General features: G+C 50.9%; 9 protein-coding genes across 20 annotated transcripts in view; 3 read left to right on the forward strand and 6 right to left on the reverse strand.

Annotated features, from left to right (window-relative positions):
* Positions 1–4,569: 4,569 nt before the first annotated feature.
* RALGDS (ral guanine nucleotide dissociation stimulator) lies at positions 4,570–31,833 on the forward strand. The gene is made up of 18 exons (XM_054393624.1): positions 4,570–4,755; positions 22,851–22,961; positions 23,643–23,836; positions 24,540–24,614; positions 24,820–25,013; positions 25,375–25,496; positions 25,643–25,858; positions 26,501–26,604; positions 27,085–27,169; positions 28,256–28,333; positions 28,433–28,519; positions 28,856–28,888; positions 29,094–29,215; positions 29,378–29,473; positions 30,060–30,261; positions 30,454–30,813; positions 31,362–31,476; positions 31,658–31,833. The coding sequence occupies exons 1-18, from the start codon at positions 4,570–4,572 to the stop codon at positions 31,831–31,833; spliced, it is 2,556 nt and encodes an 851-aa protein (XP_054249599.1).
* A 2,160-nt stretch (positions 31,834–33,993) lies between these two features.
* LOC128976382 (general transcription factor 3C polypeptide 5-like) lies at positions 33,994–42,759 on the reverse strand. Its single transcript, XM_054393627.1, has 11 exons — positions 42,610–42,759; positions 42,014–42,236; positions 41,590–41,788; positions 40,654–40,849; positions 40,216–40,320; positions 39,052–39,166; positions 38,232–38,312; positions 36,883–36,980; positions 36,273–36,355; positions 35,384–35,526; positions 33,994–34,269 (listed from the first exon to the last, which is right to left on the reverse strand). Exons 1-11 carry the CDS (start codon positions 42,757–42,759, stop codon positions 34,112–34,114), a joined length of 1,551 nt encoding a protein of 516 aa, XP_054249602.1. The 3' UTR covers positions 33,994–34,111.
* Positions 42,760–43,794: 1,035 nt separating this feature from the next.
* On the reverse strand, positions 43,795–49,320 carry CEL (carboxyl ester lipase). Its single transcript, XM_054393255.1, has 11 exons — positions 49,255–49,320; positions 48,369–48,519; positions 47,540–47,662; positions 47,004–47,201; positions 46,779–46,909; positions 46,257–46,364; positions 45,889–46,006; positions 45,601–45,787; positions 44,870–45,073; positions 44,488–44,685; positions 43,795–43,987 (listed from the first exon to the last, which is right to left on the reverse strand). Exons 1-11 carry the CDS (start codon positions 49,318–49,320, stop codon positions 43,795–43,797), a joined length of 1,677 nt encoding a protein of 558 aa, XP_054249230.1.
* Positions 49,321–53,111: 3,791 nt separating this feature from the next.
* Positions 53,112–54,792, reverse strand: LOC128976139 (general transcription factor 3C polypeptide 5-like). Its single transcript, XM_054393256.1, has 4 exons — positions 54,654–54,792; positions 54,160–54,611; positions 53,564–53,786; positions 53,112–53,338 (listed from the first exon to the last, which is right to left on the reverse strand). The coding sequence occupies exons 1-4, from the start codon at positions 54,790–54,792 to the stop codon at positions 53,112–53,114; spliced, it is 1,041 nt and encodes a 346-aa protein (XP_054249231.1).
* Positions 54,793–56,021: 1,229 nt separating this feature from the next.
* Positions 56,022–61,521, reverse strand: LOC128976381 (bile salt-activated lipase-like). The gene is made up of 11 exons (XM_054393625.1): positions 61,456–61,521; positions 60,570–60,720; positions 59,741–59,863; positions 59,205–59,402; positions 58,980–59,110; positions 58,458–58,565; positions 58,090–58,207; positions 57,802–57,988; positions 57,071–57,274; positions 56,689–56,886; positions 56,022–56,228 (listed from the first exon to the last, which is right to left on the reverse strand). The coding sequence occupies exons 1-11, from the start codon at positions 61,519–61,521 to the stop codon at positions 56,036–56,038; spliced, it is 1,677 nt and encodes a 558-aa protein (XP_054249600.1). The 3' UTR covers positions 56,022–56,035.
* A 12,831-nt stretch (positions 61,522–74,352) lies between these two features.
* On the reverse strand, positions 74,353–85,021 carry GFI1B (growth factor independent 1B transcriptional repressor). The gene is made up of 7 exons (XM_054393628.1): positions 84,990–85,021; positions 80,073–80,197; positions 78,805–78,951; positions 77,989–78,251; positions 77,605–77,742; positions 77,017–77,182; positions 74,353–76,173 (listed from the first exon to the last, which is right to left on the reverse strand). Exons 2-7 carry the CDS (start codon positions 80,185–80,187, stop codon positions 75,995–75,997), a joined length of 1,008 nt encoding a protein of 335 aa, XP_054249603.1. The 5' UTR covers positions 80,188–80,197; positions 84,990–85,021; the 3' UTR covers positions 74,353–75,994.
* Positions 85,022–103,075: 18,054 nt separating this feature from the next.
* Positions 103,076–124,716, forward strand: TSC1 (TSC complex subunit 1). 12 transcript variants are annotated; one of them, XM_054393614.1, is made up of 22 exons: positions 103,076–103,216; positions 104,679–104,782; positions 105,840–105,992; positions 107,719–107,863; positions 108,881–109,035; positions 109,715–109,788; positions 111,228–111,406; positions 111,978–111,983; positions 112,421–112,530; positions 112,743–112,866; positions 113,251–113,366; positions 113,659–113,731; positions 114,328–114,426; positions 114,518–115,088; positions 115,800–115,843; positions 116,879–117,045; positions 117,806–117,988; positions 118,359–118,469; positions 119,038–119,160; positions 120,142–120,329; positions 120,812–120,973; positions 121,703–124,716. In XM_054393614.1, the coding sequence occupies exons 1-22, from the start codon at positions 103,111–103,113 to the stop codon at positions 122,187–122,189; spliced, it is 3,480 nt and encodes a 1,159-aa protein (XP_054249589.1). In that variant the 5' UTR covers positions 103,076–103,110; the 3' UTR covers positions 122,190–124,716. The 12 variants fall into 12 exon arrangements, with proteins under 12 accessions (XP_054249589.1, XP_054249591.1, XP_054249587.1 ...); XM_054393616.1 differs by having other exon boundaries at positions 113,254–113,366; XM_054393612.1 differs by lacking the exon at positions 111,978–111,983.
* A 5,173-nt stretch (positions 124,717–129,889) lies between these two features.
* Positions 129,890–133,854, reverse strand: SPACA9 (sperm acrosome associated 9). Its single transcript, XM_054393629.1, has 3 exons — positions 133,711–133,854; positions 130,814–131,016; positions 129,890–130,274 (listed from the first exon to the last, which is right to left on the reverse strand). The coding sequence occupies exons 1-3, from the start codon at positions 133,852–133,854 to the stop codon at positions 129,890–129,892; spliced, it is 732 nt and encodes a 243-aa protein (XP_054249604.1).
* Positions 133,855–135,420: 1,566 nt separating this feature from the next.
* The window catches only part of AK8 (adenylate kinase 8), an 88,415-nt gene continuing 87,852 nt past the window's right edge, over positions 135,421–135,983 (forward strand). Inside the window, exon 1 of the mRNA XM_054393257.1 lies at positions 135,421–135,498. Within this exon, the coding sequence (XP_054249232.1) occupies positions 135,421–135,498 (78 nt within the window). The remainder of the gene's footprint in view (positions 135,499–135,983) is intronic.

A 135,983-nucleotide genomic window follows, 5' to 3' on the forward strand; every position in this document is an offset into this window, starting at 1 on the left:
CACAGCTCCCCCAGCCCTGTTCCCAGCAGAGGATGGACTTCAACATGGGAAGTTCCATCTAAACATGAGGATTGTAGTGAACTGGCAGTGAGAGGACAGGAGGGAATGGATTGAAGCTTGAGAAAGGTAGATTTGGGTTGGAGATTAGGAAGAAATTCTTTCCAGTGAGGGTGGGGAGACACTGGAACAGGTTGCCCAGGGAGGTCATGGATGCCCCCTCCCTGGAGGTGTTCAAGGCCAGGCTGGAGGCCTTGGGCAACCTGGGCTGGTGGGAGGTGTTGGAACTGGATGATCTTTAAGGTCCCTTCCAACCCAAACCATTCTATCAATGTATGAGGAGGAACTTCTTTACATTGAGGGTGGTGGAACACTAGGACAGGCTCTCCATAGAGGTGGTGGAGTCTCCACCTCTGGAGTCCTTCAAAGCCCACCTGGGTGCTGTCCTGTGCAACCTGCTCTGGGTGACCTGCTTTAGCAGGGGGGTTGGACTAGGATGATGTCCAGAGGTCTCTTCCAACCCCTATCACTCTGTGATTTTGTGATGCTGGTTTGGGTCCTGGGTCAGTGGCTTGTGGAGCAGCAGGAGCTGCTGGTGCTGTGATGCTGGAGATAGAGGCAGCTGGGGCTGATTCTTGCTTTCTCTGGTTGCAGCTGAGATCAGCTTTTCTCAGTCCTCTGACGTTGTCCCACTGAAGGCTCACTGGGTTATGTGAGGTGGTGCCAGTGTGTGCCCCAGGATGGTGGCAGGAACATCGGGGTCAGGGTTGCAGGCAGCCCAATGCCATGCAGGAGGCAGCAGCCCCTGTGAAGGTGTTTCTGAGGGGATGCTTTGGAGTGGGCGGCCTCACTGGAGGGAAAAAAAAGAAACAAACCAGCAACATTGAGCACGGGAACTGGGTCACTGTGAATTGTGTCCTGCAGGAAATTTGCTGGAAAGCCCTTCTGAGAAGTGGAGCAGTGAGATGAAAGCAAAGGAGAGCAGTTGCTGGGAAGGCTGGAGGATGGAGCAGAGGGAGATGCTCCAAGGCTGCATGTACAAGCTTGTACCTGCTGGGAAGAGATGACCTAGGGTCTGTGCGGAGCCCCAGTTACTAAGAAACAAGCTGAGGTCTGAATCTGCAAGTCCTGACCCAAATGGATAGAGCTAAACCAGGACTTCAAGTTTGCCAGAGCCCTCCACATTACCCACTCTGTGCCCCTGACCAGGCAGGGCAGCCTGCGGGCTGCAGACTGCAGCAGTGGCACAGGGATTTGTGCTCTGTGGATGTTCCCACCTTGGCTCTGTGGCTTTGGATTTCTTCTGCAGAGGGACAGAGAGAAAGAGGGCCAGGGGTTTCCTGCAGCACCCAGCTCCTGTGCCCTCCCTCCCGTGCCCCTGTGCCTGCTGAAGCCAATGAGGCATCCACAGCTGACGTCAATGCAGGACATGGGAAGCTTTTGCTGAGTTTGCCAAGTGTAAGAAGATCTTCTTACATTATAGTCTTTTTTTTTAATTACTTGCTGAATGGTTGATCGTTTTCTTCAATCCCCTGCTCCCAGAGTCATGTGCCTGTCAGATAATTAATTGCCTTTTCCAACCATTTTTAGACTTTCAAGAGTCATAGGGGAGAAGCCTGAGGGTGTGATCCTGCCTCGTTCCCTTTTGGCTCTGGGCTTGGAGGCCAACAAGAAGCCCTGAAAAGTTTTATTTGTTGTGAACCTCAGGATTTTCAAGAGCCTGGCCCCTGATGGCTGAGTGTTTGGGGTTAGCTACACTGAGCAAACATCCTGAACTTGGGCTCCTGACCCTGCTCTGAGTGTTTTGCTTTTCAGGCCCAGAAGGTTCCCAGGAGAGGAGAAAGGAAACTGCCTGCCTATTTTTAAACCCTCTCAGTTGCCTTCCTGCTTTATATTATTTATTATCCATTATCAGAAGTGGGTTTTTTTTTCCCCCCTGAAACCATCCTTAGTGGTCAACCAAGGGACCGGGAAAAATTGCTCAGCAAACAGAGCTGCATCTTAGCTTAGAGGTCAGACAGAGCTGGAGGGCTTTGAAGGGGTTTGATGACTGTGAATAGTGCTGCTGTTTGTTCTGTGTGCTCCAGCAGTGCCAAGCAACACCAGAGGTGGGCCAGGGTTTCACTACCCAAAGAGCTCAGCACCAAAGGGAAGCACAGGCTGCATCCCAAAGGGAGCCCAGAGAGGCAATGCTGGTTGCTGAGAGGCAGCTGGGAGCTGCCTCTGGTTTCTGTCCATCCAGGCTGAGGTGATGCAAGGCACCCATCTCATGTCACAGCACATCTTGCAGTGTCATGCAGTTCCCTCCTGACATGCTGCTGGGTCTGAGGACACCCCTGTGCAGAGCATCATCACACCCTGCCTGCAGCAGAGAGAGCTTTCCTGCAAGAGTGGTCAGGGACTGGAACAGGCTGCCCAGGGAGGTGGTGGAGTTCCCCGCCCTGGAGGTGTTCAAGAAAGGTGTGGCCATGGCACTTCAGGACATGTTTTAATGGCCATAGTGGTCTTAGGTTGATGCTTGGATTTGATCTTAGAGAGTCTCTTCCAAACAAAACAATTCTGATTCTATGACCTCCACCCAGCACCGTGGGGTGACCAGGCCAGGAATGGGGACTGCACCTCAGTGCCCAGGCAGGGTTAAAACCCACATCCAGAAGGCACAGAGCTGCCTTGGGCAGTGCAAGGTGCTGCTGCAGGGCTGGATTCCCTTTCACAGGGTGTCCCAGGAAGTTCCCTTGACTCTCCCTTGGCTCCAGATAAGCAGGACAATAGCCCACATTGTCCTTGCTCATCCTCCTGCCTGCTAAACTTTCCAGTTTGAAGCATATCACAGCCCTGGCAAGTGGGCAGGCGGGGCAGGCGGTTCTGGTGCCCTAAGCAGGGCTGGAGCTGGGAGCACCAGCTCTGTGCTCTCACTGGAAATCAAGCCCGAGGGGCTGGAAGGCTGTGGGAAGCTGCTGTTATTTCAGCTGTGCAGGGAGCTGAGGCATAGAAGTCTGCGTTTTGGTGTTGTCAGCAGCAGCTGCCTGGCCCCTGTGATAGGGTTTTATCAGCAGGCTGGGAGCAGGGAAGGGGAAGAGCCAGGGCAGGGCAGGCACCCGGTGCAGGGCCAGGGAGGGGTGGGAGGAAAGCACAAACAGCTCTGCCTGGTTCTGTTTGCTTCCAAAAAACAAAACTACACTGCGGGGTTCCAGCATCATCTTGGAGGCTCAAGGCCTCTTGAAAGCAGCCCCACTGTCCCCTGGGGTCCCTGCTGGGCTGAGCACAGGTGCTCTGGTCCCCACTTTCCCCCTGCACATCAGAGACCTGGCACAGGGAAGGGCTCAGCCCAGGCCCCTGGCAGGGACTTGCTGCATGGCCTGGGTCACAGCCCTTCATCTGTCCAGGGGACAGAGACTGTGTCACCCCATGAGGGCCAGCTGTGGAGAGCAGGGGGCTGGGCACTGCTCTGAACCCACGTGGCACTGCTGGCCAGGGCTGAGCTCATGGGATGAGATAAAACTTGGCTGCTCAGATCAAAAGGTGCACTGTTAATATTCATGCACTTGAATTTAATGCTTTTGGGAGATTGTTCAATGTTTTTTGGGTTGGTTTCTTTTTTGGATGGTGTGAGTGAACCATACTGCTATGGACAACTGACTGCAAGGAGGCTGCAGTGAGGTGGGGGTTTGGAATCTTCTTTCAAGTAACTAGAGAGGAAATGGCCTCAAATTGCACCAGGGGAAGTCGAACTTGGAGATTAGGAAGAATTTCTTTGCTGCAAGAGTGGTCAGGGATTGGAACGGGCTGGCAGGGAGGGGGTGGAGTCCCCATGCCTGGAGGTGATCAAGAAACCTGTGGCCATGGCACTTTGGGGCATGGTTAGTGGCCATGGTGGTGTTGGGTTGATGACTTGATGACCTTAGAGGGCTTTTCCCAACTGAAACAATCCTATCAATCCCAGACCTAGGAGCTGCAGGAGGAGCTGGTGATGCCAGATTCTCTTCCAGAGCCCCTGTCACCAAACAGCTTCCCTCCCTCCCACCCCCCCAACCCTCCAGTGCTCATCCCGAGCTGTAACTGGGACTCCACCAAGCATCCCCCCCATCCCAGTGACCCCCAACAAGCTTCACTCCTCCGGCCTTCTGCCTGTCCCCGCCCCTCCCGCTATGTGTTTTTTTTTTTTCTTTTTTTTTTTTCCTTCCTTTAGCTCGGTGCCTCCCTCCGCTCCGTTTCCCCTCCCTTCCCAGGGGCCGTGCCGTGCCGAGTCGGGCCAGCCCCCGGGGCGGGCGGAGGCTGCAGGAGGAAATCCAGTGCCTGGTTTTACAGCCTCGCCGGCTCCGTCCCGGCCCCTCGGTGACATCAGGCAAAGCTGGTCGGCGACGCGGGGGCGGCTGCGGGCTCCCGGTGCCTGCCCCGGTGCTTGCGGGTTCCCGATTCCTCCCCGCTTACCCCGCTGCGGCATTTCCAGCCCTGGTGGCTCCGGACCCCAGGAATCCCCCTCTCCCTCCATCCCCCCCTCCATCCCCGGGCATCCCGGGGGCTGTGGCGGGGCCGGCGGCGGAGCGCGGCTCCGGGGATGCGGAGGGACCGATGGTGAGCCGCCGGCGCTCCCCCGCCCCGCACCATGCCGCCGTGCCCACCCCCGAGAAGATGTTCGAGGGCTGCCGGCGGGCACGGAGCCTTTGGGGGGGCGTGAAGCTGGAGGTGGCAGGGGATAGCAGCCCCGTGGTGCTGCACAGCTTCACGCAGCTCGACCCCGACCTGCCGCCGCTGGAGGTGAGTGCGGGATCGCCCTGCGTAACTCTGTTATTTTTTGGGGGAGACTGGGGGGAGATCACTGCTGGGACAAGTTGAGGGGAACTCAGCCTGCTGCAGAGTGGGAGCGTGGAGCACATCCCTGGCTGGTTTGGGGTTCTGAATCTTGCAGGCAGCCAGGCCAAAGCTGGAGCAGAGTTTGGTGAGGGGGTGGCTGTGTGCAGTCTGCTGCGTGTAGTTTTGTTTCATTTTGTTTCGTAAAACCCTTACTTTGTTGGGTTTTGGGGGGTTATTTTCCTCTTTTTTTTTTTTTTTCTGCCGTGTGTCCCGGTGCCATTGACTGGCAGGCAAGCTGCCAGGCTCTCTGCTGGGAGAAACCAAGATGCTGCTCCCTCAAGACAACAAGGGGCAGATTGCTAAAACCTGAGGCTTTTTAATAATTTATTTGAGACTCTGGCAGCTGGAGGCAAAAGTTTGCTCAGAGCTGAGCTGCTTGGAAAGGCTTCAGGCTTGGCCAAACCACAAAAGTGTCCTCTGGGAAGGTTACAGGCATCGGGAGGACTTTGCTGGAGGATGCAAAAATATTTGTGCTGCTTTCAATTCGACCTCGGGGGGTTCAGAGTCAAACTTGGTCCCCTGGAGGGCTCGGCCTGAGTGGTTTGTTGATGGCAGCAGCATGTGGAGGCACTGAAATAATCCGAGTCAGGGCTGCGCCTTTCTTTTTCTTAGTAATGCATGATGAACTTTGGCGTGCCAGGAATGTCATTGACTCTCAGCAAACAGTGTGGTAGGAGCAGTGCAGCTGGAGGAGGGTTTGGGGGTTCGGGGGGATGCTTTCTCAGTACGCTGGTGGCGCAGGGGTTAATACCAGCCAGGGTCAGCAAGTCTGGCTTGGCTGGGATTTAGAGCCAGCTGCAGATGTGCTTCTCAGCTCTGGATGCTTCCCGCGGAGGGGCAATCGCCGCTGAAACCTTTCGGGTTATTGTGCAGATATCCGGGGAAGCCAACCAGCCTTCCAGGGGGGGCTGGCTCCTTCTCCCAGCGCTAAACCATCTCCCCCATAACCTGTGATGGAAAGTCTCGGTCAGGCGCTGCTGGGAAGGGATTATCTCAGCTCTGGCTGTGTGGGTTCACCTCTGGCCTGGTGGCAGGGGCTCGTCAGCTCTGCTGAGAGTTCATGAAAGCTCCATCCAGCTTATTTTTCCCCCTCCCTGCCTCTCTCTCCTGGGGGTGGGCGTACTGACATTGTTTGGAGAACATCATCTGGTTCGTGTTATGCCTGGCAGGAAGTCCAGCCTCCGGCCGCCGCGCTCCGGGAGGCCGAGGGGCCGCGGTTTTGGCAGGAAAAGCAAGAAAAGTGGGGAGGAAAAGAGGGGGTGACACAGTGTGTTGCCCTGAGCCCAAGAGGAGAGCCTGCCTGGCATGTGTGAGCCTCCTGCACCCCGCCTGGAGTTGCCTGCAGAGCTCCAGAGAGGATTTGGCAGCATCTCAGGTGATGGGGGCTGCAAAGTCATTGGGGCTGAGGGTGGTTTTGCATGGTCCTGAGCAGAGCAGAGAGAGATGACTGCCCACCAGGTCTCTTCTGAAGTCGTCTTTGCTCAGATTTCTCCTCTAGGTCCTCACTGTGCAATGGTCAGAGCACAGTCCTGGTGTCCTGGTGTGGTTCTGACCCTGGGGTAGAGTTACTCTGCAAGATGCAGGCTGGGAGGAGAAAGCAGATTATTGGACAAGAAAACCCCCTGGAGACCATCAGTGTTTTGCTGAGCCACATTGATAGTCCTGCAGTGCTGCTGGTGGTCCCCAGATCCCTGGGGTGCCACCTCTGCCAAGGGGAGCTGTGCTTCCCAGGCTCAGCGTGTCCCCAGAGCTGGTTTTGGCAGAGCTGTGCCAGTTTAGGGGCCAGTCTGGTCCCACAAGGAACAGAGGATCCTTGGAAAGCTGCTGCTGGCAGGTTGCAGGGAGTGTGGGTCTCATTTTGGGCTCCTTGGCTGAGCTGCCCTGAGGGATGCAGGATCCCTGTATCCCTCAGCAATGCCATCCAGCACCCAGGCTTCACTTTCAGCTCCTACTCGAGGTCTCCTGGCCAGGTGTTGCCAAGTGTTCTTGCTGTGATTTCAACCACAGGGAATGGAAAATTTGAACTGTCTCAAGCAAGGGATGGACAGAGCAGCTCTGCAGACATTTAGCTTTGACCTTTCCGGTTCTAATCCATCCTAAATCAGCAGTGAATGTCAACCCCTCCTGTCCAGTGGCAGCTGCAAAGTGAATTTGGTGGCCCTTCTCCTGGTCCTTGCAGGGCCATAAACACCCCTGCAGATGACACAGACTGAAATTCTCATGAGGCCGTGGTGCTGAACCTCTGACAAGTGGCTGGGCTGATGAGTATCCAGAAAATGTGTGCTTGCTGCTCAGGCTCTGTTTTCTGAACAATTAGGAGATTTTCAGCTGCTAAACACATCCTCCAAAAGTTTAATTGCTCAGCCCAGATGGCCTGGAGGACAGTGCTTGTTCTTTACAGCTGGGAAGGAGGTGAGGGAGGGGCAAAGATAGCTCTTAAAAGCCATTTTCTTTTAGCTTCCTATGGAAGCAGATCCTTTTCTGCCAGCCTGTGTCCCTCCCCCAGGCACAACCTGATATGCCCCTTGCAATCTGCCAGATGATCATAATCTGTTGGTATTTCTTGGATGGGGACCTACCTTCTGGCTCCCTTCCAGACAGGTTTGGAGCCTGAAGTGAGGCTGGGAGCAGTCTGGGATGCTGCTTGTTGGTGGCTGCTTCAGGGTGGGAAATACAAAAGTGGGAGGGATTTTTGTTTTATTATTATTTGGTATCAGTTAGAGAGAAGTTAGAGAGAGGTTTCCATGGTGCTACTCAGAAGCTGCTGTGCCTTTTTTCCATAGGGGTGGGAAACCCTCTGGTACTGGGATCTTGCTGTGGTTTTAGTGGTTTTAGTCCCAAACTGGCAGCCCTGGAAACTGCAATCTTTGTTTATCCACAGGCTGGATGGGCAGCAATCCCCCTCAGCCACCCCCATGCCTTGGCTTTGCTCCCAGGGGTCCCTGCAGTGGAGGAGGCAGGGGGTCCCATGTTGCAGCTCAGGGTGTTTCAGGGCCCCCCCAGATCACACTATTGCTCCTTTCCAGCCATCTCTTTTCCAGGGATCAGGGAGGAGATCACAGGGCAGGGGCAGCTAACTGGAGACTTGGAGGATCTCTGGGCTTCCCAGTGCCTGGGTTTGAGGTGTGATGAGCAAAAAGAGCACCAGGCTGGTTGTGTCTGCCTGCAGGGTTGGGTCTCACTCAGCCAGCACCATTTCAGAATTGGGGTGTCAGCTGTGCCCACCCCACCACTAGGACCAGAGCATGGCTCTGTTCTTAGGGTTGGTCTGGCTATAGGAAGACTTCACCACCAGCAGCTTCTCCATCACCTTTTCCAGCTCTCTAATTGCCAGCTGCTCTGTCCCCCGAGGGATGTGTAATTGAAGGAGCAGAGAGCTTATTTAGGTCACTCCAGACCACATTTAAAGGCTGGGCAACCCCTGCTTGTTCTTTCTCCACCACAGTTATCTCCAGAGCTGCCTGGAGCTTGGCTTTGCAGTGGCCATGCTCCTTTTATTTCAATATATACTTGCAGCAGGGCTCTTTCAGTTCTCAAATACTTCTTCATCTCCCACAGACCCAGCAAGAGGGGGAGAAAAAATGTGGTTGCTAAGGAGCAGGATTTGGATACAAAGCTGGCCAAGCTGCTGGCAGGGGGCCCAGGGGGCTCCAGCACAGCTCATGGTGGGGCAGAGTTTGTGCATGGCTTTGGTAGGATGGCACTTGTGGGGTCTGCATGAGGGCAGGGTGGGAGGTGGTGGTGGTCAGGATTTGAAGCATCAGTTGGGTCCTGGGGAGAAAGAGCTGAGGTGTAGGGCTCATACCTTCAGTAGATTTGTTTGTCCTGTGCATGATGCTGGATTAAAGCCAAGGACAGCATCTTTGACCTTGTCCAAAATGTGTGGTGTTTGCTGAAGGGGTCTGTGGGACCTTCATTCTGCAGCATAAAGCAGCTGAAGGCTGAAAAGTGAGGCTGGCAGGGAGGGCTCCTATGAGGAGGGTGCTCAGGGAGAGCTGCTAAGCATCACTCAGAAACTTTATCTCAGCATCTGGCTGGAGTGTGCCTGCCTGGGAAAGCTTGGCAGCAGGGCAGGGATTGAGCTGTTTGGCTCCTTCAGACGTCAGCCTGTGTCATCCCTGTCCCCATGTCAGACATCACAGCAGCCCCAGCCCTCCTGGCTCACAGAGCTCCAATAAAGATGGATTTGGACTTTGCTACTGTGTCGTTAGGGAGAGGGAGCTCTGAGTTCCCAGTAATCCCAGCTGCTCCCCAGCAGCTTGGCCATCTGAACGGGGACACAGGGAGGGGACTGGGACAGAGGTGTGACAGCCAGCCTGCTCTGGGCACGCTGCAGGCTGGCACAGGAGCAGCTTTGCTCGCAGGTAACCTGGTGTTGGCAGCAGGGCTTTTGTGGCTGAGCCTTTGGGGCTCTGCCAGAGGTGACAACAAAGCCCTGCCCAAGTCCCTGCCTGGGCCATGTGTCCGTGTGGGCTGCAGGGAGCACACCCTGGTGGTCTCCTTTGGTGTGGGGAAGTGGTGGCTCTGCCAGCACCTAAAAAGCATTGCCCCTCTCCCCCTGACTTTGTTTTGTTTGGGTTTTCTGCTGTTATGCAAATAATCCCTTCAGCTGCTGGTTGTGTTCCAGGGGCCCTGTTGGTACAGGCTCTCGCAGGGCAGCGTTTGGCATTAGATAACCACCCAGAGTTTCTCTCTGCCATTCCTGAGAATCACTAGTTAGGTGTCAGCTAAATGTCAGTGGAGATGAAGCAGGGGCAGAGGCACAAGCCTGGCCCTTTTCACTTGCATAGCTCTGCAGCAGCCAGGTTGTTCTCTTTGCACAGTTGGTATTTCGATGAGCCCTGCTGGCAGGAACCTGCTGGCACATGGAAGAGCCTCTTCCTGCTCCACATCTGGGGTGCTGGGTGGCAGGCAGGAGAGCAGTTGGTGAGACAGGACGGAGATGGCTGAAGCTGCCAGGTACCAGCCAAGCCCTGAGAGCTGACAGGGGAGGAAAAATAAAGAAGTTGTTTTAACTTGCAAACAAAGCAGATTGGAGAGGAAACTCATCGTAGGCAACTTCATCTGGAATGCTGAGGCATTATTTTTAGAGTGGTTTTCTCTCTGCTAACCACACTTGAACAAACAGCAGCTGAGCTGAGGGCCTGTGTACAAACCTGCCCCTCTGTCTTAGCAGAACTTCTTCTGGTGTGATGGAGCAAAACCACTCAGCCTTTCCCTGCTCTTTGCCGTGGTTGGGTCTCCATGGAGACTCACAAGCTGAGAGCCTGCTTTCAGCTCCCTGCTCAGGCTGATGTGTTGCTTGGTGAAACGATGTGTTTGGGTTGGGTTTGCCTCTTAGAGCTGGAACTAACCTCAGGAAACCATCATTTAGCCAAGGTGGGCAAAGCCAAGCATGCTGCCTGAGACTGGTAGGGGCAAACCTCAGCTGTGGGAGGTGGGCAGCTCACACCTTCATGTGGTTGGGGGAATGGAGGGGGTCTGGGACCTCACCTTCCACTTTAGGCCAAAATCTCAAGGGTTTTGTTTAAAGACCCTTTTCTGAAAGGCTCAGCTGGTGGCTTGCTGCTAGTGAGGTCTGGCTCTGTGTATTGGAGCAGCAGCAGAAGGAAGTGTGGGGTATGAACTGGGACTGGTGGTGTAACCCCCATTCCTGCCCTGCTGGTGACCCCAACCATCACTACAGGCTTTTCAGAGCAAGGCTACTACTGCTTGGTTTGGTTTCGCACCTTAAGGTTGATAAACCTTAGAAGTTGATCAACTTTTTTTGTCCCCAAACATTGCTATTTGTTTGCCTTTGATTATTTTGGTTGGTTGGTTGTTTGGGTTTTTGTTTAATGTATGTTTGGTCTCAGCTGCAGCTCTCCTGCCCAGGACTGATCCTGGTGCTGAGCAATGCAGTGCCAGTGCCTGTTGCTGGGGCCCATCACTGATTACTGGGTTTCTAGACGTGGTTTACTCGATGCAGTCCCAGTTGCAATAGTGAGAGCTGGCATTCAGACAGGCCTGGCTGGTCCCTCCCTGGCAGCGTTCTGGGGGTGACTCAGGCTGTAGCTATGGCTCATGCCAGTGTCATAACACACACGTATTCCCTGAGGTGTTTCTTGGAGGGGTGAGGAATCCCACAAACTCTGTCTCTCCTAGCCCTCATTCCCATGGATCTCGTTGTGTTCCCCAGCAAAACTCAGCTCTGGGTTGGATTTGATGATCCTAAAGATCTCTTCCAACCCAAAATGATTCTGTGATCCCATGCGGCTGTTTGAGGCTTGACCTCTCTTAGTCCAGGCAACATCAAAGGAAAGGAGCCAGGGGAGGAGGGTGGGCACCTGTGCCCTCTTTGCACTGAAGCTTCACCGTGGTGGTTGTGCACATCAGCTTTTGGGTTGCCCCCACAAAATAATTTCAAATGGGAGGGTAAGCTGCAGGGATGCTCTCAGGAGTTGAACTGGGCAGGAGCAGGTGGGGCAGAGTGGGAGTGTGCCTGTGCTGGCTCACCAGAGTGCCATGGCCATGAGGAAGAGGCTTACTCATGTGGTCTTCTACCTGCCATGAAGGAGCTCTAGTGCCATGAGGGAAAGCTCACCTGGAGATGCCTGTGGTGACCCAACACTGGGATGAAATCTCAGTGCTTTGTGTCCCTGATGCTGGTACACCTTCAGGCCCTCCAGCCATCGGTGGAAAGGGACCATGGCTTAAGCAGAGGGAGAAAACCTAGTCCCAAACCCTGTGCTGAATAGGCTGTGTGGGAAGGCAGAGAAACCCTGCGTGAAGCTGCCTGTCCTCTGCCTGCCACCTCCCCAGGGTTTAGCTGACCCTTGACGGAGGTTGGCTTCCTGCAGCTCCCACTCTGCCTGCTGGTCAATCCGCAGCAGGACCCACACCTACAAGTGCAGGGCTGAGGGTCTGGGGAGGGAACTGAGCCCAGCACCCCTACTGCCCTTCCTGGGCACCGCGTTCCTTGTGCCGCCGCCGCTCTCCACCCTCTGCGTGCGCAGGATCCGGCACGCCCAGAGCTCAGGGCAGAGCCAGGGTCCAAACCTCTCTTGCCTGGGCTCTTGGCGTGTTCAGGCATCTGACAGCAGCTGGGTTCTTGGGGTTTTATATATTTTCTTTTTTTTCCCCGCCCAGTTATTTTCTCCCCAAAGGTGCCAATTGCACTTAAGCTCTCAGATGCTTTAGGGATGGAAATCAGCCTTTGTTGCCTGAGCATCCTGATTGCAGCCCCCCCCTAGGTCTCAGCTTGTTGACTCCTGCCTCGGCATCTGCTTAGATAGCACCTCCTGCTTGCTTGGCACCTCTTTAAGTAATGCTCTGAAGGTGCAATTTTCTTGATTACAAAGCAAAAGTGCTCGCTCTTCCCTCTGCCAGCTTCCCACAGGAGTCCCAGGGAGAGGATCAAGTCAGGGGGAAGCGTCCAAGAGGAGACTCTCTCCCAGCCCTTCCCAGGAACGAAAGGGGATGGTTTTGAGACCCACAGCTGGGCTGGGCCGGGCCATGCTGGGGCTGTGGGTGTCAGGAGGAGGCTGGGACAGGTCGGGCTGAGCCTGGATCTCCGCGCAGGGGCAGCCCGGCGAGCGCGGCGGCAGCGAATGGAGTCGTCCGACGTCATCCCGGCCGGGGTGGGAGCCGGACACGAGGGGTATGGCCGGAGAACAAAGGCTGGTATTTATTCCTCCCATCCCTTCGCTGGCAGCCCCTCGCTGGCAGCCCCTCGCTGCCTCCCTGCGCTGGATTGTTCCTGCGTTTTCTCTGCTTCAGCTGTTTACTGGGTCACCCCGCCGCAGACACGCACACAAAGAGGGAGCCATCCAGCGAGGCCGTTCCGGTGCCACCGGCACCGCCAGCCCCTCTCCGGCCCCTGCTGAGCACAGTGGTGGCATTGAACCGGGCTGGGCGAGTGCCCGAGCCTGCCCTGCTGCGGGGTCAGGGTGGGCTGGGGGCATCCGGAGCCCTCCCCCTGCCCCCAGGCTTAGAATCACTGAATGTTAGGAGTTAGAAGGAACCTCTGAAGATCATGGAGTCCGACCCTGCTGCCAGAGCAGGATCACCCAGGGCAGGTCACACAGGAACACATCCAGACAGGGCTTGAAAGCCTCCAGAGGAGGAGGGCTCCACAACCTCTGCAGAGGCTGGGGCAGTAGTGGGGGGGTTGGGGAGGGGTGTCCAAGAGGTCTGGGCATGTTGGCTGTGCCTGTGCTTGCATTGCAGCAGCTGTGATAGAGGGAAGAGGAGCTGAGGTAAGGCAGAGCTCAACACATGGGTGGACACGTTTTGTTTCCCGAGGGCTCCTTTTGGTTCCTCTTATCTCAGCTGAGGATGTGTCTTGAGTTAAACTGAAATTAACCTTGATCAAATGGAAACAAAGGCTGATGGCACAGTTACCGTAAGCCAGGCTGCAGCCAGACAGAGCTGTGGCTCTTGGATAGCCTCCAAGTTGTCCACTCCAGTCTGTGCACCCTCAAAACTGCAGAAAGCTGGGACTCCCTGCTTGCTGCTTCCTCCTCTGCAAGCTGCAGCAGGTGAGTTACTGCACAGACAGCCGTTTACAGCTTAGCCAGGCTGCTCAGGAACTGGGAGCGTTGGCATGAGGCCACTGGGATGGTTCAGCATGGCACAAGTGCTGAAAGCCACCTCCTGGGTCTGGGCTGAGGGTTTTTGTCTGGTAGTTGCTGGAGCCATCATCATTGCATTTCCCCTCCTGCATATTTATTATCTAGAAAGGTTGGATGGACCAAACAATCCTTGAGGTCTCTTCCAACCTGGCATTCTAGGATTCTATATCCCATGTGCTGCAGATGTGTGCCCAGATGTGAGCTTCATTCATGTGGGGCAGGTCCATGCTGGAGGGGAAGGGGGAGGTTTGACAAAAGAAGGTGGTTTTAGAGCAGCTGATAACTTAAAACTAACTTTTTGGGTGCCTGGTGTGGCACATGGGCCTTGAGCTGAGAGCAGGAGAATATTCTGTGGTTTATCAAGGCTTTGTGAATGTGAAGACTTTTTGGAGTTGGATGAACTCACTGCCTGCAGAGGCTGAAATGTGCAAGGGAGAAGCATAGCCCTGGAGCCGCACCAACAGCCAGGTCTGTGTGCTCTTGGTTGAGCTGGGACACAACTGACGTCCCAGGAGTGACCACACAAAGGGTTTCAAGGTGCATCAGCTCCCAGTGCCAACCTAATGCCATCCCACTCCAAATATTTGTGGCAGTTCTTGCTGCTGCAGAAGGAGCACACTGGGTCCCAAAGGGCCCTGTTTCAGCAGGGAATCACAGAATCAGTCAGGCTGCAAAAGGCCTCTAAGATCATCCAGTCCAACCAGCAACCCAACCCCACCATGGCCTCTAAACCCTGTCCCCAAGTGCCATGGCCACAGGTTTCTTGAACACCTTCAGGGCTGGGGACTCCACCAGCTCCCTGGGCAGCCTGTGCCAATCCCTGACCACTCTTTGAGGAAAAAAATATTTTGTAATCTCCAACCCAGACCTCCCCTGGCATGATTTCAGTCCATTTTTTTTCTCATTCTATCACCTGATACTAGTGAGAAGAAACCAACCCCCAGGTCACTCCAACCTCCTTTCAGGGACAGAGCAATGAGCTCTCCCTCAGTCTTTTCTTCTCCAGACTGAACCCAGTTCCCTCAGCTGCTTGAGAGCAGCGTTAGCTCTGGAAAGCTTGAACCTGGAACCTTTCCTAGGACAAGTTTTCTTTTCACTTGACCCAAGGTTCTCTAGAGCAGTTGCACTGTTTGTGACACTCAGGTGCTACCCTTAACACACACAAAAAAAAAACAATTTTTGAACTTGCTTCTGTTCCTTTTTTTTTTTTGGCAGGTTTTTCTGTTCCATCTTGGTGAAAGACAAAGCTTTGTTGCGAGCTAAGAAGACTTCTCTGAGCCACTCAGTCTTTATTTAACCTTCAGCAGCAGTCACCTCCTTCTGGTTTCACTTCCAGCACTCACTCTCGAGGCTGTAGGCGAGTTGGTAAGGGAGCAGTTGCTCTGTCAGCAGAGGCCAGCTGTACCCCTCCTGTGCCAGCTTGGCTCTGTGTAGGTGGTGGTGCTCAGCATGGATGGTTCTCAGCATAGATGGTGCTGAGACACATGCTGGAGCCATCCCCAACACAAAGCTAAGGAGTGTGGAGCAAGAGCTTTGCCAGCCTGCTGTGTCAGTGGGATCTCTTTTTCCATCAGCTCAGAGAGGAAGCAAAATCTGCTGCACTCAGGTTTCTTGTAACCTTCAGCACCCTGTAAAGGGAAGCCCATCCTGGCACAGCCCCTGGTTGGAAACAGGAGGGAGGTGCTGCTTGGGTGGTGTTTTCTTATAGGATGTGGATGGGGAAAGGTGCTGGTGGTCTTTGTGGACTCCAAGGTGTTGAAAGCAAAGGGTTTGTTGTTCAGCAGTGATCTGGCAGCTCTGGCACTGCCACTTGAGAATGGAGTTTGTTTTTCCCTGGGATGTTCCAAGGCTGATCCCCCAGCACTTCCTTCACTCCCTATTCCAGGGGACCTGATCCTGCCCTGTGGAGGCTGTGGGAGTGCAGTGGACATGGAGCATCTTTGCAGATCTTTGATTCTGTTTCCAGACCATAAAAAGAGCAAAAGAGTCTATAGGTGTGGGCAGGCTCTTGGTTTAGTTTTTTTGGGGTTTTTTTTGCCTTTTTTTTTTTTTTTTCTCAGAGCGAAACAAAAGCAACTGGGGGAGGGATCCTGGCTGTGTGCTGTGTCTCGTTCCTGGACCCAAGCTCTGAGCTCCTAATCCTCCCTCCAGCCACTGACTCACTGAGTCACAAGATGCTTTTGTAAGCCATCCACCAGCCACTGCTTTCTCTCCTTCCTCAGCTATGAGGGAGGAGAAAGCTGCTGTTGAATGTTGTCTCTAACCCCTCTGGGTCACAGACACAAGATCAGACCTGCTGTCAGTCCCAGGCAGCCCTAGACCCCAAGGAAGGAGGAATGAAGCCCTCCTAAGATGCAGAATCAGGGTGATGTGCCCCTTCCCTCTGTCCCATCTGCTCCCTGGTAGTTTATGGCACTGGGTGGTGCACAGCCCTGGGGCTGTTCTGCATGGGTGCTGGGTGCAGCTGTCCATGCTGAAGCACCTGAAAGGTAGGAAGGGACCTTTTACAAGGGCTTGTGGTGGTAGGACAAGAGGGAATGGATTGAAGCTTGAGGAGGGCAGATTAAGACTGGAGATTAGGAAGAAATTCTTTAAGGTGAGGGTTGAATGACACTGGAACAGGTTGCCCAGGGAGGCTGTGGATGTTCCCTCCCTGGAGGTATTCAAGGCCAGACTGGATGAGGCCTTGAGCAACCTGGGCTGGTGAGAGGTGTCCCTGCCCATGGCAGAGGGGATGATCTTCAAGGTTCCTTCCAACCCAAACCATTCTCTGACTGCATGAAGAGTGGAGCTGAAGGGTGTGAGGAAAGGCCAGCTTCAGACCCCAGCAGCTGTTGGAGCAAGAACAGGCTCTCAACTCTGGCCACTGTCTTGGTGTCTTGGCAAAAACATCTCCCTTTCCTGGTGGGTGTAAGTTTAGCTTCTGGCCCTGGTTCTGTTCTTTTCCTGTTTCCCTCTTTGTCATTATGTTTTGATGGGCTCTTGGAATTGGTCCTGGGCTGAGGCAGCTCCGAACAGGCAGGAAGGAAGGGCAGAGAGTGGTGAAAACCCCAAGCAGTTGTGGCCATCTGCCCAACATCTCTGCACCAGGAGCAGCAGCCAGGTGCAACTGGGCTACTAATGGGCATTTGAGCTCCATCAAGGGCAACAGGAACACAGCTGGAGGAGAAAGGAGGCAGCAGGAGATCAGCTTGCCCAAGGCCAGGTTGGATGAGGGCTTGAGCAACCTGGCCTAATGGAAGGTGTTCCTGCCCATGGCAGGGGGTTGGGACTAGATGATCTTCAGGGTCCCTTCCAACCCAAGCCATTCTATGATTTGTACCCCAGTGCCACCAGGGATATTACTGGGGTGATGTTTGGGAGCAAGAGTGCTCCTGCCCTCCGTGGGGTTGCCAGTCCAAAGGATGCTCTGTGGGTCAGCAGGCACCAGCACAAGGCACCTTTCCCTGCACATGTGGGGATCTTCAGCATCTTCCTCACCAGCTTTGGGCAGTCTGCAGCCTTCCTCATCATGACAAGAGGAAGGAAACTGCTGATGAGTGTGAGGAGCCCACAGGACGATCCCAAGCCATGGAGAAATATCCTGGGGGCTTTTTGCCTGGAAATCCCCATGAGGAAGGGGTTGTGCTGCATGTGCTTGTTTCAGAGGGGTGGCCAGAGGGTGCTTCTGCTTTCAGGGTGCTCCCTTTGGTTCACAGGCTGCTCTTGTTTCCTTTCACTAGGCTGGGGGGGGGGGCTTTTTCCTGTTTCCTTTGACACAAGGTCCTGTGCTGTGCTTTGCTGAAGAGGCCCCAAAGCTGCTGCTTGGGTTTGGGATTTGTTGCCCAGAGTGAAATGAAAGTTACCTCAGGGCTTGTGTCAGCCCTGGGGGATGTGACCCTTGGTGGAGCTGATTTCCTTTGTTTCTGGAAATGCCATTTCCCGTTGCTGGTGGCAAAGAGTTCTGAGAAGGGAGTGGAGGTTGTAAAGACCAAACCCCCACTTTCTGTTTCTGGCTTTTACCAGCTTTCAGCAAGTCCTTTGGAAGTTGTGCAAACACAGAGCTTCAAGGAGAAGCCCCTGGGAGAAGCTGTGGGGACAGGTTGCAAGAGCTGTGGGTTGTTCAGCCTGGAGAAGAGGAGGCTCCAGGGGAGACCTTAGAGAAGCCTTCCAGTAGCCAAAGCAGTGCTACAAGAGAGCTGGGGAGGGACATTTATAAGGACTTGTATTGATAGGATGAGAGGGAATGGCTTTGAGCTGGAAGAAGGGAGATTGAGACTGGAGATTAGGAAGAAATTCTTTACTATGAGGGTGATGAGACACTGGAACAGGTTGCCCAGGAGGTTGTGGATGCCCCCTCCCTGGAGGTGTTCAAGACCAGGCTGGATGAGTCCTTGAATACTCTGGACTAGCAGGAGGTGTCCCTGCCTATGGCAGGAGGCTTGGAACTGGATGCTCTTTAAGATCCCTTCCAACCCAAGCCATTCCATGATTTTATGATTCTATGTCTCTGAGGCTCAGCTCTGCCTTTTCTTGTCTCCTTAGCCAGTGAGACCATTAATTCCCACCAGGAGCATCTCCCTGGCTTCCCATGGGCAGGTTTAGCAACTGCTTCTCCCTTGTGGCTCCCTTTCCAAGCAGACCTTGGAAACCAGGGCGTGAAGAAACTCCTGGTGCTGTTACACCTCTCTGCAGAGCAGGCATTTTGTGTAGCCCAGCTGAGAGGGGACAGAGTAACACAAAGACCTTGATCTTTAAAGCAGCTGTTGTCCAGGGAGCATCAGTGGAAGCACTTAAGGCAGTGCTGCCTCCTCCACGTGCTGAAATCGATAGCCTTTCCCCAATCACAGTTCGTTCTTTTGTGTCTTTGGAGGCTAACTCACCAACCCAGGCAGGGCACATGGGAGCAGAGCTCTTGAGCCCTGGCAAGCGCTGGGTCGCTGTCTGTGTTGCAGGGATGCTGTCAAGCCCAGGCTTTATCCTGTTGCTTTGCTCCTGCCTTCCTAACCCCAGCTTTGGGACTGATCTCAAACCCTTCCAGCGGTGCAGCTCCCCAGCCGGTATTTTGCTTTGCTCTTTGGCTTTCGTCTTTCCCCCTCCCTTCAGAGGAGATTGAAGGCGGATTCCCTGCTGCTCTCTGCCGGGCTCCTGCGAGGGGTCCCTCGCTCCACAGCCCTTCCTCCGGGCTGACGAACCTTGGCTGCATCTCAGAGCTCGTTATTAAAGCTCGGTGTGAGGACGTGGGGCTGGACACCACGCTGTGTGCTCGAACATTTCGCCAGGGAGCAGAGGAGTTTATTGCACGGCGCAGGAATTCCTCCCTGGTGCAGTCACCAAGGCTTTGAACTGTGGTGTGGAGCTGGTTGCTCACTCAGCCTGGGGCTATCTGCAGTTGGAGGAGGCTGTCTCTCAAACCAGGCAAGCCATCTGGTGCAGCCCTCCCGTTTCAGATTTCAGGGGATGAACTCCTGCAGAGTTCACTCCGGTGCTGCTTTCACAAAAGCCTCCGACTCTGCAGAATCGGGCAGCTGATAGCCCTGAGTCAAAGCTGCGGTTTTCCTTGTGCCCCTCCAGAGAGAGGCCTTTTTCCTGCAGCCTGGAGAGGAGCAGAGCTGCACACTGAGCTGGAGAAACCGTGGCCCAATGCTAATTTTCTGTGTCTCCCTTTTTTTTTTTTTTTTTTTTTTTTTTTTTTTTTTTTTTTTGGTGCCCACCTTGCAATGCTTTCTGCTCTTGCTTCCGAGGGTGCTGAGCCCCTTCTGTATGAGGATTGGTGGAAGGTGCAAACACCGTAACCATCAACGTGCTCAGAGTTAGGGCTTGCACAGAAAAGCTTTGCTGAGTCTTGTTGCAGCTGTTTGAAGAGCTGCCTGGGCCTGTTGGACTCAGCTCTTCCTCCAGCACAATGCAGTAAGAGGGAGGGACTGGCCAGCTGTAGCTCTGCCATGGTGGAGTGCTTAGTTATTCAGGTTGAACCACCAGTGGAGGAGGGTTTGCATGTGGCTGCTGGGCTGTGGTTGTGCTGGTTGAGGCTGTGAGGGACTCCAGCAGACGTGTAGGGCAGTCCACTGTTGCAGTATTTTACCAGCACTTGTCCATCAGAGCTCTTTAGAGACCATTTTTGTACAATCATAGAACAGTTTGGGTTGGAAGGGTCCTTTAAAGCTCATCTAGTGCAACCCCCCTGCAGTCAGCAGGGACATCTGCTAGATCAGGTTGCTCAAACTTCCATCCAACCTAACCTGGAGTGGTTTCAGGGATGGAGGCATCTACAGCCTCCCTGGGCAGCCTGGCTCAGGGTCTCACCACCCTCAACGTTATGAAGACTTTCATCTTTGGTTGACTTGCTGGAAATCCTGGGGTGAGTGCCAGACTCAGGATTGCAGTGTTCTTGGTGTCCAGAACGTGCTTAGATCCCAGGTCAAGGTGTTGTGTCTCTCCCACCCTGTGTCTGCTCACCTCCAAAGGGCAAAACAGGCCTTTGGTGGAGGTGTTGGAGCAGGGACTTCCCTGGCTATGTTCTGCTGCTGCTTTTTGCCTGGTTGGTTTTTAACCAACATGCGCAGAATGCACAATCAGCATCTTGGAGAAGCAGTGGTAGGAAAGAGGAAGCTCACCCAGAATATAAATAGGCAGATTTTAGGCTGTGGCAGAGGAGCTGCTTGGCTGGCTGGAGACCGCTGGGAAGCTGCGTCCTTGGTGTGTGGTTTGCAAAGGGGGAACTTAGGGGAGGGGGGGAGTGTGAGGGGAGGGGGATATGACATGAGTCAGCAAGCCCCAAAATGAATGAATCTGACACTCAGATATGGGAAGGAAATGAAATTTGCTTCTATGTGCATCAAACTTGGGTGTCTCCTCCCTGCACGTGTCCCGGAACGGGGGGAGCTCCCTGGGCAGCTATGGAAAGAGTTTCCACTCTGCTTGCACAGCAGCTGCCAGTGATTCATGGGCAGATCCTGGGACATTTTGTCCTCCAAGAGGTTTTGGGTTCTTTTATTAATTAATTATTTCTCTGTTGCATCTCAACAAGCAGCTTGGTTTTTCTCCAGATGGGGGTTTACAGCTGCCCAGCCCCAATCTCTCTTCTGAGTTAGGCTGTACAGAGGGTTCTGGTCCTGTTGGACTCACAGCTTTCATCCAGTCCAAAGGCAGAATGAGTGGAAGAAAATAATGCAGAGTAGGGCTGGTCTGCAGGCTGGGTGGTAAATCACAGAGTCATAGAATTGCCTCAGTTGGAACTTACCTCTAAGATCATCCAGTTCAAACATCAACCCAACACCACCTTGGCCATTGAACCATGTCCCACAGTGCCATGGCCACAGGTTTCTTGAACACCTTCAGGGATGGGAACTCCACCACCTCTCTGGACAGCCTGTGCCAATGCCTGACCACTCTTCCAGTTGGGATGGGCTCAGGGGCTTGGTGGTGCCAACCATGGGTGCTCAGGGCTGCCAGCACAGCTGTACCTGGGCCAGCTGAGCTCAGATCTAGCCAGCAGGCAGCGTCCTGGGGGAGTTGTGGGGGCAGCAGTTGTGTCTTTTCCTGTCACGCTGTCTAGGATGGTGCAGGGCATGTGGTGCTGGTGGGTGAGTGACTTTTCTCTTCTGGAAATTCAGACCTGTTTCTACTGAACATAAATTTATGCCATTATCCCAGAGCATAGAAAAAGAGAGGGAGGGATGCAGGTGTCTGGAAGGACATTTGTCTGTCTGCTGCCTTGTGCAGGTGCTGGCAGGGTTGGTCTGGAAGAGGGAAAGATTTCTGATGTTCACAGCACAGCTGAAGTAAGGAGCCTGACAACCCCTCAAGCTTCATCAAACCAAACCTCTCCATAGCCTGGCATGAAGTGAGAAGGGCAGGTTCAGCAGAAAGTGAGGATGAAGTCAGGTTCAGCAGAAAGTGAGGATGAAGTCCAGTGACCCTGCCTTAGGGGGGATTCTCTGTCCTCATTTCTTAGCCATGACCAAGAGGCTCTCTGATCTGGTTGTACTTCCCTGCCTTGATCCCTTGACTCTTCTTGTTCTTCTGTGATCTTAATAACCAGCACTTGGCTGGAGCAGGCTGTGGTAACAGCCCAGTGACCATTGCTGTGATGGTAATGATAAAGGATGGTGGATGAGGAGCATCTTAGGTTCATGTTGGATAGGTCAGCTCAGGGCCTCTTGAGCTGTGCAGCTGAGCTGAAGACCTGGATTTGGCTGTTCCCACATTCACAGGGAACAGTTTGGGAGGAGGATTTTTTGCAAGGAGCAGCATTGCTCCTGGGGTCCATCCTGGGTCACTCCACAGCAGCTTCTTCTTCAGTGCTCCCTGTGTTGTTGCCATTGCTCAGTAGGGTTTGTGCTCCTGAGAGGCAGTGTGCAGGGGAAGCCATGGGGTGGCTCTGGCCAGTGTGATATTCAGGGGAGAACTTGTCCCCAGGCCCCTGCTCCCCAGTACCTGTTCACCTCCCCCTGCTAACCTGCTTAGTGAGCAGCTTCTGAGCACTGGTTCTGCTGCATGTACTCAGTGTCTCACCACTTGGCCTGGGGAGTGGAGGGTGGGGGAGATCCCCACTGTGTTTAAAAGGATCTGGATAAATCCTCTTAAGAAAGGCACTGACTCAGCAGAGTGTGGTGGGGAGAGGAGGAGGAGGGAACCAGGTTGTCCTTGTGGGGATGGAGCCACCTCCAAGTCCCTGGGGGCATGTGGGACTGGGGGAAGTGTGTGCCTGGGTACATGCCAAGGAGCATCCCCTCTTCCCTCACCAATATTTTTTTGCTCTGAGGGATGGAGACCACCTAAATGTGAGCCTCATAGCTGGGTCAGGCTGTGGCCTGGAGGTGCCTGTCCTCAAGGGTGAAGGGATTTATCCTGGCTGTGTCCAAGCCCACCCTGGAGCTGCTCCTTGGGGTTTGGAGCTCTGCTCTTGGATTTCTGCTCTGTGTGCTTGGCTGAAGCTCGCAGGCAGCTTGGTTTCACTGTTGTCAGTTATTGCTGAAGGTGCTCTGAGGTGCTCAGTACCCACAGGAGCAGATTGCTGAGATTGTGGTCACACCAGGAGGCAATGTCACCTTCTGGGAAGAGGCTTGAGGAGGGTGAAACAGCCAGGAACTGGGTACAGAGGTGGTGCTGCTGTACAGTGAGGGCTCCCTGCTCCGCCCAGCACTGGGTTTGCAGAAGGGATGAGACATGGAGCAGACCAAGAGTGGCTTCTCCAAAGTCCTATCTGTGCCTGTGTGCAGGCTCAGGTGGCCCCAGGGTTAAGGTGGCCAGGACTGGTGTCTCCTGGTCTGCCTTTGTGAGCAGGCAAGAGAGACTCTCGCTGCCTGCCAGCTGTAGCCTTTGGCGTGCCAGGATGTCTCGCAAGAGCGCCTCTGCCACTCTTTGCTCACCTTATCTCCTGGTGTATCTTGTCCTCCCCTGCAGAGCTCCACACAGGAGATTGGAGAGGAGCTGGAGGATGGTGTGATCTACAGCATCTCGCTCCGGAAAGTGCAGCTCCATCACACGGCCAACAAAGGGCAGCGATGGCTGGGGGTAAGCTCCGGGTGGCTTCAGTTGTTTCCCTGCCAGGGTCCTGGTGACCTGATGTCAGGCCTTGGCAAGGTCTATACCAGCCCATGTTGTGCCCTCCTCTTCTTTGCCTGCCCAGGATGGTGGTGGAGTCCCCATCCCGGGAGGTGTTCAAGAAATGTGTGGCCATGGTGGTTTGGGGCATGGTTTAGTGGCCAGGGTGGGTTGATGGTTGGACTGGATGATCTCAGAGGTCTTTTCCAACCTGTCCTGGGGGTCTTTCCAAGCCTTGTCTGGGAATCCTGTATTTATCTAGGAGGGGAAGTGTGGAAGCTCTTGCTGGCACTGCCCACAGCAGGAAGGGACATGGGGGTACAACTTGAAGCCCCATTTTGTGAAACAGGGCAACTCTGATTTGCTTCTGGATTTCAGCAGCCTTGAGGCTTGTCCTGGCATTGCCCATGTGCTCAGGGCCTGTCCTGGCACTGCCCACAGGCTCAGGTCTCTGCTGAGCTACTGCTCTTTGGGGTCTGAGGAGATCAATCTTCCTCTTCCCAGGCCTCTCAGCAGAGCCCCAGGCACTGCAGGGTGTCTGTGGTCCCAGCCTAGCCCCAAGTGGTGGCTCCTGAAGCTGCTGGAACCATTTCTCAGGTGAAGATATCTTGCCTTCACCCAACCCACTGACTGCAGCTTCTGTCCTGGCAGTTTGAGAACGAGTCAGCCTTAAACCTCTACGAGACATGCAAGGTGAGGACAATAAAAGCTGGGACCTTGGAGAAGCTGGTGGAGTACCTGGTCTCAGCCTTCAAGGGCAACGACTCCACCTATGTCACCATCTTCCTGTGCACCTACCGAGCCTTCGCCACCACCAAGCAAGTGCTGGACCTGCTGCTCAACAGGTGAGGCTGCCCTCAGGAGAGCCCCAGCATTTGCTGCTGTTCTGCCCTGGGAGGCTGATGGGCTTCTCCCAACCCCATCAGCGTGATGGGCTGGGGGCAGGACAGAGAGGACACAACTGCTCAGAGAGCTGGAGCCCTCCCAGCTGGCACCCTGCTGCAAGGTGGTCACTGCTGGCTGCAGTGGCAGAGCTGGGGGAGCAGTGCTTGGAGGGAAAGTTATATGAGGAAAGGTTGAGGGAGTAGGGGTGTTCAGCCTGGAGAAGAGGAGACTTAGAGGGGGCCTTATCACTCTCTACAACTAGCTAGACGGAAGTTGTAGTCAGGTGGGGGTCAGGCTCTTCTCCCAGGCAAGTTGTGAGAGGACAAGAGGGCATGGCCCAAAGCTGTACCAGGGGAGGTTTAGGTTGGATGTTGGGAAGCACTTCCTCACAGAGAGGCTGCTCAGGCACTGGGGTGGACTGCCCAGGGAGGTGGTGGAGTCGTCAGCACTGCAGGTCTTCAAGAAAAGCTTGGATGTGGCACTTGGTGGCAGGGTTTGGCTGATGTGGTGGTGTTAGGTCATAGGCTGGACTTGGTGATCTCAGAGGTCTTTTCCAGCCTCAATAATTCTGTGTGATTCTGTTCATCCTGACCCCATGGTGTGGAGGGAGAAGATGAGACACAAGTCCAGGATGCTCACTGCCTGCTTGCTGTTCTCCTCCAGGTACGGCAAGCTTCACGTGCAGGCAAATGGGGACCCTGCCAGGCATGCTGTGGATGAGAGGACTGAGCTGAAGAAGTAAGTCTTGACTGCCTGTGGGTGACCAGGGGAGGGCTGTCTGTGGCTGATAGATTTTCAGATCCTGCCCCAGGCTGCTCCTGCTGCCCGGGGTGTGTTGGGGTGCCCGTGGAGATCTCATGACACCTGATTCTGTTGAGGTTGGAAGAGACCTTTGAGCTCAGCAAGTCACACAGGCTTGCCTGTTCTCCTCTGACCCCCACAGCACCATCTCCTCCATCCTGGGGGCCTGGCTGGACCAGTACTCAGAGGACTTCCGCAAGCCCCCAGACTTCTCCTGCCTCAAGCAGCTCATCTCCTATGTGCGCCACAACATCCCTGGCTCCGACCTGGAGCGCCGAGCGCGCATCCTGCTGGCCCAGTTCCAGCAGCAGGAGCAGAGCGAGGCCGAAGCAGAAGGTGAGGACCTTTCCCTGCTTCTTGGGTGGGGAGGGTGCTACTGGTTGGCAGAGGTCTCCAGACCCTGAGGTCTTGCCACGTGGTTGAACCACCATAAACCCTGCCTGCGTTCAGGACATGGAGCTGTGCCGGGAGGCTAATCCGTCTGAGGCAGGAGGGGGATTGGTAGGTGGATTAGCTAATCTGCCTTTAATGCTCTGCAGACCTCCAGGTGGAAACCAACCATCCTGAGCCTGTTTTCTCAAGGTGTGAAGCCAGATGGAATTAAGAGGCCAGGGTGTGGGATGGGGGTGCTTGCAGGGGGCTGGCGTGGGTCGGTGTTGGCTCATGGCAGCACTCAGCTTCATGTCATCTCTCACAGCTGTGGACCATGGTGGCTGCACCTTCCAGCTGGTGGAGGAGAACGGGGTTGGAGATGGGAAGCCAGATTTCCTCTCTTTCTCCCCAGAGATGGTGGCAGAGCAGTTCACGCTGATGGACGCTGTGAGTATTCATCCAACAGCTGATGGTGCCCAACTGCCACCTGCTGCTCTGGGCACAGGCCTGTCTCTTCCCTGCCATCTTTTCCTCCTGGCCTGTTTCCTTCCCAAAGAGACCCATCTCCATCCATCCATCCCTTTATCTTCCAGGAGCTGTTTAAGAAAGTGGTGCCTTACCACTGCCTGGGCTGCATCTGGTCCCAGCGAGACAAGAAGGGCAAAGAGCACCTGGCCCCCACCATCCGTGCCACCGTCTCACAGTTCAACAGTGTGGCCAACTGTGTCATTGCCACCTGCCTGGGGGACAGGTCCCTGAAGCCACAGCAGAGAGCTAAAGTGGTGGAGCGCTGGATCGAGGTGGCTCGGGTAGGACAGGATCCTGGAATCATTCAAGCATAGAACTCTTGAGGTTGGAAGAGACTTTGAGATCCAGCTTCAACCTCTCACCTAGAGTTCACCATCACCACTAAGCCATGTCCCTCAGCACCACCTCCATGCATCTTTTAAATGCCTCCAGGGATAGGGACTCCACCACCTCCCTGGGCAGCCTGTTCCAGTGCCTGAGAACCCTTGCTGGGAAGAAATTCTTCCTAATATCCAACCTGAAGCTCCCCTGGTGCAACTCGAGGCCATTTCCTCTTGTCCTGTCACTTGTTGCATGGGAAAAGGAACCAACTTCCCCCCACTTGGCTCCAACCTCCTTTCAGAGAGTTGTAGAGAGCAATGAGGTCTCCCCTCAGCCTCCTCTTCTCCAGACTAACCACCCCCAGCTCCCTCAGCTGCTCCTCCCTAGCCCTGTTCTCCAGACCCTTCCCCAACTTTGTTGCCCTCCTCTGGACACACTCCAGCCCTTCAGTGTCCTTGGAGTGAGGAGCCCAAAGCTGAAGCCAGTATTGAGGTGTGGCTTTACCAGTGCTCACCTCCTGCCTCCACCCAGGGCTGAGGTTCCCAGCAGATCCCTGGGATTTCCATAACCCTGAGTCCTGTCCTCTCCTTGCCTGCCCCCAGGAGTGCCGCATCCTGAAGAACTTCTCCTCCCTCCGAGCCATCCTCTCAGCTCTGCAGTGCAATGCAGTTCACCGCCTGAAGAAGACCTGGGATGAGGTCCTAAGGTAAGCAGAGTCTTCTGGACTCCTGCAGCCACAGGGAGGTTGTGCTATGGCTGTGACCCTTGAACGTGTGGATGGGAACATCTCAGCTCCAGCATTGCCTCTTGGAGTGTGCCCAAAACCCAGAGACCCTCACAAGGTGTCAGGGACCTGAGGAGGGTGAGGAAATGGCAGCAGCATCATAGAACCGTAGACTTGTCAGGGCTGGAAGGGACCTCAGGGATCATCCAGTTCCAACCCCCTCAACACTAGATCAGGTTGCTCAGAGCCACATCCAGCCTGGCCTTAAAAACTTCCAGGGATGAGGCTTCCACCACCTCCCTGGGCAGCCTCTTACCATCTCCACCTTGAAGTAGCCCCTAAACAGCAAGTCCTTGCTAGAGCTGTGAGCACTGGGGGGGTCCTTTGAGCAGAAGAGAGCCCAAAGAGGAGTGCCCAGGGTGGCACCATTGCTGATTTCCCCTCTTGTTTGCCCCTGAGCAGGGAGAGCTTCCGCACCTTCCACGAGCTCTCGGAGATCTTCTCCGATGAGAACAACCACTCGCTGAGCCGGGAGCTGCTCATCAAGGTATGCAGGAGGTTCTGTGGTGTTCCAGCCACCAGGCTGGAGCCCTGGGGCTGGGGTTGAATCATAGAGTGGCTGGAGTTGGAAGGGACCTTAAAAATCCAGTTCCAACTCCCCTGCCACGGACAGGGACACCTCTCACCAGCCCAGGTTGCTCAAAGGCTCATCCAGCCTGACCTGGAGCACCTCCAGGGAGGAGGCATCCACAGCTTCTCTGGGCAATCTGTGCCAGTGTCTCCCCACCCTCACATTCTTCCTGATGTCTGACCTGAATCTCCCCTGCTCTACTTTCAAACCATTGTCCTTTGTCCTATCACCACAGGCCCTTACAAAAAATCCCTCCCCAGCTCTCCTGTAGCCCCCTTCCAGTACTGGAAGGCTGCTCTAAAGCCTCCCCAGAGCCTTCTCTTCTCCAGGCTGAACTCCCCCAAATGCCTCAGCCTGTCCTCACAGCAGAGGTTCTCCGGCCCTCTGACCATCTTTGTGGCCTCCTCTGGACCCTGCATCTGCAGGCACAGGCACAGTAGCTTGCTGGGTTTGAGGAGCAAGGAGGGGTTTTGGACCAGGCTGAGCTTTCTGCTTCTCCACCCAAAATTCATCGTTGCCTGGAGCTTGCAAAGCCATCCAGCAGCAGAGATAAGCAGTGGGCCAGGATCCAGTGCACTGGGTGATGGCTTCTCCCAGAGGCAGCTGCATTTTTACAGCCCAGTGCAAAGGCCTCTTGATTTTTGGGTTGGGTTGTGGGGGTCATGAAAGGGCTGCAGCAAAAAAAAATCTTCCCTGTGGAGCCTCTCCCAGCCTAGCCCCAGTTTGAGGGGCTGTGAGAGGACACAAAATGCAAAAGGGAACAAAACCTCCCATGAAGGAGCTGTTTATACAGAGCTGGAAATGGGAGCAGCAGTTCCCATTCACTTAGCCTCTCCTCCCTGTGAGCCATGAAACAGCTCAGCTTTGATTTCCTCCTCCTCCCTCTTCCCCTCCACACACAAAGTTGTGCCAATACAAGCAGAGGGGGGGATGTGGAATTTTAGCTCCTCTATTAGTGCAGTTTGCCACCCACACTGATCCCCACCTCTCCTTACCATCCAGGAGGGCACTTCCAAATTTGCCACCTTGGAGATCAACCCAAAGAGGGCTCAGAAGCGGCAGCAGCAGCAGCGAGAGATGGTGAGTCTGGCACAGCCACCCCTCTGCCCCCTCCCCAGACCCTGCCCAGGCTGCTCCTGGCTCTCTGCTGACCCTGGCTGTCCTTTCCTGTCCCCACAGGGTGTGATGCAGGGCACCATTCCCTACCTTGGCACCTTCCTCACGGACCTGGTGATGCTGGACACAGCCATGAAGGATTTCCTGGATGTATGTAACCTACATCTCCACCTCTCTGGACAACTACCACAGACCCTGGGCTGATAGATGGAGGGGCTGGTCCCTCATGTGTCCTGTGCCCAACACTGCAGCCTGGGCATCCTCTATCCAATGCTGCACCTTCTGTAGCCTATATCCAGCACTGCACACCCCATATCTGCCCCTGCACCTCCACCTCTGGCTCTCCTTGGAAATAGGTCACTCTTGTACTGCTCCTCGCCAGGGACACCCACACTGCAGTGGCAGGACCTGGGGCGCAGGGAGGGAGGGATGGGAAAGTTATTTTTGTGCCTACTCCGCCCTGACATTGTGCTCCTTCTTTTCCAGGGTGGGCTGATCAACTTTGAGAAGAGAAGGAAGGTGAGAGCCTTGCCCTGGCAGCAGCATGGCAGGGTGGAGGGAGGAGGCTGATGGCACAACCCACTTTGGGGCTGATCCTTCTCCTTTTTTGCTGGATGTTCTTGGGAAGGGAGATTCTGGTCCTTCATAGCTGCCTCTGTGTGTGGGAGTGGAGGAGGCTGGGGCTGCCAACCAGGTGTGGTCTCATGGCCTTCGTTTGCTGCAGGAGTTCGAAGTCATCGCCCAGATCAAGCTGCTTCAGTCAGCCTGCAACAACTACAGCTTCACACAGGAGGATCAGTTCGTGGACTGGTTCCATAGCCTGGAGCGGCTCAGCGAAGCTGAGAGGTGAGTGGGAGCAGGCTGCAGGGCTGCTGGTGCCATCAGCAGCTCCCACCACGCATCTGCCCCAGCTGCTAAGCAGCTGCTAAGCAGCTGCTGGACCTGTGCTCCACTGGGCATGGTGCTCATGGTTGCAGAGAGCTCAAACCTTCTCCCCTCCCCTCCCAGCTACGGGCTGTCGTGTGAGATCGAGCCACTGTCCGAGTCAGCCAGCAACACGCTGAAGGCCAAGAAAAACACAGGAATCATCAAGAGGTGGAGCGAGTGAGTCTGCTGCTCCATGCTGGGGTGGGGGGGAAGCAGGGTCCAGCTTGGGGCATCTCCAGCTCAGCATCACAGGGGACCTGGCTGGGGTGTCCAGAGAAGGGCAACGATGCTGGGGAAGGGTCTGGAGAACAGGGCTGGTGAGGAGCAGCTGGGGGAGTTTAGTGTGGAGAAGAGGAGGCTGAGGGGAGACCTCATTGCTCTCTACAGCTCCCCGAAAGGAGGTTGGAGTGAGGTAGGGGTTGGTCTTTTCTCTCTAGTATCAGGTGATAGGAGGAGAGGAAATGGCCTGAAATTATGCCAGGGGAGGCTTAGGTTGGAGATGAGGAAAAATTTCTTTGCTGCAAGAGTGGTCAGGGATTGGAACAGGCTGCCCAGGGAGGTGGTGGAGTCTTCATCCCTGGAAGTGTTTAAGAACCATGTGGCCATGGCACTTGGGGACAGGGTTTGATGCTTGTGGTGCTTTTGGGTTGCTGGTTGGACTCAATGACCTTAGAGGCCTTTTCCAACCCAAGCAGTTCAGTGCCCCTCTGAAAGGCTCCATTGCTCTACTCCCTTCTCACCCACCCCACGTCTCTCCTGGCAGCCGGCAGCCGCCCAGCACCGAGCCCTGTGCCAGTGGCAGCTCCCACTCGAAATCCTTTGACCAGCTCAAGTGTGGGCAGTACCTGTGCAGTGGGGACGCCACTGACTCCGTCAGCGTCACCTCCGCCGGCTCCAGCAGCTCTGACGTGGAGGAGATTAACATCAGCTTCATCCCTGAGTCCCCTGACTGCCAGGAGAAGAAGGTACTGAGCAGCCCACAGGGTCTGGGTGTCTAGAGGCAGGGGCTGGGGGGAAGAGCAGGTGGGGGTCCCAGGGGCTGCTTTTGACCCTCTGGGGCCGGGGCTGCCCCTGGCCGTCGCTGCTGCAGCAGCCTGGCAGGGCTCCCGTGCCTCTGGCGGCTGTAGTCGTGTCGGTCCCCCCACACCTTGTCACAGGTCAGTGAGACCCCTCTGGCCTCCCTCCCCCAGCGCTGGTACGCCCCGCCTGTGGCCGACGGAGAAGCTAAACCCACTGTGTCCTCCGCATCCCCTCTCCTCCCTGCCCTCCAGTTTTGGGAGTCCACCTCCCTTTCCTCGCTGGACACGTCGGGCATCGGCTCGGGCTCCAGCAGTGCCTCGTCCTCCTCTGTCTCCTCCACGCCGGTGACAGCCTCCCGCACCCACAAGCGCTCGGTCTCCGGCATCTCCAGCTACTCCTCCCTCTCGCTCCCCCTCTACAACCAGCAGGTCGACGACTGCTGCATCATCCGCGTCAGCCTGGCCGTGGACAACGGCAACATGTACAAGAGCATCTTGGTTAGTGGAGACCACCTCTCGGGGGGGACCTCAGAGCTTGGGTGAAGGGTCTGGAGAAACAGCGCTGGTGAGGAGCAGCTGAGGGAGCTGGGGTTGGGTAGCCTGGGGAAAAGAAGGAGGCTGAGGGGAGAGCTCTGAGAGGAGGTTGGAGTGAGGTGGAGGTTGGTCTCTGGTGGTAGGAGGAAAGGAAATGGCCTCAGGTTGTTTCAGGGGAGGGTTAGGTTGGAGATTAGGAAACACTTCTTTGCTGCAGGAGTGCTCAGGGATTGGAACAGGCTGCCCAGGTAAGGTGGTGGAGTCACCATCCCTGGAGGTGCTCAAGAAACCTGTGGCCATGGCACTCTGGGCCACGTTTTAGTGGCCATGGTGGTGCTGGATAGATGGTTGGACTGGATGATCTTGGAGGTCTTTTCCAACCCAAGCAGTTCTATGATTCTGTGACCCCAGGGAGGGGTGGCTCATCCTGCTCAGATCTGGGCATGGCCCATTTTGGGAGGAGGCTTTGTAGAGTTGTGCACCCCTGGGTTAACGACGCTCTGCACTCACAGGTGACGAGCCAGGATAAGACCCCAGTCGTCATTCGCAAGGCCATGGCCAAACACAACCTGGATGGGGATCGGCCTGAGGACTACGAGCTCGTGCAGATCATCTCAGAGGAGAGAGGTGTGTGCTGGGCTGGGGGGGCTCTCCTCGGGGCTCCAGCCTTGCCTGCCCATGCAGCCTGGGCAGCACCCAGGTGGAGCTGGTCTGGGAGGTGACAGCAAGAGGGATCTCAGCACCTCGGGGACAACTCTTAGCCCCACTCTGGGCCCCATTTTGACCCCCACCCCTGGTCATCTTCCAGAGCTGAAGATCCCTGACAATGCCAACGTCTTCTACGCCATGAACTCGGCTGCCAACTACGACTTTGTGCTGAAGAAGCGAGGCTTCGCCAAGGGGGTGAAGATCAAGCATGGCTCCAGCTCCACCTTGCCCAGGATGAAGCAGAAAGGCCTGAAGATCGCCAAAGGCATCTTCTAGCCTCAGCCCCACTGCCACCCATCACCGACGGGGCCTTGGGGGGCAGGCTGCTCCGGGCTTGGCTGCAGCTGGGCCTGGCGGTGCCCGGCATGGGGAGAGGAACCACCTCCAGCACCGAGAGCCTGGGGCGTGGTGGCAACCAGTGCCAGCCACCAGCTCTCTCTCTGCACAAGTCCCCCCTTTCTATCAGGTGTTTTTTTGTACCCAGGAAGGCAGCAGGGAGTGGGGCTGTGTCTCTCCTCCCTTTTATCCTTTTGTAAACCTTCCATGGGGCGACGCTCAGCCCAGAGCCGGAGCCTGCCTCTGCCGTAGGTGCCTTGTGCCCGAGCCAGCTGGGGAGCTGGCAGAGAGGCCCTTTGCAAGGAGCAGAGCACGAGCCATCAGTCCAGGGCTACAAAAGCCCTCCCCACACCACGTGCTGCTCTCCTCCCTGGCTTTCCTGGCGTTGTTTTACCTCCACATCCTTCCTCCCTGGGCTATCTGGCATGGACACCACCACCCATCTCTTGCCTGTCCCGCCCTCGGGAGAAGTCATCGACACCCCAGGCTGGGAGGTGAGCTGGAAAGGATGGAGGCCTGCTTGGAGCCCCTTGATGGAGCAGGTGCCTCGTGCTCTCAACTGGAAGCCTGGGTGGCCTCACTCCTCTCCCCCATCCAGCCCCTCCTCCAGCTGGATTTGGATGGCCACGTTCAAACCTGCACCAAAGATCCGGCGCCAGCGTCTCTCTCTCTCTCTTCTGCCGTGGGGGGAAGCTGTGCGCCGTGCCCCCAGTGCTGCCAGCCTGAGGAGGAGGAGAGCAAATTTCTGTCCTGACTTGTGTAAATAGAGACTTCCGGGTCCTGTGAGGAGAGCTCAGGGTGCTCCCAGCTCCTACCACCCCCTGACCCACAGAAAAGTGCCACTCACCTTGGGCTTTAACCAGACTTTCTCAAACACTGACCATGGGAGAAGCAGCAATGAGGACTCTTTTTTTTTTATATATAAAACAAAGTTTACTGATTTTTTTTTTTCTTTTCAATATTTATTGGTTGTAAATAGAGAGATGAACTTGTACATTTTACTAATCCAGCCTCCTCATGCCCTGCAGCCCAGTCCCTCTCCTCTCCCTACCCTGCTTATTTAAGGCTGCTGGGAGGGATGTTGGCGGCAGCAGCATTGCTCTGTTGCGCTGCTGGGGTGCAGACCCCACTGGCCATCCCCTCCCTTGTTTCCCTACCACTAGTTGCTCAAGCAGGGGCAGAGATGGTCATTTTAATCACTGTAGGAAACACTAACTGAAGGGGGACCTCTTTTGTTTTTTGTTCCTGGCTCTCTTTCTCTTTTTGAAGCTCTATCCTTCCACCCTCTTCCCTGGTTCCTGTCTGCCCGTGCTGCTGGGCAGGTTCAGCACCTTCCCCAGCCTCAGGAGAGGGGCCTGTGGATGCAGCAACACTGCAAGGCCATGCTCAGCAGGCTGGGGCTGGGCTGCAGACCCCTGGCATCAGGTGGGAAGAGGCTGCTTGGGTGTGAGCGTGGCTGGCACTGAGCTGTCCCAGCCCCCTGCCCCCTCGCCCAGCACTGCACATGATGGGAGCCCCCTGGCTCCCTGACGCAGGGGCAGCCTCCTGCCTCCCACCCTGCCCAAAGCCCAGCCCTTGGGCACCAGCATCCTGGGGCCTTCCCTCTGCTCTGTGCCTGCCAGCTCCAGGCCCCTGCTGCCCCCCCTCCCCTCCCACCAGTGTCCCCAGCAGCTCAGTGGCACTGGAGGGACTGGCTGTACCATATGTATTTTGTACCACTTCAATGAAGGAGCACACTGCCTGGTGTGACTTGTACACAGCACTGTAATTAGTCTTTGCAATAAAATACTGATGCTCAAATTGCTCTGCCCCAAGGCAGGGCTTGTCCTGGCCTCCTTCCCCAAAATGCTAGCATGGTCCTGGAGAAAGAGGGGATCTGACTGCAGCCAAGGTGAGAGATTTGGGAAGGCAGCTTTTCATTTCTGGTGTCTTGCCAGGGCAATTTCTCCTCTGTTCTGGTGCATTACCAGTTGGTTTGGATTCTGGGCATGCTCTTGGGAGTTTGTTGAGGGTGCCTAGGGGCATTTTAGCCAGCAGTGATGTAGGCAATGGCTCCCTACCATCAGGAATCATGCCTGTCAGCAGTGCAGAGAGGTTGTTGTCATCTTAGTGCAAGTTCTGCTTTCCCACACCCTGGGCATGGTGGCTGAAGCCTCAACTCTCAAGGAACAAGAGTAGAGATGAATCTGTTCCACAGCTGCCAGACTGCTCACCAAGTTCATACATAGTCCAGAATCTCTGTCTCCATTTCATTTTCACTCCCATCAGAAGGCTTGAAGTCCTCTTCCTCCTCCTCTTCATCATCCTCATCCTCTCCAGACTCATATGCCAGCTGCTCTTTGCCATCTTCACTGCTTGTTGTAGTTGAGAAAAGAGCTAAATTGGGAAGAAAGAGACTTTGCTACAAATGCCTCCAGGTTCCACTGAGGGAGGCATCAGAGTTCATAACCCATGTGAGAGGAAGGCAGCAGCCAGAGGGGCACAGCTAACGTTGCACATCTAATAGAGTTTGATCAAGCCCAAAGCAATCTCTTCTATTCCAGGAGAGCAGCAGAACAGGAGAGCTGCAGGGCTGTGCCTCCTCTCCTAGCCAATGCTGAGCCAGTTCCCTGAGATACTGCTTTGGTCCAGCAGCACACAAAAATTGTTTCCTCACTTCTTGGTCAATGAAGAACATCAACAAATAGTAAAATGCTCCAAACAAATCCATCAGGAAGAATTAAGATCTTGATTCTCACTGGGCAAAGCCCTTTAAAACCTGAAGGTTGTGATACTGGGAAGATGAACCAAAAAACCTTTAGTCCCAGCCATTGCTAATCCCAACCCACGTTCATGCTGCAGGACAACAGCCTCAGCTGCTCACACACTCATGAGCTACACCAAGTGCAGCATAAAGGGAAGGCAAATAGTACCTGAATAGTACCTCCAGTAGCTAAAGGGGGCCTACAAGAAAACTGGGGAGGGACTTTTTACAAGGGTTTGTAGTGATAGGATGGGAGGGAACAGATTGAAGCTTGACGAGGGGAGATTTAGACGAGATTAGGAACAAATTCTTGACAGGGAGGGTAGGGAGACACTGGAACAGGTTGCCCAGGGAGATTGTGGATGCCCTCTCCCTGGAGGTGTTGAAGGCCAGGTTGCATGAGGCCTTCAGCAACCTGGGCTGGTGGGAGGTGTTCCTGCCCATGGCAGGGGGGGTGGGAACTGGCTGATCTTTAAGGTCCCTTCCAACCCAAACCATTCTATGATTCTATAATTCAGACTTGAGGTGGCCCTGGGCAGCCTGATCCAGTTGGAGGTGTCCCTGCTGACTGCAGGGGGATTGGACAAGATGACCTTGGAGGCTCCCTTCCACCCCAATGCAAGCTGTGTGATTCTATGAAGTACAGGAGTTTGACTGCCCCAGTGCTGGCTGCAACAGCCTTACTCAGCCCATGAGGGCTCAACACCATCAGGTAAGGTAAATGCTGATGCTGAGATGCATCCTTACCAGGCCTGGTGGATCTGATGATCTGCTTTATCATCAGGGACATGGTGTCCCGCAGCTCGTCGCTGGTCTTGGGCAGGCACCACCCGTCCCGCTCCGTGCACTCCGCCTCAGTGCCGTCATTCCGATGGATGATCTTCTGGAGGCTGAGAAAGCAGCAGAAGGGAAGGAATGCTTACACATCTTCTACATACTGGGCTTCAAATGAGAGCAGTTTACTCCCCTGAGGTGGAACAGCATGGTTGGTAACTGCCATGGGGGGAAGGAAGTTCCCACGTGAAAAGTTTGTTCCATCTTTATTCTGAGTCACAGAATCGTTTAGGCTGGAAAAGACTGAACAAGCTTGAGTCCAACCATTAACCCAACACTACTACGTCTGCTGCTAAACCATGTCCCTCAGCACCACATCTACACAGCTCTGAAATCCCTCCAGGGATGGGGACTCCACCACTCCCCTCAGCAGCCTCTTTGCACACCCTTTGGGTGCAGAAATTGTTCATGTCCAACCTAAACCCTTCCTGGCACAACTTGAGACTCTTTCCTCTCGTCCTGTCACTTGCTACTTGGGAAAAGAGACCAACACACCTGGCTCCAACCTCCTTTCATGGAGTTGTGGAGAGCAAGGAGCTCTCCCCTCAGCCTCCTCCAGACTAAACACCCCCATCTCCCTCAGCTGTTCCTCACCAGCCTTGTTCTCTAGACCCTTCCCCAGCTTGGTTGCCCTTCCCTGATTGTGCTCCAGCCCCTAAATGTCTTCATTGTAGTGAGGGGAAGAAGCTAAACACCTCTTAAATATCTGGTGAAGGAGTGAGAGGGGAATGGCCTGGATCTAAACAAGATCCAGGCTTTGAACTCTAGCTCTGACAGCAGCCTCAGCTGCCAAGGGCAGTACCTGTCCACGTTGAGGTCACAGAGCTGGTAGAACATCTGCCGGTACGGGGGCAAGGCTCCTTCTCGGAAAATGTAGATAGATTCCTGAGGGGAGGAAAGCAGGGAAGGACTCATGAGCATTACAGCTCTGGCATAACTGGAAAGCACTTCAGTGGGCTGGTTCAAGAAGGCACTTCCAACACTACTGAGTCCCAGGACATGGGCGTTCACATGGCAAAGGATAAAGCTGAATGAGGAAGGCAGCACAATTCCATAGAATCACAGAATGCCTCAGGCTGGAAGGGACCTCAGTGCTCACCTGCTTCAACCTCTCAGCAGGGACACCTCTCAACTAGACTCAGCTGCTCCAGGCCTCATCCAGCCTGGCCTTGAACACCCCTCATCACCTCTAAGGTTAGGGCTAAGGATAACAATCCCATGGGGTAGTATGGAAGGAACACACTCAGTGCACAGCAGGGAAGTGCGGTAGTGATACGGACAACCAGCAGCTTCCCAGGTACACCTGAGAGCATCAGCTCACCCACAGCTGTCCCCTTAATGACTGTCTGAAGAGGGACCCCACTTTTTCAGTCAGGTATTTGAAGATTCTGGTAAAAGGGAGGATTGCTCACCTTCAGTTTGTACCTGCTGGAGGGAGGCTTCTTTGCCCCGGCTGCAGCAGCCGTGCCCAGCCCCTGCTTCAGGTCATGAACACTGACTGTGTGACTTACTGAAAGACACAAAAGGAGAGTCCTAACCAGGCCTCTTCCACTCTGCTGCTGCCCTGGTTTGGCTGGGAGAGAATCCCAGGCCAGCCATGGTCTGCAGGCCATCAGCAGTGTTGAGCTAGCCAGGAGCTTAAGCTGGGATGGGGCAAAACGCAGGGCAGCTGCCCTGAGCTGGCTGCAGGTGTGCCCTGTCCCAGCAGCATCATGCTCAGTATAAAAGGGGCAGTTTGCTGAGAGATGGGGGCTGCTCCTGCTTCTCCCCTTCCCTTCCTCTGTCTCCCCCCATCCCTGGAGGGTTTTGCTCATCAGCCTGCTGCTGAGGACTGCTTTCCTGCTTCTTGTGAGCAGCAAACATTCACTGGGCTGAATGTAACTTTAGACACTTTTAATTTCCATTAGTATTAACAATTGGTTTGCTGCTTCACTAAATCCATTTTCATTTCACCCCATCCTTTCCCTGATTCCCTTTCCCAGCTGGGGAGGGTGTGATAAAACAACTGCTACAGTTTAGGCCAGGGCAGGAGATGAATTAAGGACAGCTGGTCAGCAAAACCCAAAGCAACCCAGCAACTGAACATGTGCTGCTCCTTCTTCAGAGGTTTTCAGCCAGCCACAGGAAAAGGGATGAGGCTGGTGGCTTTTTCTCCATTTTTCTGTCACTTGAATCTTTTCTACTCTCCCTTGACAAGGAAAATAACTCTTCCCTTACTCTGCACACTGAAGTGAATACTGAGGTCCCAGTGCTGCTTGCTCTCTTCTGCCTGCTACTAGCAGCTGTGGCTCAGCCAGACATGCCCCAGAGACTCACAGAATCATTTTGGTGGGAAAAGACCTCTAAGATTATTGAGCCCAACCGTTCCCTAACTCTACCATGTCTGAGCCTAAACCATGCCCCTCAGCACCACACCTCTGCTCCTTACCAACACCTCCAGGGATGGGGATTTGACCACCTCCCTGGGGAGCCCCTGCCAGTCTTTGAGAACCCTTTCAGTGAGGAATTTTCTTCTAATGTCCAACCTAAGCCTCCCCTGGGGGGCAACTTGAGAACATTTCCTCTTGTTACTAGTGAGGAGAAGCCAAGCCCCACCTCACTATAACCACCTCTCACAGCACCTCCCAGCAGGAGACTCTTCTACTGGCTCAACAGCACCACCATACTCTAACCAGCTCCGGTTTGGGCTCAGCTGCAACACAGAAGACCTTTTCACATCCAGAAGAGCCAAGCAGCCCTTCTGCTGGGCTGTGTTTCCTACCTTGCTTCTTGACAGTGATGGGCAGGCTGTAGTTATAGGTGCTGCGTTTTGCTTTCACAGGCATATCATTAGGGGCATAACCTAGAGGGGAAAAAAGAAAACCACTGATGAGCTGAGGGTGAGCTCCCTGCACAATATCCCTGGCTCAGTAACAAGTGCTGAAAGGCTGGGTGGCCTTTGGGGTATGTTGAGTTTAGCAAGATGGGGAGAGGAGAAGCATCAGACCAACAAAACCCTTGAATATGGGAAGAGGGAGATGTGATTGCACTGAGGATGCAGCTCTGTCACAGAGATATTAGATGAGCTCAGAAAGTCCTTTCCCTCAGCAAAACCAGAGCAAGAGAGCCCTGTTGACTTGTGTCTCAAGGTCTGAGACCTCACATCAGGAAGGGATGTTGAGTTTCTTGAGGAAAAGCCTCCATGGAAGGAACAGAATCTACTGCTCAGTGTCTACCCTGAGCAAGAGGGAAGATCATGGTCTGGGTTGGAAGGGACCTCTGAGGGTCATCTAGTCCAATCCCCTCTGCAGTAAGCAGGGACACCCTCAAGATGGTCTCCTCCATCCACTTGGGCTTTGAAGACATGGAGGAGGGAAGTCAGCCAGCTGACTCCATGAGTCTGGAATGTGCCAGATGAGGAAAGAGTGCACACTATGACATAAAGTATTAAAGGAGCTTAAGGAAGAACCACAGCAAGCAATGAGCTTAGAAAGTGTCACCTTCATCAGGACAAAGGAGTCTGAAAAACAAGTAAGAAGAGAAGCACTACCATCATTAACCAGAAAGCAGAGAGAGCATCTCTGTGGGTTGGGTCCTTTTACCATATTTCATTCCACAGCGAATTCTGAAGTCCAGAACTTGGTAAATCTTTGCTTCAGGGTCTTTTCTGGGGTCATAGCCAAACCTAACCCACAAGCTTCTCCAAGGACCTGTTAACTTCACAAACACAGGAGGGAAGATGGTTACAAAATCCCAGTACTGTTACAGAGGCTCTTGAGTTCTTAGGTGATTCTAATGTTTCCCCTTTTTGCCCAAGGATGATTTCTTTCAGCGGCTCTTTCCATGTTTTTTTCCATGTTTTTATATCCTGAAACTCAGGCAATCAATGCAACAAAACACAAACATTTGTGTGCTTGTACAAACTAAAACACAAGGAAAATTCTGCTTGCAGGGGGACAGCTGATGTGAGTGCCTGCCTGAAGTGAACTGATGATAAGAACCACTGGAGTAAACAGTTCCTGAAGCTTCCATGGCTTCAAGTTCTGTTCAAAAGCAAAGTTCTCCTTTCCTTTTTCTCTTTATACACCATTAACCTTAGGTTCTCAGTGGTAGGACCAGGAATCATAGAAGCATAGGGGTTGGAAGGGACCTCCAGAGATCATCCAGGCCAAAAGCAAAGTTCTCCTTCCCTTTTTCTCTTTATACACCATTAATCTTAGGTTCTCAGTGGTAGGACCAGGAATCATAGAAGTTAGGGGTTGGAAGGGACCTCCAGAGATCATCCAGGCCAACCCCCCTGACAGAGCAGGATCACCCAACGCAGGTCACACAGAAACACATCCAGGTTGGCTTTGAAGTCTCCAGAGGAGACTCCACAACCTCTCTGGACAGCCTGCTCCAGGGCTCCAGCACCCTCATAGTAAAATGTTTCTCCTTCTGTTGAGGTGGAACCTCCTGGGTTCTAGAGCCTATATCCATTACTCCTTGTCCTGTTACTGGGTGCCACTGAAAAGAGCCTGTCCCCTTTCTCCTGACATCCACCCCTCAGATATTTATAGACATTCATCAGATCCCCTCTCAGCCTTCTCTTCTCCAGACTAAACAGTGCCAGTTCCCTCAGGCTGTCTTCACAGGAGAAATGTTCAAGTCCCTTACTCGTCCTTGTCGGACCTTCTCCAGTAGACCCCTGTCTGTCTTCAACTGGAGAACCCAACCCAGCTGATGCTCCCCTGCAGCCTTCAGACAGGCACAAGGGACAAACTCACCATGTAATAGGCCAAGTATGGCAGCAGAAGCTTCAGCTTGTCTGGGTGGACACTGATACTGGCTTTTACTGCATTCCGCGACCAGACAGGACGGACTTCAAAGAGCTGAAATAGCACAGGAAGAGTGAGAAGTGGATTAGCAACGGCAGGGCAGCTTCCCACCTGGGCTGTCTTCTGCACCAGGGGTTTGAGCCCTTCATGTCATCTGGGGTGGTCATCTAAGAACTCATGGCACAAAAAGGAACTCGATGCGAGTTGGCTTCAAGGGAAGCTTCAGGTCTGGACTTGCACAAGAGTGACAGTGGCACCTAGTGACACTTGCTGCACCAGTCACAACCAGCAACAACTTTAGGGGAAGCCAGAGGCAGTGGCTGCACGTAGCTTTTCTCTGCACAGCAAGCTACAGTGCAGTGGCGAGCTCAGGACTAAGGCACCTACCTTTCTCAGCTCTTCCTCCACCTTTTTATCCACAGGATTGGTGCATACCTTCTTCCAGGTCTGCACAGCAGCATCCAGGGGTTTAGTTGGGATTTCTTCATCATCAAAGTTAACAAAGATAGCATTGTGTGGGCGCCTGGCCCTGCTGAGGCCAATCAGGTTCTCACCAGACACCTGTGGGTTGTTATATCCCTCTCTAGGAAAAAGAGAAAGAAGCTGCTGCACACAAGAACCAGGAGCTTTCACTGAAACATGTGAAAATGAAGTTTGTGCTCCAGATTCTGGAAGAGAAAGGACTCTGCTGTAGTTACTGCAGCTCACAGGGAGTGCAGAGACAATGCAGCTAAGATGATTTTGAACTCTGTTTAAAGTGCCAATGAAGAACAAGGGAAGATGCTTCTGAGGGAGAACTCACAGATTGTTCTGGAAAAAAACACCAGGGGCCAAGAAGGAGCAGGTCTGGTCACAGGAACACTTGGCATCCACTCCTGCACACTCTCCCCTCAGCTCCAGCCCACTGGCAGCATGCACAAAGCTGAGCTCACTGCGTCCCAGCCTGTCTGTAGTGTCCTGGTGGGGGGCAGTCATCCTCTCCACACCTCCAGGTCCTCACACCTGGCCAGTCCTCAACTGGTCCTTTACTGAGGTTTTTTCAAGCATGCCTGCCTCTGTTGTGTGCCAAATCAGGAGGTATAAGAGAACAGGGCAGAAGGTGAAATGCATGAAGAATGTATTTAGTGCTGCTCTGATGCTTCAACAGGACAGATCCTGTAACACTGAAGTCAGAATGGATTGGAGGCACCTTCAAGGGATGGAAAAGGAAATGTCAACTTGAAGACTTGTCTGTTAGACTTATATAGCAAACAAAAAACGTTTCCCTACTCCTTCCTTCCAGAACCAAGAGCTATTTAGTAGCTAAAGAGACGTGGCACTGACCGGTGCTGAATATCTGGCCGATAAAAATAGTCAACAGGAGTGTCCAGACGTGAGAAAATGGGTGGTGGGATGTAGAGAGGTAACTCTCTGTTGAAGAACTCTTCCTTCTCTGGTTTGAGCATCAGGACTTTGTCATACATGGAGGTTTGCTTGCCATGGGGACCAGAGTGCATCGCCAGGTACTGGAAATCAGACATTCCTGAGAGGAACAGAAGTGAAGTCACTGTGTGGCTCATGGGGAATACATCCACACTTCTCACAACACTCAGCTTCCAGGAGCAGGAGCCTGAGAAGGTTATGCAAAGCTTTCTACAGCAAGGAGACTTGATTGTCCTTCTAGTCCTCAATTTTTAGAGGGAAACATTTCCCTTTCCCAACAGACAAATTCACCTTTAAGCCACGTGGCCACCAAGCCAAACATTACCTTGAAATTTGTAAACGGTGGTGACAGTCCCAAGAATTTCCATTTCAAACTCAACTTCTGGCTGCATTTGTTCTTCAGTGTCCAACTGCTTCTTTTTCTTTGTCCTCCTCCTCACCTTGAGCAGCATGGTGGAGGTGGGGAAGCGATTGGCACATACGGGATGGCAGTAAGGGTCCTTGGGGCGAAAATACAGCTCCAGCCTTTTGGCAGGGTCGGCATAGATCTGTCGGCAAGGGAAGCACAGTCTCCACTGGCATCCCTCCTGCACAACCCTTCTGCCCTGGGCTCCATCCCTCCACCTCACGGATATGAATCCCCTCTCATCCAAACCAGCAGCACATCATGGGGACAAGCAGCCGCTCCCACCCTGCCCGACACCTCCAGTCCCCGATCCCGTGGACAGCAGCCCAGGTGAGCGTGGGGGCTGCGTGGGGACGTGCAGGGCCTGAACGGCGCGGGCTGGGAGGGTCCTGCTGCAGCTGCTTCCCTGGCTCCAGCCCCCTCCCCAGGGCCGGGCTCCCCGCTGCACACCACCATGTGCCTGCAAAGCCGCCATCGTCTCACGATCCCTTCGCAGTCCCCGGGGCTCAGCTCACCCGCGACACCCCCTGCTCTCCTCCCAGCGTCTGCAGCATGGCCCCGACGTCCCGCACCAGCCCCGGGTACTCCACGCACACCAATCGCGGCGTGCGGGGCAGCTCCAGCACGGCCGAGCCCCGCTCACCCCATTCCCTCCCCGCCGCCATCGCTGCCCCACTCGGGTCCCTCTCGGCAGTCTTCTCCTGCCCACTCGGGTCCCTCTCGGCAGTCGCCTCCACCCCACTCGGGTCCCTCTCCGCAGTCGCCTCCCCTCCACTCGGGTCCCTCCCGGCAGTCGCCTCCCCTCCACTCGGGTCCCTCTCCGCAGTCGCCTCCCCTCCACTCGGGTCCCTCACGGCAGTCGCCTCCCCGCCACTCGGGTCCCTCTGGGCAGTCGCCTCCCCCCCACTCGGGTCCCTCCCGGCAGTCGCCTCCCCGCCACTCGGGTCCCTCTCCGCAGTCGCCTCCCCTCCCTGGGCCCCTCCCGGTATTCGCCTCCCACACACCCCGCGGGCTGCAGCACAGAGGTTCCGTGGCACAATGGTTCCTACAGCGCCGAAGCAGGGCTGGCCCCTGCGTGGGTCGCTGGATTCCCGTGTAGGTGCAGAGCTGGAGGCTGGTAGATTATCATGGTCCTGGGTTTCAACTAAAAGAGGGAGATTTAGACTGGAGAGAGGGAAGACGTTTTTCTCACACTGAGAATGCTGAGACCCTAGCCCAGGTGGTGCTAAGAGGTGGGAGATGCCCCATCCCTGGAACCATTCCAGCTCAGGTTGTTTGGATCTGTGAGCCACCTGCTCTAGTTGCAGACGTCCCTGCTGACTGCAGGGAGCTTGGATCAGATGAGCTTTAAAGGTCCCTTCCAACCAAACTCTTCTATGCTTCTACGACTGGCCTTCCCTTATGGCTTTCACGCAGGCAAGAAGGGGAAAGAAACCCCAAGCCAAAGGGCTGCCAGAGCAAGCTGAGCCATGGCTCTGTGTTAGCAGCTTCACCAGGACATTGCTGTGCTTTGGGCCAGGGGAACACCCTTTACCTAGAGACTGGATGTCACTTGCTGCCTGACCTTAATGTCAGGGAGAAAATGCCATCGTGGCAAAGACACAGAGAAGCCAGGACCACTTAAGTTGCAAGCAAACTTTTAATGAATTTGGCCTCTCTTTCAGAGGTGATTTTCTTAGCTTCACATCAGGTCCTTCACATCAGGGTGGGGTGATGCCATCAACCAGAGGCAGACGCTGGTAGACTGAGTCCCAGAATTCCACAAACTTGGCTCTCAGGTTCTGCTTCACGGAGTTCTTGCCAATCTTGTTGTTGATTTCCAGGTAGTAAGAGCCCTCTTCACTGTAGGGGGGCCAGTTGACAGGCACCTTGAACTCGCCTTTGTTGGGATTGCTGGGGAAAAGAAGGCAGAGAGGATCAGTTTTGTCACAGCAGCTTGTGGATGCAGCAGGGTTTGTGGTGTATGGCTGGGGGCCCATCTGCCCAAGTGAGGCTTTAAGTGAGTGCAAAGACAGAGTCTGACACTGGGAGAAGCAAGAGCTACAAGTGCCTTGCTGACCTGCAGCCTCCTCCCTTGGTCCACACAACATCATCTCTGGCTGCACACAGGGGCTTATCGCCTGCCTGAACACTAAGATTTGGAAACAAACCTCATCATTAAGTTTAAGCAGAGCACACAAGTTCTGAATGTGCTTCTGCTGTCCCTAGAGGTTCTCTGGACAAGAAGGATCCAGAGCAAATTCTACCAGTGAGAGGCGCAGAGCCAGGCTCACAGCACAAGGACAGACAGAGGATGCTCCCCTTTTGGGGACTGCTCTTGCAAAGTTCCCAGGCAGAAGCAGCAAGGCCAGAGTGCTGCAGGGAGCCCCAAATGTGGAGCTGCCATCACTCACCCTGTCCTAGCAAAGTTGCTCCAATAAGCAATCATGGCCTTTGAGACAGTCCTGTCCTTGGGCCTGTATCCCAAGGGGGTGGTGAAGGGTTTCCCAAACACATACTGCAGGTCATCAGTGTGGTCTGCCCCCATCCAGCTGGGGAAGACAGGCATGCGGGAGGGCTGGGTGAACAAGTAGCTGTAAGTCTTGGCGTTCCTGAGGAGAGGAAAGAGACTTGCTAAGCAGCTGTGAGTGGAGAGCGTGTGCTGAGCACCAAGAAGCCAGCCCCCTTCCAGTTCAGGCCTCTGAACCCCCTCCTCAGACCCTTGTGCTGCAAACGCAGCCTTGTGGGCTGCCCCGCAGGTGGGCTCTGGGCTCCTGTCGGGGCTGAGATGCTCACCGGGCATTCTTCGAGTGCAGATGCAGTGCCATCTGTGTGGGAACCAGGAAGATGTAGTCAGTAGTCAGGTCCACCACTGTCTTCTTCACAGTTGCCTTGCTTGGTTTGTCACCCCAGTCTTGAGTGTAGATGTCGTATGTCAGGTTGGCTCCTGCCTCACCTCTCTCATAAGTTAATCCTTTGATCAGTTCGAAGACCTGATCTCTGAAAGGACAAGTGGGATCAAGTAACGAGAGACTGACAGCTTCAGGTGGGGCAGGGCCCATGGAAACGGACCCCAGCTCCTGTTGACATTCACATCCAAGCCTGTGGTTAACAAGAGTTTGGTGGAGGCAAAGGCAGGGATTCCATTCCAGCTCGTGGCTGTGTGTGCTTCCCAGCTTTCCCAGCAGAACAGCCAGAGGCCAAATTTGCCACAAGCTCTTTTTGTCCACAAAAAGGAATCTTACAGAGTGGGTGCCCAGGATGTCTGGGATGTATCTGCTGTGGACAAAGAGCATCAGGGCTGCCAAGCCTATCACTGGGGCTGAGTTCAGAAGCACCTTAAAGGTATACAAGGAAACTTCCCCACTCGCTGGTCCTTCCTCCTGAGGGTGCTGCCCTTGGTATCCTTATGCCCTAGCAGCCCGGTTTGGAGTGACACTGTGTCAGGTCTAAGTCCTTGGAGTCTGGGGGCTACAGCAAAGCTAAGATTCCTCCTGTCTGGGGTTTTAAGAGCATCCGTTACTCACTTAGTGACTGTCACAAGCGGGCGGTTGATGGCAGGTATGTCCATGCCAGCAAAGAGGTGTCCATCCATGTTATTGACCCCAGCAAGGTAGTCAATGTCAGCAGCGTTGGCAAAGAGATTCTCTGGCAGGTCTGGGAGGAAGTCTCCATCAACAACGGGACTCATGGTAAGGCTGTGAACCACTGGAACTGCAGCAGGAGACAAAACCAGAGTCTGTAAGGAGCTGAGAAAAGGCAGATGTGCAGCCCTGGGCGGGTGGTGGACCACAAAGGTGGCCCCAGGGCCTTACTATCCATGTTCGCCACATCCAGGTGGTAGGCCCTGGTCAGAGCCACGGGGCTGGAGCGACGCAGGCATTGAGCCAGGACGGTGCTGTTGTCTGCGAGGCAGCCAACCTTCTCCCCAATCTGCAGCAGAAGAAAGAGAAACCTCCCAGACACTGTCCTCTCAAGCCAGGCCTCCTCACTGGCTTCACAGAGCCAGAGGTTGGCTTTAACTCAAAAGAGCACATTTGCAAAGCTCTGCCTTGGGCAGCATGGCTCCTACCCAATCCCTTGCTAGTGATGCTCTCCTTTCCAAAGCCCTTGCTAGCTCTGCCCTTCTCTAAGGCAGCCCTTGTTTTGTTCTCCCTTCCCTCAAGCAAGACCCAGAGGGTACCTGTTTAGCTGCGGCAAGAGGGTCGTTTTGGATGGCCCAGCTGCTGAGAGCAGCACCACTCTGGCTGATGGCTCTCCTGAACAGACCTTTGTTCTTTGGGCTCAGCATCTGTGGTGCCAAACACAAGTGAGAAGCTTTCAGGAGCTGCCACACCTGCCCAATCATCTCCTGCCTCGTGCAGCAGTCCCAGGGAAACCACCAGCTCTGGTGCTGTTAACAGGCTCAGCAGTTCAGGTTGAAAGGTGATGCAGTGAGAAGAGGAGCAAAGCAGGGGCAGATGGCAAGGAAATGCCACCTCAGCAGCTGCCCCAAAAGCAGGGGCACATCTGCAGCGGTGGCACTGATGAAACGGAAGGAGGAAGAATGGCTACAAAGCAAAGAGCTTGAGCATCGCTGTCCCTAGCAGGAGAAGATTACTCAGGTGATGAGCGTGGAGGAAAGTGGTGGAGTGCCAAGGGGACTGTCTCTCCCTGGCAGACACAAGAGAAGCAGCTTTGGTGGGATCCAACGAGGACAACACACCTGCAGGGAGACACTGGCACCACCAGCTGACTCCCCAAAGATTGTGATGTTATCTGGGTCACCTCCGAAGGCTTTGATGTTCCTCTTCACCCAGGCAATAGCCATGTGCTGGTCCTTCAGCCCGTAGTTCCCTGAGCAACAGAGAGCACCAAGCGCTGAGCAGGGGCCCAGCAAAGCCCAGAAGAGCTGTGAGAGGCTGCCCTGGAGAGGGAGCAGCTGTGGTACCTGGCATGTTTTCATCTCCAGTGCTCAGGAAGCCCAAGGGCCCCACGCGGTAGCTGATGGTCACCACGATGACGTTGCCCCTCACGGCGAGCTCCTCTCCATCATAGAGGTAGTTATTAAGGATGTTGGGTCCCTGGCTCCCTCCAGCAAGGAAGGCACCACCATAGATCCAGACCATCACTGGCATTTTGGTAGAGACTGAGAGGGAAAGAGGAAAAGCAGCCTGAGCTACAAGCTGCTGCCCACCCATGCCCTGCACCCCCTGGCTGAGCATTGCCCCACCTGGCCACGAGCAGACATGGTGCTGTGCAATAGCCTATGGCCAAGAAGGTCCCCACTGGGCAGAAGAAGCTGAACCTCCCAACAGGCTGTAGCTGAGGGACGTTGGTTGACATGGCTCCCACCTTTCCCTCTGAAAAGCCAGCACCCCTGCACTTGCCCACTATGGCAACACAGCTGCTGAGAGCTGCTCCAGAGCAATCTGTCTACCAAAGGCAACTGAGAATCCCCTGCCCAGCTGTCTGCCCAGCACATACTCTCCTTCCTCCCTTGAGGGATCCAGATGTTCAGGTAGAGACAGTCCTCACTCCCACGGACATCAGTCTGTCTCAGTGTCGACTGCAGGCAACGATCCTTGAACTTCTTTGCCTTCAGTGTTCCTGAGAGGAGAGAGAGAAGGCAGCAGGGCTTAGTTAGAGACATCAATTCCCTTGCTCTCCATCCATCCTCTCCTCCAGCACTCTAATGCAGGGCAGCAAAGCCTCCCCAGCCCGAGGCAGTGACAAAGTGGGACCCTTATCCATGTGAACTAGCTCTGGACACCTAAGGCATGGGCAGAGGAGGTGAAGGTGCCCTGCTTTGGGTTTCTTTTTTTAGGTGGCTACTTGAGTTGCTTGGAAAGAACATTCCAGTGCCTGAGGGGAGCCTTCCAGCTCCTGAAGGGGGCTACAGGAAAGCAGGAGAGGGAGTTTTTAGAAGGGCCTGTGCTGATAGGACAAGGGGCAATGGATAGTATTCAATTTCCCTTCCAAGAGTTGGGGCTGTTCAGCCGGGAGAAGAGAAGGCTCCAAGGGGACCTTAGAGCAGCCTTCCTGAAGGGGGTCTACAAGAAAGCTGGGGAGGGACTGTTTAGGAGGGCAGAGGGGGTTGGAACTGGATGGTCTGGAAGGTCCCTTCCAACTCCAGCCATTCTGTGAATCTATGAGAGACTTAGACTCCGACTCCCCCAGGAGACTCAAGGCTTTTTGTTGGTGCTCTGTAGCAGGCAAAAGCAAGCAACAACATCTTTGGCTTGTCAAGAACAGACTAAATAGAGAGAAGGGAAAATAAAACCCCAGAGCAAAGGATTCAAGAGCTGGACCTTACCTTCCCAGCCAGGATGAGGCTGAGGGTCTTCCAGAGTCTTTGTAGGAGCAGCAAAGGGGATCCCTTTGAAGATGTCGACATAGCCCCCAAAGAGTCCCAACCTTTTGTTCTCACCTTCCACAAAGCCTCCCTCGGTGAGCACCACACCCAGCTGCACATGGTACCATGGAGAAGAGAAAATCCATTGCACAAGTCCTTCCCAGCACGTCCAACCAGCAACCCAACCCCACCGTGGCCACCAAACCCTGTCCCCAGGTGCCACGGCCACACCTTTCTGGAACACCTCCAGGCATGGGGACTCCACCACCTCCCTGGGCAGCCTGTGCCAATCCCTCAGCACTCTTGCAGCCAAGAAATTTTTCCTAATCTCCAACCTAAACCTCCCCTGGCACAACTCAAAGCCATTCCCTCTTGTTCTATCACCTGGTATCAGGCAGAAGAGACCAACCCCACCTCCCTGCAACCTCCTTTCAAGGCGCTGCAGAGAGCAATGAGGTCTCCCCTCAGCCTCCTCCTCTCCACACTAAACACCCCCAGCTCCCTCAGCTGCTCCTCCCCAGCCCTCTTCTCCAGACCCTTCCCCACCTTTCTTGCCCTTCTCTGGACAGGCTCCAGCCCCTCAGCATCCTTCTTGGAGTGAGGGGCCTGAGTCTGACCCCACTAGTCATGCTGTGACCTCACCAGTGCCCAGTATAGGGGCAGGGTCACTTCCCTGCTCCTCCTGGCCACACTCTTGCTGACTCAGCCCAGGATGCCCTTGGCTTTCCTGGCCACCTGAGCACGCTGCTGGCTCATTTTCAGCCAGCTGTCAGCCAGCACTCCCAGGCCTTTCCTGCTGGGCAATCCAAACATCCTGCAAAGCTCCAAGAAGATCTCTTGTACTCACGGATGCTGCCCTTGCTGCCCCGAGGTAGCAGCACAAGGCAAGGCACAGGATCCCCCAGCGAGCCATGGTGTGCACACCTGAGGGTACAGTCCCCAGGTGGAGCCCTGCAGCTTATATAGGCAGGAGGGTGCCTCTGTGTCAATGCCACGACCCAATCTTGGCTCTGAGCTGAAGCAGAGTAACCTCTACACAGCTGTCCTTCAGCAGCCCGAGGTCACCCCTCGGCTGAGGTAAGACTGTGAGAGCCCTGCAGGTGTTAACTCCTGTGAGCTGGAGGCCAACGCTAAGGAAATATCTCAGGCTAACAAAGCTCCAGAGAAGATGAAAAGTGCTGAAGGCTTGAGAAGCTTCCAGAAGCCTCACACAAGTGCAGGAGGCTGAGATCATACGGACCAGAGCTCATCAGAAACCTTGCCCTGGTGACCCCCGGGGGAATGCATCAGGCCCACAAAGCACCAGCAGACCTTCCACCTCTGACTGGCTGCTCACAACCCAGCCAGCAATGGCAGATGGATGAGTGGCCAACATCTGTGCACCCAAAGCTCTGTGCCACTGCCTGCTCCCTTCAGTCCTTCCTGACTGCTGGGGAAGCCAAAACACAATCAAGAGCATCATCTCCTGAAGACAGCAAGCACTGCACCCTGCAGAAGGAAATTATGCCCTGCCAGAAAGTGGTTTGCTGCTGCCTTTGTATCCAGTGAGGCCCAGTGCTGAAGTCATGGCTCAGTAAGTCATTGCCCTTGGAGCAGCAGAAGGGCAGCTTGAGCCTTGGGGATTCCAGCCCCAGAGTGTTCCCCCAGCACCTCCTCAGATACCTTTTCTGTTTACCACATGGCCACCCACCCAGCCAAGGTGCACTTCCCACAGCAGGCTGAGGGAGCTGGGGCTGTTCAGCCTGGAGAAGACAAGACTCCAGGGGCACCTTGCAGCTCTCTGCCAAGAGCTGAAGGGATCCTGCAGGAAGGCTGCAGAGGGACTTGGCATGAGGGTGTCTAGAGACAGGCCAAGGGGGAATGGTTTGAAGCTGAGGCAGAGCAGGGTTAGAGTGGAGCTGAGGCAGAAGTTCTCCAGTAGCAGGGTGGTGAGACTCTGGAACAGGCTGCCCAGGGAGCTTGTGGCTGCCCCTCCCTGAGGGTCTTCAGGGCCACTTTGGAAAAAGCCTTGAGCAGCCAAGTCTCTGCAAAAGCTGAGTAGGGGATCCTTGTGTCTCAAGGTCTGAGACATCTCATCCTGCACAAGATGTAGAGAAGAAGGAGCTGACACTCCCCTGCTCTGCCTCCCAGCAGCCTCAGGCAGGCACAAGGCACAGACTCACCACAGAGTAGGCCAAATATGGCAACAGAAGCTTCAGCTTGTGTGGCTGGACACTGATATTGGCTTGCACTGCATTCTGAGACAGGATGGGCTTCAAAGAGTTGAAATAATGTGGAAACAACCATGGAACTGAACACAGCAGCCTCGATGGCAGCTCCTGAGAGCTGGCAGACAGGCAGGCTTTGGATTTGCCCATCATTATCCTCAGAAATGCAGACAGTGCCCATCCAGCAGCCACACCACTCTGCAGGAGGGCTGCTGGGGAGCTCTGCAGAAGGCACATTGCAAAAGTCATGTTCGCAACAGGGGCACCTCCAAAGAACAGATCCTAGCCCCCAGACTTTGAGTACCTGCCACTCCTGCACCTTCCTGACCTGACATTGGCACACCTTGGCAAATGTTTGGCCCTACCAACATTTCAAGGGAGCTGCAGCTGCTCAGGACTCCCAATGTTCCTGCATTCCTGGCAGAATAAGCCAGCAGAGTCCTGCTCACCTGGCAGATTAGAGAAGAGGAAAACCAAATGTGTGTTTTGCTAAGGGCACAGAGCACAGCTGGTATCCAACTGCAGCGGAACCCAAAGGCCTGGATTTGGGTTCCTGGCTAGTGGCACAGGGCCATATCTCACTCATTACCAAGGTTAAGCAAGAAACACAATCACAAAACCTTCAGAGAAGGTTACAACCACAAACACCACGTTTTGGATGAGGTCTGCATGACACAGCACAGCAGCCAGCCCAGCTCAGGCATAAGGCACATGTCCTTCCCAGCTCTTCCTCCACCTTTTTATCCACGGCTTTGGTGCCAAAGTTCTTCCACGTTTGCTTGGGCTCACTTAATCATCAAACTTCACCAAGATTGTGTTGTGTGGGCCCTCCTGAGGCCAACCAATGCAGCTAAGATAAATGGATTTTATGTGAAGGTGCTGCTGAAGGACAGCAGTGAGAAAAATGAAAGATGCTTCTGTGGGAGAGCTTACAGATTGTTCTGGAAAAAACCACCAGGGGCCAAGAAGGAGCAGGTCTGGTCACAGGAACACTTGGCATCCACTCCTGCACACTCTCCCCTCAGCTCCAGCCCACTGGCAGCATGCACAAAGCTGAGCTCACTGCGTCCCAGCCTGTCTGTAGTGTCCTGGTGGGGGGCAGTCATCCTCTCCACACCTCCAGGTCCTCACACCTGGCCAGTCCTCAACTGGTCCTTTACTGAGGTTTTTTCAAGCATGCCTGCCTCTGTTGTGTGCCAAATCAGGAGGTATAAGAGAACAGGGCAGAAGGTGAAATGCATGAAGAATGTATTTAGTGCTGCTCTGATGCTTCAACAGGACAGATCCTGTAACACTGAAATCAGAACGGATTGGAAAGCTGCAACTAGTGGAGTCCCCCAGGGATCAGTGCTTGGTCTGGTGCTGTTCAACATCTTCATCAATGACATTGATGAGGGGACAGAGTCTGCTCATCAAGTTTGCCTATGACCAAACTGAGAGGCTTGGCTTATATAGCTGAAGGCTGTGCAGCCATCCAGCGAGACTTGGACAGACCGAGAGCTGGGCACAGAGGAACCAAATGAGGTTCAAGGACAAGTGCAGAGTCCTGCATCTGGGGAGGAATAATAAACTGTACCAGTACAGGCTGGGAGGTGATCTGCTGGAGGACAGCCCTGTGGAGAGGGACCTGGGAGTCCTGCTAGGTAACAAGTTCTGCATGGGTCAGCAATGTGCCCTTGCGGCAAAGAAGGCCAATGGGGTCCTGGGATGTATTAAGAAGAGTGTGTCCAGATCAAGGGAGGCTCTCCTCCCACTCTGCTCTGCCCTGTGAGACCTCATCTTGAGTACTGCATTTGGTTTTGGGGTCCCCAGTTTTGGAGGGACAGGGACCTGCTGGAGAGGGTCCAGTGGAGGGCTACAAGGATGGTTAGGGGACTGGAGCACTGCCTGGGGAGGAGAGGCTGAGGGACCTGGGACTTTTTAGTCTGGAAAAGAGAAGACTTAGAGGGGATTTAATAAATGCTTATAAATATCTGAGGGCTGGGGGTCAGGAGGGAGGGGACAGGCTCTGCTCACTTGCTCCCTGTGATACAAGTAGCAATGGATGTAAGCTGCACCACAGGAGGTTCCACCTCAACACAAGAGGGAACTTCTTTACTGTAAGGGTCACATCACTGGAACAGGCTCCCCAGAGAGGTTGTGGAGTCTCCTTCTCTGGAGACTTCCAAGGCCTGTCTGGATGTGTTCCTCTGACCTGAGCTAGATTGTATGGTCCTGCTCTGGCAGCGGGGTTGGACTTGATGATCTGTTTGGGTCTCTTCCAACCCTTGACATCCTGTGAGCCTGTGAACAGGGCAGAAGGTGAAATGCATGAAGAATGTATTTAGTGCTGCTCTGATGCTTCAACAGGACAGATCCTGTAACACTGAAGTCAGAATGGATTGGAGGCACCTTCAAGGGATGGAAAAGGAAATGTCAACTTGAAGACTTGTCTGTTAGACTTATATAGCAAACAAAAAACGTTTCCCTACTCCTTCCTTCCAGAACCAAGAGCTATTTAGTAGCTAAAGAGACGTGGCACTGACCGGTGCTGAATATCTGGCCGATAAAAATAGTCAACAGGAGTGTCCAGACGTGAGAAAATGGGTGGTGGGATGTAGAGAGGTAACTCTCTGTTGAAGAACTCTTCCTTCTCTGGTTTGAGCATCAGGACTTTGTCATACATGGAGGTTTGCTTGCCATGGGGACCAGAGTGCATCGCCAGGTACTGGAAATCAGACATTCCTGAGAGGAACAGAAGTGAAGTCACTGTGTGGCTCATGGGGAATACATCCACACTTCTCACAACACTCAGCTTCCAGGAGCAGGAGCCTGAGAAGGTTATGCAAAGCTTTCTACAGCAAGGAGACTTGATTGTCCTTCTAGTCCTCAATTTTTAGAGGGAAACATTTCCCTTTCCCAACAGACAAATTCACCTTTAAGCCACGTGGCCACCAAGCCAAACATTACCTTGAAATTTGTAAACGGTGGTGACAGTCCCAAGAATTTCCATTTCAAACTCAACTTCTGGCTGCATTTGTTCTTCAGTGTCCAACTGCTTCTTCTTCTTTGTCCTCCTCCTCACCTTGAGCAGCATGGTGGAGGTGGGGAAGCGATTGGCACATACGGGATGGCAGTAAGGGTCCTTGGGGCGAAAATACAGCTCCAGCCTTTTGGCAGGGTCGGCATAGATCTGTCGGCAAGGGAAGCACAGTCTCCACTGGCATCCCTCCTGCACAACCCTTCTGCCCTGGGCTCCATCCCTCCACCTCACGGATATGAATCCCCTCTCATCCAAACCAGCAGCACATCATGGGGACAAGCAGCCGCTCCCACCCTGCCCGACACCTCCAGTCCCCGATCCCGTGGACAGCAGCCCAGGTGAGCGTGGGGGCTGCGTGGGGACGTGCAGGGCCTGAACGGCGCGGGCTGGGAGGGTCCTGCTGCAGCTGCTTCCCTGGCTCCAGCCCCCTCCCCAGGGCCGGGCTCCCCGCTGCACACCACCATGTGCCTGAAAAGCCGCCATCGTCTCACGATCCCTTCGCAGTCCCCGGGGCTCAGCTCACCCGCGACACCCCCTGCTCTCCTCCCAGCGTCTGCAGCATGGCCCCGACGTCCCGCACCAGCCCCGGGTACTCCACGCACACCAATCGCGGCGTGCGGGGCAGCTCCAGCACGGCCGAGCCCCGCTCACCCCATTCCCTCCCCGCCGCCATCGCTGCCCCACTCGGGTCCCTCTCGGCAGTCTTCTCCTGCCCACTCGGGTCCCTCTCGGCAGTCGCCTCCACCCCACTCGGGTCCCTCCCGGCAGTCGCCTCCCCGCCACTCGGGTCCCTCTCCGCAGTCGCCTCCCCTCCACTCGGGTCCCTCTCCGCAGTCGCCTCCCCTCCACTCGGGTCCCTCTCCGCAGTCGCCTCCCCTCCACTCGGGTCCCTCCCGGCAGTCGCCTCCCCCCCACTCGGGTCCCTCCCGGCAGTCGACTGCCCCACTCCCTGCGGTCCCCGGCCCTGAGGTTCCGCTGCTCAAGGGTTGCCACACATCTCCTCGGTGACAACCGAACAGCAGGACTTCAGCAAGGCGAGAGGAGAGGAGGGGCTGAGTTGTTCTGTGTCGTGGAACCACCTCTCAGCCTGCGCAGCCTGGCTGCTGGAGCGGGTGGGACCAGCAGCACCAAGGTGCAAACTAAGATGCTCCTCCATTTTCCTTTCAATGTCTTTTCCTGCTTGTAAAATGATATAAGAGCAGCCATAATGGAGAATAAACTTGTTCTGGATGCTCGCCTGGCCTCTCTGCACCCTCAGGCTATTCCAGGGCACTTTGGCTGCCCAGGAGCTGCAGTGAATGGTCCTACCTAATGTATTTTTAGGGAGGTGTGGGGTTGTTATCCTGTTCAGGCTACACAGCTCTCATACTTTAAAGGGTTGCTCAGTCTGGGGAACCCTCCAGTGCAACCTTAGAGCTGCCTTCCAATGCCTGAAGGAATCCTAGAGGAAGGCTGCAGAGGGACTTTTCATGAGGATGTCTAGAGATAGGACAAAGGAGAATGGTTTAAAACTGAGGGAAAGTAGGGTTAGACTGGAGCTGAGGAAGAACTTCTTCAGCACAAGGGTAGTGAGATTCTGAAATAGGCTGTCAAGGAAGGTTGTGGATGCCTCTTCCCTGGGGGTGTTCAAGGCCAGGCTGGAAGAGGCCTTGGGCAGCTGAGTCTAGTTGAGAGGTGTCCCTGCCCATGGCAGGGAGGTTGCAGCAGGTGATCTCTGAGGTCCCTTCCAACCTGAGTCATTCTATGACTATGAGTCTGTGACTACAGCGCCAAAGCAGGGCCGGCCCCTGCGTGGGTCACTGGATTCCCATGTAGGTGCAGAGCTGGAGGCTGGTAGATTATCGTGGTCCTGGGTTTCAATTAAAAGAGGGAGATTTAGACTGGAGAGAGGGAAGACGTTTTTCTCACACTGAGAATGCTGAGACCCTAGCCCAGGTGGTGCTAAGAGGTGGGAGATGCCCCAGCTCAGATTGTTTGGAGCTGTGAGCCACCTGCTCTAGTTGCAGACGTCCCTGCTGACTGCAGGGAGCTTGGATCAGATGAGCTTTAAAGGTCCCTTCCAACCAAACTCTTCTATGCTTCTACGACTGGCCTTCCCTTATGGCTTTCACGCAGGCAAGAAGGGGAAAGAAACCCCAAGCCAAAGGGCTGCCAGAGCAAGCTGAGCCATGGCTCTGTGTTAGCAGCTTCACCAGGACATTGCTGTGCTTCGGGCCAGGGGAACACCCTTTACCTAGAGACTGGATGTCACTTGCTGCCTGACCTTAATGTCAGGGAGAAAATGCCATCGTGGCAAAGACACAGAGAAGCCAGGACCACTTAAGTTGCAAGCAAACTTTTAATGAATTTGGCCTCTCTTTCAGAGGTGATTTTCTTAGCTTCACATCAGGTCCTTCACATCAGGGTGGAGTGATGCCATCAACCAGAGGCAGACGCTGGTAGACTGAGTCCCAGAATTCCACAAACTTGGCTCTCAGGTTCTGCTTCACGGAGTTCTTGCCAATCTTGTTGTTGATTTCCAGGTAGTAAGAGCCCTCTTCACTGTAGGGGGGCCAGTTGACAGGCACCTTGAACTCGCCTTTGTTGGGATTGCTGGGGAAAAGAAGGCAGAGAGGATCAGTTTTGTCACAGCAGCTTGTGGATGCAGCAGGGTTTGTGGTGTATGGCTGGGGGCCCATCTGCTCAAGTGAGGCTTTAAGTGAATGCAAAGACAGAGACCTGCAGTCTCCTCCCTTGGTCCACACAACATCATCTCTGGCTGCACACAGGGGCTTAACGCCTGCCTGAACACTAAGATTTGGAAACAAACCTCATCATTAAGTTTAAGCAGAGCACACAAGTTCTGAATGTGCTTCTGCTGTCCCTAGAGGTTCTCTGGACAAGAAGGATCCAGAGCAAACTCTACCAGTGAGAGGCGCAGAGCCAGGCTCACAGCACAAGGACAGACAGAGGATGCTCCCCTTTTGGGGACTGCTCTTGCAAAGTTCCCAGGCAGAAGCAGCAAGGCCAGAGTGCTGCAGGGAGCCCCAAATGTGGAGCTGCCATCACTCACCCTGTCCTAGCAAAGTTGCTCCAGTAGGCAATCATGGCCTTTGAGACAGTCCTGTCCTTGGGCCTGTATCCCAAGGGGGTGGTGAAGGGTTTCCCAAACACATACTGCAGGTCATCAGCATGGTCTGCCCCCACCCAGCTTGGGTAGACAGGCATGCGGGAGGGCTGGGTGAACAAGTAGCTGTAAGTCTTGGCGTTCCTGAGGAGAGGAAAGAGACTTGCTAAGCAGCTGTGAGTGGAGAGCGTGTGCTGAGCACCAAGAAGCCAGCCCCCTTCCAGTTCAGGCCTCTGAACCCCCTCCTCAGACCCTTGTGCTGCAAACGCAGCCTTGTGGGCTGCCCCGCAGGTGGGCTCTGGGCTCCTGTCGGGGCTGAGATGCTCACCGGGCATTCTTCGAGTGCAGATGCAGTGCCATCTGTGTGGGAACCAGGAAGATGTAGTCAGTAGTCAGGTCCACCACTGTCTTCTTCACAGTTGCCTTGCTTGGTTTGTCACCCCAGTCTTGAGTGTAGATGTCGTATGTCAGGTTGGCTCCTGCCTCACCTCTCTCATAAGTAAATCCTTTGATCAGTTCGAAGACCTGATCTCTGAAAGGACAAGTGGGATCAAGTAACGAGAGACTGACAGCTTCAGGTGGGGCAGGGCCCATGGAAACGGACCCCAGCTCCTGTTGACATTCACATCCAAGCCTGTGGTTAACAAGAGTTTGGTGGAGGCAAAGGCAGGGATTCCATTCCAGCTCGTGGCTGTGTGTGCTTCCCAGCTTTCCCAGCAGAACAGCCAGAGGCCAAATTTGCCACAAGCTCTTTTTGTCCACAAAAAGGAATCTTACAGAGTGGGTGCCCAGGATGTCTGGGATGTATCTGCTGTGGACAAAGAGCATCAGGGCTGCCAAGCCTATCACTGGGGCTGAGTTCAGAAGCACCTTAAAGGTATACAAGGAAACTTCCCCACTCGCTGGTCCTTCCTCCTGAGGGTGCTGCCCTTGGTATCCTTATGCCCTAGCAGCCCGGTTTGGAGTGACACTGTGTCAGGTCTAAGTCCTTGGAGTCTGGGGGCTACAGCAAAGCTAAGATTCCTCCTGTCTGGGGTTTTAAGAGCATCCGTTACTCACTTAGTGACTGTCACAAGCGGGCGGTTGATGGCAGGTATGTCCATGCCAGCAAAGAGGTGTCCATCCATGTTATTGACCCCAGCAAGGTAGTCAATGTCAGCAGCGTTGGCAAAGAGATTCTCTGGCAGGTCTGGGAGGAAGTCTCCATCAACAACGGGACTCATGGTAAGGCTGTGAACCACAGGAGCTGTAGCAGGAAACAAAACCATAGTCTGTAAGGAGCTGAGAAAAGGCAGATGTGCAGCCCTGGGCGGGTGGTGGACCACAAAGGTGGCCCCAGGGCCTTACTATCCATGTTCGCCACATCCAGGTGGTAGGCCCTGGTCAGAGCCACGGGGCTGGAGCGACGCAGGCATTGAGCCAGGACGGTGCTGTTGTCTGCGAGGCAGCCAACCTTCTCCCCAATCTGCAGCAGAAGAAAGAGAAACCTCCCAGACACTGTCCTCTCAAGCCAGGCCTCCTCACTGGCTTCACAGAGCCAGAGGTTGGCTTTAACTCAAAAGAGCACATTTGCAAAGCTCTGCCTTGGGCAGCATGGCTCCTACCCAATCCCTTGCTAGTGATGCTCTCCTTTCCAAAGCCCTTGCTAGCTCTGCCCTTCTCTAAGGCAGCCCTTGTTTTGTTCTCCCTTCCCTCAAGCAAGACCCAGAGGGTACCTGTTTAGCTGCGGCAAGAGGGTCGTTTTGGATGGCCCAGCTGCTGAGAGCAGCACCACTCTGGCTGATGGCTCTCCTGAACAGACCTTTGTTCTTTGGGCTCAGCATCTGTGGTGCCAAACACAAGTGAGAAGCTTTCAGGAGCTGCCACACCTGCCCAATCATCTCCTGCCTCGTGCAGCAGTCCCAGGGAAACCACCAGCTCTGGTGCTGTTAACAGGCTCAGCAGTTCAGGTTGAAAGGTGATGCAGTGAGAAGAGGAGCAAAGCAGGGGCAGATGGCAAGGAAATGCCACCTCAGCAGCTGCCCCAAAAGCAGGGGCACATCTGCAGCGGTGGCACTGATGAAACGGAAGGAGGAAGAATGGCTACAAAGCAAAGAGCTTGAGCATCGCTGTCCCTAGCAGGAGAAGATTACTCAGGTGATGAGCGTGGAGGAAAGTGGTGGAGTGCCAAGGGGACTGTCTCTCCCTGGCAGACACAAGAGAAGCAGCTTTGGTGGGATCCAACGAGGACAACACACCTGCAGGGAGACACTGGCACCACCAGCTGACTCCCCAAAGATTGTGATGTTATCTGGGTCACCTCCGAAGGCTTTGATGTTCCTCTTCACCCAGGCAATAGCCATGTGCTGGTCCTTCAGCCCGTAGTTCCCTGAGCAACAGAGAGCACCAAGCGCTGAGCAGGGGCCCAGCAAAGCCCAGAAGAGCTGTGAGAGGCTGCCCTGGAGAGGGAGCAGCTGTGGTACCTGGCATGTTTTCATCTCCAGTGCTCAGGAAGCCCAAGGGCCCCACGCGGTAGCTGATGGTCACCACGATGACGTTGCCCCTCACGGCGAGCTCCTCTCCATCATAGAGGTAGTTATTAAGGATGTTGGGTCCCTGGCTCCCTCCAGCAAGGAAGGCACCACCATAGATCCAGACCATCACTGGCATTTTGGTAGAGACTGAGAGGGAAAGAGGAAAAGCAGCCTGAGCTACAAGCTGCTGCCCACCCATGCCCTGCACCCCCTGGCTGAGCATTGCCCCACCTGGCCACGAGCAGACATGGTGCTGTGCAATAGCCTATGGCCAAGAAGGTCCCCACTGGGCAGAAGAAGCTGAACCTCCCAACAGGCTGTAGCTGAGGGACGTTGGTTGACATGGCTCCCACCTTTCCCTCTGAAAAGCCAGCACCCCTGCACTTGCCCACTATGGCAACACAGCTGCTGAGAGCTGCTCCAGAGCAATCTGTCTACCAAAGGCAACTGAGAATCCCCTGCCCAGCTGTCTGCCCAGCACATACTCTCCTTCCTCCCTTGAGGGATCCAGATGTTCAGGTAGAGACAGTCCTCACTCCCACGGACATCAGTCTGTCTCAGTGTCGACTGCAGGCAACGATCCTTGAACTTCTTTGCCTTCAGTGTTCCTGAGAGGAGAGAGAGAAGGCAGCAGGGCTTAGTTAGAGACATCAATTCCCTTGCTCTCCATCCATCCTCTCCTCCAGCACTCTAATGCAGGGCAGCAAAGCCTCCCCAGCCCGAGGCAGTGACAAAGTGGGACCCTTATCCATGTGAACTAGCTCTGGACACCTAAGGCATGGGCAGAGGAGGTGAAGGTGCCCTGCTTTGGGTTTCTTTTTTTAGGTGGCTACTTGAGTTGCTTGGAAAGAACATTCCAGTGCCTGAGGGGAGCCTTCCAGCTCCTGAAGGGGGCTACAGGAAAGCAGGAGAGGGAGTTTTTAGAAGGGCCTGTGCTGATAGGACAAGGGGCAATGGATAGTATTCAATTTCCCTTCCAAGAGTTGGGGCTGTTCAGCCGGGAGAAGAGAAGGCTCCAAGGGGACCTTAGAGCAGCCTTCCTGAAGGGGGTCTACAAGAAAGCTGGGGAGGGACTGTTTAGGAGGGCAGAGGGGGTTGGAACTGGATGGTCTGGAAGGTCCCTTCCAACTCCAGCCATTCTGTGAATCTATGAGAGACTTAGACTCCGACTCCCCCAGGAGACTCAAGGCTTTTTGTTGGTGCTCTGTAGCAGGCAAAAGCAAGCAACAACATCTTTGGCTTGTCAAGAACAGACTAAATAGAGAGAAGGGAAAATAAAACCCCAGAGCAAAGGATTCAAGAGCTGGACCTTACCTTCCCAGCCAGGATGAGGCTGAGGGTCTTCCAGAGTCTTTGTAGGAGCAGCAAAGGGGATCCCTTTGAAGATGTCGACATAGCCCCCAAAGAGTCCCAACCTTTTGTTCTCACCTTCCACAAAGCCTCCCTCGGTGAGCACCACACCCAGCTGCACATGGTACCATGGAGAAGAGAAAATCCATTGCACAAGTCCTTCCCAGCACGTCCAACCAGCAACCCAACCCCACCGTGGCCACCAAACCCTGTCCCCAGGTGCCACGGCCACACCTTTCTGGAACACCTCCAGGCATGGGGACTCCACCACCTCCCTGGGCAGCCTGTGCCAATCCCTCAGCACTCTTGCAGCCAAGAAATTTTTCCTAATCTCCAACCTAAACCTCCCCTGGCACAACTCAAAGCCATTCCCTCTTGTTCTATCACCTGGTATCAGGCAGAAGAGACCAACCCCACCTCCCTGCAACCTCCTTTCAAGGCGCTGCAGAGAGCAATGAGGTCTCCCCTCAGCCTCCTCCTCTCCACACTAAACACCCCCAGCTCCCTCAGCTGCTCCTCCCCAGCCCTCTTCTCCAGACCCTTCCCCACCTTTCTTGCCCTTCTCTGGACAGGCTCCAGCCCCTCAGCATCCTTCTTGGAGTGAGGGGCCTGAGTCTGACCCCACTAGTCATGCTGTGACCTCACCAGTGCCCAGTATAGGGGCAGGGTCACTTCCCTGCTCCTCCTGGCCACACTCTTGCTGACTCAGCCCAGGATGCCCTTGGCTTTCCTGGCCACCTGAGCACGCTGCTGGCTCATTTTCAGCCAGCTGTCAGCCAGCACTCCCAGGCCTTTCCTGCTGGGCAATCCAAACATCCTGCAAAGCTCCAAGAAGATCTCTTGTACTCACGGATGCTGCCCTTGCTGCCCCGAGGTAGCAGCACAAGGCAAGGCACAGGATCCCCCAGCGAGCCATGGTGTGCACACCTGAGGGTACAGTCCCCAGGTGGAGCCCTGCAGCTTATATAGGCAGGAGGGTGCCTCTGTGTCAATGCCACGACCCAATCTTGGCTCTGAGCTGAAGCAGAGTAACCTCTACACAGCTGTCCTTCAGCAGCCCGAGGTCACCCCTCGGCTGAGGTAAGACTGTGAGAGCCCTGCAGGTGTTAACTCCTGTGAGCTGGAGGCCAACGCTAAGGAAATATCTCAGGCTAACAAAGCTCCAGAGAAGATGAAAAGTGCTGAAGGCTTGAGAAGCTTCCAGAAGCCTCACACAAGTGCAGGAGGCTGAGATCATACGGACCAGAGCTCATCAGAAACCTTGCCCTGGTGACCCCCGGGGGAATGCATCAGGCCCACAAAGCACCAGCAGACCTTCCACCTCTGACTGGCTGCTCACAACCCAGCCAGCAATGGCAGATGGATGAGTGGCCAACATCTGTGCACCCAAAGCTCTGTGCCACTGCCTGCTCCCTTCAGTCCTTCCTGACTGCTGGGGAAGCCAAAACACAATCAAGAGCATCATCTCCTGAAGACAGCAAGCACTGCACCCTGCAGAAGGAAATTATGCCCTGCCAGAAAGTGGTTTGCTGCTGCCTTTGTATCCAGTGAGGCCCAGTGCTGAAGTCATGGCTCAGTAAGTCATTGCCCTTGGAGCAGCAGAAGGGCAGCTTGAGCCTTGGGGATTCCAGCCCCAGAGTGTTCCCCCAGCACCTCCTCAGATACCTTTTCTGTTTACCACATGGCCACCCACCCAGCCAAGGTGCACTTCCCACAGCAGGCTGAGGGAGCTGGGGCTGTTCAGCCTGGAGAAGACAAGACTCCAGGGGCACCTTGCAGCTCTCTGCCAAGAGCTGAAGGGATCCTGCAGGAAGGCTGCAGAGGGACTTGGCATGAGGGTGTCTAGAGACAGGCCAAGGGGGAATGGTTTGAAGCTGAGGCAGAGCAGGGTTAGAGTGGAGCTGAGGCAGAAGTTCTCCAGTAGCAGGGTGGTGAGACTCTGGAACAGGCTGCCCAGGGAGCTTGTGGCTGCCCCTCCCTGAGGGTCTTCAGGGCCACTTTGGAAAAAGCCTTGAGCAGCCAAGTCTCTGCAAAAGCTGAGTAGGGGATCCTTGTGTCTCAAGGTCTGAGACATCTCATCCTGCACAAGATGTAGAGAAGAAGGAGCTGACACTCCCCTGCTCTGCCTCCCAGCAGCCTCAGGCAGGCACAAGGCACAGACTCACCACAGAGTAGGCCAAATATGGCAACAGAAGCTTCAGCTTGTGTGGCTGGACACTGATATTGGCTTGCACTGCATTCTGAGACAGGATGGGCTTCAAAGAGTTGAAATAATGTGGAAACAACCATGGAACTGAACACAGCAGCCTCGATGGCAGCTCCTGAGAGCTGGCAGACAGGCAGGCTTTGGATTTGCCCATCATTATCCTCAGAAATGCAGACAGTGCCCATCCAGCAGCCACACCACTCTGCAGGAGGGCTGCTGGGGAGCTCTGCAGAAGGCACATTGCAAAAGTCATGTTCGCAACAGGGGCACCTCCAAAGAACAGATCCTAGCCCCCAGACTTTGAGTACCTGCCACTCCTGCACCTTCCTGACCTGACATTGGCACACCTTGGCAAATGTTTGGCCCTACCAACATTTCAAGGGAGCTGCAGCTGCTCAGGACTCCCAATGTTCCTGCATTCCTGGCAGAATAAGCCAGCAGAGTCCTGCTCACCTGGCAGATTAGAGAAGAGGAAAACCAAATGTGTGTTTTGCTAAGGGCACAGAGCACAGCTGGTATCCAACTGCAGCGGAACCCAAAGGCCTGGATTTGGGTTCCTGGCTAGTGGCACAGGGCCATATCTCACTCATTACCAAGGTTAAGCAAGAAACACAATCACAAAACCTTCAGAGAAGGTTACAACCACAAACACCACATTTTGGATGAGGTCTGCATGACACAGCACAGCAGCCAGCCCAGCTCAGGCATAAGGCACATGTCCTTCCCAGCTCTTCCTCCACCTTTTTATCCAAGGCTTTGGTGCCAAAGTTCTTCCACGTTTGCTTGGGCTCACTTAATCATCAAACTTCACCAAGATTGTGTTGTGTGGGCCCTCCTGAGGCCAACCAATGCAGCTAAGATAAATGGATTTTATGTGAAGGTGCTGCTGAAGGACAGCAGTGAGAAAAATGAAAGATGCTTCTGTGGGAGAGCTTACAGATTGTTCTGGAAAAAACCACCAGGGGCCAAGAAGGAGCAGGTCTGGTCACAGGAACACTTGGCATCCACTCCTGCACACTCTCCCCTCAGCTCCAGCCCACTGGCAGCATGCACAAAGCTGAGCTCACTGCGTCCCAGCCTGTCTGTAGTGTCCTGGTGGGGGGCAGTCATCCTCTCCACATCTCCAGGTCCTCACACCTGGCCAGTCTGCCTGGCAGCAGAAACCTAAGTAAGTCTCCACCTGAGGACACCAGGGCAGCTGTTTAAAGAGGTAAAAACCTCCACCCCATCTCCACCCCGTCCTTGAGCTGCCCCTTTTCCCCGGGTTCCCCATGCTCAGCAGCTGGAATGTGTCGGATGGCTCCAGCAGAGCTGAACCCCACTCCCCCCACCTCCATGGGGTCCTTGGGTCAGGGTTGGGGGGAACACCTCTGCAGGGTTGGGGCACTCCCCTGTGTGTTGGTGTTCCAACTGCTGCCGTTCCTCCTGCTCATCCCAGCACGGTGGGCAAGAGGTTCGTTCGTTCTGTGAGCGCTCCGGGAGGGGACAGAAGCAGAAGCTCCAAGCAGCCAGGAGCCATGCCCTCTCCCTAAGGCGATGAGCAGGGCTTGCAAACGGTGCTTTACAGGATCCGTCTTTGCTAAGTTCAGCCTGCAGGGCGCAGCAGTGCCGCAGCTTCAGCTCCAAACCTCTAATTCCCTTGGCTCTGCCACTCAGTTCTGAGCCACCTGATTCTTGTTGGTCTCCAGAACAAACCCCCAAAGCTGTGGGAGCAGGTGGAAGCACTGCAGAGGGAACCCCTGGTTGTGTTTCCACCTGCTTCACACAGCATCAGTTCCCTGGGGGAAGCTTGAGAGGTGGCTTTCTGCCTTGTGCTGTGGTTGCTTCCTTCTTGTTTCACAGAGTTGCAGAATGTTGGTGGTTGGAAGGGACCCTGAAAGATCATCCAGTCCAATCCCCCTGCCAGGGCAGGTCACACAGGAACACATCCAGGTGAGTTTTGAATGCCTCCAGAGAAGGAGACTCCACAACCTCTCTAGGCAGCCTGCTCCAGGACTCTTTCACTGTTACAGTGAACAAGGGTTGCTCAGCCTGGAGAGGACAAGACTCCAGGGGCACCTGACAGCTGCCTGACAATATCTGAAGGGATCCTGCAGGAAGGCTGCAGAGGGAATTGGCATGAGGGTGTCTGCAGGCAGGCCAAGGGGGAATGGTTTGAAGCTGAGGCAGAGTAGGGTTAGACTGGAGCTGAGAAAAAAGTTCTCCAGTAGCAGGGTAGTGAGATTCTGGCACAGGCTGCCCAGGGAGGCTGTGGCTGCCTCCTGCCTGGGGATGTTCAAGGGCAGGTTGGATGAGGCCTTGAGCAGCTGAGCCTAACTGAGAGGTGTCCCTGCCCATGGCAGAGGAGTCTCTGAGATCCCTTCCAACCTGAGCCATTCTGGGATTCTGTGAAATCCATACCAGCCCTCTGCAGAGGGCTTCGTTTCCTTCCACCTTGTGTTCTCTTTTATCATCAGCAATGTCTCACACACTGTGAAGAATCCAGACTACAACTACTTTATTCATGCTGTTATTGCTTCCCTCCAAAAAAAAAAAAAAGAAAAAACCAAAACCCTCTTTGCCAGTCCTTGGGTCATGCCACTGCAGCAGCTTTTATCTCCCTCCTTTGAGCTGCAGGCTTTGCCTCCTCATCTTTCTAATCTGCCATTGTGATTTGTTCACTTGCCTGCTTGTTTTTCTGCTCCAAGAAGATTTGCTGAATCATTAGGGAGGAGGCAAGAGCTCAGGAGGCAGCTGGTGGCCAGTGATAAAACCAGGGCCACATCCAGCCCTCGGGGTTTGCAGCTGACAGCCCTTCAGCTGAAGGCCTGAGTCACATATTCCCTTCCAAGCTAAGATTGCTGCTGGGGGCTTTGGGATTGAGGAAGTGGGGCTGAGGGGGGTGGTGCCCCCAAAATATGAATTATTGATCCTGACAGCCACAAGGGTTGTGTTGTATCTCCTGCAAGAGGTATAATATACCTGCTCTAGTTGAAGATGCCCCTGATCACTGCAGAGGGGTTGGGCTAGATGTCCTTTAAAGGTCCCTTCTAAGCCAAACCATTCTGTGATTCTGTAGAATGATTCTGTGAGGGAACTTGCAGGCTAAGGGCTAAATCCTGCTGACTGTTGGTTGTTGTGCCCACTGCAGTGGGAACACACAGCTAAGAAAATTAGGAATTTGGGTTGAAATAGGTTGTGGTCTGTGGTGTCTGCTTCCAGACTTGCAGTAGCAATGTGTAGTGTGATTAAAGATGTGCCAGAGCTGTATGATAGTCATCAGCCTGTTTATTTGTCTCCCCAAGATGAGGAGAAACTTCTTTGCTGTGAGGGTGCTGGAGCCCTGGAGCAGGCTGCCCAGAGAGGTTGTGGAGTCTCCCTCTCTGGAGACTCAAGACCTATCTGGATGTGATCCTGGGTGATCCTCCTTTGGCAGGGGTGTTGGACTTGATCTCTAGAGATCCCTTCCAATCCCTACCATTCTGTGAGAGAATGCAGCACACTCCACTGGTACAACTTCTGCAGCTGTTTGCATCACAAGAGCTGAGTTTTGTTCACTGCCTAATGACTGCAATAGGAGCTGGGAGCTAAAATGCTTTAGTTCACTTCTTAGGTCTTTCACTTCTTCTCTGCATGACCTCATGTTCCTTTCTCTCTCCTTGCCCTGTGGTTTCTTTGCAGTAATGCATTGATAATGTGTTTCCAGCTTTGTGGAGCACTCTAAAAGCTTTAAGCAGAAGGTGCTGTTGAAATGCAAAGCACCATCAGTCCTTCTGAGCCCTCCAGCACTGCTGTGGTGGCACCTTGCAGCAGACATGGGGACATGACTCTGATCTTCCAGCTAACTGTTTCCTTAAGTTCCATTTAAGGTGGGAAATCTCCGCTGTCCCGTGCATATTGACTCTGAAAGCAAAGGTCCTCTAATCTAAAGCCCCAGGAAATGAGTTTTGTCCATGTTTTTTCGAAGTAACTTCCAGAAGTCAGAGATGAATTCTTGCCAACAGCACACGATGCTTGTCCTAAGAAGAGTTTGAGTTTGGGATGCCCTACTTGTGCTTCAAGGAGGTAAGATAGCAAGCTGGTCAACAAAGAAGACTGGAGGTCATGGTGACCTGAGTTTCATTTCTTCTGCTCAAGTTTGGGCAGAAGTTTGAAAGGGAAATATGCAGCTCCCAATGCAGAGCCCTCACTTGGATGCTTTCTGTGGGGGTTTTTTTTTCACCATGCCACTCCAGTGTAAGGTTACTGCCTGTGCATCAGTTCTGCCTTCTCCTCAGCTGAAGGTCTCAGGATGTGTCCATTGCTCTTATCCTCACTTTGCAAATGGGGAAACCTGAGATAGGATGGAGAGTGCCTGGCTCAGGTCAGCTGACAGTGGCAAAGTCAGGAATTGTTAATCCTCCTCCTTTGAGCTTTGAGTCTCATATTTGGTGTTCTCCAGCTGCAGTTTTTGGCCTCTCTTTTCTGGATGTTGTCACATCTGGATGTCCATTGAGCCTGACTGATTTACAGTCAGGCTACTGCAGGCTGGATCTAAATAAGGAGCTGGGGCAGGGCTGTCTGACTGACACACTGGTTCACCATGTCCACACTCTCAGGATGGGGCCCTTTCAAGAACAGGAATGCTCCATCATCTTTGGCTTCCCCTTCCTCTACTGAGACAAGAGATAACTTCTATTTCATAAAAAGAAGAAACCAGCAGGCTTGACCACTGCTAAAAATCCTACCAAAGCTCCTAATATAGAAAGCTCTGGGATGCAAGATAAAGTCCTATTGCTTTAAAATTACTCAAAAAGGAAGGCAGAATCAATGGGGCAGGGACTTCTAACTCTTCATGAAAAAGCCTTCAGCCTCAAGAGTTGTGGTGGTCGGTGCTGAATGTGGCTGCACTTAGAACTTGCTTAGGAGCCCTTGATGCACAGTGGAATAAAATGGGTTTAGAGGTTGCTCATGGCCTGGAGAGGAGCAGATTATTGGTTTGGAGCAGAAACAGCTGTGAGAAATTTGGTCTGAGAGTGGTGCAGAAACCACAGGGGTGTGACTCATCTCATGTAACTTCAGATGTCTACAGATACCAGGCTCCTTTTCTCTTCAGGGAGTGAAGTAGGTGCATTGAGGGCATCACTTCTGTCCTGTTTTAGCTATCTGCTTTAGGAGGACCTCAACTGTTTCCTAGATCTGTTGCTTTCCAGAAAAGGACCCTCTGAGGGACTAGCTCACCCTGGAGAGCCCCTGGCCTGTGTTGCTGCTGCAGAAGGATTCCTGTCTCGTTTCATGGAGGGCCTGGGACAATACTTGCAGCAGGCAGCCAATTGTGAGCCCATCCTCCCAGTGCACTGGGGCCAGCTCTTAGTAAATTCCCAGGTCACCAGTGCTCAACCAAAGCCCAGCAGGTGGCTGAGAGGCAGGATGACAGCTGTCCATGTGGTCTAGATGAGCAGTGACCTGCTGACAGTGTGGTGAAGCTGCTGATCCAACCCCAGTTCTGTCCTGCACAAAACCAAGCAGAGGCTGTGCCATGTGGGAACCTTCCCTTGCCCTCCCTATCCTGGCTGAGGGATACGGACAGGGAGCTTGCACAGGTCTGGGGGAGCTCCTCTGAAATAGGAGAATCTCTCTGCTGCAATCATATTGATTTGGTTATTGCTGCCCTGAGAGTGGGTGTGAAGGGACATTTGCTGGCATCTCTTGCAGCTCAGATGGGAATGGTCAGGTTTTTCCTCTGTTATTCACATGGGGGTTTTGCTATTGGATGGAGCAGGTTCAGAGGGCTGGAACACCTCTCCTACAAAGACAGGCTGAGAGAGCTGGGGTTGTCAGTCCTGGGAGGAGAAGGCTCTGGGGAGACCTCATTGTAGTACCTGAAGGGGGGCTACAAGAGATCTGGGGAGGGACTGTTTGTAAAGACCTGTGGAAATAGGACTGTGGGCAGTGGTTTGAGACTGGAGCAGGGGAGATTTGGATTGGGCATTAGGAAGAAGCTCTTTACTGGGAGGGTGGTGGAACACTGGGAGGTGGTGGAGGCCCCATCCCTGGTGACATTCAAGGTCAGCCCCAATGGGGCTCTGAGCAACCTGCTCTAGTTGCAGATGTCCCTGTGGACTTTAGGGGAGTCAGACCAGATGCCCTTTAAAGGTCCCTTCCAACCCAATGATTCTATGATAAAGCAATTTTCTGCACACCAAACTTAGTGACTGGTGCTGCTCTCAACTGTTGGATTCTCCTGACGCCAAGGAGGAGGAAGTGTGGGGAAGAAGTGCTGCTCTAGGCACTGAACAGGAGCAGCTTGCTCAGCAAGCATCTGAACTGCTGCAAACCCAACTCTGCCTTCTGGGCAGCCTTCCTACAAAGACCCCATGCACCTTCCCAGGCCCCAGTGTTCACATTTGCAACTCTCCTGCTGCACTTACCAGGGCTGTTTGCAGGGATGGGGGCTCCCTGCTGATGCTTGGGTGGCTGACAGCCCTTTCCTGCCAATCTGTCTGTTGTTCAGATGAAGTGGTTGGAAAGTGCTCACTCTCCAGTTCCCTCTTTGGCTCAGGCACTCTGATAAGGCCTGGGCTGTCCTATCTTGCCCTGGGAGCTGTTCCTCCTCCCTAACAGGCTCACTTCACCGGCTGACAGTTAGCAGTTGGCAGTGCTTGATAAACTTATCAGACCAAAGCTGAGCCCAGTGCATGCTCAGCTCCTCCCCAGCCTCAGATTTCCCCATTCCTGGGGACTCTCTTTGCTCTCTGCCCGCCTCGTGTCTGGTATGGTGAACACAGATCACCCTGGGGCCAGCAGGTCAAAATCAGCCCAAGGACCAGATTGAAAAGTGCTTGAATTGAAGTAACACCTTTTAAAATTCCTTAACCTGAGGAGAAACTTCTTCACTCTAAGGGTGCTGGAGCCCTGGAGCAGGCTGCCCAGAGAGGCTGGGGGGTCTCCTTCTCTGGAGACTTCCCAGATCTATCTTGATGCATTCCTGTGTGACCTGCCTTAGGTGAACCTGCTTTGGCAGAGGGGTTGAACTCAGTCTTCAGAGGTGCCTTCCAACCCTACCATTGTATGATTCTATGATCTCAAGTGGGATGTTCATAGAATCCATACCCAGCTCTGCCTCTCCTCCGAGAATATTATTCACTGATGGAATTCCTGCTCCTGTCTGCTTGATCCTCTCTTTCTGCTCACACCCTGTTTCTCCATGCACTTGGCAGGTTGGTGGCTTTAATGTAGGGGTCTTGCTGTGCAGGCTTGGAGGATTTCTCTCCAAGCCAGCTGCAGGAGGAGGTTGCTTTGCTGTATTCAGTTTCTCCCACTGGTTGGTATCGCAGCAGCACCGAGGCAGCCTGGCCACGCTCGAGGCTGCATTGTGCGAGGGGCTGCCTGTGGCAGATAAGGAGGGGCAGTCCCCTTCCTGACTATCTCACCACTGAAATAAACAAGTGAGATGAAGAGGAGAGGGGGGATTATTATCCTCCTCTTACAGATGGAGGTGAAGCTTTCTGGGAGCTCCATAGTGTGCTGAACAACTTCAGTGCTCCTGTGGTGCCCGAGGTCAGGCAGGAAGCGTGTGGCAGATCTCAAGTCTCAGCTCAGGGTTGCAGCCTCAAGATCATTGTGGCCATGGTGGCTGTTGGAGGGAGGTGGTAGGTCAGGAACTGTGCAGGGATCTGTGTTAGCTCTCATCCAGCACAGAGGCAAGTGATTTTAACTATCACTGCACCACTTTGGTGTGGCTGCTCTGGGTTGTCTTCTCTGCATGCCCAGGGCAAAAAGTGGGAAAGGAGCTCTGCTTTGGGAGCAGGATAGGTGACAAAAAATTGTATGTGGTGTACACATGCAGGTCTGGCTCCCTGTCTGTTCCTGGGGTAGGCCCTTCCCAGCAGGCAGGAATGTTTGCAGCTGTTTCTGGGAGGCTAAACCCCTCAGGTTTCTCCTTCTGTGGGGTGCTGAGGGGTGGTGTGCCCCCAGCTTGGCCCTGGAGAACAACCTGCTGTGAGGACAAGGGACTCTGCTCTTATCTTTGTCACACTGAAAGTGTTTTCTGGCAAAGCCCAGGGCGGGAAGCAACTGAACTCAGCAAATAAGTTTTTTCCAATACAACCTGGACCTAACTGGAGCCTAATTTTGGCTTCATCTCAGCTGCTTTCAGACCTTCCCGAAGCATTGCCAGCACAGCATGGAAACTGTCAGGCGTTTGCCTTCCCTTGGGTTCCACTCCCTGGAGGTTAACACAATGCAATCTGCTCTTGAGGCCAAGGACAATGTCATCCTGGGGTGCATCAAGAAGTGTGGCCAGCAGGTTCAAGGGAGGTTCTCCTGCCCCTCTGTCCTGCCCTGGTGAGGCCACATCTGGAACATTGTGTCCAGTTCTGAGTTCCCCTGTTCAAGAAGGACAGGACAAAGATGCTGGGGGGAACTGGAACTCTTATGATGAGAGACTGAGAATTGGGGCTTTTTAGTCTGGAAAAAAAAAGGCTGAGGGAGGATCTCATCAATGCTGATCAATACTTAAAGGATGGGGGTCAAGAGGATGGGACCAGGCTTTTTGCAGAGGTGCCCAGTGACAGGATAAAGGGTAAGGGGCACAAACCTGAACATCAGAAGTTCCATCTAAACATGAGAAGGAACTTCTGTAAGTCAAGAGTGAGAGAGCATTGGAACTGGAACATAGAGGTGGTGGAGCCTTCATCTCTGGAGATGCTCAAAACCTGCCGGGATGTGTTGCTGTGTGACCTTCTCTAGGTGACCCTGCCTTGGACTCAATCATCTCCAGAGGTCCCTTCTCAACCCCTATCACTCTGTGATTCTGTAACACAACCTGAAGATGAGGTCCAGCTAATGCTGTGCTGGCTGGGAACACATCTCTGCTTCCTGCAGCTGTCCCATGACTCTCTTCATTAGCAAGTGGAGGATGCATCCCATGTCCAATCTTATATCTACTCTCCATCATGGTATTTCTGGGCTGCTGCTCTGAACCCCTGAAGGCTGTCTGGAAGACACAGAGGCACCTCTTTCCTTCTGACAGCTGCCTGAGGTTACTGCTTTGCATGTCCCTCATTTGCTAAACAAAACAGCCCAAAGACCAGGATTCTCTTTCCCTGACAATGAAGGGAAGAAGGTGTGAAGAGGACTGGGCAAGTGCAGGATCCAGGGAGGGCTGGGAGAGAGGCAGAAACAATCAGCTCTTTCTTCAGCCACAAAGATTAGTTGAGATTTTGGGGTTGTCTTTTTTATCTGTTTCCTTGATTGACTGAGCAGAATCGTTTGGGGTTGTTTGATGCAAGGGAAGGTGGTGGGAAAGGAGCTGTTTTCAGAGGTCAGAACTGGGGAGGATTTGCATGGTTGGAGAGCAAGAGCCAGGTGTGTTTGGAGTTGGTCACAGCCAGGGCCTGATCCTGACTGGTGCTGAGCATCATTGTGTGGGTTCAGTAGCTCTGTGGATGAGGGAAGCCCTTTGCCCACTCTGTGTGACAGGTCTGCCCATGGCTGGTGCCACCCTGGGAGTGGAAAGCTCTCCCCAGCCTGGTGTGGTGATGTTTGGATGATGCTGGATCTGCTTCCTTCCCTGCTCCTTCATCTGCATTTCCAGAGCTTCAGGCAGCACAGATGGAAGCTCAGGGAACTGTGCAGTGTGCTGCTGTCTGCTCAGGAGCAGAGCCAAGCTGGCTCACTCCATCCTCTTCCTCAGGAGATGACTCTCCCTGATCGGGGATTGCAGTGGCCAAGGGGCTGTGGGGTCTGCCCTGGCTTTTCCTTTGAGCTGCTGACATCCATAGTCCTAAAGGAAGGTTGGGGCTCAGCAGTGCTGCTCTGAGGTCTGACAGTGGCACCTTCTTACTCAAGAGGAAGAAACTGCCTCCAGCCTTAGTGGAAAACTCTGTGAATTCCCTCTCCTCTTCTTCCCTTCTCAGCTCACCTCCCAGCTCTGGTAGTTGTCTCACTGGTGCCTCTGCCAGCTGCCCTCCATCCACAGCCTGTGTTTCTGGAGATATGCTCCCAGTCTGTGGGAGTGAGTCAGCCTGGACCCCCCACCCCAGGCTGCTTTGGTCTCAGAGATGTTCTCCTGAGCAGGGTCTTCAGCAGCTAAGGCCATCCCAGCTTCTTTCTCTGCTGGCTGCACACCCATCCTGAGCAGCCTTTGCATCTCCTGGGGATGTGCTCAGCAGGCTCCTCATGAGTACAAGGGGGAGGCTGGCACTGCTCCCAGGGAGCTGCTCCTCAGTGCTTTCTGGGCTCAGCAACCACACTAATGGTGAAAGCAGCTGCCTGGCCTGGAGTCCTGGGCAAATGAAAGCCAGAAGTGACCTGTGCTTTGTCAGGGTGAGGAGCACAGCTTTAGGACAGAAGAATCCAGCTGCCCATTGCAGGTTTTACCTCCTCTGCAGCATGGAAATCAAAGATAGGGATGGAAATCCAATGGATACAGCAGCCCTTGTTCAGCAGGCTCAGAAGAACCAGCTGCTGATTTGGGTTTATGAGTGGTTTTACAGGCAGCCTTGCCACAGTGCTGTGCCAGCAATTCCCTCCAGGATGGCTCCAAGTGGGGAGGTTCAGATGAGTCAGACACACCTGCTGTCCCCAGGACACAGACAGGGAAGTCTGTGCTGCTGTGCCCAGGTGTTTGGGGGCTGGAGGGTGTTTGTTCCTGAGCAGTTCAGACACTGAAATGCTCCTTGGATGTTTCTGTTGGCAGATTTAGAATGGTACAACTGTTTTGGTTGGAAGAGATCTCTGAGGTCATCGAGTCCAGCCATGACCTGACACCACCATTTGTGGAGGACAAGAGGGATAACAAGCAGGGCTTGCAGTTTTTTGGTAGCAGTTCTGAGAAGCTGAGAGGAGTTTGGCTTGAGTAAGGCTTGTGCCTGTGTGAGAGTGCTCACACGTGTGCCTGGGGTCACATCAGGACCTGGGGACCTGCTTCTGTCACAGGTCACACATCCCCCCCAGACTCCTTGCCCTGACCAGGTTCTGGCATCACTCAGGGAAGGAAAGCAGAGTTTTAACAGGGGCTGTGATAACATCAGCTGCTGGGCACACAATCCATGTCAGCTGCTGAGGTTGTAGCTGCACAGCCCTCTTGCTCTGCAGAGCTGACTTGCTGCCTGTCCAGCAGCAATCTGACTCCAAAGATCCTTGTCCCCTGATATCAGCCTTGGAGTATTGTTCATGGCTGTTCTGGTCCTACTCCCTGAATTTCCAAAGGTCAGGCATTGGAACAGGCTGCCCAGGGAGGTGGTGGAGTCCCCAGCCCTGGAGGTGTTCAAGAAAGGTGTGGCCATGGCACTTGGGGCCATGGTTTAGTGGCCATGGTGGTGTTGGGTTGAAGGTTGGGCTGGATGATCTTGGAGGTCTTTTCCAACCCAAACAATTCCATGATTCTCTAATTTGACTTCTTTCCTGTCTAAGTTTGGGAGCCCTGCTCTGCCTGTGAACTTCCATCTTCATTTCCACTCAAACCTTCTCCCTTCTCCTTTCCCCCTCCATCCCCCCCACCTGCACTTCCAGAGCCTTTCCTGAAATGGGTGTTTTGAGGATGAAAGACACTGTGTGAGCTCATTGACTGTGAGGGAACAGATTTATCAGCTCAGCCCCAGCAGGCTTGTACATCTTGTCACTGGCTGATAGAGTGCAATAAAAATCTCCATTAGAATAAGTATAAATACATATTTACAGGCTACAAGTAAAGGCAGGAGTACAGACTATGCTTTGAGCTTCCAGAATGCACATTAATGACTAAGAGCTTAGGCACAGCATAGAACAGGAGCAAGTACACTTTGGGTTTGGGGAGAAGAACTTTGGATTCATGGCAGGGTAGCTGAGGGCAGGACAGACCTCTTCTGGCAATAAATTAGTTTCCCACTTGGGCAGTTTCTTCTTTGCCCATGCTGGTGACCTTCATAAGCATTTGGAGTGCAACTGCTGGTGCTACAGCCCCTGCTCAAGGCTGCTTCCCACCCCTGTTGTTGTGCCTGTTTAGGGATGGAGTTGTGGGGTGGGCTGTGTGCTGCCACAATGCCCTGCTTAATGGAGAGCACTTTGTCCTTCCTCTTAAGAACTGGAGGGACTCTACAGACCTGAGTCAATGACTCCACATCACCAGGAGGGTGGAGAAATAAAAGCACACTGCAGTGACTTGCCAAAGGTTTTGTAGTGAGAATGCAGCAGAGCTTGGAGGGCAACTGGCTCTTGACTTGTTCCAATGCTTTGCTTCAACCAGCCCCTAGACCTGGAAGGAGGAGGAAACACCACTGCTCTGTCTGTAAAATATTTGTAAGGTACTTGAATGCTCTGCCAATGTCTGCAGGTCACTTCCTCCTTTAAGAGGGTGGCTGGAAAGCAGAACTCTTGCTTAGCATTGATATCCAAGGGCCACTGCTGACCATGCAGTGACACAGGATTGCCCAGGACAGCTTCAAATTGCTATGCAGTGAAGTATTGTGGGACACAGCAGCCTGGATTCCAAGAGCAGCATGGTGCTGAGACATAGGCAAGGTTAGTTTTGCCAGGCATGGCTCTCCCTGGAGCTTCTTTGGTTGCCACTCACCCCAGATCTTTGCAGTGTGTTGCATGTGAGGAATGCATTTAGAGACCCTTGTTACCAGCTAGGGATAGGAGCTGGGTTTTCAATATTTTCCTCCCACTCCAGGCTAAAAATACAAGACAGTGAAGTTGTCATTTGAGCACAGTAAATGCTCTGCTGAAAGAAAATTACTTTAGGTGTCTGCTGCCCAAATTTATGACCTGGGCAAGTCTCTGCAGAAGGCCTGTCCAGGTTGAACACAATCTATCTGTGTGCCCCAGCCTTACCTTCCCAGCCATGGTTACAGCACTGGCCTGGCACAGATGGGTGCTGCCCCTAGCTCAGGAGTTCTCACCTCACTGGGGTCTGCACGTGGTGTAAAGTCAGAGTAAGAGTGACCTTGGAGGAATTCCTCTGGGTTTGCCCTTGGGCAGATGGTGACAGGTCTGGGCTGGTACCTGCTGCAATTGAAAAGTGAGAGCTCCCACAGGCTTCTTTGTCACCTGCTGGGATATGCAAGGCCCTGGGGTGCCAGAGCACCAAAGCCAATGACAAGACTTTGCCAGACGCCTGGAAGCTGTGTGAGCTTTATGTAGTGGGCAGCACTGTGCTGGACGGAGATGCTGGGGAGGGTCTCCTTCCCTGGAGCATGCACTGGCAGTGGGAGCTCCAGCAATGGCCTGGAGCCATCCCTCACTTGAGGCTGTGCTGGGTCTCTCGGTGCCTCCGCAGATCCACCTTGCGCTGGAAGCCTTTGGCACACAGCTCGCAGCTGAAGGGCTTGAAGCCTGTGTGCTTGCGGCTGTGAGTGATCAGGTTGGAGCTCTGGCTGAAGGCCTTGCCACAGACCTGGCATTTGTGGGGCTTCTCCCCTGCAGGGCAGAGAAAAATAGTAAGAAAAACTCTGAGAGGGGAGAAGGGAGCTGGAAATGGCCTTCAGCAGCCCCAGACCTGAGTGGCTGCGTTTGTGCCCAGCCCCAGGGCCCTGCTAATGTGCACACTGAGCAAGCACCACAGCGTGAGGAGAACCAGAGGCTGTGTGACCCACACCCTGCCTGCACCCAGGGCTGGGGACAACCATGGCATGCACCAAGGGCTGGTCAATAACCACCTCCTTGTCCCACAGAGAAGGGCATGCATCTCAGGGATGCTCAGACCTTCTGTTCTCTTACTGTGCAAGGAAGAGCAACGTTGCAGTGCCTATGGATGCTGATTCCCAGCCCAGTATCTCTGTGCCTGGCACCATGATGGACTCCAGTTGACATTTGCTCACTGGGAATCACATCACAAAGATGATCAGAGGGCTGGAGCACCTCCCCTAAGGGGACAGGTTGGGAGAGTTGAACAACTCTAGCCTAGAGAAGAGAAGGCTTCAGGGTGATCTTAGAGCAGCCTTCCAGCACCTGAAGGGGCTACAGGAGAGCTGGGGAGGGACTTTGGACAAGGACCTTATTGACAGGACAAGAGGGAATGGATTGAAGCTTGAGGAGGGCAGATTTAGGTTGGATACTAGGAAGAAATTCTTTCCAGTGAGGGTGGGGACACAGTGGAACAGGTTGCCCAGAGAGGTTCAAGGCAAGGTTGGTCATGGCCTTGAGGAATCTGGTCTGGTGAGAGGTGTCCCTGCCCATGGCAGGGGGGTTGGAACTGGATGATCTTTAAGGTGCCTTCCAAGCCAACCCATTCTATGAATCCATGACTGCAGTGCTGCTCACCAGTGTGGATGTAGGTGTGCTTCTTCATGTCTGACTTCTGGTGGAAGCGTTTGCCACAGTACTGGCAGGGGTAGGGTCGTGTGTCTGAGTGGATCAGCAGGTGAGTGGAGAGGGTGGAGGAACGTTTGAAGGTCTTCCCACACATCTTGCACTCAAAACTTCTTTCCTGTTAGGGAAAGAGAATCACAGGATGTCTGTGGCTGCAAGACAGAGCTGGAAGGGTGTTAAGAGGGTTGAGAACAGATTTGATAAACAAATATCCTGAGCTCCTGGCCTGATGCTTGGTGCAGTGTAAAGCATGTGGGGATGGTTACTGATGGAAATGGGTTACATCTTGTGATGTAGACTCCTGTGCCCTCTAGGAGGAGGTGAGGCACAGAAGAACCAGCAGCAATGATCCTTCCTTCCATGGAATTCTTAAGGGCAGTCTGAGATTTGTGAGACCAAGATCTATGATCCTCAGAGGCCCTGGCACCAAGTGTCATCACGGTTGGCACCTAGGGAATGTCACTTCCTTTCTAATGGAGTGAGCAACAGCTCAAGTCCAAGCAGGCAGGAGAGCTGAGTCTCTGGAGAGCTGCTACCCACCTGGGAGTGAATGTTGGTGTGCTGCTCCAGGCTCACAGCGTGGCCAAAGGTTTTGCCGCACACGTCACAAGCAAAGGGTCGGCTCCCACTGTGAGACCTTCGGACGTGGACCTCCAGCCCGTGGGGAGTGGAGAACACCTGCAAGACACAGGGCAGGAATTTTATTTTTCAGGTGAGGTGGCTGTGTTTCCATCTCTGTTTTCAATTCCTCCTCTTACTTGAGTCTTCCCTCTCGTGGTCCATGGGAACTACATCGTTCCTGGTGCCCTCATCCCCTAGTCAGGAGAACCAGGAGGTACCCATTCTGAGCTGCATGCACCTGATGTATGCAATGAAAATCAGCCCAGGCCCTCCCCAGCCCTGGGGCTCTCCTCTGTGCCACACCTTGTTGCACTTCACACAGTGGTAGGTCTCCATGTCTGAGGAGTAATGCATGCTGTAGTCCAGGGGGGGGTCAGTGCTTGGCAGCAGGTGGCTTCCATACAGGCTAACTGGGTGCTCCAAGAGGGCTGACTGCATGGTGGAGGACATCTGTCTGTAGCTGTATGGCAGGTGGTAGGGATCCCAGGCAAAGCCAGGTTTGTAGAAGGTAGGGGTGCTGGCTGTGTTGGTGCAGTCCTTGATCTGCAGCCCTGGGATGGCCATCTCTGAGTTTGCAAAGGAGAAGAAGTGAGGGTCAGACCACTGCCTGCAGCTGGGCAGCAGCTGAAAAGCTCCCCAGGTACCATTTAATGTCTTGCCTGACTTTGGGAGTTGTACTTGGTAACTCCTCCTCCTTTGATTCCCATCCTGATCTCCATACAAAGTTCCTATTAGGACTTCGATTTCAAGCTGAGGAAATGTTACGGGAGAGGGGATGCCAAGGGACTATGAACCCCCTGCCAACCCTGCTTCATGTGGTGTTTGAGCAAGCATTGTGTGGACACCTGCTTGGACCTCTGCAGGGCAGACCTGCATTTGTACTTGGGATTTGGGGGCTCACTCATTAGGAATCAGAGCATCAGCCTTCAGGGGATGCTGATCTAGAGTAGAACCGTCAAGGGAAATGCAGACTGCTCTTGATGAGCCCTGCCTGGGGCATGTTTGACCACTGACCTCAAAGTAAGAGCTGCCAGTTACTGAAAATCTGGACCCAGTCTCAGGGGTTCCATAAACCAGCCCAGCCCTGACCTCTTGCAGTTGTGGTTTTGGATACCAGACCTTGAGCTGAAGGGCCTTGCAGCATCCTGCTCAGGTACTGGACAGGGACATTTTCTTCCTTCAGTTCAGGTGGGTCCTTTTCTTGTTTTGGAACCACACATTCTGGATCCTGGTTTGTGATGTCCTCTGGGGTCTTGTCTCCTATGGCTGCAATCACACAGTTAGTTTATTCTCACTGTAGTAGTTCATTCCCACTGTTGAGGTGGGGATTTGTACTTAGTTATGGACTCAGGCTTGGCCATGTGAGCCCACACTCCATTCCCTGAGTCAGCGCAGAGGAGTGTAATCAGCAGGCAATCAAGGTCTGTCCATTGCTGACAAAGGGGAATTCCAAGCAGGATAAGATAGACAAAGTAGAGAGGAGCAGGAAGAATTGGCAGAACACTTCATACCTTCTACAGGTAGAGAAAATTAACCCTTGGGTTAATTTTAATTAATTCTTGGGTTGGAAGGGGCTTCTGAACGTCATCCAGTCCAACCCCCTGTGCAGTAAGCAGGGACATCCTCAACTAGATCAGGTTGCCCAGAGCCCTGTCAAGCCTGACCTTCTTTTTTATCAAACTTATCACAGGGCTGGACTCTGGTTTGATAGCCAGGGCCAGAACAAAGGGTAAGCTGATCCTAGATTTGAATACAGAAAATTTGAATGGTGCCCTGAAGGAAGGAAACAATTGGATGGCTGTGGGAGAGCATGAAGAGAAGCAGAAGAAGGACAGCAGGCAGAGCCAGAAGCAGTGTTGGTTGGAGTTAATATGGCATAGAGCAGCTGAACCTTCACCTGGGAGCATGCAGGACTCCCTTCACAGTGTCAGGGTATCACCAGGATTTTTTCACTCCAGTTCTAAACTTCCTCCATCAGGAGGAGGTGGTAACAGAGTGAGGCAGACAAGATGTAGGTCCAGAGGGAATATGGGCAGTGAACAGGGCAAGCAGAGCATGGAGGTGGCAGAGCTTTGAGTTTGTAGGACAACCCAGTGCATAGTTCACACCCAGTTGCCTGACACTGGGGATCCTTCCCAAACATGAACAACTGCACACAGCAACCTGTGAGCTCAAATCTCCCCAGCCACACAGCAAGAAGCAAAGGGAGGATCTACAGTTGGCTGCAGTGGGACAGAGGGAATTTGGCCTCGAGGAAGAGGGCACATAGCAGGGGACCAGCTTGTCCTTGGCCCTCTTTACCCTCCCTCAACCCCACTCCCTTAGCTTATCTACTCAATGATTTGCTTTGGTGCATCCTTACCAGCCCCATGGGTGGCTGGACTCACCAGTGAAGGCAGAGGTTATTGGCTGCCAGGTGAGGACAGGCAGGTCATCTTCCAGGCAGCGGTGCTGGTGGTAGGTGTGAGCCTTCTTGCTCTTCACCAGGAAGGAGCGTGGCATCTTCCATCCACTGCTGGGCACAAACACAGCAGGTAAACCTCTCTGCTCCAGGGGGGAAATTCTTACTTGTTCCCCTAGCACACCAACAGTGATGAGAATTAAAACTCTTCTGCTAGGGACATGGTTCCTCTCTAAGGTCTCTCCAGCCAGGGAGGGGTTGCTTGGGTTTAGGGTTGTGGTGGATCTCAACTCAGGGAAAAACAGAGAGCTGTGGAGGGGGCTAACAAAAAAGCTTACTGTGGGACAGCCTGGGTCACAGAATGCAGAGATGGGACAGCAGAGTGAAGCTGGGCTTGCAGGTTGCAGCATAACCACCTAAAGGACACTTCACAATTTACCCCAGGGTTGAGGCAAAGGGTTCCTGCTCTCTTTGTGTGGTAGAGGAGAACCAGAGGGATGTTCAAATGCAGTGCTGTGCTCCAGACCACAGCTGGGTCTGTAGTCACATCAGAAGCCAGGATCTCTCTGCTCTGGCTACAGGACATGGTGCATCTCTGATCTTACTCTCCTTGAGAGAACAGTGAGGACAGCAGGTTGGAGATCAACCCTTTGAAAAAGGGTCTGCCTTGGTGTTTGTACTGCACAGAGAAGAGCACAAGCCCAAGTGACATGGGCTCCTCTGTGACATGGCTAGACAGAATCAGAGATGGTAGGGGTTGGAAGGGACCTCTGGAGATCATTGAACCCAGCTCCCAGCCAAGGCAGGGTCACCTAGAGAAGGTCACACAGCAGCACGTCCAGGCTGGTTTGAAATGTCTCCAGAGATGGAGACTTCATCACCTCTCTGGGCAGCCTGCTCCAGTGCTCTACCACCCTTAAATTAGAGAAGTTCCCCCTCATGTTTAGATGGAACTTCTGTTGTTCAGGTTTGTGCCCCTTACCCCTTTTTCCTGTCACTGAGCACCACTGAAAAGAGCCTAGTTCCATCCTCCTGCCACCCACCCTTTAAGTATTGATCAGCATTGATGAGATTTCCTCTCAGTCTGCTCTTTTCCAGACTAAAAAGCCCCATAAGAGAGATGTCTCAGTCTTCTAAACAAATAATAAGGATAGAAGCATCAATCCTAGGAGAGATGGAGCAGAAAATGCCCCCAGCCATGGTGTGTGGTAGGTGAGCTCCCTGGCTGTAGCTTGAGTGTTTTGCATCCTGGCTGACAAACAAGTGCTGGGGGGCAGGAGGTCACCTTTTGGATCTGACTCAAATCTCACAAACGGTTGCAGTGAGGGGTTGGGAGCATCAAATGTTGAAATTTAATCATACCAAATTCTCTTGCAATGGAGCTGTTATCTCAGCTCCCCAGAGCCCAGCCCGCCCTGTGCCTGCTCCCCACGGCTCCTAACTGTTCTGACAGAGGCAGAGGATGACAAGAGGCTGGATGCTGTGTACAGCAACATCAGCTGGCACCTTGTTTGCATATATATTTGCATTCTCCTTTGTAACTCTTCTGGATAGCAGCACTAAAAGCAAATCTTGTTGCATTTTATAGGAAAAGTCAGCAGTGAGCCCTGGCTCTGTTGATGGGAAAGTGAGTTATTAAGTTTTGGGTTGCTCCTGTGAGCAGTTGAAGCATAATTGACTTAGTCACTACAAAGAAAACAAAAAGGGACACAAAATTTGCTCCTGTTAAGTAAGAATGAGCTGAAGTGTCTGTGTGAGGACAGAGCAATGTGAGCTCCTGCAACAGGACAAGTGCAGGGTCCTGCATCTGGGGAGGAATAACAACAGCACCAGGACAGGTTAGAGGCTGCCCTGCTGGAAAGCAGCTCCACAGAGAAAGACCTTGGAGTGCTGGTGGACAACAAGTTCTCCGTGGAACAGCAATGTACTCTTGTGGCCAAGAGAGCCGATGGGATCCTGGGGTGCAGCAGGAAAGGTGTCCAGCAGGGCTGGGGAAGTTCTTCTACCTCTCTACTCTGCCCTGCTCAGACCACAGCTGCAATCCTGTGTCCAGTTCTGGGCTCGCCAGTTCAAGAGAGACAGAGACCTGCTGGAGAGAGTCCAAGGGAGAGCCAGGAGGATGCTTAGGGGACTTGAGCATCTCCCCTGGGAAGAGAGACTGAGAGCCCTGGGGCTGTTTAGTCTGGAGAAGAGAAGGCTGAGAGGGATCTGATCAATGTCTATCAATAGCTGAGGGGTGGGGGGCAAGTGGAGGGGGCCAGGCTCTGTTGGGTGGTGCACAGGGATCAGACAAGGAACAATGAGTTCAAACTTGAACAGAGAAGATTTCAGCTCAACATGAGGAGAAACTTCTTTAGAGTGAGGGTGAGAGAGCCCTGGAGCAGGCTGCCCAGGGGGGTTGTGGAGTCTCCTTCTCTGGAGACTTTCCAACCCCACCTGGATGCATTCCTGTGCAGACTGCCCTCAGTGATGCTGCTCTGGCAGGGGGGTTGGACCTGATGATCTCTTGAGGTGCCTTACAGCCTCTGATACACTGTGAGACTGTGAAGCCCAAGCAGCCAGGGATGGGAAAAGGTCTGCTCTGCTGCCCAGGGTGCAGAAGTGTCCACACTACCCCTCCACATTAGACAGAACCCACAGCCCAGCAGGGTTTGGTTTAAAGATCCAAGGGCCATGTTCACAGTGGTGCCTCCAGCTGTGAAGGGCCATGCAGTGTGGAATTCAGAGGTCTGCTGGGGGCAGCTGGGCTGTTGTCCAGCAGAATCAGCTGCTCACCAGCCCAGCTGCCTTTGGAAATGCTTAAATCTGGTCTCCAAGTTGCCCACTGTTTCTTCTGGGACTCCAGGGATAACTCTTGGTGTCCACCTATTTTTTCTTTTTTCCTTCTTCTGAAATGACTCACCTGCTTTTCTTCAGATTTTTTTTCCCCCAAGAAATTTGCATGTAACTTGAGATGAATGAGAGAAAACAGAGCCAGAGAGTAGATTTGTGAATTTTACGAAGAGGACAAAACTGTCCTGAGAATGAACCCTGAGCATGCCCTTGAGGGAAGGGACACTGAAGTATCTCCTTGTATTTGTTCTCCTGGAACTGCCTAGTGAGGCTCCTTCCAAGTATCTTAAAGTCTCTCTCTGCCTGACAAAAAGCTGTGAGCACAGAAATAGCTCCAGCTTGGCACAAACACAGGAATGGTCTGTAGTGTGGTGGGCGTTGGTCTCTTCTCTCTAGTGTTAGGTGATAGAAGGAGAGGAAATGGCCTGAAATTGCACCAGGGCAGGTTTAGGTTGGAGATGAGGAAAAATTTCTTTGCTGCAAGAGTGGTCAGGGATTGGGACAGGTTGCCCAGGGAGGTGGTGGAGTCCCAGCCCTGGAGGGGTGTTCAAGAAACCTGTGGCCATGGCACTTGGGGCCATGGTTTAGTGGCCATGGTGGTGTTGGGTTGATGATTGGACTGGATGATCTTGGAGGGCTTTTCCAACTGAAACAATTCTATGATTCTATAATCCTTCTGCATCTAGCATAACCCTGCTCAGGCTGTGCACCTCCCGCCCTAGCAGGAGTGCTTAGCTCAGGGGGTTCTTGCTGTGCCCAGGCAGTCCCAGGTGGAATATCTGTGCATGGAGCTGTGCTCTGCAATAAAAGGACTGCCCCAAGTTCAAGTCCTGCCACAAACCCTTCATACATGGAATTTCCACTCATGTCAAAGGGATTTTCCCATGTGGTGGGGCAGGACAAGAGTCCACAATGGAGGGTATTCATACCAGCAAGCTTTAGACACTGGGTTTCTTTGTGTAAGTTAACTACCTAATTTCCCTGGGCTTCCCACACAGTGGAGGAAGAACCTCTGGAAGTGAGTGACTGAACATGGAGTGAAAGCCTGCACCCAGCAACACACATGCTGAAGAGTCACTCTCCCTGCCCACCAGCTAGAAGACCACATAGCATTAGCAGCCAGCTCAGCCAAGGTAAGTTAGAGGTTGGAGATGGGTGGCGTAAGCAGAAGACCACATAGCACCAGCCAGGTAAATTAGAGGTTGGAGATGGGTGGCCCAAGCACTCCTGGAGTGTTTCATGGTAGCATCCATACACTAGGTACAAGAAGGCACTAAGTGCAGCCCCTCTTCTCTGATGGTTGTTGAAAGCTGCTGCACATCACTTAATGGATCTTTTTTTTCTAGTTGTGCTTGCCCCAGCAGATGTAAAAGTCAAATCTGGTCCAGTATCTTGCCTGCTGATAAGAGCCTTCACTGAGCACAACTATCTTGAATACACTGCTGAACGTTACAAAAGGAAGTTACCTTCCCCCACCCCATTTTAAAGAGAAAACAGGAACTGGGAGCCCAAAGCACAGTTAATTAACAACTGCATTGGGCTGTCTTTGTGATTCACGCAGCCGGCTGAGAGGAAAACTAAAAGCACAGATTGTGAGAGGGCCAAAAAAAAAAAAAAAGCCAACAACCACCCCACTCTCCTTGAAGCTCAGATTATCGGCAGCAAGTGATCAGCTGCTGCTAATGGCTAAGGGGGAAAGGAGGGCTACAAACATTCTGCTGCATCTCAAAGCCATTGCAGCTTCCAAAAGGATTCAGCTTCAACCTTTAGCTAAAAATTAAACTACCTTTTTTTTTTTTTTAAATGGAATTCATTCTTGCCAGCCCCTGTGGCAGCATTTTTTTTTACCTTGATTGACATTGGGTATCTACCCAAAGGAATTTGTTGCTTTTGGGCAACAAAACATTTTGGGCAGTGGCTCTCCAAAATGGAAGTGTGGTGGCATTTTTTTGGATATTAATGAACCTTCTTATTTGTTTTGCCATTCCTGGGGCTGTGCAGTAATGGAGTAATCTGCCCTGAGGCAAAGACATCCAAAAGGACCCAAGGGGAAAAGCTGTGGTGCACTAACCTGAAGCACCTTAGAAGGGCTTCTTGTAACCTGTTCTAAATTCCCCAGTCAGATCTGAAAGTGGAGCCAGCACCGGAGTGTTCCCCTCCTGTGTTCAAACAAAATTCCTTCATCCTCAGTGATGCTCTCTGCTGATTTCGCAGCCAGTTCCATGTAAAACTGTAATGTGAGACTGAAACGCTGCAGCTCCTGCCAGAACCAAATTCAAAAGGGGTTTTTAGGGGGTGGTTTCTGACTCCAGGATCCTAATTTCAGCAGATCCCCTGTTCCTCGTGAACTGCTTCACAGAGGGCAGCTCACAGTACCTAAAAGGGCTCAAATATGAGAATATGAGAGGAATGGTTGATTATGGAGCTCTTCTTCCTGGTTCCTTCAGTGCCTCACAACACAACCCCCTGATTTTGGCAACAGGTGCTTGCAGGATTGTGCCAGGCTGGATCAAGAACCCAATCCGCAGCATAAATTCCATTCCAAAGCTGATTTTTCATCTCCTCCTTAATTCAAGCAATCCCATTTTCCAATCTGCAAGGTTAACTGTAGAGAGGAAACGCTTCCCCCCCACTACACTCAGCTGAAGTAGTTCATTATAACTTGCCACTGATGTAGGGCTTCGTGTATGTTGAGTGCATAAAGTTTTAGGCTAAGAAGTTTCTTTCCTTCCTATTGTTTATATTTAAATCTGAACATTGCTTTCCCCTCCCCCCCCCACCCCGTGCTCTGGTAAAGCTAAAGCTCCCAAAAATGAAGAAGAGTTTGTCTTTCAGAAGACAAGGAAGGGTGGAAAGGATAAACCAGAACACCACCTGGGTCTGAAACTTTTAAGAGCCCAAATAAAATAAGAGGTTTTTATGGATTCCTGAGTCCTTAAATACAGAATCACCCTCACATTCCAATTCTTTGCAGCAAAATGAATCACCTCTTCACTACTCCACCCTTGCAAAATTAAGGATACTTGGGGCAAGTAATTTAAATGTGGCTTTGAGTTTGTTGGTTTTTTTTTTAGGGGCAAAATGAGCAGAACATTTAAAAGCCCTGTGGTCAGACTGGGCAGAGGGATGTTATGGCAGGGCTAGCAAATGCAGGGGGGAAATTTTGTCCCAGGAGTAGAAGTGAACTGCTGGGACACCTGCAGCAGCTCCATAAAGTGTTTAGAGTATAATTGCAGCACTTGTTCTGTAGAAACCTCATTTAGCTCCCAGTGAAGTTGGGAATGCCACTGGCTTCAGCAAACTTTGCCTTAGGCTTCCATGGCTAAATAGATTTCAACAGTGCAAGCTGACAAATTTTAGATCCTCTTAACACAGAGATGCATTTACTGGGTCAGCTTTGACATCATTTGCTCTCCTGCTCCATGTATTCAATCAGTCTGGTGGGGTATGAGGAATGTCTACAAACAGCTAATCCTAGAAGTTGTTGACACTGCTCACTAAGGCTAGGCTGAGCATGGAGAAGCAATGAAATGAAAGAAATAAAAGGAAATATAAAATGAAATAATAAAAAAAAAATGAAAGAAATTAAATCAAACAAAAAACTAAATAGTAAAATTAATTTAAAAAATTAAAAAATAGTAAAATATAAAACAATAACGTCAAATGAAAGAAATTAAATAACAGAAAATAAAATAAAATTTAATTAAATATAAAATACAAATAAAATGGAATAAATAAAATAAAATAAAAATAATGAAATTAAAATAATAATTGAAAACGAAAATATTTTAAAATAAAATAAAAATAATCAAATAAAAATAATAAAATAAAATTAATAAAATTAAATTAAAAATTAAAATATCAAAATAAAATTAAAAATTAAAATATATTATCAAACAATAATAAAATATATAATGATTAAATAAAATGAAAATAAGAAAATTTAAAAATAAAGGACAATATAAAATTAAAATAAAATGAATGAAATAAACTATAAAATAAAAATTAAAAAATGGTGACATTAAAGACAATAAAATATTTTTTTTAATGTAAAATAAAGTGAATGATAAAGTAAAAGAAAAGGAAACAAAAGTTGGAGTAGATGATCTCTAAGGTCCCTTCCAACTGAAGCCATTCTATGAAAATCCCATAAAACACAATGAAACCTAAAATAAAAGATGGATTTGAAGCAAAAAGACCTAAAGAGGAGAGACTGAATTCTCATCTAGCAAAACTGTCAGAGATTAATTGATGTCAGCAGACCTCTGTGTAAATTCAGGGAAGAGCAAAGGTCTGGCCCTATAAAAGAGCAGCTAAAAAGTAAAATTCAGCCTCTCTGATGTCCAAAAATCTCCACCTAGAAACTGTTCTTGCTGCATGGATCTTGCTGGGACAGAGGTATCAGAGCCCACTCACATCCTTTGCTATCTTGGTCTATTCTTCCCATTTTCACTGTGTGAGAATGAATTAGGTGCAGGGAATATCAGTGCAAAAGGTGTCTGAGTGAAGCATTATCATAAAGAACTCCTCAGCAAAAAGTGCTGGGAGCAGCCACATAACTGCAAACAACAAGCAAAGAGGGAGGTGGGGAAAAAAAAAGAGTAGAAAAATCAGATGAGAGAAATGAGGGAAAGCCACAGAAGTGAAAAGTGTTGAAAAGAATAAATCAGTCACCTGTTTGGGGGACTTTGCTTGACTGGATTCGCCTTGAAATCTCCCCAGACAAGTGAGCTGTCGTCTTCTCTCTGGACTCTTCTTCCACTTTTTCTCTTAGTTGCAGTCTGCTGAAATAGACACTTCTCCTTTTTTTTTTTTTTTTTTTTTTTCTCTCTCGGGTTTGTTGCCCTTTTTTTTTTTTTCTTCTCTTCTTGCCCCTGTTCCCCTCCCTGATTTTTCAATCCGATTATTTGTGTCAAAATCTGGTGGTGAAGGAAACAGCCAATAGAGAAGCAGAGCCCAGGCTGTATTTGCTTATCAAAACTTTCCAGGACTTTGAAAACTTGAAGAGAATTCACCGTGCCCAGCTCAAAACCCTGGGGGGGCAGCACCCTCCACTTTGCCTGCTGCAGGGATATTCCTCTGTCATGTTGACAAAGAGCACGACCCAGTGCAATAAGGTTACCAAGAGGGAGTTTTGTTGTCCTGTCCATGCAAAAATAACCCCAAAAGAAAGGAGGAAAGAATAGCTCCTAAGAAACCTGTGTTTTGACACCAGTTCATCCATGCATCATATCTTTCCCAAACAGACACACACCATCTGTCTCACATACACATCCTTCAGCCTCATAAATGAAACCATCTAGCACATATGCAGAGAATTATTTGATTCCAGAGTGGATCTTTTCTCTCTCCTATTTCCAAGGAAGAAAAGAAATAACAAACAAACAAAAACATCCAAACCAACCAAACAAAAAAACCCTCAAACCAAACAAAAAAACCACATTAAAAAACAATAAAACAAACAAAAAAACATAGATGGAAGAGTTACCAAGACACAAAGCTGTCATTTTCCTGGGTGTGTGTTTGTGTGTGTGTGCATCGCTCTATTGATACACAGCTGTATACAGGGGGATAAATACAGATTGAAGAAAGCTCATTAAGCAAGCTCATTAACCAGCATCTTTGCAATGAGATCGTGGGGAGCAATAATAACAATTTGCACTTCTATCACTTGCTTTCAAAACAAAACAAAAAGGTTTAAAAACAGGTTTGCAGCCATGGAAAAATTGATTGCTGAACCCCTCCTGTAAGGTCAGGTGGAAGGAGGGAGAAGGAAGCAGAGGGATTTGTCAGCTCACTCCCTTGTTCTGGAGCAGAGGTGGGAAGAGCAGCTGGAGAACAGTTCTCTGGTCTAGTAAGAGGTGTCCCTGCCCATGGCAGGGGGGGTGGAACTTCAAGGTCCCTTAAGATCTCTAAGGTCCCTTCCAACTCAAACCATTCCATGATTCTATGACTCTGTGATTCTTTTCAGAATGCTTGGGCATGACTCTGGGGACAAACCAGGAGAGCTGAACTCCCTAAATGCTTGGCAGGGGGAGGGAAGGAGGAATTCCTTGATTTCACCTATTCTGTGCTAACCACAATCTTCCTGCCTGTGCCAGGGCACAACGGCAGGAGCTGCTTGTGCCCTCAGCTGTCCCCTCCTGCACTTCCAGCAGGCTCTGTGCGTGGCTGGAACTGGGACAACAAAGATGGTTCCTGAGAAGTTTATAATTTAAGACATATAGAAGCATGCACGCAGCTTCTGGGTGCCAAGTGCTGGGACACCACCGTCAGAGAAACGCCTTTAGCTCATAGAATCACAGAATTGTTTGGTTTGGAAAACACCTCTGAGATCATCCAGTCCAACCTTCAGCCCAGGACCACCACGGCCATTAAACTGTGTCCCAGAGTGCCATGGCCACAGGTTTCTTGGACACCTCCAGGGCTGGGGACTCCACCACCTCCCTGGGCAGCCTGTTCCAATCCCTGACCACTCTTGCTGCAAAGAAATTTTTCCTGATGTCCAACTTAAACCTCCCCTGCATAATTTCAGGCCATTCCCTCTTGTTCTATCACTTTTATTTCAGGGAGTTCTTCTGCTCCTTGTGAGCATTTAGGGAGATAACTCTCCTCGTTCGTCCCCATGCATTTCACCAGGTTCTACAGCCAGCCGCATTAGAGCAGCGTTCGGTTCCCTCTCCCTCGCTGCAGCTCGAGGTGGTGAGAGCAGCAGGAAGCAACAACCCTTCTTCTGCCCTGTGCCAGGGTCGGTGGGAGGCCGGTGTTTCCCTGAGGAAGCAGACGTGCTCCAGAGACGCTCCAGATCCAGAGCAGAGGTATTCTGTGTCCCGGAGATGGTGGATCCGAGCGCTCTCTGCTGGGACAGCCACAAGTCGCAGCTCTTGTCACCGAGCTCTGCCACTGCCCCGTGGCACCAGCCAGGCTCTGCAGCGGGGTTTGCTGCAACTTGGGGAGAAGGAGAGAAGGCTTCACCCATATGGGGGGCGAAGAGAGACTGAGATTTTCATTTGCACCCATCTGTCACTTAGTGAGCACAATTAATTCTCGTTGTTTATAGAAGAGAACAATCCCTCTTGCTTCTCTCTCTTCCCCTCCTTATTTATCTAGCTGGGTTTTGCTTGCCAGAGCCGTTCCCAGGGCATTGTGTGCGAGGAGCTGATTTGCATCCCCTTAAACACAGGCATTTGAGGAATCGCCTTTGCCGCTACCCAAACAAGCATTCTAACAGCAACCCAAAACAGACCACTGCATCTTCAGGGGGTTCACAAGAAGGCAGCTACAGGAATTAAAGACAACAGGCAAATGACAAGCTGCTGAAAGGGCTGAGATGTTAGTTTATGAAGCATTGGAGCTGGCTTCTGCCAGCAGCCCTGAGCTCAGACTGGCTGCGGAATGTGGCGCTCAAACTCCAGGCAGCAAGAGCAAGTCAGCCGCAACAAAAACCCCCTACAGAGAGCTCATTATGCAAAACCAGCTAACAGCACGGTCATAGGTTGATAGGCTGGGGTAGGTTGAAAAGTTCTTCTAGTTTCAACCCCCCTGCCACAGACAGGCACACCTCCCACCAGCCCAGGTTGCTCAAGGCCTCATCCAACCTCCTCCAGGGAGGAGACATCCACAACCTCCCTGGGCAACCTCTTCCAGTGTCTCCCCACCCTCACTGGAAAGAATTTCTTCTTTGGATCCAACCTAAATCTCTCCTCCTCAAGCTTCAATCCATTCCCCCTCATCCTGTCACTCTCAGTCTTCGTCAAAGTCCCTGCCCTGCTTTCCTGTAGCCCCTTCAGGTACTGGAAGGCTGCTCTAAGGTCTTCCCAGAGCCTTCCCTTCTCCAATCTGAACAACCCCAACTCTCTCAGCCTGTCCCCATAGGGGAGGTGCTCCAGCCCTCTGATCATCTTTGTGATGTGATTCCCAGTAAGCAAATGCTAAGCTCTCTGCAGCTCATCTTATCCCAGTTCTATGATTCTATTGATCAGGTATTGGAACAGGTTGCCCAGGGAGGTGGTGGAGTCACCATCCCTGGAGGTGTTCAAGAAAGGTGTGGACATGGCACTTTGGGGTATGGTTTAATGGTCATGGTGGTGTTGGGTTGAAGGTTGGACTGGATGATCTTAGAGGTCTCTTGCAACCAAACCAATTCTCTGATTCTATCTGGGCTCACATGAGCTGACCCAGATGGGCCAGGGTGGATGTACAGCAAGTTCTGCTTGGATCTGAGGACAGTTTGTGTGCACTGCCATGAGTCCTTCCTACACGTCACACACTCCAGTGCATCCTAAGTAAATAGATTATTAAATGTACAAGCCAGTAATAACAAACAAGTTCATTACAGCTCATCATGTCCATTCTAACGCAGGCACCTTCCCTTTCCAATCTAGCTGCAAACCCCTCCTGTAGCATCCATGTTTTCCTTTGTCAATTTGAATGTTAGAGCAATTACACAGTAAAATAACCCAACTAATTACTTCCAGCTCTTTTCTGAAACTCATCCTAATTTCCACTCTTTTCTCTGGCAGATTAAATAAACATGTCTTCTGCACAGCAGGGGAAAAAAATTAAAAAATAATACCACCACTCAGTCCAGACTGTAATAAATATTAATTGCCACGCTCAAGGCAGATTAAAAACATGCTGGCTCCAAGCAGCTCCATCTCTTCCAGAAGCTGGCTGACCCTATTGCAGGTGCAGCCTGAAGGATCTCAGCCCTGAACAGCTGTGGAACAGCACAAGTCAAAACTCAATCAATGCTCCTCAGATAGGGTTCTCACCTGCTTTTTTTTTGTTACACCTACTCTCTTCTATTACACCCAGAAATGTGCCTTTGTGGCCAAGAGAACCAAGAATATTCTGGGGTGCATTAAGAATGTGGCCAGCAGGTCAAGGGAGGTTCTCCTGCCCTTCTACTCTGCCCTAGTGAGGCAGCACCTGGAGTATTGGGTCCAGTTCTGGTCTCCCTAGGTCGAGAGAGCCAGAGAGTTCCAGGCAGGGCCATAAAGGTGGTTGGGGGCCTGGAGCACCTCTGTGTGGAAGAAAGGATGAGAGCCCTGGGGCTGTTGAGCCTGGAGAAGAGCAGTCCCAGAGGGGATCCGATCAATGTTCAGCAAGAGCTAAAGGGTGGGGGGCAAAAGGATGGGGCTGGGCTCTTTTCAGTGGTGCCCAGCAACAGGACAAGTGGCAATGGGCACAAACACAGGCAGTTTCACTGGAATTTAAGGAAGAAATTGTTTACTTTGAGGGTGCTGGAGTCCTGGAGCAGGCTGCCCAGAGAGGTCATGGAGTCTCCTTGTCTGTAGATGTTCCAAATCCACCTGGATGTGATCCTGTGCAACCCAAACTAGATGACCTTTTATTGGTGGCTACTTGGACTAGATGATTTCCAGAAGTCACTTCTAACCCCTACCACTGTGATTCTACCTGGCAAATTTAATATCCATGATTCCTACTAGCCACTCACACAGATTGAAGAGTTGGAGCAGCAGTTTGCCAAGCACCCCAAGCACACCCCTCTGAGCTGCCCCTCCTAGGGGAGTGGGAAATGCTGAGACCCAAGAGCCTGGGGATCGAAACATTGAGATGAAGACCTGGTGGTGCTGGACACAAACTCTGAAAGCTGGAGCACCTGGCCTGAGGTGATTTCCAGTCTTCTTTCCTATTTTCCACAAGGAAAAATAAACCTTATCTAGAAGGAAGGATGACATGTTTTGTGTTGTAGTTGTTGAATTTCAGCAAAAAAAAAAACCCAAACCCGTCTTCGTCCATGCTTTGTATGAAGTGTCACAGGGTCCAAACTTGGCAGAATTACATTCACCAAGTAAAAATCAGATCAAATTTTAGGTGCCTGCCCCAAGCCTCTTCCCAGGACTCCTGCAGTCAGTACACACGGCACACACGGAGGCATTTTGGACAGCTTCTCATTCCCTTTTGGCACATTTAGCCACCAAAACCCCCACTTTCAGGCAAGCCTCTGGAGCCAGGACGCCAGCGCAGGCCACTGAGCTGTCACCCTCCAGCCTCAGCCGACCTGTCCTGAGGGACAGCGGACGGGAAAGTAGCCGAGCTGGGGCCCAAGGGTCCCGACCTACGGCTCGGGCCAGCGGGTGGATGAGAAACAGGATCAGCAGACCCATACAGGTCCCCTTTCAGCAGGAGCCAAAGGCTTGAGCCAGAGCCACTGCTACCACCACAGCAAGTCTCCTCCGGCCCGGCCTTGTTTACCGGCCGCCGCCCGACCCCCGCCTCCGTGACGTCGGCAGCGCCCGGGGCCGCTGGCGGCACCGCCCCCAGAATCACGCGACCTCCTTAGGCCGCATCGCACCATCACCGAGATACTTCCGCCGCGGGACGGCGGGTGGGAGAGGCGGCCGTCACCTTCCCCCCCCCCCCCCCCTCAAGCCCAGCTACCTCCTATGGAGAGAAAGGTAATTAGGAGGGAAGAGATGAGCGGGGCGGTGAGGCACTGGCGCGCTGTCGGGCGAGGAGGAGAGGTGGGACTTGTTTGTGTGGCGGAGGGATTCGAGGAGAGAAGCGGCCTGTGAATGGGAGGGGGAGGGGGAGGTAGGGCCAAGATGGCGGCGCCCTGTGGGCTAGAGGAGCCCTGAGTGGTAAACAGCTGAGGGGAGGAGAAGGAGAGGTGAGTGCGCTGGGCCTCCTCCTTCCTCCCCCAGCGGGACGAGAGCGGAGGCAGCCGGGGAGGAGGATAGAGAGAAGAAGACAGAGAACAGAGGGGGGAGGCAGGGAGAAAGGGCTCGGGGAGGAGGCGGCAGGAGAAAGGGAAGGGGTCGGGGGGATGGGGAAGGCGAGGGTAAAGCCTGTTGGGGGGCTGCATGTTCCCTCCTCTGTCCCCTTAGCTTCCTCCCTGGCAAAACCTCCGTTTGGCCTCTCCCCACCCCGCTACCGTGGGGGCTCCTTGGCGGGGGGGAGGGGGCCTGGGGGTGTTGCACCCCTTCAGGGTGCCCCCCTTCAGGGTGCCCCCCTCAGCACCCACCACGCCTCTGTAATTTTGCGCGGTTTATTGAAAAAGGTTCACACACACACCCGTCCGAAAAGGAGCGATTTCCATACTTGCCCTGCTTCAGTGACCTGCTGAGGAGGTTCCCTCGGCCAGGGGTGGGCATGGAAGCAGTTGTTAAAAGCCCTTTTGGTGAGGAAGGGGTGTGCTTATTTCCTTGCTGGTGGGTAGGTAACGTGAAGTCTGGATGTTGTTTACTTCTACAAGAAAACATTTTGCTTCCTGTTATCGCAAAGAACTTGCAAGGCTGCCGTTCTGAAGTTTGCACCCTTTGTTTGCTCTGGATGCAGCCTCAGCCCTTGTTTCGGCAGTTAGTCAGTCAGTGCTTCTCTCCTTGTTGTTTGTTGTTTTTATTAAATGAGGCTTTTACAAGGCCGTGAGTGAAAGGAAGAACATGCCTTGCAGGAGCAGATGATTCAAAACCCAAAGAAATGACACAGAAACCGAGTTCAGTTTTGTGTGCAGAACTGTTCCCAGAACTGCTGTTCCCAGAGAACCTTCCAGTGGATGTTAATACAGAAGGTTTTCATTCTTTCCCTGTTCTGATTCTGTGGCTTCCTGACATAAACTTCTGTGGCAAGTTGTTAGAAATCCCTCACAATCAAAGCACTACTGAATTGAGGCCATTAGGTGGAAAAATTCCTCTCTCAGTTTACACGTGTGAACAACTAGAAACTGAATCTTCGAGAACTCAGGAAGTTTTAGTGGTGCAAGCAGTGGGAATACAGACTCTCTCTGCAGCTGAGTTGCCTTTGCTAGGCAGCAATCAGCTGCTGTGCTTATCAGAGACAGCTGCACCAGGTTTAAGCTTAAAATCACGAGTTTAAAATCCTTTACTCAGTGAAACACTCTTTGATTTGCTTTTGTTAGTGTGTTCTGGGGTTTTTAACAGCCTAGTCAGCCCAGGACTAAGCTGCCTTTATGGGGAGCTGCAGAGACTTACTCAGATGAAAATACAGTCAGAATATCTAATGTGTCATGAGATAAGCTTTAATTAAAATGATTTTATCTTTGGCTGTGTTTCATCTTGGCTCCTTAACTCTTTGTTATTTGAGAATTTATGGGGACTAATAAGAAGTGGCCTTATTAAAGGGTTCATACAAGAGATATGCTGTCCACTTGCAGATGTTTTGGTGGTTGAACAAACTTTAGCAACTCTTTGTAGTATAAAATGAATGCTGGCCCTGTTTTAGAGCTGGACTGCTGAGCTGTTGATGTGCCAAACACCTCTTATCAGGCTGCTGATGTGATCACCCGAGTCAGGCTTTGTCAGTACTAAGCAGCCTATAACACACGTGCACACACACACACATGCACACACACATAGATTTGGGACAGATCCCTTCTGTAATAAGCAAATCAAATAACCAGAACCCCTTTTTAATGGTGGAGAGAGGGGAGGGGGTCCCACATTTTACGTCAGGTAACAGACAGGTGTAATTTTTTTTTTCTTTTAGAGCTTGGTATGTAGCTGCTCTATTTTCATGTAGCTCAATAAACACAATGAGGACAAGTAAGAACACTTCCTTTGTTAGCTTAGGCTTTTCTTTGACCAGCACAGAGAGAACTTCTTGCTGTGGTGAGCTGCTATCACTTTCCTGGCTGCTATTCTTTTTTGGCTTTAATTTAGTTCCACATCACATTTGGTATTGTTCTGTGTAATGCCTGCTTGAATTGTCAGAGCAGTTAAAAGGAATACACCAGGTAGTTCAGGGTGATTTCAGCAGTTATGAATTGCAACTGAACTCTTTGAATATGTTTAAAAGTTTCTCTTGGTGGCAAGAAACCCCCAAAAACAGTGTTGCAGAGTTTTAGGAGTCCTTGTGTTACTGTGAAGCCAAAAGCTCTCTTTTGACTTGTTCATAGCTTTAAAAATATTCCTCAGGTGAACTTATTTTCCTTGTATACTCTTAATTAAATTGATACAGCAGCCCAGTGCTTGTTCTTAGTTAATTTTTTGCTCTTAATACATGCCTTTGTATAGAAGGACTCAAAATAATCCCCTTTTCAGGTTAGTAACTGGCTTTTAGCATGGCTTCTGCCAAAGGGTTAAGTGTCAGCCCTACCATGTTTAGGCTTTTTTTTGTTCCCCCATGCATTGCTTTTAAACAGTTTTCCCTCTGACAGAAGTTTGATGGGTAGCAATTAGCAGAGTGTATCAGCACAGTGTAGTTTCAAAAGGATCTCTAAAAATTGCTGAATGTGATTCTCCCTCTTTGTTTGGGGTTATTGGGGCTTTGTGTGCTTTCTGTTTGTGCACCGCTAACAAAGTACAGGAGAATGTCCATAATACTGAGTTATATCTACAAATAATTAGGAATGAGGTCTTGCATCAGATCTTAAAATAGACAGGAAAATCTGGACTACTAAAAGCAGCCAGAAACCTTCATTCTTTAAAAATGAATAAATAAATGGAGTTGTGCTTGCAGTTGTAACAATCATTTTGAACTGAGGTTTTAAGTGTTTAGAGTAGTAATTTCTGGGTGGTGAAGAGGAGAGTGATCACCTGCTTACTCTGCTGTTGCCACCAGTGGTTTTTATCCCTGCTGTCACTTTTCCTTCATTGCTTGTGTCACTTCTATAATGGCAACATTTAATTTACGTGTGAAGGAAACGAGTATTGAGCATGGATAGGAGATATATAAAGCAGGCTTGGATTTGTGCCTGTTTGGGCACGGAGTGAGGCATGACAAACATTTCATAGAGCTGAGCTAGAGGGGCTGCTGCTTTGTTGTCAGTCTGAATTTTGCTTTAAAACGATTGGTGTAAAGTCCTTCTGTCCTTGTTCATGGCCTCTCACCAAGCAGCACCTGAGTAGAAATCAGGTGGAAAAGTGTAAGTCATGAGGTCTGGCTTTGCTTTGTTGCTGTCAGCAGTGGTCTTGTGTTGCTGAAATCCTCGTTTGCTCTTGAAGGGGGAAACAATAACATTTACTGGCATCCCCCAGATTTAACTTGTGATTAATGAAGAAGGATGAAATGCTGATGGTGATCCTCCACACACCACCCCTCAGAAGAATTGCTTCTGGGGTCTGCGTTTCTGTGTTGCTCAGCAAACGCTAAGGAGATTCTGGGAGGAGTGTGTGGAGTGTGTCCCCCTCCACCTCTCACAGAAGCATAACTGGCACTACCAGCTGCTTTATCATTTGGCTTGAGATAAAAATACACTGAACAGAACATCTTCTCTTGACAGAAATACGTACAGAAGTCATAATCCTCTGAAACATTCCTCTATCCCTTTTCGCTAGTTAGCCTTTCCCAATGAATATTTTTGCAGCCTTTCCCTTTGTCTTGAGTTTGTAACTTAACTGCATTGTGTTGTGGTTAAATTAGCTACTGAATTTTTTTTTTATGTATTAAATTGGTTCTTGGCTCGTTTGCTTCTCCTTTTTCTCCTGTAAGCTGGCTCCAAAGTTGTATAGCTGCTTAGAATTGGTGCTTAGAATTAATAGCTTTTATTAAAATGTGGCTTTTTGAAAGCTCTTGCATCTGAGAATGAGAAGTTTGCTCTTGGTGATATATCTTCCAGTGAGATGAAAGTGTTACATTTAATAGATATTTGGACAGATTGTTTTCACTTTCTACTATCTAGTGCCTTGGGTCTTTCATATAAAACTACTTTTAAGAGTTAGTGAAAAATCGGGGACTGAAAGCATAGGGAAAAATTCCTGAGTATATTTTAGTCCTGTCAGTTGCAAGTACAGCTGTGGGGGGTGGAAATCCTTCTAAGAGGGGAATGGTTGTGTTAGGTAGGGATGGAAGCAGCCAAAGCACTCATCTTGTCTACTTTGTATTTGAGAAGAAAGACCTGGTGGTGATAGGATACTGTAAAGGTTTCAAGGAGGTCTTACTCAGTTCAGATGTGTCAATCCCAGATAGGAAGTACTGTGGCATTCAGTGGGTGCTCTGGTTGTTACACAAAGTAAAGGCAATTCCTCACCATGGCCTGAGCTCCTTCCCTACCTCCATCACAAATTACTGGTGGGACTGGTCATAAATCACACTGACACTGTGGGCCCTGGGAACTGTGCTTCATCTACCAGAGCACAGTGGTTTCTGCTTGGAGTTCACAGCTTGTTGCTGTGAACTAGTTACTCAGCTCTCTTTGCTTAAAAACAGTCAGACTTGCTGGAATTACCTGGTTTCTTCATTGGTGTTGGACACGATGGACTCAACATCATTAGAGGACCTCAGTCTCAGTTTTAGGGTTTTAAATCTGTTCCTCACAGATGACCTTTTACAAGAGATCCTGTGCTGAGAACACTTGTGTCCAGCTCTGGAGTCCCCAACACAAGAAGGACAAGGAACTGTTGTAGCAGGTTCAGAGGAGGCCACAAAGGTTATCAGAGGGTTGAAGCACCTCTGCTAAAAATACAGGCTGCGAGTTGGAGTTGTTCAGCCTGGACAAGGCAAGGCTCCAGAGACACCTTAGAGCAGCTTTCCAGTACCTGAGAGGTGCTACAGCAGAGCTGGAAAGGAACTTGTTACAAAGCCGAGGGACAATGGCTTCAAATTGAAAGAAGCTAAATTTAGATGACACATTAGGAAGAGACTCTTCCCCATGAGGGTGATGAGGCACTGGAACAGGTTGCCCAGTGAAGTTGTGGGGGCTCCAAGCCTGGCAGTATTCAAAACCAGGTTGGATGGGACCTTGAGCAACCTGCTTTAGGAGGAGGTGTCCCTGCCCATGTCAGAGGGGTTGGAACTATATGATCCTTGAGGTCCCTTCCAACTCAAAGCAGTCTCTGATTCTATGATTTGGTTTTTTTTCCAATTGTGACTCTCTGTGTGTAGCAGGGTGACAACATAAACCTGCTGTTTATATTACTTCACCTGATAAACTTTACACCTAGTCAAGTACCTGTGTGTAATATTGTCCTCTTTTTAAGATGTGGCTGGAAATCCTTCTATTAATATTTTAAATACAGGCTTTTGGAGAGGAGATGGCCCCACTTGATGTGAAGTGATCCAGTGCATGATTTCCTGATTGACAAGTTGATTTAAACTGTGCTGGATTTATTGGCACAAGGTCACCTGAACCATCTGTTTTAGTTCAGGGAGCTTGGGAAATTATTAGTTGCTTATCTGTATAGTTATTGGCAGCTCCATTTGTGTTATCAACCTTGCTTTTATCTGATGTTTGTGTGTGCCATGAGGCCAGCAGCATAAAGTTTGAGATCCTCTTACCTACTGAACATTTAAAGAGGTGTTTTTCCCAGCTGTCTGCAAGTGTATCATAGAAGCATTGAATGGTAGGGGTTGGAAGGACCTCTGGAGATCAAGTCCAACCTCCCCCTGCCAAGGCAGGGTCACCTAGAGAAGATCACACAGGAGCACATCCGGGTGGGTTTTGAATGTCTTCAGGGGAGGAGACTCCACAACCTCTCTGGGCAGCCTGGCCCAGGACTCTGCCACCCTTAATGAAATTCCTCCTCGTTTTTAGTTGGAACTTCTTATGTAGAGTGGTTTTTTTGTTTCACATGCTGTAGTTTTTCCTCTGGCAATATCAGAATTAGTGAAACCTGCTGTTGTGGTTTTTACTGGTGTGATGAAGATCTGATCCAAGCATAATAGTAGCACTAGAAGAAAAATAAGAATAAAAACATTCTTTTCACTCTGGGGAAGGGTGAGGAATGAAAGAAAAGAGAGTTGACAAGTCCTTTATCAGCTAAAAAAAGCAGAGACCAGTGTTCATGGCTGCTTTAATTCTCAAAACAGGTTTTGCTTGCAGCTGGTTTGGAGGTGTGGTCATGGATCTCTTTTGTTAACAAGACTTTAAACAACTATTTCATGTTGCTTTAGAAGCTGGTGAATCTCTTGCTTAACCATAGCTGAGGTTGTGTCCTGATGGAAATTGAGGCACCTATGTTAGCAAACCCTTTATGGTCTTGGAGGTAGCATTCTCAGAGGTGAAGGACTGGGTGACTTGTAGTAAACTATTTCCGCATCCATATTTCTGCATCCATTCTGAACATTCTCAGTGTAACTGTGATTTAGTAAACTAAATAGTACAGTGGTTACCAGAAACTAAAAAAAGCAGCTGACTCCTGAAAATGAGTAAGAAGGTTGACTCCATAGATACAAGGATGAGTGGCTTTAATTTTTTTTTGAAAGGATGGTGTCACTCTTTGAGCTTTGCTTGTCTTCTGGAAACTTGCACAATGTAGAGAGAAGAAAAATGACCAAACCAGAACCCCATACCACAGCAGATCCCAGCTCTAATGTCTTTGGAAAACAAAGATCCATTCTGGTTTTGAGCAGAAACCCAACTCTTTTCCCACACCCCAAGTTTCTATTCTGTTATCTTTAGTTGAAAGCCTTATGCCAGTAGCCAGGTTTAAATCTAAGTTTTTGAAGTCTGGTCAGCATAGGACTTGAGCAGAAATAGCATTTAAATGTGAAGCACTTCAATTAGCAGGCTCTGCTGAACTGAGGTTTGGTTTGGACTGTTCAGCTCTGCAGTTATGACCATTGACAAGCATGGGGATTTCTTTTTTTTTGGTCTTCTTACTGGAGCACTTAAAAGTTTGTGGCTGCTGACGTGCCTGTTGTGAGTGTGGAGCCATATTATCACCTCTGAATTTGCAATCAGTGCCAGATTAAGTAAGCTGATGTCTTGTGGCCCTAATAAAAGTGACCTTGGGCAGTTCTGCAACTGCAGAGTGATATGTTGCAAATGACAAAGTTTACTGGTAGACAGGTTAACTCCTACTGTCCAGTAACAAAAGAGAAGTTTGCTGTGAAGTAATATTTATGGCAGTGGTTACAGCATTAGGATTTAAAACAGAGCATTGATATGTGGTCCCTGGCTAATGCCTAATGATGGTTTGACTGGAATTCAAAGACACAAACAATTAGAGTAATTATTCTAGCTTCAGAATTTGGTAGGATAAGAGAAGACTTCTTTGTGTGTCAGCTTTTACCTCCCATAAATAAAACTTGAGCAGCTTTTGAAGGTTCACAGTACAAAATTACAGGCTTGTGAAAGCCAGCTAGTTTGAGAAATTGCATAGCTCAACCTGTGGAAAGTTCTGGAAATGGCAACTGTGCAACACCTTTTCACAGAATCATAGAATGCTTTGGGTTGGAAGGGACCCTAAAGATCATCCAGTTCCAAACCCCTGCCATGGGCAGGGACACCTTCTACTAGACCAGGTTGCTCAAGACCCCATTCAGCCTGGCTGTGAATGCTTCCAGGCTTGGAGCCTCCACAAGTTCTATGAGCAGCCTGTTCCAGTGCCTCACTACCCTGATAGGGAAGAATTGCCTCCTAATACCTCATTTAAATCCAACTTCTTAGAGTTTATTACACCTTGTCCTATCACCATGTGTCTCTGTAACAAGTCCCTCTCCAGCTCTCCTATAGGCCCCTTCAAATCCTGGAAGGGTGCTTTAAGGTGTCCCTGGAGCCTTCCCTTCTCCAGGCTGAACAACCTCAACTCTCCCAGCCTGTCTTCATAGGAGAGTTGCTCCAGCCCTCTGATCACTTTTATGGCCTCCTCTGGACCTGCTTTTGGTGTTTTTAAAAGCAAGGGCTGACTTTCCTCCTGCAGGAGGTCTAAAGTTACTCTTAGTGAAGAGCTCAATGCTGTTCTAAATATCCAGGGTTTGATAAGGAAGGAACAAATGGTGCCTTTTGTTAACCTCTTCTTGCTTTTTCTTTGTTAGTGATCATGAAAGGTGTGTGGCTGGCAGCACTGCAGACAGAAGCTCAGCTCGTCCACAGAACAGGTGCCGTATACACAACTGCAGTCAAAAACATCTTGTGTGTAAACTTGGTCTTGCTTTCCATGGAGGGAGTGAAAAATGTGTGCTGGCTGGAAGGAGGAGGAAAGAAGAAACCCTTGCTAATAAAATTAGGTGTGATGTGAAGCCAGATCCTCTCTGCCACTGGGAAAGGTTCAGTGTAGGATTCTTAGAGGTGAAAAAAGTCCTGATTCATTTGTGATAGATTGATATGACACCTGAAACCCTCCATTGCTGGGACAGAGGAGGAAGCCTAAATGGCTTACATTTAGTCCTGATCAGTACTGGGAGGCTGACCAGTTGTGTTATCTGCACACTGCTGCATTTCATCACAGATTATACATGTGAAAGGAAAGTCTGGTGTGCTGCTGAGCTTGTGGTTTAGTCCACACAGGGTGGCTGAGAAGCAGCAGCTGTAGTCACACAAGCTGAGTTTCCTAACAGCTGCAACTTGGCCACACTACAAGAATGATCTGAGGGCTGAGAGTGTTGGGGTTGTTCAGCCTGGAGAAGAGAAGGCTTCAGGGAGACCTTAGAGCAGTCTTCCAAGGCCTACAGGAGATCTGGAAAGGGACTTGTTACAAAGGCATGGAGTGACAGAATGTGAGGGGTAAGGGTTTGAAACTGAAAGAAGCTGGGTTTGGATGAGACATTAGGAAGAAATTTTTCCCCATGAGGGTGGTGAGGCACTGAAACAGGTAGCCCAGAGAAGCTGTAGTAGCTCCAAGCCTGACAATGTCCAAAGCAGGTTGGATGGGGCCTTGAGCTACCTGGTGTAGTAGGAGGCTACAGCAGCAGGGTTGGAACTAGATGATCTTTAAGATCCTTTCCAACCCAAGCCAGTCTGATTCTCTGCATTAAAGCACAGATCTATTTGTATGCAGTAATGCAAAGCCAAGGGCAGTGACTCTCTAATCTAGCCACAGGAGTGCAGAAGGCTCTTGGGATTTGGATTGTCTCCAGGGCATGGACCACTATGCAGGGTTGGCTGAGGAGTAGCTGCTGTGAGAAAGCACAAATGGAGTGATTCCAGGGAGCTATTTGCATTTTATTCAAAACCTTAGTCTTAGCTGACTGACCTGGAGAACAAATTAAAAACCATATGGTAACAGAATACTCTGCCAGTCTGTATGTGCTAGCCAAGGTCTCCTGCAAGACAGATCAATGTCTGTTTTAAGAAGGTGAAGAGAACCCTGCTTGTAAGTCATAGGCTTCTTTGGAAGCTCTTCCAACTTTTTTGTGCAAATTCTAACCAATCTTCTTAGTGTTAAATGGGCAGAAAAGAAATAGGAAAGGTGATGAGAGATTTAAGGTTGAAAGGGAGAAAGGAAAGTTCATTGTTTTGTGCTGTCTTCTCTCCTAGTCTGGTAGAGAGGCACCAATGAGGAACTTCTTGAAATTTTAACCTCCACATTCATGTCAGTACGTGCATCATGGCACAGCAAGGAAATGTTGGTGAGCTCCTCTCAATGCTGGATTCTCCAATTCTGGGTGTCCTGGAAGATATAACAGCTGCATTCAAGGATAATCTCATCTGTGGTATGTATCCTTTGATGTCATTTGAGAGAGGTTTTACTTTTACACCAATAAAGGTAGAAAAACGTTGGTTTCTTGGGGTTTTTCTTTCCTATCAAATAGTCTTTGTTAATGCAGCTTGAAAGAAACTCTTGATATTTGGGTTTGAAATTGCTTTAAGGATTGTGGCTTTTCATCAGCCCATTTTGCTTAATGGCCTCTTGGAAGGTCTGTTATGTAATTGTTCAAATGCTATTAGGAAGTGACTGCCTTTTCCTGGGGCATAACCTCAAGATGTGAGCTGATGAAACTTGCTTTGTCAAGTGTATCTAGAAAGAATTAGGTGGGAATTAGTTCCCACATTGTGGGAACTAGTGGGATTTTGTGCATTCAAAAAATAAACAACAACAAAAAAAACCCCAACCCCAAGCCAAACAACAGTCAGGCTTTCTTGATTGCTGCAACTGAGGCATCCTTGATGCTGATAGAGCCTGAGAGTCCTGGCAGTCTCCTTGGCCCTGAGCTTGCTCTCCTTTTTCTGCTGAAGGAAGAGAATGTCAAATTATTCCTGAACTCTTTACCTCTACTGAGTAGATCATCCCATCTAACCCCCTGCTAAAGCAGGGCACCCACAGCAGCTTGCCCAGGATCACAATGGCCAGGGAGGTTTGGAAGCTCTCCAGAAAAGGAGACTCCACAACCTCTCTGGGCAGCCTGCTCCAGGGTTCCAGCACCCTCACACCAAACAAGTTTCTCCTCCTGTTCAGATGGAACTTCCTGGGTTTGATTTTGTTCCCATTGCCCCTTGTCCTGTCACTAGACACCACTGAGCAGAGCCTGGCTCCATCCTGTTGCCCCCAACTCTTTGTCTCTTGCTGAGCATTGCTCAGATCCCCTCTGGGGCTGCCTTTCTCCAGGCTCAGCAGCCCCAGGGCTCTCAGCCTTTCTTCCTCAGAGGCCTCTTTGCATCTTGTTAGCCTCCACTGGGCTCTCTCCAGCAGTTCCCTGCCTCTCTTGAACTAAGATCATTGAATCACACTGTTGACCCAACACCAGCATGACCCAAGTGCCATGTCCACAGGTTTCTTGAATGCCTCTGGGGATGGTGACTCCACTACCTCCCTGGGAAGCCTGTTCCAGTGCCTGACCACTCTTGCAGCAAAGAAATGTTTCCTAATTTCCAACCTAGAGCTCCCCTGCCACAATTTCAGGCTGTTTCCTCTCACTCTGTCACCTGATGCTAGGGAGAAAAGACCAACCCCACCTCACTGCAACCTCCTTTCAGGGAGCTGTAGAGAGCAGTGAGGTCTCTCCTCAGCCTCCTCTTGTCCACATTAAACACCCCCAGTTCCATCAGCTGCTCCTCAGCAGCCCTGTTGTCCAGATCCTTCACCTCACACAGTTGTTATAAAGCTGTTCAGTGTCTAACAACCTTTTTGTTTTTCCTGTATTGTTTTTCCCCCTCTCACTGTGGCCCTGCTGACAGACCGTGGGCCTATGCTGGTGAACAGCCTGGTGGACTATTACCTGGAAACCAACTCTCAGCAGGCACTGCATATCCTGTCCACGCTGCAAGAGCCTCATGACAAGGTAAAAACATCTTGGCCAGTCTGGCAAATTTTAGCCTGGGATTGAAGGAGCCTTTAATTAAGCATCTGTTAAACTCTGTTCTTCCATTCTGGTGGTGGATTACCTTACTGTAGTGATGTAGTATCTCTGTAGTAAGAGTAGAGTGGAGTTCTTCATTTCTTGAGTTTCTTGATCTGACCCAATTAGGCAAAGAATCTCTGTAAATGGAAGTGTTCAGAAGGCAGGCTGAGTGAGCTGGGGCTGTTCAGCCTGGAGAAGGGAAGAGAAGGCTGCAGGGACACCTTAGAGCAGCCTTCCAGTATCTGAAGGGGGCTACAGGAGAGCTGCAGTGGGGCTTGTTACAAAGCCATGAAGTGACAGGACAAGGGGGAATGGATTGAAGCTTGAGGAGGGCAGATTTTGACTGGAGATGGGGAGGAAATTCTTTACAGTGAAGGTGGTGAGACACTGGAACAGGTTGCAAAGGAAGGTTGTGGATGCCTCCTCCATGGAAGTATTCAGGGATGAAGCCTTGAGCAACCTGGTCCTAGTGGAAGGTGTCCCTGCCAATGGCAAGGGAGTTGGAACTGGGTGATCTTTAAGGTCCCTTCCAACCCAAACCGTTCTCTGAGTTTATGACCCAGTTAAGCAAAGAAGCTCTGGAAGTGAAGGTGTTCTCAGGACTGATGCTGTCTCTTTGCAGTGCTGCTGCTTGTTCCATACTGGAAGTGTTGGCCTAAACCAATTTGGGTGTTTTGAGAGCATGTGGGGATTTGTAAACAGCTTGAGAGAACTGCATGAGTTGTTTGACTTCTGCTGACCAGGGGTGTTTTAGTTACTCACCAAGTTTTGGAGTGCACTCGCTGCTTCTGGACTCAATTGTTTGTATTTTGTACTGAAATTTATTTGCTCTCAGATCCTGTAAAATGCCCAAACTTTCCATAAGTGACAGCGATGGTCTGCTGAATACAGACTGGTGTAAAAGAATGCATACCAGTTAAATTAAAAATACATTTCCTTTTTTTTTTTTTTTTTTTTTTTTTTTTTCCCCCAACCACTCTGCAAAATCCTCTCTCAGCATCTACTGGACAAAATTAATGAATACATGGGCAAAGCTGCTACTCGTTTACCCACCCTCTCCCTGCTGGGACACGTCATTAGGCGACAACCATCATGGAAACATAAACTTTCTCAAGCACCTCTCCTCCTTTCATTGCTTAAATGTCTCAAGGTAAGAGCTGTCAGTGTTGTCCTTAAGCCACTTGTACACCTGGTACAAACATCCTTGTCGTGCAAGGGCATTTATTTTCTGTTTCCATGTCATTTAGTTAGGCCGTGAGAAGATTTTAAAATGTTGATTAAGATACTGAGCCATGGTGGAATTACATCAACCAAATATTCTGTGCTGCTCCTGTGGTTACTGGCAGTCTTGGTTCTAAAAGCCACTGTCACTGTAGAACTTTGGATTAGGAAAGTTTGCTAAAACTTCTCTAAAAGTAAGTTAAAGACAGTGGGCTATTGGTGGAATTGGTGGATGTCTTGGGTGTGAGTTTGAGGGGAAATACATTAAATTCAGGAGAATCCCATTAGTGCATTCTGAAATCTGTGCATATAAGGTCACAAATTCTACTTGCACTGGAGACGGGCCATGCAATAGACTATTCCATGGTGAAATTACCTTGAAATGAGCAGTCTTTCCTTTCTTAGCTACAGACCTGCTGGATTGCAAGGAGATAGCTGCTTCCCCATTATGGTTTTCCACCCCCCATCTGCAAATTTCTCAGTTATAATACTGCACAGAGTTGTGACAATGAATCAAGACTGGAAAGCGTTTAGAGGCCTAAGGTGTCTTGTCAGTACTATCATTTAATATGATAGTGAAGAATTCATATTAGTCATTTAAATCACATTATAATGGGTGATGCAGTCAAGTGCCAGTCCTCTTCCAAACAAATTTGGCAAACAGTTACTGGAACTCCTGATGTGCCTGACAAAGGTGCTGTTATCCCTTCCAGTATGAGTTGTATCTGATTGTGACAGGTGTGAAGTGTGTCAGAAAGAGGTGGGAGATGTGTGGAAGTGCTGGGGATGTGTACAGAGGAGTAGGGATGGACATGGACTGTGCTGTGGCAGGGTATGTCTGACTGATGGAGGGCAGAGGCTGTAGATCACACAGAGGAAGTAAAATCCATGCACTGAATGTGTCCAGTCAGCCCAAGTGGCTCTTGGGAGGTACCAAAACAATCTGTGGCATCTAGCCACAGGCTTCCCTGTGCTCTTTGACCCCTTTCCTGACAAAGCAGAGAAACCACCAAGCAAAGGGCACATTCAGCTGGGGAAGCAAGTAGGGACCCACCAGGAAAGAGTTTGAACATTTTTTGTGTCCTGTCTGCAAATCTGTTTCTCTGTTACTGTTTCATCTAGCTAAATACTGTAACTGCCCCATGCCTGTCTCTCAGTGTAAGCCAGGGGGTTCTGGTTATTGTCTGAATGACTCCTTTTGGAATGTCCAGCAGCCAGAGTCATCAGTCATCTTTAACAGAAAAGCTTTTGACCTTTGTGTTGGTAATTGGCCAACATCCTGGAATACCCTAATCAGATTTGCAGGTTCTTAGGCTCTGGATTCTGTGTTCATAGCTCTGGGAAGGAAAGAAGGTGGTGCACAGGATGCTTCACATACCAGTGGTTTTTTCCCCTACTCAGTTGTGGGACTGTGGTGATGTTCCTTTTTATAACCAAGTCAAATCTTTATTAGCAGCAACATAGGAGCAAGAATCCCAAATCTTTTCACTTAAGAGTTGGTGAAAGAGACAAGAATCTTAGTTCTAAAGTTCTGGTAGGTTTCAAAGTAGGGAACTTTTTCCATGGTGATGATTCAGTGTTCACTTCATCCTTGGAAAAAAAAAAAGGGAACTCAACTTTTAACTGACTAATGCAGGTTTTTTCCCTTCTTGCAGACTGACACAGATGTAGTAGTACTCACCACAGGTGTCCTAGTGCTAATAACCATGTTGCCAATGATTCCTCAGTCTGGCAAACAGTACCTTCATGATTTCTTTGGTATCTTTGGGCGTCTCTCAGCCTGGTGCTTGCAGAATCCAGGTGAGATTTCAACTTTGTTGCATGCAGCTACGGTTTAGTTGTATCCCCCTGACTCTTATGCAGTTGGTGAGCACATTCTTCTCTGAGGCTCTTCATGCTCTGAGATTATGGAAATGCAGAAGATGAAGTGGGAAGCCCACATGCTCTTCTGGTCTTTGATAGCACTGCTCAAAATTTAGAAGCCTTTTAGGTTCTTCCATGTGGTGCTGCTACTGCATAAAGCTTCACTGGACCAAAATGCCACCCTGCTGACAGCAAAAAGCAGATTGATCTTAATGAGTAGAGAAGGGAAAATGCTAACGCTTGAGGTAGCTAATTGGGAATTTGAGATCCCAGGTATGGATGGGGCAGGGGAATAAGCCACCTTTAAGAGTTTCTTTTAATGTGCAGCTATCAATAGCCATGAAAGTGTTGGTGAAACCAGTCTTGTCAGTTAGAGGATTGGTTCTGATGAGTTGGTTTTGTTGAGTTTGTTGTGAGGTGTCTGATACCTACCAGGAGTGTTACCTCTCTCTGTCTCATGCTGCGTTAAGCACATCGAGATGCTATTTAGAGGACCATATTGCATTGCAAGAAGATTGGAGCTTAGAAGATGCCTCTTAAGGTTCAACTCTTGGTATGATTGCTTTTGGTGGATACAAGCTTTTGAGGCTTGCTTTTGAGGCTTAGTTTTGAGGTGAAGCAAACCTTAGTTTTTAATCAGACTGTCTTGCAAACTCTGGCTCACTCTCTAGAAGGGTTTCAGGTTTTAATTAGGAAAAAAAAAATCCATCCTGTGCTTTGACAGGATGCTGGTTGGATTTAATGGTCCATATCTTAATTTTGGGGTTGGCTGTAAGCTGTTGAGTAGTGTGTGGTCTCTGCTCTCTCCCAAGACTTCACACTTTCAGTGGGTACCATTTGTATCTCAGAAGACTTGCTCCAGTTAACGTTTCAAATGTAAAAGCCACTGGAGTTCTAAGAAGTGTTGTTGTTTTCTCCCACACAATGAAAAAAGATTCCAACTGCTTTTTCCAGGTCATGTGGCAGAGATTTATCTTGTCCATCTCCATGCCAGTGTTTATGCTCTCTTCCATCGTCTCTATGGAATGTATCCTTGCAATTTTGTCTCCTTTCTACGTTCTCACTACAGTATGAAGGAAAACTTGGAGACCTTTGAAGAGGTAGTCAAGGTAAAACACTGCTCCTCTCTCTGTTATCTGAGACAAGGAATTCACGGCAGTTTAAAGGCAGGTATTTGCCAGTGGTTCAGCCTGGAGAAGAGAAGGTTCTGGGGAGACCTAATAGCAGCCTTCCAATACTTTGAAGAGGGCCTACAAGAAGGCTGCAGAGAGACTGTTTACAAAGGCCTGCAGTGATAGCATGAGGGGCAATGGTTTGAAATTAAAGAGCAGATTTAGATTGGATGTTAGGAACAAGTTCTGCACCACAATAGTGCTGGAACACTGGAACAGGCTGCCCAGGGAGGTAGTTGAGGCTCCATCTCTTGAGCTATTCAAGGTCAGACTCAACAAGGCTCTGAGCAACCTGATCTAGTGGAGGATGTCCCTGCTGAGTGCAGGGGTTGGGCTGGATGACCTTTGGATGTCCCTTCCAACCCAACCCATTCTATGATTTACCTGAGGGTTGCTCAGCAAAACAGAATAAAAAGTGGCTGTTGGAGGACTGAAATGTGGGTTGGGAGCAAAGTCATCTCTTGAAGCTGTGATGCTGTATGTTAGCTTTATTTGTCAAATGCAACACTCTGAACTGCTGGAATCAGTGGGTTGCTCACCAGCTCTGTGCAGCTCAGTGCAGTCAGAAGATGGTGTAGCAATAACAGTCAAGTTCTTCTTGCTCTTGTTCATCCAGCCAATGATGGAACATGTGCGAATTCATCCAGAATTAGTGACTGGATCTAAGGACCACGAACTGGACCCACGAAGGTATGTACAAATATATGGAGAGAGAAATGTTCACTTTGCTTTTAGGAGAGGCCATACAGGAGCAGTTTTTAGCTATTTCAGCAAAACCTTTTCTGTCAGCAACAGCTGCTGTGCCAGTGGTCTTGTGCCACTCATTCACAGTAAACACCTCAACTTTCTTCATCCAAGCTGGATGAACAAGCTAAAGCTGTTGTGAAAGGTCATTAACAACTGTCTTGGGGTACTAAATTCATTTTGTGTCTGGGATAGAGTCTGCTACCTAACAGTTGATCTGAATTTTATGACTTAACTATCAAGCATCCTCGTAATGTTCTAAAAGAATTTGTTTATAATGAATAAAGAGAAACTCCCACTGACCTGCTTCATTGGCTTAAGGTTTGGGTCTTCAATTTCTTTTCTTTTTTTTTTTATTGTTGAAGTATTTGGTGGGACTTAAGTGTTTAAAATGGCTTCAGTATGTCTTGTTTTGGTACCTAGATAATTGGTTCAGTTAACAGATCAATTCTTTTAACAGGTATGTCTTAACATTATCAGCTGTTATTAGTTTTCTTTAGAAATAGGCTCATTTGCCTGCAGCAGCACCACTTGCTGCTTTTCTCTTGTCTCCACAGGCCCAGCCACTGAAGAGGAGAAATTGACTCTTGTTGCTGCACAGTAGTGCTCTTGCCCTGCTTTTCAGAGCCACTAGGAAAATACTACTAAGTGGGAACCAATTGAATATCACAATGCTCAATTTTGCAGGCTTCTCCCAGTCAGGGGGGAGGGTGGCACCATTAAGGAGTACAGTTGGCACAAAACTACCAGTTGAAGCCTTCTGATTTGGTATCTTGCACATAATATCTTACATTGAAAAGCCACTCAGCCTTTGGTAGGCAGCCTTCTCTTCGTTGCAGTGAACTTCCACCCCCTGACGTATTGGGCAGGTCTAATCTGGCTGCTTAATTTAGAGAGGAAAAGTTTTCAGAATGAAGGAGCCTAGTGATAATAAAAAACATTCCTAAAAGCTGGGGAGAAAAAACCACAGACTTGAAACTGGCATTGCAGATGGTGATTGCTTAAGTAACCTAAGATTCCCTCACTGCTGGCATGTCTAAATTTTGACTACCAACATCTGAGTCTAGTTGAGCTGATTTCTACAGCTGCTGAAGCTCAGGATCAACCAAGTCTTCGTGTGCTGTTCCTCCTTTCCAGAGTGCTTCATGGCAGACCTTTATGGATCTCTGTGTCAAAGCTGTTTGTCTCCTCTTTGAGACTCCCCCCCTCACAAGTCATCTGGTTGCCATTTCTGTCGGGTGCCTTGTTCCAGTCCTGGCTGGGAGCATGCAAACTGTCTGGAACAACTGAGCCATCCTACAAGCCAATTCCTCATACCTCCAGGAACCCTTGTTTGTAACAATAATTGACTAACTTACTCTTTTGGATCCAAAAACTGTCTGCAGGTGGAAAAGACTAGAAACTCATGATGTTGTGATAGAATGTGCCAAAATCTCCTTGGACCCTGCAGAAGCCTCCTATGAAGATGGTTATTACTCTGTGTCTCGGAAACTCTGCACAAGCTTAAAACATCATCAAACTGACTCCAGTGCCAGCTATTACATTGACACACACAGCAACTACGGTAAGACCATTGATTCATTCTATGGATCCAGGAATCTGTGAATCTTTGCTGTGAGGGTGGTGAGACGCTGGAACAGGTTGCCCAGGGAAGTTGTGGATGTCTCATCCATGGGAGTGTTTAAGACCAGGCTCGATGAGGCTTTGAGCAACCTGATCTAGTGGGAGGTGGCCCTGCCCGTGACATTGGGGTTGGAACTAGATCTTTAAGGTCCCTTCCTTCCAACTCAGTCCATTGATGACCTGCACTTGCTGGCTAATGAATACCCAATTCCTGGAGGAAAACTGGGCCTAGAGCAAAAAGACAAGAATTTATCCCACTTAAAAGTTTGGTTCTCGGGCACTAGAAAATAAAACATCGTTTAATACTTAAATAAATAGATAGATGCTGTGGTTGTACAGACATGGAGCTGGGGTTGTTCAGCCTAGAGAAGACTCCAGGGGGATGTTAGGGCTGCCTTCCAATACCTGAAAGGATCTTACAGGAAGGCTGCAGAGGGACTTTCCATGAGGGTGTCTAGAGACAGGACAAGGGGGAATGGTTTAAAGCTGAGGGAGAGCAGGGTTAGGCTGAGGAGGAAGTTCTTCAATAAGAGGGTGGTGAGGCTCTGGAACAGGCTGCCCAGGGGGGCTGTGGCTGCCTCCTCCCTGGGGATGTTCAAGGGCAGGTTGGATGAAGCCTTGAGCAGCTGAGTTTAGTTGAGAGGTGTCCCTGCCCATAGCAAGGAGGTTGGAGCAGATGATCTCTGAGGTCCCTTCCAACCTAAGCCATTCTATGAATTACCTTTCCACTCCCTCTTCCTCCCCTGCCCCAAAACTGAGTCAGCCAAAAGAAATAAAAGCTGTAGTATGTTAGATAGTCAATAGATGTTTTCTCGGGCTGGAAGAAAGTCTTTGACTTGCTAGCTACAAATGTGTATGTTGAATGGACTGATTTGGAATGTTTTGGTTAAAGGTCTGGATTCGCCTTTCATGAGTTGGATGCCTCTCAGTCTGTTTTAACTTTCTTGACTTTCAGGAACTTCTACCCCGTACTCCACTCCTCGGCTAACACTATCACAAATGCCAGGGCAGCTACCTCAGATTCTGAGCCCACAGTCGATACGGCTGTCAACTGAGCCACAGCAGGTAAAGCAGGACAGAAAGCACAGCATCCTTCCAATGCTCTCCACTTGGTTTCTCGTCACAGCCATAAGAATTCCTATTGCTGAGAAGCACTCTGAATTCTTCAGAACTTGCTGTACATTTCACATCTCATCTCCATCTGATTTCCTGGGTCAGAACCTGCACACGGGTGTTTCATGTGTTCCTGTTCTGTTTGTTGTGTTGCTTTCACACAGGTTACCATCTGGAGTCCTTCTGCAGTTTGTGGGATGACCACTCCACCAACCTCCCCCGGAATTGTCCCATCAGATTCATCCCAGTCTGCATCACAACCTTACAGCAAAGCTTTTGGCACATCTGGTACGTGCTGAGTTTTGGAATTAGGCCCCCAAGGTTTGTTAGAGTAGAAGCTCTGGCTGTAAATTTTGCTGTTATCTCCCTAAATGGGAATGTCACAAGGTGCCATTGGATAGGTTGAAGTCATTGCTTCAGTGATCTGAGTACCTGGGTGTCTAGAGCAGGGCTAATACAAACACTGAGGTAGGAAGTGAGTTACAAGGAATTCAGTGCCAAGGTCTGAAGCAAGGCTCTCAGAAACTCTTGTGTTTTAGCCTCATACAGAGTTGAGAGAGGTTTAGGCAGTAAATGTTTGAGGCATTGTCTAAATGTACAGTTCTTTGCATACAATATTCAGCTGAAAGGAAGAAGCAGGAGCCTGCTGAGAAAGTTTTTTCTCCTCTTCAGCAGGGGGCAAAGGAACACCATTGGGAACGCCAGCCACGTCTCCTCCTCCACCCTGCACCTCAGATGACTTTGTGCATGTTTCACTCCCTTCAGCTGCTGCCACGCCTCCTAGAAAGGTATCACAGAATTGTTCTCTCAAATGAATCTGATTGGTTTTCATTGACTTGCTGGGACCATAACTGTGAGAAAAATCAGAATAACTGATTGCATTTAATTGCAACCCCCCATTTTTTTCCTGAGCTTAGACGGCTATTGCCACTTCCAGTGGTGCTGGTTTGCTATTGAAGCCACCTATTTGAAGGAATTTCCTTTCTGTCAAACTGTCCCAAGAAGATTGTTTCCAACAGATGTCTGATACAAAGAGTCTATTTTAGTTTTGTTGTTTGTTGCTGTTTTTTTTTTTTTCAGGAGGACAAACCAGATCCTGGGAGGCCTTTACTGTACCGACAGCAAAATGTCATAAACAGCGATAAATCATTGGGTAAAGTCCTATTTATTTCTTCCTCTCCAAGAACCTATTGCAAATGAATCCTGTGTTTATTGACACGTGTTCCAATTACCAAGCACTTGTCCACAGGTTTTTCTCTTTGTTTCCTTGTTTTATTCTTCCCCCCCCACCTTTTGTAGTTCCAGGATCCTGCCCTAACCTGTGATTCAACTTAAAATCTTCTTGTGATGTTTTTTTATTTCATTTTAACTCTTCACCTTCAGAAAGGGCTTGCAGGGCTTTTGTTGTTAACTGGCCCTCACGCATTCCTAGATTCATAGAATGGGTTGGGTTGGAAGGGACCTTAGAGATCATCTAGTTCCAACTCCCCTGCTGTGGGCAGGGACACCTCCCACTCGATCAGGTTGCTCAAAGCCTTATCCAGCCTGGCCTGGCATCAGGACCGACCAGGGACTGATGTCTGAACTGGTTTCCACATGGAATGGAACAGGAGCCAGCTAGCTTCCTCCTTTGAGGAAACACCTGGAGGAGAGACAAACTTATTCTAAGGACCTTAAAGACTTCTGGTTTGTGCTGTGCTAAGACTGGAGAAGACAGCACCTGTACAACTAACTTCTCTTGTCTTTCAGACACACCTGGTAGTAAAAGTTCAGTCACCTTAAGTGATCTTCCAGAGTTTTTAGGTGGTCTGTCTTTTGAAGATAGTGCTGAAAAGGACAGAGAGGAAGGTAATTGCTGCCATTTCCTTTGCTAAGGAATGTAAGGATCTTTGTGATGTCAGAATACAAAGAGATGTAATTATCCTCCCATCCTCCTCAGATGCAATATCTAAAGAGATCTCCGAGATCACCACCGATGCTGAACACATGGTGCCTAGAGGAGGGTTTGACTCCCCGTTTTACCGCACAAATGAAAGTCTGTCAGGCTCTCAAAAGAAGACCCATTCAGTAGTCTCTGGTGTTCAGGGACACAGTCAGACCTCTGAGCCTTTAACATCTTCTCTGGACAAGCCTGGGCCTGAGAACGCACGGGAAACACCCAAACAAACGTTTACTCCCATAGACAAACCCTGCGGAGGCTCTGCAGAAAGCCCTGCTGGTAACAGGGAAGGAACCTCGGGGGAGACCAACATCCTCACTCCCAGCCCTTGCAAAGTACCAGCACAAAGGAGAGTGGTGGTTGGGAGTGGGCAGCCTCCCCTATACGAGCACCTTTTTGAGGTTGCATTACCAAAGACTGCCTACCTCTTTGTTGGCAAGAAGACCGAGGAGCTGCTAAAGAAAGCCAAGGGAACCCAGGAGGATGATTGCATGTCCTCTACTTCTCCTGTGGAAGTACTGGACAGGCTGATCCAGCAAGGAGCAGATGCACACACTAAGGAGCTGAACAAGTAGGTGACTGAAAGTGTTCCTTTGCAAACTTTGTTCCCTTTTTGTGCTGGCTTTATTTTAAAAGCTGTGCCTGGCAAACAGCCATGTCTGGGTGTCAAACCATGTTCTGTGAAACATTGCTGGTAACCTAACTAGGGGCTCTGGCTGCAGGAGTTTCATCCATGTTTGCTATGAAAAAGGGGCTGTGAGTTTTGCACTCTTCCTGCTTCCACTGCCAGAGCTCAGGATGAGGGGGCAGGGCTGTTGGCTGTGCTGCAAGTCGGGGTTTGGTTCCCCTGTTAGTGAGATTGGTTTTACTTCATTGGGTTTAAGTCCCTTACTAGATAGTCAAAATCAAATGTAGAGGGTGAGGGGAGATTGATGCTTTCTTCTCTCTAAGATACTTGAAGCTAAGAACTGAAGAACCAGACTTAAGGTTTAGGTCTCTCTGCTCTACTCTCTTTTCATCTTATTACCCTGTATTCCACTTTGTCCTTATGTTGTTCTTTTTATGGCTGAGAGAATTTTTCTCCAAATTTTAAGGAATGATGCCCTCCACCCCCTGTCCTTGCAGCCTGCTGCTTGCACAGTTCCTCCTTGCTCTTTTCATACTGCTTGACTGTACTTTTAAGAGGCTGCAAGCTCTTGAGGTGGGCATTCCAGTTGAAAGTGACTTGCAGAGTGTTTTTGTAGCTAAACTTCCTGCTTAATGCTGTGTTTTCATTTTTCAGGTTGTCTCTGCCAAGCAAATCTGCTGACTGGACTCACTTTGGAGGTGAGGAAGTTTCTCCTGTGCTTTGGAAATCTGTTCCTCTATTATTAGACCTGCTTAAACAACAACCTGCACACTCTGTTTTAACTAATGCTGCAGGAAAATGCTGCCCTCCATTAGGTTTACCTACTTAGCAGATAGACCTCTGTGTCCCAGTGACAGGAGCTGGGTTTTTTTATTGCTTTGAAAAGTGGAAGCTGCCTTCCCTGCACTTCCAGATGTTTCTGCTTTTGACCCTTTAAGATCTGCCAGCCTTCAGAGTGATGGTGATCTAACGGATCCACCTTTTCAATGCAGTTTGAATCTAAACCTGATGATTTTTTGATTGCTGTAATTTTTTTAAAGTTCTTTGATTTCAGAGAACTCTGATTTCAAAAAGCTCTGGCCTGGATTAACAATAGTGTGGCCAGCAGGAGTAGGGTAGTGATCACACCCCTGTACTGGTTACTGGCGAGGCCACACCTCAAGTACTGGGTTCAGTTTGGGGCCCTTCACTCCAAGAAGGAAATTGAGGGGCAGGAGTTGGTCCAGAGAAGGGCAACAAAGCTGGTGAATGGTCTGTAGAAGAGGGCTGGTGAGGAGCAGCTGAGGGAAGTGGGAGGCTGAAGGGAAATCTCATTGTTCTCTAGAACTCCCTGAAAGGAGGTTGCAGTGAGGTGGGATTTGGTCTCTTATACCTAGTAACAGGTGATGGAATGAGAGGAAATGGCCTGAAGTTGTGCCAGGGGAGGGGTTAGGTTGAAGATGAGGAAAAATTTCTTTGCTGCAGGATTGGCCAGGGATTGGAGCAGGATGCCCAGAGAGGTGGTGAAGTCCCCATCCCTGGAGGCATGTGCCATGTGGACGTGTCACATTAGGACATGGTTTAATGGCCATGGTGGTGTTGGGCTGATGGTTGGACTCCGTGGCCTTGTAGGCCTTTTCCAACCCAAACAATTCTGTGGCTCTATGATCTGCTTATTGAGTAATACTCCCCTAGGGTGGAAGGGGGGACAGCACAACTCAGTAACCTCTTGTGTCCTTCTGACTGCAATCCAGGGTCTCCCCCTTCAGATGAGATTCACACCCTGCGTAACCAGCTGCTGCTGCTGCACAACCAGTTGCTGTATGAGCGCTTCAAGAGGCAGCAGCATGCCCTGCGCAACCGCCGCCTCCTGCGCAAGGTCATCAAGGCAACAGCCCTGGAGGAGCACAACGCTGCCATGGTGAGCAGGGCTGCAGCCCTAGCAGGGTTTGAAACCTGCTGCTGCTGGAACATGGCCAGTGTCTTTCAGGGTGCCTCAATTGCAAAAGAAACCTCCTTTCTCGCTTTAAAATGAAGTTGGTGTTTGTGGAGTGAGTTGTGGATGAGCTGCCTGCGCTGGTGTGCAGTTTGTGATTTATGGAATCACAGAATGGACACAGATAGGACAAGGGGCAGTGGGTGCAAGTTGGAGCAGAGGGAGTTCCACTTAAATGTAAGGAAAAACTTTTTCACTGTGAGGGTGCCAGAGCCCTGGAGCAGGCTGCCCAAGGAGGTTGTGGAGTCTCCTTCTCTGGAGTTCAAAACTCATCTGGATGTGTTCCTGTGTGACCTGTCTTAGGTGATCCTCCTCTGGCAGGGTGGTTGGACTTGATCTTTCGAGGTCGTTTCCAACCCCTAACATCCTGTGATTCATTTATGAAACTCAAGTCCCTGTCAAAAGTGTGAGGGGCAGCAGAAGAACCTGCTATTGCTCATTGTGCCTTTGGATGTGACTTTGAGCTTTCAGCCTGTCCACTCTGTCAGTATTCAATCTTTTTCAGCCAAAAAAAATCTCAACTGATCCCCCCAAAGCCTTAAGAATGTGGAATGTTCTATCTATGGAAAAGTGTTACTGCTGCTTGCTATTGATTGATAGCTTTCCTTAGCTAGAGACTTAGGACAGATGTTCTAACTGCTCAAGCAGCTGTCTTGTCTGATGCTTTGTCTGGGGTTTTTAACAGAAAGATCAGCTAAAACTACAGGAGAAAGAAATCCAGGCCTTGAAACTGAGTCTGCAGAAAGAACAGGCAAGGTACCACCAGTTTCAGGAGGAACATGAAAATATAGTGGCTCAGCTTCACAGCCAGATCAGACAGCTGCAGCATGACCGGGAGGAATTCTACAACCAGAGCCAGGAATTGCAGGTATGAAGCAGGACCCTGAAGAAAGTTGTGTTATCTACTTACTGGGTTTAAAAATAACCTGCCCTAACAACGTGGCATCAAATACCTGAGAGAAAGCTAACATATCTCTGCTGGAGAGATTGTCCCAGTTGAGAACAAGACACTGGGTAAATAGAAACGCCCAGCTTACTCTCCTTCTGTAGTTCTGTTTTGTCCTGTCTTCAGTTTGGAAACAGGAAGATGCAGTTTCCTAGCTAGTTTGGGGGCTTTCACAAGTGCTCAGTCTAATTTCATGTACAGTGCTGGAGGTTACAGCTCTCCAGCCACATGCCATTGCTGGACCTTACTAAAGCTTCATAATCCTGAGTGAGTTTTGTCTTCACTTGAACAGACCAAGCTGGAAGACTGCAGGAATATGATTGCAGATCTGAGGTTAGAATTAAAGAAGGCTAACAACAAGGTGTGTCACACTGAACTGCTTCTTAGCCAAGTGTCTCAAAAGGTAAGATAAGTTTGCTCCCAGAGTCTCTTTGTACCTTTCTGTTTATTTCTTGGTATATATTCTTTTTTAATTAGGTGCTTTGTTTTTCTTGTTCTGAAAAAAGCCTGTGCTTAGCTGCATAGAATCTGACATGATTCATACAAAAACACCACAGAGTAATGGATTTTGATTAAAGAAACTTTAAACTCACTTCAAAGCCTCCTGGAACTTCTCATTTGGGCTGCTTTTTCCACAGTAAGAATTTGCAGATTGAGCAAAATGAGCTTGTATTAAAGCTTTTCTAAGTCTTGGCATCTTGGAGATCTTGTTTCTGTGTCAGAAATGGAATGGACTTCAGGTGTAAGTGGAAGCGTGGTCCTGTGAAGGGAAGCAATGCTCCTGTGGTGAAGTTCTGTCTGGGCTGTCATTAGCCTTGTGAAAATGAAGGAATTCAAACACTTCTTGCCTCTGATGCATTGAATTCTTGTCTTTGTCTCCTTTCCTCATATCCTGTTAACAAAATGCCTGTCAGCTGTGACTTTCCTGCTTAACATTCCAGTGTTTGATTCTGTTCAATTACTCTTTAAAGCTTTCCAACAGTGAATCAGTGCAACAGCAGATGGAGTTCTTGAACAGGCAGCTTCTGGTTCTTGGGGAGGTCAATGAGTTGTACCTGGAGCAGCTGCAGCACAAGCACACAGACACTACAAAGGTAGGGATGCAGAGACAGCCTTTTGGGAAGGCATTGCTTGAAGTCATCCTCAAGCTGTTCCCAGCCTTGTGTTCAGAATGAAGGAAGTGCTGTGGAACTGAACACATAGTTGGGCTTGAAACTGATTTTTCAGGGGTTGGATTTAATCTTTAATCTGGTGTTATATTTTGTGTTTGGTGTCATTAGTGCCTCATGCTGGGAAGCTAAGAAGGGGATGCTAGGGAACACCTTAAGTCAGGTTTCAGCTACTTGATGTTAATTATTAGTAATTTTTTCTTGTCAGAGGCCAAGATGACTGTGCTCTTGCTGTCACTGGCAGCAGACTATTGCTGGTCAAGTAACATTGGCCTCTTAGGTTTTGGTTTTTCACAAATCTAGGGGAATAGTGTTGGGAAGTAGAGAAGTAGAAGGGGAGTAGAAAGATTTCAACCAGGGTTGTGCAGGGTTTGCTGAGATGCTGTTTTCAAACAAGCAGTCTTCTCAGTCATTTTCCTATTAAGAGTTAGCATTTACTTTCACTGAAAACTTCTGTGCTTCATATGGTTTTACTTCCTGACTTCAAAGAAAGCTTTTTTTAATTAGAAGCAAGTAAATGACACAACAATGTAACTGTTTCTGCGTGAGAAAGGGTAATTAAAGAAGGTGAATAATAAGCCTAAAAAAAGCCTTTTACTGGTATTTAATGAAGGTCATGTTGCAAAAATGGTTTTAAAATGGGACTTTGTCTGTTGTGATCTGGTGCACAACTGCCAAGTTTGCTTTGCTGAAAAGAGCTTTTCCTGAGGAGCATCAATGTGCTAATAAATTCCAGTGATGTAGAGTTGTTTTCACAGTAACTTAATAGCAGAGTATCCAGTTTATCTGTTTTTAGAAATGCTTCTTTTATTCCATCTCACTTAAAAATGGCACCTATTTATAGCCTCCAAGACGTGGCTAAGTATTAATCAGTGATAACTTGAACATTGTGTTCTTTCTTTCGAGGAGGTTGAAATGTTGCACGCTGCTTTTCGGAAGGAACTGGAGAAGACCAAGTTGTGCGTTCAGCAGCAAAGCCAAAGGCTTGATGCTTCCCAGAAACGGATAGCTGAACTGGAATCTCAGCTTGCTAAAAAGGACCACCTCTTCCTGGAGCAAAAGAAATACCTGGAAGATGTCAAAATTCAAGCAAGGTAGGGGGTTCCTGTGTAGAATTGCAGCTGCACTCCATCAGAGCATTACCAATGTTAGGCAATGGTTGGACTGAATCTTAAAGGTCTTCATAGATTCATGGAATGGGGTGGGTTGGAAGGGACCTTAAAGATTATCTAGTTCCAACCCTCCTTCCACTAGACCAGGTTGAGCAAGGCCTCATCCAGCCTGGCTTTGAACACTTCCAAGGAGGGGGCATCCACTACCTCCCTGGGCAACCTGTTCCAGTGTCTCACTGTTAAAAATTTCATTCTAATCTCCAGTCTAAATCTGCCCTCCTCAAGCTTCAATCCATTCCTTCTCATCCTATCACTACAAGCCCTTGTATAAAGTCCCTTCTTGGCTTTGTTGTAGGCTCCCTTCAGGCCCTGGAAACTTTGAACCAAAATAATTTTATAGTCGTAATTGAAGCAGATTCTGGAAACACTGGGCCTGATAGATTCTGGTTTCTCTTTCTGCTCAGAGGTCAGCTGCAAGCAGTGGAAAGTAGGTACAAGGCGCAGAAAAGAATCACACAGGCATTTGAGCTGGAGATCTTGGATCTGTTTGGCCGGCTGGAGAAGAGCAGCCTACTGAAAAAACTTGAAGATGATAAAACAGAAGCAGCTGAAGCAGCAGAAGAAAGGTAAAGTGTAATGATGTGAAATGTGCTGGACTCGTGACCAGCTCCTTGGAAGCTGATACACTTATGGAGTTCCTAGCATGTGCATGCATCACCTCAAAATATTTTTGTTACTCTCCTTTTAACAGACTGAATCTGTGTCAGGTTACAGAGAGTCACTGACAAATCTGGAGGTGATTATGAAGTACTTTCTAGGTAGCTGAATCATTACTCAAAATCTGAGGGACAGCTCTGGTTGGGCTCACAGTTTGATCTCTTCAATCATGAGATTGTCAGGCTGTTGTTAAGTTGTTCTACCTAAGGGGCCTAGAGTGCTGTACTTCCCTTCAAACCTCTTGGGTGTTTTTCTACACCAAATCCTGCCACAGCACCAGGATAATTCCTTACACTGCCACGTGATCATGTGTGCTTGAGTTAGGTAAAAGAGAGATCTCCAAGCCAAGGAAGACCTTTACCTTAGGCGATCAGGATCCAGTTCCATTCTGCTTTGAGGTTATTGTCAGTGTGGGATCTAAAACACTGGATGTTGCGAAGCTGAGTGTGTGACAGTTTTCTGGTTACCCTCTGTCACTTCTGCTTTGCTACAAAACTGAAAGGAAAACTGCTTGAAGCAGGCATGCAGCAGCAACGGGAAGTGCTCAAAACAACCTTGCCTTTCCCAGCCATTCCCCTTCCACTGGAACCAGCTGCTGCCATTTCCCTGACGCTGTGTCCTCTCTCTTTCCACAACAGGCTGGATTGTGGTAATGAAGATACTGTGGTGGGATACAGTGAAGAAACAATTGGTAGAAATGGGGAGACCAAACCTACCAGTACTCGAGGCAGTAGTAGCAGTAAGGGTGGCAGCAGCAGTGAGCTCTCCACCCCAGAAAAACCCCAGAACCAGAGATTCAGCAGTCGCTGGGAGACGTCTTTGTTGCTGGAGCCCTCGACTACTGTCCCACTGACTGTAGGTTCACTCCCCAGCTCCAAGAGCTTCCTTGGAATGAAGGCACGAGAATTATTTCGCAACAAGAGTGAGAGCCAGTGTGATGAGGAGGGTGTAACCATCAACAGGCTTTCTGATGCCCTAAAGACTGAACTTTGTAAAGATCCCAGCATGGAGACGAAGGCCCCTCCGAGTCCCGATAACCTTAGCCTCTCGCCTAAGATCCAGGAAAGCAGTGTTGGACAGCTTCATATCATGGACTACAATGAAACTCATCATGACCACAGTTAAAAAGGAAGATAGTCAATCAGTGTTATTTTCATATTCTTGGCATAGAACAGGAAGTGTGAATGCAAGTTTAACTAAAAGCTTTTCTGTTTCTTTGGTCTGAGCAGCTAGCTCATGCAGCGGAGTAGGATCGATGTCCAGAAGGCTGCTGAATGAATGCAAAGTGGATTTGGGGGTCTGGAATCGAAATGCCCAGCCTAACTTTTGCTTCTTTCTCCAATTCAGTCTTTAGCAGCGTGTACTAATTTGAAGGGACAGCTGTTAGCATTTGCAAGTATTTCTTTTTTCCTCCCCTTTCTCTCTTGTCCCCAGTCGAGTGGCTGCGTTTATGAACTTGAGTGCAATATGAGGCCAAATTAACATTTGTGAGTCTACTTTGAATGCTTTGTGATCTCCTTGCAAGCTTCCAATTTAGAGCAGTGAATTGTGCTGCCTGTCTGGGTGACTTTGGGTGCTTTCATCCTGGAAAGAAGCAGAACTTCTGGTGCATTCATCTAAAGGTCTCTTGTTTTGCCTGTCCGCCATCCCTCAGAGCCCACTCTTCATGAAGTTGGACTCTGAATACCTAGATGTTTAAAGAACAGTGTACCTCTGCAAAATGATCTCATTCTCACCCTATTTCATGAGCATTGTTTATATTGTCCTTAACATTTCCTGGGAAGTTCCATTTGAACAGACAGTAAGGAACTGGAGCTTGTAATGCAGAAGAGACCATAGGTGCTGAAGACTTGTTAGAACACTACTAGCTTCTGATGGTGTGTGCCTGCCAGACTGGTACTGACCTCAGACTGCTTCATATGGGGAAGCAATTGGGGTGGGAGAAGAGAGGGAAGAGGAAGCTTTACTTGAGTAGGAAGAGTGTGCAGAACCTGTGTGTGGAGTTGCAGGCTTAGGAAGCTTTGCAGAGGAGCATTTGCTTTTCTCATCAGGGAGGTGCCTATGCTGCCTGACCCTCCTTCATAGTCCTGGTCTTTGTTTCCTGCTCTGAACAAGAACCCCCTGCATTTTGAGTCCAAGGAATTGGCTTCATTCTTTCTGGAGATAAGTTTTCAGGCTTTACCTACCGAGTATGGTTTCCTTTGAGTGCTGTTTTGCTCAGACTGCAGCATGTTTTTCAGCTCAGCAATGTCGATTTGGCTCTAAGTGTCTCCCCTTTGCCCTCATCCTGCTTCCTCAGAAGCCAAAGCTGAGGAGCAGCCCTGCTCAAACTCTGAGCTCTGCCGTGAAGCCTTTGTGTTAATCATGTTTTAAGTCAAGGATGAGCCTTCTGTCAAAGGAGGACTGTGGGCTCAGGGCTTGTCAGTGGTCAGACTCCATCCCCTTTGAGAGAAGAGGGCCTGCTGCTGGGCAGGCAGTGAGCTTGTTCTGAATGCTGGATGTGGCTGGGAGTGCTAGGGCACATCAGGCTTCACAGCCCCCTGCATCACACATGGCCTCTCTTAAGCATGCAGTGGGTGGCAGCTGCTGTTGAAGAACTCTCTCCCATATAAATCAAGTCCAAGTACACTTGTAGTTCAGATCCCTTCTTAACCTGACCAGGAGCAGGACTCTGTCAGAGCAGCTGACAGCCTGCTAACGTGCACCTGACGGTACCTGTCCTCTCCTTTCCACCCCTTCCAAGGGTCTAAATACATTTCTGCCTCTCAGAATTCTCCTCAGTGTCCTTTTGGTTGGTCAGTTCCTAACTCTGGAAGTAAAGGTGAACTTCAGTGGTTTTGTCAAAGCTTGAATCTGCATGGCATAGAAAATAGCAAGTTGGTTGTAAGTGACAGACTGGTTTTGTCGACATGTCTCTAGGCTTTCTAAGACTTAGCAGTAGCAAATGTGGTAGAGAGTATGTTTTGGTGAGATTTGGAGGTTTCCTGCCCCTTGCCCCCTCTCCCCCCCCTCCCCAGGTCCCAGCCCCAGGAGTTGAACAGTTTGCACATTGCCCTTGAAGGGTTGGCTCAGCCCTTGGTTGGGTTGGAGGAGCTCCTTCGCCTATCATTCTTCAGCTTTGTGAGCTGATAACTGAGGAGAGGGGGATTTGGTGTCAGCAGTTCCTTGGTGGGTACCACAAAGCTTGATGATAAAGTGACTTTTGGGTTTTCTTGTTGGTTTTTGGGTTTTTTTTGTTTTGTTTTAAGGATTTTAGCACCAGGATAGTAACAGAAACCACTTTAGGTTTGGTTATGGACCACAAAGATTATAGAGGAACAAATTTTTGCAATTTTGTTTTGTTTTGTTACAAGTCTAAAAAATTCTGGATCTGCTGTATGTAGTTAACTTGCAGTTTGTCTGAGGGGTCCCATCAGTGAAATGGAAACAGATTCAATTTCTTTTTTCTTTCTCTCTCTCTTTTCTTTTCCTTTTTTTTTTTAAACTGACTGCTTTTAGTTAAATCTCAAATTGCTGTCTTTGTCAAGTTTAATCTGTTCCCTGCCTCGCTCTTTGTAAGCATGTTTCAAACAATCCACATTCAAATGCCATAAATATGAAATCTTGAGGAAATGGTACAATCGTAAGCTAAAGAGAACTTTAAACCAAAAGGAAGGGTTTTTTTGGTTTTGTTTTGGTTTTTTTTTTTTTTTTTTTTTTTTTTTTTTTTGCTGTCCTTATTAGAATGTTCTAAAATGTCAAGGCAGTTGCTTGTGTTTAACTGTGAACAAATAAAATGTATTGTTTTGCACTACTCTGCATTGAATTCCTTGCGAGCTCTTTGACCGCTCTGGGACCGAGCTGTGCTGACAGGAGATGATACAAGAACGAGCTCAGCATCAAAACAGCTTCTGAGATGTGAGTAGTACAGAGCGGGGCAGGGGTTCTGCCCTTTTTTGGATGGGGTTTGTTGTTAGAAGCTCAGCATATTGCTGGAGGGTGTCCAGAGAATGGCAACAAAGCTGGTGGAGAGTCTGGAGAATAGGGCTGGTGAGGAGCAGCTGAGGGAGCTCAGGGTGTTCAGCCTGGAGGAGGCTGAAGGGAGATCTCGTTGCTCTCTACAACTCCCTGAAAGGAGGTTGCAGTGAGGTGGGTGTTGGTCTCATCTCCCTAGTTATCAGGTGATAGAACAAGAGGAAATGGCCTGAAATTGTGGCAGGGGGGAGGGTTAGGTTGGATGTTAGGGAAAATTTCTTTGCAGCAAGAGTGGTCAGGGATTGGAACAGGCTGCCCAGGGTGGTGGTGGAGTCCCTGTCCCTGGAGGTGTTTGAGAAATGTGTGGCCATGGCACTATGGGACATAGTTGAGTGGCCATGGTGGTGTTGGGTTGATGGTTGGACTCAATGTCTCTTCCAACCCAAATAGTTCTATGATTCTAAGCTTATTTTATCAGAGGGAGTCAAAGCCTTTTTCTGCTGTGACAAACAAACTCAGTGATGACATCTGATATAATCCATCTGATACAATCCATCAGTTAACTGCAGACAGCTCAGCACTGCAGATGGCACTGACTGTGTAGGCTGGAGACTACACAGCAACCAGACAAATAGCTGAAAATGTCCCAGGCTGTTGTTTTCAGAGCTGGGGATGCTGTCAGAAGCTGGCCAGCTCACTCTGTCCCTGCTCTGCTGCTTTTCACTCCTGCACCCTGCCCAGCAGTCACTGCACACAGGAGGATGAGTTGTCAGAGCAGAGGGAACTCTGAGGCCATTTCACTGTAAGTTTAACCTACATGAAAATTGTTCTCTTGCTTTTTCTCTTTTCCAGACTGACAGCCTTGGCTTCACAGAATGTTAGGGGTTGGAAGAGACCTCTGGAGGTGGAGTCCAACTCTCCTGGCAGAGCAGAATCACACAGGAACACATCCAGGCAGGTTTTTAAAGTCTCCAGAGAAGGATGTGAACCTCAGTTCAGGACAGAGAAGCAGGAAATCTTAGGATTGTTTTGGTTGTAAAAGACTTCTAAGATCATTGAGTCCAACCATCAACCTAAGACCAGATGGCCTCAGGTTGTGCCAGGGGAGGTTTAGGTTGGACATGAGGAGCAATTTCTTCCTCTCAAGGGTTGTCAAGCCCTGGAACAGGCTGGCTAGGGCAGTGGTAGAGTCCCCATCCCTGGAGGGATTTAAAAGCCATGGAGATGTGGTGCTGAGGGCAGTGGTTTAGTAGTAGGCTTGGACTCAATGATCTTAAAAGTCTCTTCCAGCCTAAGTGATTCTGTGAATCTATGAAAGCAGCAGGGAGCAGCTGGCTTCTTCCTGTCCTGGAGAAACCTCTGGGGATCCCACCCTGCCCTGCCTCTGGCTCTGCGTGTGTGTGACAAACATCAAAAGCTCCTTGAGTCTGGGGATTGAGTGGAACAGCAGGAAAAGCTTTGCTGTTAAGGAGCATTTTCCCCCTGGTCACTGATGTGAGGGGTGCTGTGGGGCACGATGGGACTCACTGCAGCTGGGGCAAGCAGGACCAGGTGCTGGCCCCGGGTTCCCTCACCACTGGCCCTGCTGCTTCTTAACCACGGCCACTAGAGGCCCCACGAAGCTCATCACATCCCTCCACTGCAGCTTCAAGGACGCTTTGGGGATGCTGAGTTTTCCCCTCTCCCTCGAATCAGCCCCTCTCATTCTCTTAAGAGACCCCCACCAGCCCTGGCACTTGATCTGAACCTCCTGGGGTATGAGCTGTGCCCCATCCCCAGCCTGTGAGCTGCTGGAACCAGGTGTTTAACATACAGAGCATTTGGACCTGATTACCCTGATTGCCTGATTGATTTGGCCAGTGCCTGATTTGACCCTTAGCTGAGTCAAGGGGAGCACAGAGGTCATTTCCAGCCTGCAGATGCCAGGATTCTGTTGAGATCTACCACCAGCCCATGTCTCTAGCTGCAGCATTTCTTTCCTGGGCTAGCTGGCAGATCTCTAGGTAAGTCAGTCTGGTGCCCTGCCTGCTTTCTCAGTGTGGTACTTTGCCATTTTCTGCTCACAGAGGCTAAAGTGAAACTTTATTGCACTTTTGTGTTTGGCATTTACATCCTGTTTATGTAAATTCTTCAAACAGCTTGATTTGTAGTAGAGAAAAACAATTCATGCTGTATCTTTTTGTCTTTTGAAGTGTCCATCCACTCTGGAAGAAGAGAACTTGTATGGAAATTAAGTAATTTGTCTCAGTGGGTTTTTGTTTTTTCTTTGTGAGACTTCACTTTGCAGTCTTCCAACCAGACTCTGGTCTCATGTCATTACCAAACCTCAGACTGCAAGTTTTATGCATTCAGTTTTTCTGCTGGTGTCTTATAAAAATTTTGGCTGTGTAAGGCTGATGGAAAGGATAAAGGTAGGTTAGGAATTAGGAACTTATGAGAGCTGTTTCTTGCTGGTCAGGTACAAATGTCTAAGAGAGTTGGGGATATTCAGTCTGGAGGGGAGAAGGCTCTGAGAAGACCTTATTGTGGCCTTCCAGTATCTGAAAGGGGCCTGCAGAAAAGCTGGGGAGGGACTTTTTAGGATGTCAGGTAGGAATAGGACTGTGGGGAATGGAGCAAAACTAGAAATGGGGAGATTGAGATTGGGTGTCAGGAAGAGGTTCTTCCCCATGAGGGTGGTGAGACACTGGCACAGGTTGCCCAGGGAGTGGTAGAAGCCTCATCCCTGGAGGTTTTTAAGGCCACGCTGGATGTGGCTCTGGGCAACGTGATCTGGTGTGAGGTTGGAACTGGCAGGGGGGTTGGAACTGGATGATCCCTGAGGTCCCTTCCAACCCTGACAATTCTGTGATTAAATGGACAACCCCACTGGCACCTGGAACAGCAGAGGTGGGGAGGTGGTGGACAGGGTTTGACGTGGGACTATTCTGATAAGCAATTTGTGCTGTGAAAGTTGGAAGTGAACTTCAAACTGGAGGGGTAATTTTGGTCTCCTCAGAGCCTGCCTGTTCACATTTAAACTGTATGACAGGGTGAGGCTAGTTGGAAACCAGATCTGGGAGCAGTGTCCCTTGTGTCCCCTGCACTTGTCATCTTGTAGTCCACGTAGCATGTACTTGTTCTGAAAAACTTTCCAAGGCAGCAGCTGTCATGGCCTGCAGCATGAAACACAACAGGGCAGCTGCAAGCAGCTTTGGTTTTTCTGCCTGAAGCTGTCTCTGTAAGGGGACTCCCAAGTAAAGCCTGAGAGGTGAGTGCCACATTCTGCTGGCTGTGGCTCCAGTAGTGCCTCAAGAGCTTCTCTCTGTGACCCTGGCAAACTTTGTTGCCGTTTTGAGTTCACCAAGGTTTAATTCAGTTGGGTCATGAGGGCTCCTAAAAATAGGCTTCTGCTCCAGCATGGTTGGATGTGTTGCATTGCAGTACCAGTGGAGAGGGGGAAGGAAAGGAAGTGCAGGAGGAGTACAAATGCTCCTGAAAATACTTCCCATTTCCTGAGAGCCATCATTCCTTCCTGCTCTCCCTCCTCTATTAATCCTCCCTTCTTTTTTTTGACCACATTTTGGCAACAAGCAGTCATCTTAAGGCAAACACTTCCTCAATTTTAGCAAACTGAGCCAGGTATGCAAAGGGAAATGGAAATGGTTTATTTCAGGAGTGTCTTCCAGCAGGAAGCAAAGAACAGGAGCTAATTTGCCTGTGGGAGGGGAAAAGAGCAGTCAGATAGAGGGAAGGTACCACATTACCACATTGTTGAGATCTTAAGGCTCTAGTTAACAGTGCTTGAATAAAAGCACCACCAGAAAATGTCTATCAGCTCCAGGGACTCTACTGACCCTCCCTGAGCAGGCTGGAGAGAAAGCTGCTCCCAGCACTGGTGGAGAAGTCACTGTGCTGGAGCTGGGAAGTGCTGCTCCCAAAGCAGTGTGAGGCCCTTCCACATGCCCTGTGGTTTTAATGAGCAGAGCCTCACAACATCCTTGAAAGCCAGGCAAGCCAGATTCTCAGCTCAAAAGAGGGAGAGCAGAGACATTTTAATCTGCAGTTGGAAAAGGAATTAGCTGGAAGTGGCCACAGCTTTGCCACTCTCAGCTCCTGCCAGGTTCCCATGAATCACAGCTGCTGGGGATGACTTTGTTAGCTTTGCAGAGCTCTGGGGAAGGCAGAGGTGGTTTATTCAAGTTTGGATATTGTCAGTAAACCAAACTCAGTGCAAAATGAAGTTTGTTCTCCTTTCCATCTCCAGCAAAGGAATCTCAGAGGTGTGAGGGAAGATGTTGTGCTGGTGTGTACTGGTAATGGTGGGAGAACCTGCAAGAAGGATGCAGCAGAGCAGAGTTGGTGCAGCTAAAGCACGCTGAGCTTTTCTGTAGCCCATGGAATGGAAGGAAGACATCAGCAGTGTCCTGTAGACTTTGATTCCATGGTTCAAATAACCAGGGGCTGAGGGAGCTTTAGGGACGAGTCTAAATCTCAAGCACACGTCTGAGTCCTTTGCTGCTCTGCATCGTGTCCTCCAGACATGCAGGTTCTTCACACCTCCAGCTTGGAGTGAGTGTTCCTCAGAAGCAGTGCAAACCCCCCATTGCAGGTGTCTTCCCCAGGGTCAGAACCTGATTGCTCCTGACTGCTCCATGTTCTGTCTGCAGTGCTGGTCGGAGGGACCAGCTGTAGTGCTACAGCTACTTCTGTGGGCAGGAGAGTTTCCATCAGCAAGAGAAAGAGTTTGGATCTGCCCAAGGCTGCTTACAGGGCTAACTCTTCAGAAAGGGGACTTGGAGGACAGGAAAGGTCTCCACTATTCATTTCACTGTCTTTAATTAGCCACCTGATGGAAGGTGGCAAGCAGAAGATGCATGAGCTTGGGTCCTTTAAAAGGCATGTCTGCCTGGAGGCTTCCAGGGACCTTTACGCTTCCCACTGTCATGTTGTGTCTCATGTAGGTGCTTCTTCTGGCCATGCTTACTCCCCTGCCCCTCTGCATTAGCTTTCTTACTAGTTGAGGTCTGAGCTTCAAGGTGTGGAGAAGGTGGTGTTTGGGAAATGGCTGCCCTAGCTGGTGCCTCCTGGGCTGCCCTTGGCTCAGAGGCAGCACTCCCACCACTCACATTGTGCAGCCTTTCCCGTGGCAGCTTCTCAACGTGGGCTACCCACTCCTTCATGTAGTCTAGAACGATGGGGATGAGGCTCACCACACCTCCATAGTGATTCTTTGCTTCATTGCAGCTCAGGTGGTTCACAACATCGTGAGGGTATCTATGGGACAGAAGCAGCAAACAAGTGGCCTAGGCAGTGGCAGCAATGCAGTGCTGGTGACCCCACAGGGCCACCCTCAGCCCCCCTGGCAAGGGCAGAAACATGTGGCTGGCCAGGCCCCACAGCCAAAAGGCATGGAGAGAACTGCATCTGGAGTAACAAGTCCTGTCCAACAGGACAGCCTGTCCTGGCTGCTGGGCTCCCTCTGGAAGAGCTCAGGAGCACAGACACTTGACCCACAGAAAGCAGCTCCATGCAGAGCAGGGATAGGAGGAAGGGGGAGTTAAATCTGCCTGAGTGTGCCAGGGTGCTCACCTGCCCTCTGTGCCCTCCACCAGGGAAAAGAACCAACAACCAGCCCTCTTTGTGGCAAGGGAGGCTGGTGATGTTTTCCCAACAGCTGGAACAGCAAACTGGGCAGCACCTGGTACCCTCAGGAAACCCAGAAAGGTGTTGCAAGGGAGCTGATGGAGAAGTCAAGAGGGAGTGTGGGTTCTGACAGCCCTCCAAAGGCACTGAGCTGCTGAAGAAGCCCTTACTTGGCTCGGATGCTGCTCAGGTCGTTGCTGTGGCTAAGGAGCAGCTTGCACCTCTCCAGAATGTCCCTGGTGGTGTTGTTATCAGAGTACATCTTCTCCAGCATGTTGCAGAGGTTGCTGAGATCACTGCAGATGCTTAGGAACAAGGTGAGGATGCGTCTGTCTGTGGAGTTGTGACAGTGATGGTCCATGTAGTTCTGTACCTGTGCACAGGGAGAGATGGGGTCATGCCTGTCAGATAGCATTGAACTTGTGCTGCAGAGCTGGTGAGGGAGGAGAAGCTGCTTCCTCTTGTGACTCTCTAGGGTGAGCCAACATGGATCTGCAGCACATGACAGGTAGTGACATTTCTAGAGCAGGTCTGAGACATTTGCTTGTCATTCATCATGGCTGAAGAGGATTAGGGTGATGGATCTGCTCAGCAGCACCCCAGTGAGCCTTGAATCCCTTCTGAAGAAGGTGTAGGAGTAGCACAGCCAAAACCACAGCCCTGCAGGAAGGGGTTGAATGTGAGGTGGTGGAGTCTCCATCTCTGGAGACATTCAGAACCTGCCTGGATGTGCTCCTGTGAGCACTTCATTCCTCTAAGTGAAGCTGCCTTGGCAGAGGGGTTGGACTCAATCTCCAGGGATCCCTTCCAACCCCTAATAATCTGTAGTTTTGTGATCAGAGTTTTGTGTCTGCTCTGAGCTGGGCACCCACTGCCATGGCTGATGAGTTAGAGTGGGAGGTGAGAGCAGCAACCAAACTGGGACTGGAAGGTCCCTGTCTGTGGTGGGGGGAGGTTGGAACTAGAGGATCTTTAAGGTCCCTTCCCACCCAGACCATTCTGTGAGTCTGTGACTGGTTTGGAGCAGTGAGCTTGCATCATTCATTCTTTGTGGTTCTTCATTTGGCACCACTGGATGTGGTTTCAGTTGCAGATGTGACTTCAAACTAAACCTATTTAACCTCAAAATGTCCTTCCTAACCTGTTCTAGCAATGAGAGTCATTTGTTTGCCTGGAGCATTTTTGCATGGTGTGGCATGACAAAATGTTATGCCAAGGAATTCAGGATCTTCTCCCCAAAAATCACGGGCACTTCAGCCAGGAGTGGTTGGAATATAAACCCCTGAGCTGTGGCTGGCAGTCAGAGCTGGGCTCCAACACCCTCAGTGCTTTCTGTAAGATGTGAAGGCAGGACCAAAGTAGCTGTTCCAGCTGTACAGCTGCTGCATACAGAAAAGCCACACTCTGTGCTTGGGTAAATTCTCAGCAGGTTTGCAAGGAAAAATAAAAAATGGCCCCTAAGGGTCCATTTCCACCACAGCTTCCTCCTTCCATGCTGCTTGCTCAGCCTGGTGTCCTTGTGAGTGGCAGGATTGTTTGTTGCTGCTGTGAGCAGAAATAGTCCTGAAGAGAATAGCATTTTAGTCTGGATGGTCACCAGTGGGACCACAGGAATTCTCTTGGTCTACATCAGCCACAGAGTTCATGAAGCCACACAACCAGGATGGGGGACCAGGACTAGAAGAAGGAAGCTTGCAGTAGCCAAAGTGGTGACGAGCAGTTGACCTGCAGCCAGCAGAGCTCAAGGGCAGCCTCTGCACTGGGTGATGCCATGACCACAGCCAGGGACTCATGGGGGGCTGAATACTGCCCAGGAATATGGTGGAGACCCCTCCCTGCAGGCACTCAAGGTCAGACTTGATGTGGCCCTAAGCAGCCTGATCTAGCTGGAGGTGTCCCTGTTCACTGCAGCAGCCTTGGACAAGATGACCTTTGAGGAGACACCTTCCACTAGCCCAGGTTGGTCATGGCCTCATCCAGCCTGGCCTTGAACACCTCCAGGGAGGGGGCATCCACAACCTTCCTGGGCCAACCTGTTCCAGTGTCTCCCCACCTTCACTGTCAAGAATTTCTTCCTAATCTCCAGTCTCAATCTGCCCTCCTCAAGCTTCAATCCATTCCTTCATGTCACTGCTGAAGTTGTTGCCTATGAGGTGCTACCTCCATGGGTGCTGCCAAGAGGCAGAGCCCAAGCTTGCTCAGTGCACTGAAATATTGGCACCTTTTCATGTCCTACACCAGCTCAATGCCTCTTTCTGGAGGAAGTGGTTCAGTGTTGCCATGATCCTCTTTGATGTTAGGAGCAAAGCCCTTCTATTAGAGGGAGTCAGTCCTTAGAAAAGAACCACCTCACTCCTCTGTCCTAATCCTAACAGCAATTTGCTTTTCACCCTGCCTTTGGCATCCCCTGGGGTTTGTGCCTGGCTTCTGCTCTCTGATACCCACAGTTCTAATTTGATTTAGATCTTTCCTTCCCCCTCTGCCTGCAGGTGGTCTAACTTCTTCACACTACTTAAACCATCCCATGTTATAAAAATTCCAAGACAATTCACTTACCAGCCCAGAAAAACCCAAGCCCACTTGGGAGGCTGAGCCCTCAATCCATCATCCTCCCTCTGTTGTAACACAGCCATTATTTTTAATAAGCACTATAGAAAGATACAGCAGCAGCAGCAGTACCAGGGGGAAGAGGCAAGCATGCTGGTTACTACAAGTTAAGGATTACAGATTCCATGTGTGGCTGGGGAAGGAGGCTTGGTTTGATGGTTTTCTTGTCTCCTGTATTTCTGGCTCCACCTCAGCAGCAAGACAAGGCTCTTTAAATCATGAAGTGCTGCTCAGCAATCAAATTCCTTTCTCTGTCAACAGGATGGCCTAACACAGGCATTTCTTTCCCCTGCTTAATCTGTCACTAGTTTGCAGAGTTAAATGTTACCAGGGAGGGTTTTTTGTTTTTTTTTTTAAGCAAAAACATTTATTCAGCCCTGAGCTTAGACCCAGGTGTGTGACAGCACCACATCAGTCCCTGCTCTCCTCAGCAGAGGCCTTGGTGCTGGAGAGATTGTACCTGGCTGATGCTTGCCACAGGTCTGATCATGTCATGTGCAGCCTCTCGGGTGTGTTGCAGTGCTCCAATAAATGTAAACTGCTGCTGCAGGAAGAGTTTGTACTTCTGCTCTATGTTTCTTAGAGCTTCTGCTACCTCCTTCATTTTATCTCCTCCTGGATTTGGGGAGAGAAGGGAAAGCTGCTTTTTAGAAATTATGCAATTGTACAGAACTCTGTTTTCTCACCTGAGTTGAAATTGTGTAGGTTAGTGGAAAACTTTTAGAAAGGGAAAAAGGAAAAGAAAGGGGGGGGGGGGGAAGAAGAAAGAAACTGTATTGTGTCAGAGCTCTGCACTCCCAGAGCCCCAGGCAGTAAGTCAATGAGGTAGTAATGATGCTGCAAAAAGAGGTAGAGAACCCAGAGGGGCTCACTGACAATCAGCCACCATAAACCCAAGTGGGTCTATTGTAAACATAATGGAGCAATGCATCAAACAGGCTGCTCTGGAGGGGCTGAGGGAAGCAGTGGCTGCTCTTATCTCTCTAAAGCTATTGCCCAAGTGGCTTAAACACTCACATTAAATCCATCCAGCTTGACAGGCAGCCCTGGGGACATTAAAGACGAGTGTGACCTGCAGCTCCAGGAAGGAGCTCTTGTCCCTCTGTTCTGCCCTACTGAGGCCACAGGTGGAGTGCTGGGTCCAGTTCTGGGCTCCCCAGTTCAAGAGAGATAGGGAACTACTGGAGAGAGCCCAGAGGAGGCAACAAAGTTGCTGAGGGGCCTGAAGCATCTCTGTGAGGAAGAAAGGCTGAGAGCCCTGGAGTTGTTGAACCTGGAGAAGAGCAGCCCCAGAGGGGATCTGCTCAGCGTTCAGCAAGAGCTAAAGGGTGAGGGGCAAGAGGATGGGGCTGGGCTCTTTTCAGTGGTGCCCAGTGACAGGACAAGGGGCAGTGGGTACAAACTCTAAGCTAGATGGTTCTATCTGAACAGGAGGGAAAGCTTCTTTGGTGTGAGGGTGCTCTCCCTAGAAGGAGACTCCACAAACTGGAACCCAGGAAGTTCCACCTCAACAGGAGGAGAAACTTTTTGGTGTGAGGTGCTGAAGCCCTGGAGCAGGCTCCCAGTGAGGTTGTGGAGTCTCCTTCTCTGGAGCCATTCCAACCCCTCCCGGGCCATTGTGATCCTGGGCAAGCTGCAGTGGGTGCCCTGCTTCAGCAGGAGAGTTGGACTGGATGATCCCCAGAGGTTCCTTCCTCCCCCACGGTGCTGGGATTCTGCATCACGGCCGAGCAGGGGCAGCTCGTGGCCGTGCTTAGGCCCGGCGCTGCCCGCCCCAGGGGCGCTCGTCGTTCCCCGCTCCGGTGGAAGCCTGGCCTGCACCACCCTCCTCCACGACCTTCCCCCCGCCAAACAGTGTTTCCCCGCCCGCCCCAGGGAGCTCCGCAGGCTCCCCACGCCCTACCGGCCAGCACAGCCCGGCGGATGTGCAAGGGGGGGTAGCAGCAGCCCGGCAGAGGGGCCGGTGTGGGCAGCGGCAGACAGGGCTCCCCGGGGAGTCCCGGTGAAGCGATTCCGTCTCCCTGGCAACGGAGCTGACATCGCTGTTCGATAACGTCACGCCGCTGTTCGGCGAACGCGGCGCACCCCGAGCGGGGCGGGGCTTTCTATCGTGTCGCGACGTGATGACGTCATTCCTAGCAACGCGTCCGTGCTGGTTGCTAGGGGCGCCATGGACGCCCCCGCCCGGCCGTGGCCGCCGCCGCTGGGCTCCTACGCGGAGGAGCGGGAGTTGTTCCAGCTCCTGCAGGTGAAAGAGCCGCGCCTGTCCCCACCATCTCCTCCGGGGCGCGGGGGTGGTATGGCGGGGCATTGAGGGGCACGGCGAGCGCCGTCCTGCTCCGTTGCGGGGAGCCCGGTTTCCTCCCGGATTCCATCCCGCGGTGCTGCTCGGGGGGGAAACCCGAACCAGGAATGGGGTAGCGCCTGGGAAAAGCGAGCAGCACCGCGGCCAGTTATCACCGCGACCGGTGCCGGGCTCACCTGGACAGGCGGGGGCGGGCGGCCCCCGTGGGAAGGAAGGGCACCAGCTGAGAGCTCTCTTAGTTAATTAACTTCTTTTAACGAGAGCCTGAAAATTACCAGTGCTCACACATAGTAGTTTTTGCAGGAGGAAAGGGCAGGCTGTAGAAGAAAGATGCGTGAAAGAATGGTTCGTGAAAGGAAAGGCTTGGCAGGACGGGGGGAGGAGAAGGAGGCAGAGAAGGAGAAGGAGGCGGCAGTAACAGATAAAGC

Source organism: Indicator indicator, chromosome 28 (assembly GCF_027791375.1).
Source record: "Indicator indicator isolate 239-I01 chromosome 28, UM_Iind_1.1, whole genome shotgun sequence".
NCBI classification, from domain to species: Eukaryota; Metazoa; Chordata; class Aves; order Piciformes; family Indicatoridae; genus Indicator; species Indicator indicator.

Coding starts and splice junctions, on each gene's coding strand:
- RALGDS (XM_054393624.1), top strand. CDS start 4,570: ATGGTGAGCCGCCGGCGCTCCCCCGCCCCGCACCATGCCGCCGTGCCC. Junction 4,756..22,850: donor CCGACCTGCCGCCGCTGGAG/GTGAGTGCGGGA, acceptor CCTCCCCTGCAG/AGCTCCACACAGGAGATTGG. Junction 29,216..29,377: donor CGGCTCAGCGAAGCTGAGAG/GTGAGTGGGAGC, acceptor CTCCCCTCCCAG/CTACGGGCTGTCGTGTGAGA.
- LOC128976382 (XM_054393627.1), bottom strand. CDS start 42,759: ATGGCGGCGGGGAGGGAATGGGGTGAGCGGGGCTCGGCCGTGCTGGAG. Junction 39,167..40,215: donor CATACTTGGCCTATTACATG/GTGAGTTTGTCC, acceptor GTGTTTGTGAAG/TTAACAGGTCCTTGGAGAAG. Junction 38,313..39,051: donor TCGCTGTGGAATGAAATATG/GTAAAAGGACCC, acceptor TTTCCCCTCTAG/GTTATGCCCCTAATGATATG.
- CEL (XM_054393255.1), bottom strand. CDS start 49,320: ATGGCTCGCTGGGGGATCCTGTGCCTTGCCTTGTGCTGCTACCTCGGG. Junction 45,788..45,888: donor GGATGTGGCGAACATGGATA/GTAAGGCCCTGG, acceptor CTCCTGCTGCAG/TTCCAGTGGTTCACAGCCTT. Junction 45,074..45,600: donor CCGCTTGTGACAGTCACTAA/GTGAGTAACGGA, acceptor TTGTCCTTTCAG/AGATCAGGTCTTCGAACTGA.
- LOC128976139 (XM_054393256.1), bottom strand. CDS start 54,792: ATGGAGGAGCATCTTAGTTTGCACCTTGGTGCTGCTGGTCCCACCCGC. Junction 54,612..54,653: donor CGCCTTGCTGAAGTCCTGCT/GTTCGGTTGTCA, acceptor ACCCTTGAGCAG/CGGAACCTCAGGGCCGGGGA. Junction 53,787..54,159: donor GAGAGCAGGGGGTGTCGCGG/GTGAGCTGAGCC, acceptor CCTTGCCGACAG/ATCTATGCCGACCCTGCCAA.
- LOC128976381 (XM_054393625.1), bottom strand. CDS start 61,521: ATGGCTCGCTGGGGGATCCTGTGCCTTGCCTTGTGCTGCTACCTCGGG. Junction 57,275..57,801: donor CCGCTTGTGACAGTCACTAA/GTGAGTAACGGA, acceptor TTGTCCTTTCAG/AGATCAGGTCTTCGAACTGA. Junction 56,887..57,070: donor CTGCACTCGAAGAATGCCCG/GTGAGCATCTCA, acceptor TCCTCTCCTCAG/GAACGCCAAGACTTACAGCT.
- GFI1B (XM_054393628.1), bottom strand. CDS start 80,187: ATGCCACGCTCCTTCCTGGTGAAGAGCAAGAAGGCTCACACCTACCAC. Junction 78,252..78,804: donor GCAAGGCCCTTCAGCTCAAG/GTCTGGTATCCA, acceptor TTGCAAACTCAG/AGATGGCCATCCCAGGGCTG. Junction 77,183..77,604: donor ACACCAACATTCACTCCCAG/GTGGGTAGCAGC, acceptor TTTCCCTAACAG/GAAAGAAGTTTTGAGTGCAA.
- TSC1 (XM_054393614.1), top strand. CDS start 103,111: ATGGCACAGCAAGGAAATGTTGGTGAGCTCCTCTCAATGCTGGATTCT. Junction 109,036..109,714: donor CCTTTGAAGAGGTAGTCAAG/GTAAAACACTGC, acceptor TTGTTCATCCAG/CCAATGATGGAACATGTGCG. Junction 117,989..118,358: donor ACCAGAGCCAGGAATTGCAG/GTATGAAGCAGG, acceptor TCACTTGAACAG/ACCAAGCTGGAAGACTGCAG.
- SPACA9 (XM_054393629.1), bottom strand. CDS start 133,854: ATGAAGGAGGTAGCAGAAGCTCTAAGAAACATAGAGCAGAAGTACAAA. Junction 131,017..133,710: donor CTGTGGCAAGCATCAGCCAG/GTACAATCTCTC, acceptor CCCTGTGCACAG/GTACAGAACTACATGGACCA. Junction 130,275..130,813: donor CTGAGCAGCATCCGAGCCAA/GTAAGGGCTTCT, acceptor TCTGTCCCATAG/ATACCCTCACGATGTTGTGA.